Source organism: Bos javanicus, chromosome 6 (assembly GCF_032452875.1).
Source record: "Bos javanicus breed banteng chromosome 6, ARS-OSU_banteng_1.0, whole genome shotgun sequence".
NCBI lineage: Eukaryota > Metazoa > Chordata > Mammalia > Artiodactyla > Bovidae > Bos > Bos javanicus.
Genome location: NC_083873.1, coordinates 85725017 through 85869195, shown reverse-complemented (window position 1 = coordinate 85869195; position 144179 = coordinate 85725017). Strand labels below are relative to the sequence as shown.

The following is a 144179-nucleotide window of genomic DNA, read 5'->3' as shown; positions in this document are numbered from 1 at the left end:
AATACAATAGAGCTTATAATGAGGTGGCAGGGATTGAAATTAGACAATACAAAATACATTTCATATCTTTTAATGTGAAAATTCATTTGCATCTATGAACATTTAATAACACTATTGGATGGAAATGAAACGATATGCAGATCCTACTTGAATCCCCTTATCATGTGCATTGTCCTGATTTTCCTTTGTATTTGTTTGAGTGAATCTACTCTTTTCCATAATTATTTGATGATTTTAGCCACAATTACAACCAACTAATCATAACGCTGCTTCTTTACTATCAGGCATGACTCATTTCCTTGCAGAAAAACTTACTTAATTTCACTGCAGTTTTTTCCCTAGCTCTATTGAAACCATCCTAAAAATTCAAAATTTCAAATCCTAAAAGATGATGCTGTGAAAGAGCTACACTCAATATGCCAGCAAATTTGGAAAACTCAGCAGTGGCCACAGGACTGGAAAAGGTCAGTTTTCATTCCAATTCCGTCTAGTCAAAACTATGGTTTTTCCAGTAGTCATGTATGGATGTGAGAGTTGGACTATAAAGACAGATGAGCGCTGAAGAATCGATGCTTTTGAAGTGTGGTGTTGGAGAAGACTCTTGAGAGTCCCTTGGACTGCAAGGCGATCCAACCAGTCCATCCTAAAGGAGATCAGTCCTGGGTGTTCATTGGAAGGACTGATGTTGAAGCTGCAACTCCAGTACTTTGGCCACCTGATGTGGAGAGCTGACTCATTTGAAAAGACCCTGATGCTGGGAAAGATTGAGGGCAGGAGGAGAAGGGGATGATAGAGGATGAGATGGTTGGATGGCATGATCGACTCGATGGACATAGGTTTCGGTGGACTGCAGGAGTTAGTAATGGACAGGGAGGCCTGGCGTGCTGCAATTCATGGGGTTGCAAAGAGCCAGACACGAACCCAGTGACTGAACTGAACTGAACCCCTGTGTTCAGGCTTTGTTACTGGATGATTTAGAGGTCTGGCATCTGGGCTACAATAACTTAACTATATCAATTCTTTTAGATATTGTGATTTTAGAGACAACAATATTTTTAAAGGATTGAGATTATTATGCAGCTATTTTTTCAACAGCTGAGAGTTTGTCCTAAAGTGGTTAAGTGGCTAATGTCCTGAAGCTAACAGTTGTTACAGCCGGGGCCCTGACTTAGGATGCAGTGTTTCTGTTAACTAGTACTCTGTGAATCATCCTTAACTATTTCCTGAAGTCAAAATTCTACTGATGTCAAAGTTTGTGTTTTATTTGGCCCCAACGAATCAAAACTTCAAAACTTTTTCTTAGCTTTTGAATTTTCCAGGCTACTGGTAACCTGTGTCATCACACTAGCAGCCAGTCCATACTTCCTGCCATCACCCCTCCACAAGCCAAGGGACATGGCTCCAGGGTCCTCTGTCTTCAGTTTTCCTTCCTCTCTTTGTAAGTAGTCCCAGGTGAGTTTTTAAATATGTTAACCTATTCCTCATTTTTTTAAAAAATGAAAGTCTTGTTTTTAGTATGTTTTGCTATGTTTCTTTTAATTGAAGTATAAAGGATATAAATATTATAGAAGTTACAGGTGTATTGTGATTTAAGCTTTAAAAAAATATTATATTAACTGTATTCCCTGTGTTGCAAGATATAACCTTGTAGCTTATTTTATACATAAAAATTTGTACCCCTTAATCTACTCCTTAAGTTCCTTTCTTTGTGCTTCATGTAGGGCCAATTCTGTTTGTAGGATCTCAGCCTTTTTCATTTTCTTTCTCTTGATTTTCAGATTCAAACCGACTTCACTAGAATCTGACTTATAAGGATATATATATTTAAACATACAGAGTTATGAGTTTGCCAAAGGTTTTATTCATTGCTCAAATACTTTCCTTCCCATGTCTGAGTAGGGTGATTTAACAAGGAGTTATTCTCTCATCAACTTGATATCTAACTCCAATCTGAATTCTGTCTATTGCCTCTGGGGCCTCCCCAAGAGGTTTCTTTGTTCTAATATTTGGAACCTTTGAATGTTAACTTATTTGGCAAAAAAGAAAAAAAAAAACATCTTTGAGAGATGTGATTAAGTTTAGAGTTCAAAAATGGAGAGATTATACTGTATTACCTGGGTGGGCCCTGAATGCAATCTTTAGTTGTGTCCGACTCTTTGTGATCCCATGGACTGTTGCCTGCGAAGTGCCTCTGTCCATTGACTTTTCCAGGCAAGAATACTGGAGTGAGTTGACATTTCCTCCTCCAGGGGGACTTCCTGACCCAGGGACTGAACTTGGGTTTCCTGTGTCTCCTGCATTGGCAGGCAGATTCTTTGCCACTGAGCACCTGGGAAGCCCCAAATGCAATCACATATACCTTTTAAAGGTAAGATTTGAAAACATACATGGGAGAAAATACTGTAAAAAATAATCAGACAGAGGCTTGATGCTTTATTCCCTGAAGATTAGAATGATGCAGCCACAAGTTACTAGATGCTAATAGCTATAGAAAGAAACTGGGAGGGTCACAGCTCCCCAAAAGCGTATCAAGGGACCATTGACCCTGTGACATATTAATTTCAGCCCAGTCAACTTAATTTTGGACCTCCTGAAATGTGAGGGAATGAATTATTTATTTAAGCCACCAACTTTGTAATTTGTTGCAATAACCAAAAGAAATTGGCACACTTATGCTTAATTTCATGTTAGTTTGTATTATTTTCTAATTTCCAGTAAAGTTCTAACTCTATGTTTCCTTGGTATGCTTTCTCATTCTGCCTCTGATACATTTCAACTGTGTAATCTTGGCAAATCATTTATCTTCTCTGTTATTCAGTTGTCTAACATTTAAATGGAAATAATAATTATATATACTTGCAGGGTTTTTATAAGGGCTTAATAAACTTATATTGTTGGGAGCTTATAACAGTGCCTAGAACTGCAAAGTACTATGTAAATTGATGTTAGATAAATGTGTAAAAAGTAGGTGAAACATTTTAGGGGAAGGGAAATGGGGAGATAGCCATGGAATGATGCTTGTCTCCTCTTTATGTTTTGCTGAAAGTTTTACTTTTAAGTTCAAAGGATTTGTTAACTAAAGAAACCACTCATCACACATAATAAGCAATTTTAATATTTAATAGAGGATTATTGGACTTAATTTAAATACACAGTCATTACAAGTAAAGAAACAGATGCAATAGAGAAAAGTAACAGCACATACATCACCAAATGGAGCTGAATGACATACAGAGTTAAATAGCACTGAGAAGTCCCTTGTTCACAGCAATCTGGAGCCCCAGTTGGGAAAGTGCCAGAGTCCAACTCCAGCAACCAGGGATTCAACCTGAAGAGCTGACGGTGTCGGCCAATGAGACAGCCTCTCAGTTTTCTATGGACTGCCTGTTTATTTCAAGTTTAAGGTTCTCTTTTATACTTTTACAAAAACATTAGGCCAGAGCTTTGACATTTTCAGTTCCCCCTCTCCCAGATTTATTATCTCCATAAATCATTGTTGCTCTTCAAACAGTTCCTGCTTCAGTGATTCTCTCAGAATCAGCCTTATCATCTATTATCTACCTCCTTTAATGTGTCCTATAGTTAACTTGTGATTACATTGTAACTCATGCTACATTCCTCAGTTTACTACTTATCTTCCTAAATCCTGTTTGCCCATAATATCCTGAGCTCACTATCTCTTAAAAAAGCTTCTAGCTATAGCGTCTCTAAAAATTCCTAACTTCTATAAGCTATAGTAAAATATGCTAACTTTACAACATTCCTTAAATCTTTAACTTCTAACTATTTTAATTATTTCTAAGCCCTAAATTCAGTAAACTCCTTTGCCATAAACATTTTCCTCACAAATAGGCTTCAGATATCAATCCCTCCCATGGCCTCAAGCTATGGCCTATGTGCTCATCCTGGAACACTCTTTTGTAAAAGTCCTTGAACAAATGTCAATGATCAACTTTATGAATTATTTTCTGAGCAATGCTGCAGAAGGCTTTGTGCCTTCTCATGCTCTTCTCAAGACCAATAAGCACCTTAATATTCCTTTTCAGTCAACTCAGCTGAGGAGAGGAAAAGACAAGTCAGAATTACAAGGCCTAACTCCTTCATCCCGGGATCCGTGCCTGCGGAATGAGGAGAGGGGGCTGGGGACCATGCCTCCATTTTGTCAGTAATGCCTAACACGGCTCCCGACAGGAAAGGGTCCCAGGCAGTGCATCCATCCCATGGGTGAGACTTTGGATTGCAATTTCAAGAGCTCCCACTTATTACTCCAGGCCACAAAGTGTTGTCTTTTCCAGATTGTGCACAAAAATGCAGCTCTGGTTTTACTTTAATCTTTTTAAAATACTGTGTTTCACTCTGTAAGTCAAAGGATTTCATTAGACCTCTGGGGGATTGGCCAGACCCTCAGGGACTCAAATTTCAAGACCTATTCCCTTTCTTATCTAAAGTACCACTTGATTTGCTGTGCTTACAGATAGGCATGGAATCCAGACAGTGTCCAGACAGGTCAGAAGCAAGTCAGCTCTCCTACTTCTGAAGGCTGAACAAGACTTCCTCCATTTTAATTTCCTTAACAAAATACTTTCTGTTTACTTTCAGAAGAAACAAATTGGAAACAAAAAATAAAAAAATTATTTTTGTGTTGTGTTTTTTATATAGGGTTTATTCAAAAGAAAAGCACATATTGCCATCAGATGTTTAAATCTCTGACAATTATTATTTACATAGTTAAGAAGTAACCTTTTAAAATTGTGAATTGGAAAAAAAAATAAACCATAAATATCATTTCTATATAAATTAAATCCAATGAAAAAAATCACAAACAAACCTGTATGGTGAGACTGATTATTTAAATGTTTTTTATTGAAATATATTTTTAATGTAACAGAATGGTAGTCTTTGAAAAGAAAATAAATTTTTTTAGCTTTCAGTGATTCTTGTTCCAATTATTCCTGAAAAAGAAAGATAACATATTAGTTTTGTATAAAAAGTATCAAATGGCTATAGAAAATTCCTCTTGTTGCATTATGATTTTAACGTTAAGGGACTATATTGAATGGTTATCTATAAATCCATGCTACTATTAGAAGTCACATTTAAGAGATTCAAGTTTGTTTTCCTCTATCTTCTTATAGCTATTATGCATTCTCATAACAATTTTAAAATGCAATGTTAATTCAATGTTATGATTTATTTGCATGCATGCATATATTACATAGAGTATTTTGTGTGGGAGTCTTGGGATCAGATCACCAATCTCCTGATACTGAATGACTTGAAGTAGAATTCCTTCTCTGTCTTAAAAAACTTTTGTAGAAAAGTAGTACTCTTCTTTTACCTGTTATGAATTGTCATTAATATAGTAAGGAAAGAAATATAAATGTTTATTGAAAATATGAAAGTATTAAATTTGTATTAAACCAATACAATATTGTAAAGTAATTAACCTCCAATTAAAATAAATAAATTTATACTTAAAAAATAAATAAAATAAAAAAAATTTTGGAATATCTTGAACTGATTCACTAATAAATACTCTTTTATCTTATATAATAGTAAAATAAAAACCTCAAAGAATATGACAGTAGAAAAGGTTTAACTCAACATTTAAGCCTTAAATTTGTTTTGTAATAGCTACTGTTAAGAGGCATCACCAACAATAGTAAAAGCTATCACATTAGGTCTTCAATTCTACTGTAAGCACTGATGTCATCTTAGCAGAAATCCTGATGTGGTTAACAGTCAAATAAAGCCTTGCCATTTTCCTGTCTAGTGAATATTTATAACAGTCAAATTGGAAAAGATTTATGAAAGGATAAAAGAATGAGGTCACAATAAAGGATAGAAATGGTATGGACATAACAGAAGCAGAAAATATTAAGAAGCAGTAGCAAGAATACTCAGAACTATACAAAAAAGACTATAATGACCCAGATAACCATGATGGTGTGATCACTCACCAAGAGCCGGACAATGTGGAGTGTGAAGTCAAGTGGGCCTTAGGAAGCATCACTACAAACAAAACTAGTGGAGGTGATGGAATTCCAGCTGAGCTATTTCAAGTTCTAAAAGAGGATGCTGTGAAAGTGCTGCACTCAATATGCCAGCACATTTGGAAAACTCAGCAGTGGCCACAGGACTGGAAAACGTCAGTTTTCATTCCAATCCTAAAGAAAGGCAATGCCAAAGAATGTTCAAATTACCATGTAATTGCACTCATCTGATACTCTAGCAAAGTAATACTGAAACTTCTCCAAGTTAGGCTTCAACAGTACATGAACTGGGAAGTTTCAGATGTTCAAGCTGGATTTAGAAAAGGCAGAGGAATCAGATGTCAAATTGAAAACATGTGCTGGATCATCGAAAAAGCAAGAGAGTTCCAGAAAAACATCTATTTCTGCTTTTATTGAATATGCCAAAGCCTTTGACTGTGTGGATCACCACAAACTGTGGAAATTCTGAAAGAGATGGGAATACCAGACCACCTTACCTGCCTCCTGAGAAATATTTATGCAGGTCAAGAAGCAACAGTTAGAACTGGACATGGAACAGCAGACTGGTTCCAAATTGGGAAAGGAGTATGTCAAGGCTGTATATTGTCACTCTGCTTATTTAACTTATATGCAGAGTACATCATGCAAAATGCTGGGCTGGATGAAGCACAAACTGGAATCAAGGTTTCCAGGAGAAATATCAATAACCTCAGATATGCAGATGACACCACCAGTATGGCAGAAAGTGAAGAAGAACTAAGGAGCCTTGTGATGAAAGTGAAAAAGGAGAGTGAAAAAGCTGGCTTAAAACTCAAAATTCAAAAAACTAAGATCATGACATCCAGTCCCATCACTTGATGGCAAATAGATGGGGAAACAATGAACACAGTGACAGACTTTATTTTCTTGGGCTCCAAAATCACTGCAGATGTTGATTTCAGCCATGAAGTTAAAAGATGCTTGCTCCTTGGAAGAAAATTTATGACAAACCTAGACAGCATATTAAAAGGCAGAGACATTACTTTGCTGACAAAGGTCCATCTAATCAAAGTTATGATTTTTCCAATAGTCATGTATGGATGTGAGAGTAAGACCATAAAAAAGCTGAGTTGCTGAAGAATTGATGCTTTTAAACTGTGGTGTTGGAGCAGACACTTGAGAGTCCTTTGGACTGCAAGGAGATCCAACCAGTCCATCCTAAAGGAGACCAGTCCTGAGTATTCATTGAAAGGACTGATGTTGAAGCTGATACTCCAATACTTTGGCCTCCTGATGCGAAGAGCTGACTCATTTGAAAAGACCCTAATGCTGGGAAAGACTGAAGGTGGGAGGAGAAGGGGACGACAGAGGATGAGATGGTTGAATGGCATCACCTACTCAATGGACATGAGTTTGAGTAAACTCCGAGAGTTGGTGATGGACAGGGAGGCTGGGTGCTGTGGTTCATGGTATCGCAAAGAGTCAGACATGACTGAATGATTGAACTGAACTGAACTGAACTGAACTGATACTGCTATCAGACTTAGCTTTTGGAAACAAAGAACTGGTCAAATTATGTAATAAAGGTAAATAAATTCCTTTGGATATAGGAAACAGTCTAAGACATTTAGCAGTGTTTTCAAGGCCCACTTTTCTGAAGTCTTATTTCTTTTTACCCATACTTTCTAAAATAGCTCTTTATCTCCACGTGAGTCATGAACTGTAAGTGTGTATATAGACTGATGGAAGGAGAGTGCTTTGTGTTAAAGAAACATACTAAAGGAACATGTTAATATGTAGAGCATTGGAGCATAAGGATGGCTCTTCAAACTTCTGCGGAGCAGTTCCATGCAAGCATTTAACTTGATCCTGATCTCTATCAGGAATAAGGGTACAAGAAGCAAAGCTTTACCTCCTTCTAGGAAACAACTACTATGCTAATGCTATGCTATGCTAAGTCACTTCAGTCGTGTCCGACTCTGTGCGACCCCATAGATGGCAGCCCACCAGGCTCCCCTGTCCCTGGGATTCTCCAGGCAAGAACACTGGAGTGGGTTGCCATTTCCTTCTCCAATGCATGAAAGTGAAAAGTGAAAGTGAAGTTGCTCAGTCGTGTCTGACTCTTAGCGACCCCATGGATTGCAGCCTAACAGGCTCCTCCATCCATGGGATTTTCTAAGCAAGAGTACTGGAGTGGGGTGCCATTATCCAATTAGTGGCAATACACTTTAGAAATTATTCACTGTTGAATTTAAGCTCTCATTTGTCTGTAGCCTGTGCCCAGGTTTCAGAGTATCTTCCATGTACTTTGGAATTCTTCTTTTCCTTTTTTAAAATAGCCACAGCTCTAAAACTTAGGGACAAAGGGCTTCTATTTTTTTTTTTTTAATCATTGTTTTTAAGAAAATTTAGAGGACTATGCTGCTGCTGCTAAGTCGCTTCAGTCGTGTCCGACTCTGTGCGACCCCCAGAGATGGCAGCCCACCAGGCTCCTCCATCCATGGGATTTTCCAGGCAAGAGTACTGGAGTGGGGTGCCATTGCCTTATAGTTTTGGTCAAAATAAGTAACAGAAACTGAGTATACCATCTTGTCTGAAATGAACTTAAAAAATACCAAAATATGAGAAGCAACTATTTCTCAAGATCTGAATATCAGTTATGAAGAACAGCAATCCCTAAGAGACAAGAAGCAGAGGAAATGAACCTTATGATTGTCTTAGCTTACTGCTTGCATTGTTTTGAGGCCTTAGTGAAGGGAGATGGAGCCGGGAGTCTAGGAAGACCAAGATAGCTAAAATTCACAGAGTAGAGAATCTGAAGGAAAGAGGAAGACAAAGACATAGATACAAAGATCTAAAAAGGTTATCCTATGCTTATAATGGAGAAGGCAATGGCACCCCACTCCAGTACTCTTGCCTGGAAAAATCCTATGGACGGAGGAGCCTGGTAGGTTGCAATCCATGGGGTCGCTAGGAGTTGGACATGACTGAGCGACTTCACTTTCACTTTTCACTTTCATGCACTGGAGAAGGAAATGGCAACCCACTCCAGTGTTCTTGCCTGGAGAATCCCAGGGACTGGGGAGCCTGGTGGGCTGCCGTTTATGGGGTCACACAGAGTCAGACAAGACTGAAGTGACTTAGCATAGCATAGCATGCTTATAACAGCGTTATTTACAATAGCCAAGATATGGAAGCAAGGTACATGTCCATCAATAGATGAATAAATAAGGAAGGTGTGATTACCTGTATGTATATACACAATGGAATATTAGTCAGCCATGGACTGTAGCCCACCAGGCTCCTCTGTCCATGGAATTCTCCAGGTAAGAATACTGGCATGGATAACCATTCCCTTCTCTAGGGGATCCTCCCATTCCAGGGAGTTAACATGGATCTCCTACATTGCAGGCACATTCTTCACCATCTGAGCCACCAGAGAAACCCCATATATATTGGTAGCTCGGTCATGTCTGACTCTTTGCGACCCCACAGACTGTAGCCTATTGGCTTTTCTGTCTATGGGATTCTCCAGGCAAAAATACTGGAGTGGATTGCCATTCCCTCCATATATATACAAACATATACAAATACTAGTCAGCTATAACAAAGAATGAACTTTTGCCATTTGCAACAATGTGAATGGACCTACGAGTATTATGCTTAGTGAAATAAGTCAGACAGAGAAAGACAAAGTCTCTGTGTTATCAACTGATGTGGAATCTAAAAATTAAAACAAAATACTGTATATAACAAAACAAAAAAAGACAATTATGGAGCACAAACTAGTGGTTATTGGTGGGGAGAAGGAAGGTGGGAGGGAGAAGATAGGGGTATGGGATTAGGAGATACCAACTACTATGTATAAAATAGATAAGCAACAAGAATATACTGTACCACACAGGGCAATATAATCAATGTTTTGTAATAACTTTACATGGAATATAATCTTTAAAAATATCAAATCACAGTGATGTGTACCTAAAACTAATATAATATTGTAAATCAACTATAAGTCAATATAAATAAATAAATAGGTTATCCTGAGATATGATGATACTACCTCAGGTCAGGTCAAGAGCCATCTGAAAAGATGAAAAAGTATCTAGTGCTCAAAATGGCACAGTATCTGGCAGGAAAAAACATTTTTATCACACATGCGTGCTAAGTCACTTCAGTTGTGTCTGACTCTTTGCAACCCTATTGATTGTAGCCTGTCAGACTCCCTGTCCATGAGATTCTCCAGGCAAGAATACTGGAGTGGGTTGCCATGCCCTCCTCCAGGGGATCTTCCTGACTCAGGGGTGGAACCTGCATCTCTTATGTCTCCTGCATTGGCAGGCAGGTTCTTTACCACTGGAACCACCTGGGAAGCCCTTGATCACACAGCCAGAGTAAAAAAGCTTAGTTTTCACAGGTCATATGGCTGAGCACTCAGAATGATTTGATCTCTGCAATGGGAAAAATTATCCTTAGATCAAAATGTTTCTCCATTCCTGTTTACTAAAGGCGAAAATCACATGTATACCTGTGGCGGATTCATTTCGATATTTGGCAAAACTAATACAATTATGTAAAGTTTAAAAATAAAATAAAATTAAAAAAAAAACTTAAAAAAAAAAAATAAAGGCGAAAATCACACCAACCTAACGATATCCTAGAATAAATTCTTTCCCTCAATATCAGAAGCAAGGCAAGGCTGTCCATCTTATCAGTTTTATTGAATATTGAACTAAGCAATTTAAGCCAGTATTGTATGCAATATGTAACTGGATATAAATAAATGGTATAAATGGTATTCAGCTTGGAAGTTAAAATGTTCATCAACAAATGAATGGGTAAAAATTATGATATATCCATATAATGTAACATAACTTTGCAAAAAAAGAGACTGGACTATTGATATGCATAACTACATGGATAAATCTCAGAATAATTATGCTTAGTGACAGAATCCAGGCACAAAAGAGTATATACAGTATGATTCTGCTTATACAGCATCCCGGAAATTGCAAACCAATCTGTACCAACAGAAAATACATCAAGAACAAGAAAAAGGGGAGTGTGGGAATATTTAAAACAAACAAACAACAACAACAACAAAAAAAACAGTAGGATACTTCCGGCTATTGTGAATATAGTCTTATCTTGGTGTTTTTTTTTCATTGCTGTTCTTCACTCACTAAGTCGTATCGGACTCTTTGCAACCACTTGAACTGCAGCAAGCTAGTCTTTCCCTGTCCTTTACTATCTCTCTGAGTTTGTTCAAGCTCATGTCCATTGAGTCAGCAATGCCAACAAACCATGGGTGTGTATATACATGCCCAAACTTATCGAAGTATACGTTTTTAGTATTGGTAGTTTTTTTTATATCCTATCTCAAAAAAGCTGTTCAAAATATCTCAGTGGATATATGTTTGTTTATAGAGAGACTGTTTCTTTCCTGCTACTATAAATCTCATGCATCACAGGACTAAGACTGAGGCCACTTACCCGGTCAAAAGAAATAGAGGACTGAGGTTCTGGGGCAGCGAGGGCATCTGCTGCAGGCTCGGCTTCATCAGGCTCTGTGATAGTAAGTGGTTGGACATCTGGGACAGTATGTGGGGGTGTAGTAGGTGGGACAAGAATCTCAACTATATATGTATTTGCAGAAGATGCAGCTTCATTAGGTGAGTATAAAGGTCCTATAGGTCTACTTGAGACAGGAACAAGGCGGAAAACCCCAGTAGGAGGAAGTTGACCGGAAAAAGGAGATATGGGAAGACCAGCAATACTGTAGAGGGGAGCTCCAAGAGCAGTGAAAACCAGGGGATTTGAGGGTACTGCAGGGTCATTGGGGAGGTTAGTCTTTGTAAGATAGACAGGAGGAGTGAAATCTCTGTCTGGCATGGGACAAGGAATACTTGCAGATGGGTTAACTGGACAAGGAATACTTGCAGATGGGGTAACTGGGTAAGAAATACTTGCAGATGGGTTAAATGGATAAGGAATACTTGCAGATGGGATAACTGGGTAAGAAATACTTGCAGATGGGTTAACTGGGTAAGGACTGCCTATGTTGTCACTGTAATCCTAAAGGAGAGCAAAGTAGTCAATTAAAGATGATTACCTCCATCCTATCTCTATATTACTTATGACTGTGATGACATTTAATAAGTAAAGATTATATTATATAATCTTTTGGGCTTATCACAAAATCCCCAGGGACTAAAGACTTCTCAATGAATGTAGATTGTTCCTCAATGGTTTGGGATACTTTGTCTTTCTTGATGGATTTTCAAAAACTTTTTAAAAGAATCAAATGAGTGGCTACTTTGTGCTGTCCATGTGCCACGTGTCCACGTGGATAGAACAGACAAGGTTTTTTTGCTTGTGCCAGGGTTGCTATCTCCCAGGTAGGAAGCTTCTTCATTAAAATTTAATATTGTGTATAATATTCTTTCCAATTTTAGGGTCCATTCCTGAATTACTGAGTTAAAATACTTGCTCCTGGATCATGAAGGTAAGATGCATGATACACAAGCAATAGACATTCAGAGTGTTCACAGAGACTGACACATAACAATGATTCATATTGTGATCAGGGAGTTCTAATTCTTATGATTAAAATCTTAATTCTTGTAAGAAATTAAAAGTAGTATCCCATATTGTTTTCATTTTTAAAATTATTTTCTATTCCTTCGCCATATGTCTAATGGTATTTGGTTAAAACTCTACACATCTGGATCATATGTCTTGGCTTTTCCTTGATAGATTGTTGTGTTGATCTACTGCGTACTTGTGGGTAGATATTATTGTTATTTTCTTAACACTCTCCTGTCATCAGAATTAAGGCAAAAATGACAAAGAACTAAACAAAAATTCTAATGGCAGTAAACTGATGAATGTCTTGGTGTGCTACATAGGGATACTTTGAGTATTTGCTGCACAGAAGTCACCTAACAATTTGGGACATACTCCTCCTGCTACTAATTCCTAGATCATGCTTTCTTCTGCTATGCTTTCATATAGGCAAAATCTTCTCAGATTCATCACTTATTTTGTTGAAGTAAACTCAGTACAATATTGTTATAAAATCTTGTCAAAGCGTGAGAAGGAAACCCGGGCATAGCAAAACTTATATCCACTATAAAGGGGATATACTTGCTTAATGCTTTTGTTCATTGAAAAGAAATAAAATTCTTACAGTAAATATGTCGAGCACAAATATATTTATACTTAATAAACATTTTTCTATCAAATATGAGTTTAATAGGATTGATATTTTAACAGCAATATTAGTCACAAAATTGCATACAAAAAATCAGAGAGTTTTAAAATGTAAAATATACTTCAAGGTAGAAACAAATACATTTCTGTGCGTGTTAGTCACTCAGTCATGTACAACTCTTTGCAATTCCATGGACTGTAGCCCGCCAGGCTCCTTTGTCCATGGATTTCTCTAGGCAAGAATACTGGAGTGGGTTTCCCTTTCCTCCGAAATACATTTATACATAGATGAAAAAGAAAAAGTTTTACCTCATCAATAAAGTGGAAGCATTTCTAAAATAAAGGAAAAAGTTAATTCACTATGGTTATTCATTATGGAGCTCCAGAGAGATAAGAAAGGAGAGATAATAAAGACTTTTTAAGTGAAAAATTCAAATAAATACAGGAAAACAGCAGAATGGGAAAGACTAGAGATCTCTTCAAGAAAGTTGGAGATATCAAGGGAAAATTTCATGCAAATATGGGCACAATAAAGGACAGAAGCAGCAAGGACTTAAGAGAAGCTGAAGAGATTAAGAAGAGGTGGCAAGAATACACAGAAAACTATACAAAAAAGGTCTTCATGACCTTGATAACCATGATGGTGTGATCACTTACCTAAAGCCAGACATGCCAAAGTGTGAAGTCAAGGGGGCCTTAGGAAGAATTAGTAAGAACAAAGGTAGAGGAGGTGATGGAATTCCAGCTGAGATAGTTCAAGTCCTAAAAGATGATGCTGTGAAAGTGCTGCACTCAATATGCCAGCAAATTTGAAAGGCTCAGCAGTGGCCACAGGATTGGAAAAGGTGTTTTCATTTCAATACCAAAGAAAGGCAATGCCAGAGAATGTTCAAACTACTATACAATTGTGCTTATTTCACATCCTAGCAAGATAATGCTCAAAATCCTTCAAGCTAAGCTTCAGCAGTATGTGAACTAAGAACTTTTAGATGTATAAGCTGGATTTAGAAAAAGTACAAGAACTGGAGATCAAATTGCCAACATCTTCTGGATCATAGAAAAAGTAAGGCAATTCCAAAATAATGTCTGCTTTTGCTTCATTGACTATGCTAAAGCTTTTGACTGTGTGGAGCAGAGCAAACTGTGGAAAATTCCTAAAGAGAGGGCAATACCAGACCACCTTACCTGTCTCCTGAGAAACTTTTAGGCAGATCAAGAAGCAACAGTTAGAACTGAGCATGGAACAGTGGACTGATTCAAAATTGGAAAAGGAGTATATCAAGGCTGTATATTGTCACCCTGCTTATTTACCTTTATGCATATTGGAGTTGCTCCGTCGTGTCTGACTCTGCGACCCCATGGACTGTAGCCTACCAGGCTCCTCTCTCCATGGGATTTTCCAGGCAATAGTACTGGAGTGGGTTTCCTTCTCCAGGGGATCTTCCGGACCCAGGTATTGAATCCGGGTCTCCTGCATTGTAGACAGACGCTTTATCATCTGAGCCACCAGGGAAAACATATGAAATGCCAGGATGGATGAAGCACAAGCTGGAATCAAGATTGCTGGGAGAAATATCAACAACTTCAGATGTGCATATGATGCCACTATGACAGCAGAAAGCAAAGGGGAACTAAAGAGCCTCTTGATTAATACAAAAGAGGAGAGAGAAAAAGTTGGCTTAAAGCGCAACATTGAAAAAACTAAGATCATGGCATCTGGTCCCGTCTGTTCATGGCAGATAGGCAGGGAAACAATAGAAACCATGACATACTTTATTTTCTTGGGCTACAAAATCACTGGACGGTGACTGTAGTCACAAAATTAATAGATGCTTGCTTCTTGGAAGAAAAGCTATGACCAACCTAGATAGCATATTAGAAAGCAGAGACATCACTTTGCTGACAAAGGTCCGTATGGTAAAAGCTATGGTTTTTCCAGTATTCATGTATGGATGGGAGAGTTGGACCATAAAGAAGGGTGAGAGTTGGAGAACTGATACTTTTGAATTGTGGTGTTGGAGAAGACTCTTGAGAGTCTCTTGGACTGCAAGTCGATCCAACCAGTTAATCCTAAAGAAATTAACCCTGAATATTTACTGGAAGAACTGATGCTGAAACTGAAGCTCCAATGCTTTGGCCGCCTAATGCAAAGAACCAACTCATTGAAAAAGACCCTGATGCTGGAAAAGATTGAAGGCAGGAGGAGAAGGGGCTAACATAGGATGAGATGGTTGGATGCCATCACCAACTCAATGGACATGAGTTTGAGCAAACTCTGGGAGATAGTGAGAGAAGCCTGGAATGCTGCAGTCCATGGGGTCATAGAGTCAGACATAGTGACTGAAAAACAACAACTACATCAGACCTCCAGCAATGGGACTTCACTTCCAGAGGAAGCCTAATCCAGTTTTGTATAATTTGAAAATGTAAACTATTAAGATCATCTGCCTGGAATTCTGGTTCCCTATAATTTTATTCTCCGCCAACCCACTGCCTTTCTGAATTCACTTCTTTTCCTTACTGTTTATTCATTTTAAGATTACACAACTTTTATTATTTTGGCATCTGAAAATTTCTTTTGAAAAGTTTGGCACAATAAACTGCATACTCATTAACATGTCTATGCATCATTATCAACACTATAACTACAATATACAATTGTAGAATCGCTGTCTACACTTATTTGATGATTATACTATTGCTGCAATTTTAAAAGTCCATTTACTTACCCTTGCAAAAGAAACATACATGAGGCAGGCCCAAAGGAGAAACTTCATGTTGGTTGACCCTACGAACATTAATGTTATAAATTGATTGTTTCAGAAAACATACAATATATTTCATATTTTTCTTCTTTAGAATAATAAAAGTATCTATGGCTTTATTAGTCTGACAGAATGGGAAAGACTAGAGATCTCTTCAAGAAAATTAGAAATACCAAGGGAACACATTTCATGCAAAGACGGGCTCGATAAAGGACAGAAATGGTATGGACCTAACAGAAGCAGAAGATATTAAGAAGACGTGGCAAGAATACACAGGAGAACTGTATAAAAAATATCGTCACAACCCAGATAATCACCATGGTGTGATCACTCATCTAGAGCCAGACATCCTGGAATGTGAAGTCAGGTGGGTGTTAGAAAGCATCACTATGAACAAAGTTAGTGGAGGTGATGGAATTCCAGTTGAGCTATTTCAAATCCTGAAAGATGATGCTGTGAAAGTGCTGCACTCAATATGCCAGCACATTTGGAAAACTCAGCAGTGGCCACAGGACTGGAAAAGGTCAGTTTTCATTCCAATCCCAAAGAGAGGCAATGCCACAGAATGCTCAAACTACCGCACAATTGCACTCATCTCACACACTAGTAAAGTAATGCTCAAAATTCTCCAAGCCAGGCTTCAGCAATACGTGAAGCGTGAACTTCCAGATGTTCAAGCTAGTTTTAGAAAAGACAGAGGAACCAGAGATAAAATTGCCAACATCAACTAGATCATGGAAAAAGCAAGAGAGTTCCAGAAAAACATCTATCTCTGCTCTATTGACTATGGCAAAGCCTTTGACTGTGTGGATCACAATAAACTGTGGAAAATTCTGAAAGAGATGGGAATACCAGACCACCTGACCTGCCTCTTGAGAAACCTATATGCAAGTCAGGAAGCAACAGTTAGAACTGGACATGGAACAACAGAATGGTTCCAAATAGAAAAGGAGTATGTCGAGGCTGTATATTGTCACCCTGCTTATTTAACTTCTATGCAGAGTACATCATGAGAAACACGGGGCTGGAAGAAGCACAAGCTGGAATCAAGATTGCTGGAGAAATATCAATAACCTCAGATATGCAGATGGTGATTGCAGCCATGAAATTAAAAGACGCTTACTCCTTGGAAGGAAAATTATGACCAACCTAGATGGCATATTCAAAAGCAGAGACATTACTTTGCCAACAAAGGTCCGTCTAGTCAAGGCTGTGGTTTTTCCAGTGGTCATGTATGGATGTGAGAGTTGGACTGTGAAGAAAGCTGAGCACTGAAGAATTGATGCTTTTGAACTGTGGTGTTGGAGAAGACTCTTGAGAGTCCCTTGGACTGCAAGGAGATCCAACCAGTCCATCTTAAAGGAGATCAGTCCTGGGTGTTCTTTGGAAGGACTGATGCTAAAGCTGAAACTCCAGTACTTTGGCCACCTCATGGGAAGAGTTGAGTCATTGGAAAAGACCCTGATACTGGGAAATATTGGAGGCAGGAGGAGAAGTGGATGGCAGAGGATGAGATGGCTGGATGGCATCACTGACTCAAAGGGCATGGCTTTTGGTGAACTCCGGGAGTTGGTGATGGACAGGGAGGCCTGGCATGCTGCAATTCATGGGGTCGCAAAGAGTTGGACACAACTGAGCGACTGAACTGAACTGAAAACTAAAAAAATAAAAACCTATCAATTCTCTGATTTGATTTTAAGTTACTTGCTTATTTCAGAACCATAAAAATAGCGAAGTTTAAATGTAATTCCAAAACGCACTTTGCAAATATGTATTAGGTGTGTGTGTACTGAATCACAGCAGTCACGTCTGACTCTGTTAGACGCTATGGACCTTAGCCAGCCAGGATCCTCTGTCCATGGGATTCTCTAGGTAAGAATATTGGAGTGGGTTGTCATGCCCTCCTCCAGGGAATCTTCCCAACCCAGGACCCAGGGATCAAATCTGCATTGGCAGGTGGGTTTTTTTGTTTACCAGTGCAGCCACCTGGGAAGACCAAATATGCACTACTTATCTGATTTTTTTTGCATCAGTTGGTAATTGCAGTGAAGGAATCTTATGCTTTATTTCATTTTAAGTATAGAATACAATTGAAAAACAAATTGTTTAAAAATTAACAGTATAGTCTCTCTTCTTATGTTCAGTTCAGTCACTCAGTTGTGTCCGACTCTGCCACCCCATGAACCGCTGCAAGCCAGGCCTCCCTGTGCATTACCAACTCCTGGAGTCCACCCAAACCCATGTCCATCGAGTTGGTGATGCCATCCAACCATCTCATCCTCTGTTGTCCCCTTCTTTTCCTGCCCTCAATTATTCCCAGCATCGGGTCTTTTCAAATGAGTCAGCTCTTCTCATCAGGTGGCCAAAGTATTGGAGTTTCAGCTTCAGCATCAGTCCTTCCAATAAACACCCAGGACTGGTCTCCTTTAGGATGGACTGGTTGGATCTCCTTGCAGTCCAAGGGACTCTCAGGAGTCTTCTCCAACACCACAGTTCAAAAGCATCAATTCTTTGGTGCTCAGCTTTCTTCACAGTCCAACTCTCAATCCATAATGACTACTGGAAAAACCATAGCCTTGACTAGACGGACCTTTATTGGCAAAGTAATGTCTCTGCTTTTTAATATGCTGTCTAGGTTGGTCATAACTTTCCTTCCAAGGAGTAAGTGTCTTTTAATTTCATGGCTGCAATCACCATCTGCAGTGATTTTGGAGCCCCCCAAAATAAAGCCAGCCACTGTTTCCACTTTTTCCCCATATATTTGCCATGAAGGGATGGGACTGGATTCCATGATCTTAGTTTTGTGAATGTTGAGCTTTAAGCCAACTTTTTCACTCTCCTCTTTCACTTTCATCAAGAGGCTAATTAGTTCTTCTTCACTTTCTGCCAGAAGGGTGGTGTTATCTGCATATCTGAGGTATTGCTATTTCTCCCAGCAATCTTGATTCCAGCTTGTGCTTCCTCCAGCCCAGCGTTTCTCATGATGTACTCTGCATATAAGTTAATTAAGCAGGGTGACAATATACAGCCTTGACGTACTCCTTTCCCAATTTGGAACCATTCTGTTGTTCCACGTCCTGTTCTAACTGTTGCTTCCTGATCTGCATACAGGTTTCTCAAGAGGCAGGTCAGGTGGTCTGGTATTCCCATCTCTTTCAGAATTTTCCACAGTTTATTGTGAGTGTTACAAATATTAATTACCTACCAAAATAATTATAATCATTAAAACTTAGAAGAGCCCCTCCATCCTGTGAATTTATTATTGACCACAGTATCTCCAGTTATACATAGTACTGAATAAGAAATGGCAATATGATATTGTTCGGTAGGTAGAATAGGGAAAAGGAATCCAAAATGGCGGTGGCTAAAAGACAAGGAAGGTCAAAGGAAGGTCCGAGGACCAGAGTGAAAACTTCAGGCAGAACAAACAGCACTCCTGGCTAAGCCCAATTTGCATAGGGCAGGCCCAGGTGGAGAAAAAAAAACATATAAAAGATATAAAAGGAGGAAGCGCTTTCTCATGGCCTCTCTCCCGCGTGCGTGCCCCTGCCCTCCCCCCTCAGTCTCTCTCTCTCCCTCCCTCTCCACGCACTCCTCCACTCTCTTATTTTCGAGTCTTGGATTCTCCTGCTATCTTCTAAATAAAATGGAGCTGTAACACTGATTTGCCTAAGAGCTGTAGCATGGTTTGTCCAAGACCCGAGAGCTGTGACGCACCAAGGGCTTTAATGTCCGTTGCTCCAAATCTTTGTTGTGACGAGACAAAGAACCAAGGAACATACACTCGCGTGACAATATCATACTGGTTGGCAGTGCTCAAGTAATCATCGGAGCAACATGAAGTTATTTAGCTTGATACACTCTTGAATCATAATATTGGCTGCAGTGTTTATTCAGAGCAAGAGAATCCTTTCTTCAAGTGCATAATATTCTTTCTGTGGAGTCAATTAATACAAATCCCACTACAAAAAGTGCTCATATACAAGCATAAAATATTTTCCTCATCTTATTCTGAGCTATAACATATGTCTGACATTCAGTAAAGAGAGTTACAAGATACACTGAAAGTCAAGAAAAAATTATGAAGATAAAAAGAAGCCATCAGACCAGAGTCAGTTATATAGATGTTGGAATTCTCCTTCAGGGGATCTTCCCAACCCAGGGATGAAACCCAGGTCTCCCACATTGCACGTGGATTCTTTACCGTCTGAGCCGCCAGGAAAGCCTACGTGTAAATTTCATTGACCCTCTATTTCTGACTGTTACACTGAAAATTAGTATTATTAAGTCCATTACTTTGTGAGTCAACAAGTTAGGAAAACTGCAGATTATGTTTGACAGGTGGAAAGAATAGACATGAACAAACATGAGAGTACTCTTCTGTTATGTACAAGCTAATATCCACAAATGTTAGGTGACCAGAATACAGATAGAGCAGAACATATCTTGCTATTTTGTAATAATGGAAATAGGATACTTTATTCGTTGTTATTGACTGCTATGCTCTTGGAAATGTCAAGATGTTTAATTTACAAGAGAAATACTTATAAAAGATATGTCACTAACTATTGTTACCATAAGTATGCAATCCACCTCCAAAGTTTTGTAATGTGTTTTCCTGCTTTCATATATTTTAAGTCTTTTTCAATTATAGGAGACCCTTTAGGTATCTATCTGTACCCATAATATAAACTTGCATCTAGATAGTATTTGACAAATCCTTGAAGATTATTTGTTGATTGAAAAAAGCAGCTACAATGAATACTGTGTTCCAGTTTAATCTGTGGTAATAAAATATTACCATCCGTCTTCCTTAATGACTCAGTGGTAAAGAATCCACCTGCCCATGCAGGGGACTCAGGTTGGGTTCTTGATCCCGGAAGATGCCTGCCTTGGAGAAGGAAATGGGAACCCTCTTCAGTATTCTTGCCTGGGAAATCCCATGATTAGAGAAGTCTGGCAGGCTACAGTCCATGGGGTCAGAAAGAGTCAGACACGACTTAGCGACTAAAACAACAAAACAAATAAAATATTAGGTGTGGAGTATATGGAATATACGGAATTCATTCAAGTGTCAGATAATGTTTTGATTACTGAGGACTTGATGTCTGCTTACACATTGCCACTGATATTGCTTACATTTTAATTTGGAAAGCCAACAAATATAGACAGGGTTTTAGAAGTTAACTGGGTATATCTGTTTAAATTTGGGGAACAGTAATTTAGAGCTGAATTTATCTAAATAATTAAGAGCTGATTTTAATTAGCCGATTGTATGTGGCAATTAAAATGTTTAAAGTGGACAATATGATTTAGGAAAAAATATGTTGAAATTGAAAAGAAGTGGCTGTGGCCAGAGGCCTAGAGAGCATTGATATTTGTGTAGGAGAAAGAAATGGTGTATTTCCAGTAAGAAATAGCTAAATAAAGACAATTGTAAGAATCACCAGGACATAAATATCAATAGATCCAAATAGAATGTTGCCCCTGAAGACAACATATTTTTTTTTTTGCTAAAATTTCCTCATCCATAAGGTATAATAGTATTAAGAGTTATTAGTAATATAAGAGTATTGTTAATAGTTATAAAGATAAGTGAAAGTGAAAGTGAAGTCCTTCAGTTGTGTCCGACTCTTTGCGACCCCATGGACTGTAGCCTACCAGGCTCCTCCATCCATGGGATTTTCCAGGCAGTAGTACTGGAGTGGATTGCCATTTCCTTCTCCAGGGGATCTTCCCAACCCAGGGATTGAACCCAGGTCTCCCACATTGTAGACAGATGCTTTACCATCTGAGCCACCAGGGAAGTCTGCACATAAGCTGTTCAATAAGTTTCAGATGTTATAATCATTTTTATTACTTTGCCCAGTGAACAACACTGAACAGGATAGAGTACAGGGAAAATTTAAAAAGCACCAGAGGAGCTATTAGTTTTGAACCAGAGAAAGATCACCACAGCCCTTGAGATTTGAAGGAGACAGTTAAAGTTATGTTCAGATTGAGATCAAGTTAGTGAAGTGTAATGCTAGTGAGGTGGATAGTGTCTAGGATTGATAAACTCAATATTTGTCAATACAGTAGAAAGGTAATTTTTTTTCAGTAAGATAATTAGGAGTTTAGAGAGAGTTGAAGAAGGCAGCTAACTCTAATGCCAAGACAACAAAGATTGGTAAGCAGTCTTTCATGACTAACATGTTTAGAAATGTTTAAAAAACAAACTTACTTTAGTATTCAGCTGCTTTGCATGAAGTAGCAGTAGAAATTTAGTTCATGGTTGTATGCTTTCCAGTAGCACTAAGTGCAGAGGGACAGAAGAGTTACATGAGTTATCAAAATGATATTAAAAAAAAATCAAGGGTTAAGTCTGGGCTGTGTAAGAAAGAAAGTGAGGAGAATAAGAAATAGAATGGAATATATTCAGAGTGTTAAGGGATGGAGTGTTCTATGAAGACAAAGTAAAATTCTCTTAGCTTCTACCCCTTCCACTCTTTCAAAATATATGGCATGTGTACCCTTCTTCTGAGAAACCCTTCAGTGTTCAGCCTGAATAGGAAAAAAAGTGAGGTTAAGAGGGCTTGGATAGAATGGAGTACAATGAGAAGGTTAAAGGACAGGAGTAGTCTACTGAATCAAAGAAATCTCCAATTTTCAAATCTTTTCATCAAAGATACATATCATATAATGTCACTTGCTTATGAAAACTCCTCCAATGTCTTCCCATCACAAGCAAATATTTCACAGAAATTTCTAAGCTCAAATAGCTTTCATCTTTATTCTTTCCTCTTTAATTCACTTTCCTTTAAGTTCCCTATCCGTCTGTCTTCTTTGGATATGTCACCCTTCTAGAGTTTTCTTATGTTCCATGCATGAACCCATTTGTTTTTGCTATTTCTCCAGTTGCTAATACCATTAATAGGGGGCTTTGGAAGGTTTATGTTTCCAATGCCTGACTCCCTACTTTAGTGTGACAAGGTGACCAGAGACAGGAGGACTGAAGCCGCTGGTGAACGTTTGGGGTTAATACTGTGGCAGATGATGAGCACAAAGTTAAAAAAAAAAAAAAAAGAGGTAGACTGATGATTTAATAATACTGTAAACCTAGCTGTGGTTGGAGAATATAATAAGTAATATTTATGAGAAATAAAATTGAATTACTCAGAAAGTGTATGGTTCTTTTGATGGTAGTCAAGGTGGTTCAGAGTTACTGCTAGGACTTTTTTATATTATAAGACTCTTTATATTATAATCCATGAAGCCTTCCCCAGTGGCTCAGCAGAAAAGAATTTACCTGCAATTCAGGAGACCAGGGTTTAATCCCTGGGTCAGAAAGATCCCCTGGAGAAGGAAATGGTTACCCACTCCGGTATTCTTGCCTGGGAAATCCCATGGACAGAGGAGCCTGGTGGGTCATGGGGTCTCAAAGAGTTGAATATGACTTAGCAACTAAACAATAAACAATATTATAATCCACAGCCTCATGGGCCAGTATGAACGATGGAAATGATGATTACACACCAAAGAATGCACTTGAAATTTTATTTTCAGAGGGAAAGAAAAATATTTCTATAACTCAGAAAGAGTAGGGAAAGGATTTTAAATAATCATCAGCTAAGTTTGTATGAAACCACCATATAAACCCAGTATATTCAATATAAACTAACAGGGAGAGTATAAATAATTCAGGAAATACTCTGCGATTTGTCTTATTGATGCGCCACTCCAAACATGCTGGTTGTATGAAGTAAAGTGGTAGATATGAAACTGTAGAAGATAGATTTTCCAGTCCAACCTGAAAAGGAAAACAGAATACTACATTACCTATCGATCTATATTCAAGAAATAATGTATGTCTATATACAGAACCCACACATACTCATCCATACTAGTTTAGCAGAATGTTATTATTTTTTTTCAAACTTTAAAATTTATTTTGTATTGGGATATATTTGATTAACAATGTTGTGGTAGTTTCAAGTGAACAGCAAAGGGATTCAGCCATGCATACACATGTATCCAAAATGCTATTATTTGTAACTATTATTAATATTTTCTAGTGTTCAATATGATAACTTAGCACATGGTAGGATTTTAATAACTGTTTGTGAAATAATTTAATGTTTGAGTGAAAACTGATAGCCAGTTTCTTTAACACAACAAATAAAAGTAGTATTAATATTTATATTTATTTATAAAGTGGTAAATATTTACACTTCAGCAACTTTGAAGGAACATTTAATTATTCTTATTTTCTAAATAATTTATTAAACATAAAATGTTATTGCTTCCTGCACCTAAAACCCTTTAACCTAATTGAAATCTAGATTTTAATAAAACAAAATCATTATGCAAAATGACAATGGGCTGATATGTTAAGAAATTGCTAAAATTATTAAATTCTTTAAAACTGACTTGCAGTTTTGGTTTCTCTGTTTCTTTTGTCATTTTTCTATCAGCTTGATACCTTCTTTTTTTTTCCTTTGCCATTGCTTTGCTTAGCCTATTTCTAATTATCTGAAAGGACTTACTTTAGGACTTATGTTTGGTGCATCACTGGATCTTTTTGTACTACCACATATTTCTGATGTCTCTAACTTAGCATCTGGTACCTTGTACTGCATTTCTGTGACTTTGTCTAGAATAGAGCTTAATGAGGATAAGTTTGGTACCTTATTTTTGTCTCCTTCATGTCTCTCACATTATGGAACACATGATCATTGTTTTTAAATGCAGAATAAGTATATAAATAATGATAGCAAAGTGAAAAAGGCTATTTATTAAACACAACTGAATATTCAGCTCATACTCATAATGGTTATTCTTTTTTTTCACAGAAAATTATTTTGCGAAGTAGTCTGATCCTTTTCATCATATGGAGGGAAAAAATGATATGACAAAGCAAATCAAGTTTGTGACAACATAACCTAAAGCCAAAAAAGTGTTCTAAAAAAATCCCCTAGTTGGACTTTGTTTGTAGCTTGACATTAATAGTGGAATGTTTGAATCCTAGAACTGGAAATCTGTGTTGGAGTCTTGGCTTTTCCACTTTTACATGATGATCATGAACAAGTTATTTAATTTCCATGGGGCTCAGTTTCCTTAGGAGAAGGCAATGGCACCCACTCCAGTACTCTAGCCTGGAAAATCCCATGGACGGAGGAGCCTGGTAGGGCTGCAGTCCATGGGGTTGCGAAGAGTGGACATGACTGAGTGACTTCACTTTGACTTTTCCTTTCATGCATTGGAGAAGGAAATGGCAACCCACTCCAGTGTTCTTGCCTGGAAAATCCCAGGGACGGGGGAGCCTGGTGGGCTGCCGTCTCTGGGGTTACACAGAGTTGGACACGACGGAAGCAACTTAGCAGCAGCAGCAGCAGTTTCCTTATCTCAACGTGGCTAATAATATTGGCTATGTAGGTTTTTGTGAACAAGAAATTTAATATTTCTTCAGTGATCAATGCAAAGAAATAGAGGAAAACAACAGAATGGGAAACACTAGAGATATCTGTAAGAAAATCAGAGATACCAAAGGAACATTTCATGCAAAGATGAGCTCGATAAAGGACAGAAATGGTATGGACCTAACAGAAGCAGAAGATATTAAGAAGAGATGGCAAGAATACACAGAAGAACTGTACAAAAAAAATCTTCACGACCCAGATAATCACGATGGTGTGATCACTGACCTAGAGCCAGACATCCTGGAATGTGAAGTCAAGTGGGCCTTAGGAAGCATCACTACAAACAAAGCTAGTGGAGGTGATGGAATTCCAGTTGAGCTATTCCAAATCCTGAAAGATGATGCTGTGAAAGTGCTACACTCAATATGCCAGCAAATTTGTAAAAGTCAGCACTGGCCACAAGACTGGAAAAGGTCAGTTTTCATTCCAATCCCAAAGAAAGGCAATGCCAAAGAATGCTCAAACTACCGCACAATTGCACTCATCTCACATGCTAGTAAAGTAATGCTCAAAATTCTCCAAGCCAGGCTTCAGCAATATGTGAACCGTGAATGTCCTGATGTTCAAGCTGGTTTTAGAAAAGGCAGAGGAACCAGAGATCAAATTGCCAAGATCCGCTGGATCATAGAAAAAGCAAGAGAGTTCCAGAAAAACATCTATTTCTGCTTTCTTGACTATGGCAAAGCCTTTGACTGTGTGGATCACAATAAACTGTGGAAAATTCTTCAAGATATGGGAATACCAGACCACCTGATCTGCCTCTTAAGAAATTTGTATGCAGGTCAGGAAGCAACAGTTAGAACTGGACATGGAACAACAGACTGGTTCCAAATAGGAAAAGGAGTTCGTCAAGGCTGTATATTGTCACTCTGTTTATTTAACTTCTATGCAGAGTACATCATGAGAAACGCTGGACTGGAAGAGACCCAAACTGGAATCAAGATTTCCTGGAGAAATATCAATAACCTCAGATATGCAGATGACACCACCCTTATGACAGAAAGTGAAGAGGAACTCAAAAGTCTCTTGATGAAAGTGAAAGTGGAGAGTGAAGAAGTTGGCTTAAAGCCCAACATTCAGAAAACGAAGATCATGGCATCCAGTCCCACCAACTTCATGGGAAATAGATGAGCAAACAGTGGAAATAGTGTCAGACTTTATTTTTCTGGGTTCCAAAATCACTGCAGATGGTGACTGCAGCCATGAAATTAAAAGACACTTACTCCTTGGAAGGAAAGTTATGACCAACCTAGATAGCATATTCAAAAGCAGAGACATTACTTTGCCAACAAAGGTTCGTCTAGTCAAGGCTATGGTTTTTCCTGTGGTCATGTATGGATGTGAGAGTTGGACTGTGAAGAAGGCTGAGCACCGAAGATTTGATGCTTTTGAACTGTGGTGTTGGAGAAGACTCTTGAGAGTCCCTTGGACTGCAAGGAGATCCAACCAGTCCATTCTGAAAGAGATCAGCCCTGGGATTTCTTTGGAAGGAATGGTGCTAAAGCTGAAACTCCAGTACTTTGGCCACCTCATGTGAAGAATTGACTCATTGGAAAAGACTCTGATGCTGGGAGGGATTGGGGGCAGAAGGAGAAAGGGACGCCAGAGGATGAGATGGCTGGATGGCATCACTAACTCGATGGACGTGAGTCTTGGTGAACTCTGGAAGTTGGTGATGGACAGGGAGGCCTGGCGTGCTGCGATTCATGGGGTCACAAAGAGTTGGACACGACTGAGCGACTGATCTGATCTGATGTAGGTTTTTGTGAACATGAAATTTAATATAGGCAAAGGGCTTAGGATTGTGACAAGCACTGCAAGGCCAATAAATTACTACCACTGTTACTACTGGTTTTTCTGAAACCTACTTTGTCCCATTGCAGAACACATACAAAGAACAAGAAATCTTGAGTGAGACAGAATGCTGAGGTTGGAGATGACTTATATACTGCAAGGACAATATCAAGGAAAAAGTGACTACACAAAAAAGCAACATTGATGTATACTTGTTTCCTTGACTGTTCATCATGGTTTTCAGGCAATGTTTAAAATGTCAAAGAGAATCACTAGGAGAAGTAGGTTTTATGTGTTTAAAAAAATAATGATTTTTTCCAGAGAAAATAATGCTTGTTTTAAGCTAACTTGTGTACGAAAACTGTAGTGCATATCTTTCACCAAACTGAAATTCTGGGTCTGAGCTCTAAGGTGACAGGTTAACATCCCTGTGACCATTATGCTTGTGACAATTTCCACCCAGAGCTCTTGCTTCTGACTGAATTTATCATCAGCTATAGAGAACCTTCTCTATAATTTATTTTCAAAATATTTATAAAATGCATGCAAATATACAGATCACTTACATTTGTGAATCCAGGAGGTATAAGCAAAATTTAAAATATTTCATAAACCAAGTATGACTTAAAGTTGAAGCTATATACTTCCCATACGGCGTTACTGTTAAGAACCTGCCTGCCAATGCAGGAGATGTAAGAGACATGGGTTCGATCCCTGGATCAGGAAGATTCCTTGGAAGAGGGCATGGCAACCCACTCTAGTATTCTTGCCTGGAGAATACCATGGAAGAGGAGCCTGGTGGGCTATAGTCGATAGGATCACACAGAGTCAGGCATGACTGAAGCAATTTAACATGCATGTATATTACTTAATATTAGTCATCCTTCACACAAAAATCCCAATTATTGTTTAAATTATAAGCCTAAAGCTACTTACCATAACCAGGTAGAAGCAGTAATTCCAGAATCTTAAAGGTACCTCTTTAAAAGAGAAAGAAATAACATGTTTTAGCTAATTGCTTATAATAACAAACAAAAAGAATATTTACAACTCTGTGGAAATATTTAGAAAAAATTTTGGCACATTATATTCAAACTACAGATACTAAATTCTTATTTTCTCTAATCATGGGGAAGATATCTTTAAATGCTATATGTATATCCAATGAAGTAAATCATATTAAAAAATCCATATAAATGAAGCGACTTGCCCCAAATCAAAAGTTCATTTATGTCCGGTCTTCTGGATTCCAATCTTATATTTTTATATTAAATTCTTGGTTCTCTAGGTTCAATTTCCTGCTCTCTCCCTTATTCCTTATGTTAAAATACATTTCCTCAGTCACATTTTTTAAAAAATGAAACAAAGGAGAAATGTTAATTAGAGTTTGGTCGGGCTACTTTTTGGAATTTCAGATACTTTTGTGAAATGGAAGTAATATTTTCTATGCTGACCCACCTTCAGGAAATGCTCTAGAATCACCTGAAATAAGCAAATACTTATGAAATTTAAATCCAGTGCAAGCACAATGTATCATGCTAATTCTCTCTGCTTATTGTAGCTCTATTCATCCTATATGATTTATAATTCAATTTCCAGCCTAGAACATTCATTTAATTTTGTTTTAGCTTTTACTTTAGAACTTAGAATTTTATTTCCACATTTCATTTCCCTATCTTATTTTTATTACAAAAGACAACTCAGTTTTAAAATTAAAAATAAAAGGGAGAACTCACCACATAGGGAATAACCTTTGTCTTAGGTTGAATCCATGGCTTCATAGCTTTCTGATGCTGATAAACAGTCTTGAGATACTGGGGCAAGGCGAATTTCTGGTAACGCTGGCTGATTTTTTTCTAGGAAAATTATAATTATTCCATTATCCCATGTGTCAGAACACCTGGACCTAACCAAATAAAGTTTTACTTGGATAAATTCTAAACGATACCAAACAGACTTAAGCAAAGTAAAGTTTATTCATATAAAATTATGTTTACTTTTATAAAATAAATGGTAGGTTTAAAAATATTCTTTGGTTATTTCAATCTCTAGTGCCAAAATGCTTAAGTGGGAAAAAAAGAAAAAAAATATTTGTGTAAGAAGGCAAGGGGATAATTTCTTAACAGTGTCTTAGATTGCAGCTTCTTTTCCATACCTCGTGGAAATACCTTGGTCCTTAGAGTCATATAGAATGTGTGATTTAACTCAGTAGAATCTGCAACACTGAGCCAATTGTTAATCTCTGAGTGTCATTTATTTTATAGAAGTAAATGATAATATATTGCCTGTCACCTATTCTGTAATTCAGAGAAGGCAATGGCACCCCACTCCAGTACTTTTGCCTAGAAAATCCCATGGACGGAGGAGCCTGGTAGGCTGCAGTAGATGGGATCGCTAGAGTCGGACACGACTGAGCGACTTCACTTTCACTTTTCACTTTCATGCATTGGAGAAGGAAATGGCCACCCACTCCAGTGTTCTTGCCTGGAGAATCCCAGGGACAGGGGAGCCTGGTGGGCTGCCGTCTATGGGATCGCACAGAGTCGGACACGACTGAAGCGACTTAGCAGCAGCAGCAGCAGCATTCTGTAATTAAATATCCCTCTCCTCTGTGTTCTATTTTGAACCATTTATATGGGTACAACTATAGATTATTATAGAGATTAAACACAGTGGTACCTGTCTTCGGGATAATTTCCTATTTTTACAAAATGAAAAGTCAGTGAGTTTTTAGAATGAAGGGTTGGGTGGATACATGGCAATAGTACAGCTGCTACAATGGGAGAATGTTTTTGCAATAGTTTTCATAAAGTATAAGGAAGACTTATAGAAATTAGAATTTGTTTAAAAAAATGTGAGTTTTTTTGTTTTGCTTTGTTGTTGTTGAGAGGATTGTGGTTCAGTGGTATCCACGTTGAGTCTGAGTGTGCTCAAATGTTTGTATAAAAATTTACCAGAAAATTTAGGCGATTCTTTTCTTCTTCAGTCAGTTTAGTTTTCTGTTAATAATAAAAATAAACTGCAATAAATACAAAAGCAAATATTATAGGATAGCATGTAATTAATTTTGTTTGAAGAGAAATTACTTACCTTAGTGAATACTTCTGTTGATTCCTTATGGAAAAAAAAAAATGAAAATCAGCTTTACTTGAATAGCCCACCAGTAATTTTGTCTGCATCATTACAGTAGAGAACTAGAGCTAATTATTTTTAACAATTCAAGGCTAAATCACTGCTATCAAGTAACAAAGTGCTATTTTATAGAAATTTATTATGAATTTAATGAGTTTGAATATGCATTATCAGAGCATTTTCTGTGTCCATATGACAATTGACTGAAAGTATGTTTTGAGTTTCCATTTACGTATATTTTTCATATAATGTCAAATTCTCATCGAGTATAGCAGATGCAAAGCAAGGGAGTAGAGGAGAGAGGGAGAGAAGGAGGGAAAACTAAAACAAAGCAGGCTTTTGAGATATGTAGCAGAGCTTGCATATCCTTTCTGGGAAGACCATTGTTTTTTTAATGGCTGTGCCTCCCTGCGTGCTAAGTCACTTCAGTCCTATGTGACTCTTTGCAACTCTATGGACTATAGCCTGCCAGACTCCTCTGTCCATGGGATACTCCAGGCAAGAATACTGGAATGGGTTGCCATACCCTTCTTCAGTCAATCTTCTCAACCCAGTAATCAAATCTGTGTTTCTTGTCTCCTGCATTGGCAGGCTGGTTCTTTAGCGCTAGCGCCATCTGGGAAGCCCTTTTTAATGAGTATGGACTCCCAAATTGAAAGAAAAGGTAAGGCATGCTCCTAAAGCTCTCAATGAGGTTGATGTTGGACTGTGCCTCAGGCCATAAGACTGTGGGCCACAATCCATGTTTCATCCTCTCCTGGGATGTCTTCCCATTGCGTTTTTCCACTAGACTCATTCTAACACAGCAAGTGTTCTTGTAACTGTGATTTACACAACTCATAACCCAATCCAGTATTCAACCCCCTAAACAACCAGAGAGATTCAGGGTAGAACTATGGTGAAGGCAGTTGACAGGATGTTTATTTGGCATTGGCTTATTTGAAAAATGCCTGTTATTAATGAATCAGGGTCCAGCTGAACATTGTCAAAAGCATGGCTAGAACAGCTACTCAACCCTTTGGATGTACTTCCTTTCAGATCTCTAAAATGACTCTGAATCTGTGTATTTTTCTTACATGTGTTTTTCTTTATTTTATTGGCTATTTTGATGTGGCTCTGTTAAAAAATTAAGTATTAGCAAATACCTAATGTGCTTAAAATAATTAACAGCAGAAAAGTGCAATAAACTAGTTGGTTGTTTATTTTAAAAGTATATATTTTCTCACTGGATGAACTATTAGAAGATTCTGGGAGAAATAAAAAAATAGTCAAAATTTGGGGACCAAGACAATTGAATTTTTAGCAGTATAATTTTAACATTTGTGGAGTTTTAGTTCTTTCTCATTTTACAAAAAGAATAATAGTATAATAGGTAAAAAAGAATTGAAGTAAAATATCTAGTTCAAAAATAGTAAAAATTTAATTAAAAAAGAAAGAAGCAGTGGAAATAATATAAAACTTTTGTGATATAGAAAAGTCTTGTTCATATGGAAGGCCTTAATTGAAAGAATGCAAGACAATTGAGAGGAACAGAGTTAAGTGCTGGAGAAATATAAATTTTTAATAACTTACAAATATAACTCTATTTTATTAAAAGAGAATGTTTCAGATAAGCCTAATTATTGATATTAGATTTTGAAAATATTAATTAAAATAGCTTCTATAGAAATAATATCTTACCATGTCAACGGTCTTCTTTGAATTTTCCTTAAAAAATAAAAGAATTAGACATTTAATTCCCACTGTATTGTCTATACATAATCTCCTTTTGACTATATTTAGAAATACTCCTCTTTTATAAAGAATAATTCAATTTATTTTTATTGCTTTGTAAATCACTGTTGTATCCCAAGAGTCTAACATAATGTAAAGGGCATAATGCTGGCTAAATGCATATTTCTTAAGTGAATGATGAATGACATATCTCATCAATGAATCAATAAATACATAAATACATTTTATCTGACTGGTATGCATAACCACATTGTCTCCTGATTATATTTATGCAAATAAATAATATTTTATAACTAACAACATAAAAAGTAATTTCTTAACTGTATTTAATGTAAGTGGTTTTGACTTGCTTCCTGAGAGGAGTTGGCAGATACCTTAAGAAAAAATTGAAATGATACATTTTAGTCTTACTTATGAAATTTCGGAGAAGGCGATGGCACCCCACTCCAGTGCTCTTGCCTGGAAAATCCCATGGACAGAGGGGCCTGGTGGGCTACAGTCCATGGGGTTGCTAGGAGTTGGACACGACTGAGCGACTTCACTTTCACTTTTCACTTTCATGCATTGGAGAAGGAAATGGCAACCCACTCCAGTGTTCTTGCCTGGAGAATCCCAGGGACCGGGGAGCCTGGTGGGCTGCCGTCTGTGGGGTCGCACAGAGTCGGACATGACTGAAGTGACTTAGCAGCATGAAATTTCTATTTCTCTTTTCTCAAATATTTTATTCGTTATGAAGTAGGAATAAAACTAGGCAATTTCTTGTGTGATGTGAAAATGTGTTTGACTATGTGTGATGTGCAGGAAGACACTTGGATAACAGCAATTTATATGGATCTGAATTAATTTGAGTTCTTATTTCAGAATAATACATTGGATTTCTCCCACTCTGTTTCTAAAATTTAAGATCTATACCAGGTCTCGTGGTGTGATAGCAATATTAATGGTGAGTTATAAAAAGAGAAGTAGTAATAGCATTTTGACAAAGTATACTAGCACAGATCCAATCTTTGTATCCTTCAATATGTACATTTTTGTTCTGCCTTCCCCAGATTTTTCTTAGGGATCTAAAGTTCCAGTTTTTCAATTGGAAAGATTTTTTCAATTTTTATGTAAATCCAGATTTATTGCTTAAGCAATTACATCAAAGACTGTCTAGTACAGTGTATAATAAGTCAATAATATCTTACTAGTTATCAGATTATTGCCTTTGGAGGTAAATGCCTTACCTCACTGGTGGAGAGCTGCTCTCTGTTCTATAACCAAAAAAAAAAAAAAAAGGACCATGAAAACTTTCATTATTTATTCCTCATATGAGAAAACATTCCTTAAGACAGACTGTTTTATGAAAGAAAGTGGTAGAGAGAACCTGGAACCTAGGTAAATTACTTCATTTCTTTATATTTTCTTAACAAAGCAATCTTTTTGTTACATGAAATTAATGATTACTATCTCCTCTTAGAGAATTGTTTGAGAAGCCAAGCAAAATGATGTAGAAGCATACTCTTAAGACAGGTATGTTCAATTTAAATTAAATTACTTATTTGTCACTATGGTTGCTATTGTTATTTGTTACTTTACTTGAGCTATTTTTTGTTTGTGATTTAATTTCTGGACTATAAGATTTTTACAGTTGTTCTACTTTCTAAGTTAAAACTTGTCTCTTTGGGACATTTTATCTTTAGACATTTTACAAATCTTTATCCTGAACTCATCCCTCACCAAAAACAAAAAGAAAAACAAATAAACAAGAAACAACATATAAAAAAGCAGCACTCACCAGAGTGGGAGTAATGGGAACAGCATTTCTCTTAACCTGATCCCATGGGTTCAAAACAATTGGACCTTGATACAGATACTGGAGATACTGGGGGAACTTCTGATAAAACTGATTGATTTCATTCTAGAGAGAAAGAAAATTATGAATATTTATTCCAGTATTGAATCTTCTCTATGTGTCAAAAGTAGATTATAGAAGAACCAAGTTTCTTAGAAATTTATTTAATTAGATAATTTATACAACATGGCAAATTTACCTAACAAGGGTTGTTTAGTAACATAAAATTTTCTGTAACTGGGATGGAATAGTTATGTGAACATTCGAGAAGAAGCAGTGGTACGATGACTGTTTACTTGAAGTTATAATTTGTATGAGAACTTTACCAGTGCTTTCTGGTAGTGCTTATCGTCCACAGTAATCTTAACTTCCTGTTAAGAAAACAAAACACTTGTTATAAAAATATACAAAAAGAAAACAAATCTGGGCGATATGAATTTCATTTTATTTGAATGAAAATTAGTTACCTCTGTGGCAACTTCAGCAGATTCCTTCGGGGGAAGAAAAGGAGGATTAACTTAACTTTCATGATTTAGTCTTAGCATTGTACTAGAGTAGAAAGGGCAATTCATTAAGTATATTTAGAATCCAAGCTACTACTACTGAGAAATTACAGTATTTATTCAGTTCAGTTCAGTTTAGTAGCTCAGTCGGGTCCGACTCTTTGCGACCCCGTGAATCGCAGCACACCAGGCCTCCCTGTCTATCACCAACTCCCGGAGTTTACCCAAACTCATGTCCATCGAATCGGTGATGCCATCCAGCCATCTCATCCTCTGTCGTCCCCTTCTCCTCCAGGCCCCAGTCCCTCCCAGCAGCAGGGTCTTTCCCAATGAGTCAAGTCTTCGCATGAGGTGGCCAAAATATTGGAGTTACAGTGTTTATTAGAGATTCAATAAATTGAAAATTCAGAGTCCTCAGTTTCAAAGAAATAACATGTGACTGAAAACATGTTTAATTTTAAAGTTTTCATCAACTCTACATTATTCATTCAATATCAAATGCTTAAGCAGTGTAGACAGGTGACAAACAAGGTTACAAAGTCGGCCTAGTGAGATGTGGCAAACTGAATCCAGCATACCCTTTCTAGATGACACATTGGTATCTATAGGAGGTCATTGGCTCTCCATTCCAGACAGACCCGTGGCCTAGAAAAACACTAAAGCAGGCTTCCTAGATGTTAAGTAGGAAGTCTTCAGGCTGTGCCTCAAGGCTCTGAGCCAAGGCTATGGTTCTCCCTTTCCCAGACAGCTTTCCTCATTGTACTCATTGCTTGGCTATTTCTATCAATACCAGAGCATGTCTTTACTTCTTTCCTCTGGCGTCAGATATTTGATATCTCTGTGAAAGAACACCTATGTACACCAGGGTGTAGATAGTCACTTCCCAGTCTCCCCAGTATGACATTAAGTTTGGGTAAATGATTTCTCCATTGCTCACCCTATTTGCGATGTTAACAACAAATTACTACACACTGCTGAAAATCTATTTTGGATGAACTTGCTGTTTGATGTTAAAAGAAAAGGTCTCTTACCTCACTAGATGAGCCGATAGAATATTCCTTGAAAAAAATAATATATACAATATAAATCTGGTTACCAGAAGAAATGCAAACATTATTCTTTGCATGTTAATATTTACTCAGGATATGTCTCTTATTACAAACATGATCATTAGTATGATAAGTTAAAAGGATTAAAATAAAAGCAATGCAACCAGGCTTCTTGGCTGCTTGTTTTTAATCACCTTTAGCAAATAAGTGGAAGAGATAAAAATGATCATATATTTAAATGTAAGTGGCTCAAGAGAATACACAGTGATTTAGGTGGACATTACTCAAGTGGACAGGGAAAAACTGTCATTTTGAAGCAACTTATAAATCATTTTTCAGTTTACTAAAAAAGGAAATTTAAACATGTTCCCATATGCCATTACTAATTTTAGAATATTACATATTGGTAATATGAACAAAAAATGTTCAAATGTATAAAAATTTCTCACCTCTTCATTTGCGTTCCTTACAACTTCCTTAAAGAGAGAAGAAAAATAATTAGATGTATTTCCCCACAGCATTGCTATACTAATTTCTCCTGAATATAAAAGGAAAAATTTCTCTCTCATTAAGAGATGCATTAGACTGGATTCGCTTTCATTGTATGAGTTTTGTATAAGTTATAAAAGAATTTCCTATTTGATGACAGTGGTATTTATTTTTGTTTACTGTGCTTATTGTTGTATCCGCAGCGAGTCTCATAATTATTATTGTATTCCTACAGACTGAGATAATGTTGGGGACATAGTTCTTGTTGAATAAAAGATTTATCAAGTGAATGAATGAATATACAAGATACCTTTAGGCAGGGCATGGATAGGTTTTTCTTTCTCATTTTAATAGTCATTTCTTATTGTGTATTAGGAAAAATACATCACTAGGCCAACTGACATGCTTTAGGAAGCAAATATGTATTGTTTCTATAATAAATTGATTGAGTCAGTTTTAAGAAAATATTGCAACAGAAAAAGAATTTTAAAAAAGAATAAAATAAGTTTGATACTGAAAAACACTAAAAGATAAGTTCTTCATTCTTCATAGATTCTGGGAATCAAATGTGTTAGTTGATTCATGCAAAGATATATTTTCTTCATTTAATTTAGTCATAGAATTGAGAAGACTAATTTTGGTCTCATTGTTTAAAGATAATCTTGGTTTTCAAATTTGATTGATTTGAAATATATTTTCCAAATAGAGGTTAATTTCAGTGTAGTTCAAATACTATAATATTTTACTTCACGTTATGCTACAGATGTGAAATCTGTATACCTTGCAGAATGTGGAGCAAAGGTTCTCCTAAAAGAAAACAAAGCCAAAAGGATATAACATTTATTGAAATGTAGTGTAATACATACATCTTGAGCATACAGTTATAGCAAAGAAAATATGATTTTGTGAACAAAAGAGTACAGAATTAAGGAAGAAAAGTAAAGATGATGAATCTTTAACAAGAAATTCTTTCAAAGATATTCTGCTTTAACATTGTGGCTCAAAAATGGCTCTCAAATCTTTTCCCAGAATTCCTTTCATTAGTATATAGCATTTAAACAAAACAATGAAAACATCACCATTTTCACAATCACAATCATAATTCTCTTTTTGACTGAATGAGAAAGAGATCGATGTTTGATAGAAAAGCTGTCTCATCAGTGAAAGATTAATAGTCTAAAGTAATCAAACTTTACCTTGCTGGGATTAATGGCCATATTCTTTTCCTGCTTATATGTCTACAAAATAAATAAATTTATTTTATAACTTTGATTAAATAAAGAAAGTTAAAATATATTATATTTGACTTAAGAATTTGGTACTTACTTCCTGGGAGATGATAGATTCCTTAGAAAAAGAAAGACAACATTACTCATTTACCTAAATTGAATTCATATTAGCTTAATAATATATCGATCTACAACCATTATCTATGGAGTAGATAACATATTAGTCTTTTCCTGAATTACTGAACAAAATTAACTGATGTTTCACACCCTCTACATAACTATTATATTTCATATACCTAACTCATTTTGCGTTGTGCTTTGGGTTATGAATATCTGAATCAAAAACTTTACTAAGTATCATCCACAGGGAAGAAAAAATAGGTTTTCTATTTCCTCTGTACAATTTTCAGTGTTTTTTTCATATTATTATTATCACATTTTTTCCTGTCTTTTGAAGAGAGATTAAACACATCACAGGAAAACAAGAAACTGCTTAGGTGACACTGGAGGTAACGGTGGGAACCTATTATGTACCCATAGCTGGGAAGTCATTTAGGAAGTAGCATGGAATATGGCTCCAGAAGAGCTTTAGTCCTTTTTGCAGAAACATAGAATGGATCCCTGTCACTGTACTCCCAAAATATTCATCATGACTTGTGAACATACCTCATTAATACTGAGACATCTTCAGAAAAAAATGCACTAATCTAATCTTGGTGACTTGAATGTGAAGATTTTTGGTCTTTATTCCTCTCTATATACCTTTTCGTTATGGTCGCACTTCCAATTTTCTCTAATTCTACAGTTCTAGACTCACTGGAGAAAAATTATTTTAAAGACAATAGTTTAGGTCATATTCTGTTTTTACTAACCTAAAAGATTTTCTGTTGATACTAAAGTATCTTACCTCACTGGAGGAGACATGTTCCATCGTCTATAAACAAAAGCAAATACAGTTCTCAGTTTTATGGTAGATTTAAAATGCCAAGGTATCTCACTATTTTGTTTTGTTTTTATCATTATTCCTGTTTGTTTTGATGGCAAGAGACTTTTAGGAATTTGTTTCTGGAAATGTATGATGTTTAGTTGAATTTTTTCATTATTATTATAACATTATATCCTATAATATTACCAGCAAATCATTTTGTATGTCAAACAAATCCTTTTTATAGCTTAATGTAGTTCTTGCTTTTAGGAAGTGTTGGGTTCTTAGTTTACCCTATCACAGTTTAAAATATAATTTATGTGCACATGAGCTACAGAATCTTAAAATGTTTATAATACCATGATATTTTGTTTTATTTAGTTTTTGTTAATTGCTAGATTTAGTTACTCTTAAGGGAAAGACTGAGGACAATTACTGATTTACAGAGAAGAGTAATTAAGACTAGGAGACTATAAATAAGAAACAATGAAACTTGGTGTAAAATTGACCACTGAAGCTTATTTTATCTTATATTCATCTAACAGGAATTCTTACTGTAGCTAAGCTCTTGGCTTGGCTTTAGAGACGAACAAAGTTTTCAAGATTGATGTGTGAGGTGTGGAAATGGAAAGGAAGCAAAGAACTCTGGTCACCCTGATGATACCGTACATCTGAAAAGTGAAAGTGAATGAAAGCATCTGACTCTGCGACCCTCTGGACTGTGTAGTCCATGGAATTCTCCAGGTCAGAATACTGGAGTGGTTAGTCTTTCCCTTCTCAAGGGGATCTTCCCAACCCTGGTATCGAACCCAGGTCTCCAGCATTGCAGGCGGATTCTTTAGCAACTGAGCCACAAGAAAAGCCCAATCTGAACTGAGTGAGAACTGGGCATGGGAGAGGTGTTTGCAGCACACACTGCAGGGTAAGGGAAGAAGCCCAGTTGCTCCTGAGAGAGCTAACAGATTACAAGCCTGTATCTTCAAAGCGCTTCATGTGAAGCATCTAGTCCTTCTTTATCATTGTATGATATGAATATTTCTGTAACATTCTCACTAGAAGATGTTGCTTTGAGAAATGAAGGGTTGACTTTGCATTAGGTTATCTGGCAAGTCATTTTCAAAGTGTTGCTGTTTAGTCTCCCAGTTGTGTTTGACTCTTTGCAACTCACGGCCTGTAGCCTGCCAAGCTCTTCTGTTCAAGGAATTCTCCAGGCAAGAATACTGGAGTGGGTTGCCATTTCCTTCTCCATGGGATCTTCCTGACCCAGGGATGGAGCTGGAGTCTCCTGCATTGCAGGTGGGTTCTTTACCACTGAGCCACCTGGGAAGCCCAACTCCTAAAGTTAGCACTATTCAACACATCATTTGCAAAGGATCCTTGTTGCTGAGCTTCTGCAGTCAAGAATGATGAAGTTCTGACATATGCTTGAGATGGTTTGGGAATCTACATTTTCTCTGTGACTCTCCTGAACTTTAAAAGAAGTCCTTGTTATGGTTCCATGTTTCTTACTTGTAAGAAGTGATTCTTGGAGTGAAAATATTTCCCCAATAAATTCAAATGTTTACGGAAGAAAGTGTACGTTTTTTAACTTCGAACTAAAACTCTTTCCAATCCTAGAAGGAGAACACTTTAGAAGTGGTATTTTTGTCCATCTTCATAACTTACAGAAGGCAGGGCCAAGGCCGTCTTTGATTATAGGTTTCAAAGTTTATACACTCCCTCTCTATTCCCTGCTGTCTACCCCTGACATTATCCTTATAAACAATTTAATATTCTTATATTTACATAATATATTCTCATCTGTATCTTATTATACTTACATTCTTTGCAAGGGCAACAGCCAAAAGGCAGGTAAAGATGAAGAACTTCATGTTTACTTTGTCCTGTGAGATAGACAAGAAGCTAATTAATAACAGTTTTACTCTCCTTATAATCACACATTTCCTCATTAATTATGTATTAAATTATCTTCAGATAATTAGAAAAGGGCAATGAAGACTGATAAAAGTAGATTCATTGAGAAACACATGGATTTGAATACGATGAGTTCTTTACAAGAATAAATTAACACAACAAAATGTAAAACCTGGAGAAGGAAATGTAAAATCTTAATTTCTAAATTGTGGAGGCTCATTTGGGCATACCAAATTAGTGGCATAATTGACCCTATGTATAAATAGCTAAATTATTTATTAATTTATCCACTTATTCAATGACTACTTGCTATGTTAGGTACTATTCCAGACATAAAGATACAGTGATGAAAAATAATGATGTTTATACTAAAATGCCATATATTTTTTTTACAATTCTTCTTAAATCTTATGGAGAATCATATCAGAAATGCAAAAAACAACAGAAATCTTTTTAAAATCAGATTTCAGGTGAGCCAAAACCTGGAGCCTGCCTCCCTCATAATGGGAAGAATTGGCAGGTGAAAAGAACACTGTGGTGGGGACAAGAAGCCTGCTGATCCCAGCTCAGAAGCCTGCTGATCCCAGCTCAGCCTGGGACAGGCTTCTGAACCTTGAGCAAGTCACTGAACATCACTGAACCTGACAGAATAACCACAAAACGAGATTTTTAACTAAGAAGATTTGATTTCTAAGATCCCCTCCAGCTCAATCTCTAATACTATGACCACATATAAGTCCCCAAGGTTTGCTGACTACGTATCAATGCAACTTTTCCAGTGCACAAAGAACTGAAAAGTGAAATAAAGTTATTCTAATGACTTTTTGACATATAATAGTATTTTACTCTGTAGATCTACAAATTTGAAATCAATTATTTTTAAACAGCAAGATTTTATTTGACTCAAAATTGTTAAATTTGCTGGTGATCTTTGCCTGTGCAAATTTAGAGAATGTGTATGCGTGGGAATTATTCTCTGTCTTAAGATTAGCATTGCCTGCTTTTGTTATTAATTTATCATTCCTACTAAAGAATCCCAGATATTCTTGTTTCCTCTTACAGGATAATGCACATGACATTCACTTTATAAGCATTTCATAATGACAATGTTTTCAAATAAGATGATAAATATATTAAATTTTATAATTTAAATTTTTGAAATAAGTTCATTATATATAGCCACTTACCTCAATTTTACTTAAGATATTTTATTTTCCATGGATGAAAGAAACTGGAACATGGACAAATATTAACTAAGAGTTAAAGAAGTGCTTATATCATGTTGATAAATGAGAACCATAGAAATAGTGGTAGTTATGAAGCATCTGCTATTGTCAGACATTGTGCTAGGTATGTTGTAAATTCTTTCTCTAGTCTGGGGAACAACTTTGTTAGGTACACATGTCTGATTAATGGATGAGGAAAGTGATCCAGGAGGTCATACATCTAATGTGCAGCACCCTGGATTTTCAAAAACCTCATGATGATTAGCTCATCCTTAAAATAAGATTGTGGCATTTCATCATAAGATAGAGCAGTATAACAATTTCTAGCATCTGTATGTTAATTTTTTTAAGAAGCACTGAAAAGGAGATAAATCAGTAGCTATGTTAGCTATCAATTTCTCAAAGAATCTTAAGGTACACTGACATTAGTTTCCTTAAAAAATACTTTTTGGAACAATGCTATTAGGTTTTACAATATTACAAGGTACATAGAATAACAAAAAGATAAATGAAAATATTACCTCGTTTCCTAAAAGGAAGACAAGTAGTCCAGGCAGTGGAATATCTCTGATGGATTGGCACAACACTATTTATACCTTGTTCCTCCATAATATGGTAATTCTGTGGTTTGAAATACCTGAACAGAATTTGAATTCTAAGAAGTCATGATGATTAGAATTGCTTTTCTATCGAATTTTTGTACCCCATATTCCTCGGAATGCTTCTACTCAGTTTGATTTAGAACATGATATCAGGTAATGTGGGATTTATAATATGTCATGATTATCTATATTTCATGTTTGTGTAGCTCAGCTCTTCCACATTTTAATACTAGCTATGAGGCTCAGCATAAGGCTTTTTTTGTTTATTTTTTGCCTAGACGTACCACAGAACCTCTTCTAGTCACGACCACTTTAAATAAGCATCTAAAATTGTATTTTGGAAATGTTAATTAAAATTTCATTAATAAATGAAAAATACATTCTTCCTATTCACTGCTTATCATTTGCCAACTCTAAAAATAGGATTAGCCATATGCAAGTCTGTGTAATACACTGGGAAACTCAGCTCTCCTACTAGCTAGCAGTAAATTTTATAAGTATTTACTTTTTTAACTTTTCTCATTAGTTTCAGAATCTGTCAAATAATACTATCTATATTTAATCCAATTTATAATATTGTCTTAAGTTAAAGTCGTTCAGTCATGTCCGACTCTTTGTGACTCCATGGACTATACAGTCCATGAATTCTCCAGGCTAGAATACTGGAATGGGTAGCCTTTCCCTTCAGGGTTTCTTCCCAACCCAGGGATCAAATCCAGGTCTCCTGCATTGCAGGCAGATTCTTTACCAGCTGGGCCACCAGGAAAACCAATATTAAAATAATTAGAAATAATTTATATAAAGTGAATTGGTAACTACATGCTACCTACATTTTTTCGTGCCAGTTTATCTTCTATTGCTTAGATAATTATCAACAGCTTTCTAATACATCTTGTAACCTCTCATCTGTTCTCTCCAAAATGCATTTTCCATTAACTTCCTCAAAAATATTTTCTTTCTAAAATCAATGTAACAATCATTTTTCCTGAATCAAAATATTTCTGAGGTTTTGTATACTGTCCAGGGTAATGTTCAAGATATTTAATGTAGAATTCAAGGTCATTCAAAATCTTTTCAGGAATTTTTTCTGCCCTCATTTCTCGACATGTCATATTCCACAATCTTTCCAGGGCACCATGAAATGTCCATGATCATTCTGGAAATGCCTTTCTATCACATTATCTACCTTGTAAATGACAATCTGTTCCTAAATATTTGGTTGAGATTTGAACTATCTGTGAAAAGGTCTCCCAAATCTTCAACATACTTGAACTTTTTAATAAATGTGACAAATGAAATAGTTGAACAGATACTGAAGTTGGAAATGTAGTTAAGATTGTTTTCTTTATTTCATGAGTAATTCTTGAGTACACGCCAGGAATTTTCTAAGCATCTAGGAGAAAGCCATAAACAAATGAAAAATCTCTGCTTTCAAGGAGCTTGTATTTCAACTGGCTGAGAGATATGATTCCATGACAAATAACACATCATTGGTTTTATCATCATGCATGGTAAGGGGAAAATTGGAGAAAGAGTATAGGAAGTATTAATAGGGATGAGGTGGTCACTCTTAGATAGTGTGACCAAGGAATGTCTCCATGAGCAAAAGAGCAAAAACTTGAAGGAAGTAAACATTTTACTGTAGATAGTTCAGGAAGAACACATCTGCAAAGGCCCTGATTTATGAGTCAGCTTGGCAAATTTGAAAAATATTGGATAAAGCAACATGGCTGAAAAATAGTAAATTTAGTTGAAACAAAGTCAGAGGGGAAAATGGGACCCATAATGCAAGGTTCTTCAATATTGAAAGGATTTTAAGAAAACTGTTACACTGATTGGAAGATGCTGTCAAGTAGAAGACAATTTGGGATTATCTACTAAAAGTAGACTGAAGGGGCAAGAGAAGAAATATGATCACTTTGGAGCCTACTGTAATAATATAGGCATGTGATTATGTCAGCAGATGGAATAGTGAGAAATGGTAGCATTCTAGATATACTTTGAAACTTAGAGAATGTAGAATTTAATAGATTAAAGGTGAGGTGTGAGAGAAAGGAAAAGGTCAATAATTACTCCAGATTTTTGGCTTGATCATCTAGAATAATGTAGTTACTACTTACTGGTATGGCAGATGTTGAGGGAGGATCTGGTTTGTGGGAAAACCATTAGGAGCTTAGTGGTTTTTTTTTTCTTAATTAATTAATTTTTTTTATTTTTAAAATTTTCCTTTATATTGGAGTTACGATGAGGAGCCTGGTAGGCTACAGTTCATGGGGTTGCGAAGAGTCAGACACGACTGAGCAACTTCATTTTCACTTTTCACTTTCATGCACTGGAGAAGAAAATGGCAACCCACTCCAGTATTCTTGCCTGGAGAATCCCCGGGACAGGAGCCTGGTGGGCCGCTGTCTATGGGGTCGCACAGAGTTGGACACGACTGATGTGACTTAGCAGCAGCATACTTTTAGAAGCTTAGTTTTATAAATGTTAAATTTGAAGTTCCAAGTAGAAGTTTAGGTTGAAATATAAACAGTATACAACAATACAAAATTATCTAGTGGGATTGATTTCTTTAATCATTGAAGAATGATTAAAGAACAGACAACAAAGATCTTACTATCATGATTTCAGTATTTTCTATTGCTACTGATTACATTACTTTGTCAACAAAGGTCTGTCTAGTCATGGCTATGGTTTTTCCACTAGTCATGTATGGATGTGAGAGTTGGACTACAAAGAAAGCTGAGCACTGAAGAACTGATGCTTTTGAACTGTGGTGTTGGAGAAGACTCTTGAGAGTCCCTTGGACTGCAAGGAGATCCAACCAATCCATCGTAAAGGAGTTCAGTCCTGGGTGTTCATTGGAAGGACTGGTGTTGAAGCTGAAACTCCAATACTTTGGCCACCTGATGTGAGGAGCTGACTCATTTGAAAAGAACCTGATGCCGGGAAAGATTGAGGGCAGGAGGAGAAGGGGACGACAGAGGATGAGATGATTGGATGGCATCACCGACTCAATGGACATGAGTTTGGGTAAACTCCGGGAGTTGGTGATGGACAGGGAGGCCTGGCATGCTGCAGTCCATGGGGTCTCAAAGAGTTGGACACGACTGAGTGACTGAACTGAACTGATGTACAGCTAAAATGAGAACATAAAGAAAAGGAAGCTCTTACCACACTTAGAAATAAAAGACCTGGAGTAGATGAGTTTTGTAGGATATAAATAAACAGAAAGAAAGAAAGGAAATTCTAAAATACTGAAAGTCCTATATTATTTCAGTGGGCATATATGTGTTGTCATATGTTCAATACATTGCAATGATTATATCAGTAGTTCATTAAGACACTTATAGACAGAAATGTCCTTAAATATAAGAACCAGGTAGTCCAGAAAGAAGATAATGTATAGAGGGAGTTTGTGCAAAGTTGAAGGAACAGAGAGTTAGGTCATAAGTAATCAAAAAGGTCAACAACCCTGAGGATGGAAACAGAACTTGAATGCAGGTTAATAAGAAATAAAGATAATTTAAGATATGTTATCTTATAAATGTTACTAGTTGATTAGTGAATACTGGCTCATTGGAAATAACATGGAAAATTTCAGTAATTTCTGTCTAAAACAAAATGGTCTCTGGCAGAAAAAAACAACACTAGCAATGTGAGCTATGAGGAATGACATGAGAAATGTATCTAATCTTTATTTCTAAAAAGAATTTTAATTCAATGTATTTTTGATATGCTTTGAGAAACCTATGAATGAAATCTTCAGTTCAGTTCAGTCGCTCAGTCGTGTCCGACTCTTTTCGACCCCATGAATTGCAGCACGCCAGGCCTCCCTGTCCATCACCAACTCCTGGAGTTCACTCAGACTCATGTCCATCGAGTCAGTGATGCCATCCAGCCATCTCATCCTCTGGCGTCCTCTTCTCCTCCTGCCCCCAATCCCTCCCAGCATCAGAGTCTTTTCCAATGAATCAACTTTTCACATGAGGTGGCCAAAGTACTGGAGTTTCAGCATTAGCATCAGTCCTTCCAAAGAAATCCCAGGGCTGATCTCCTTCAGAATGGACTGGTTGGATCTCCTTGCAGTCCAAGGGACTCTCAAGAGTCTTCTCCAACACCACAGTTCAAAAACATCAATTCTTTGGTGCTCAGCCTTCTTCACAGTCCAACTCTCACATCCATACATGATCACAGGAAAAATCATAGCCTTGACTAGACAGACCTTTGTTGGCAAAGTAATGTCTCTTATGGAAACTCAAATCATATTTAATATATTAATCTCTATTTTTAGTGTCAAAATATTACTTTATTATGCAGAAAAATCCCTTTTAAACTAAATGTCTGTTATATATTGGAAGAACTGTATGCATGTATAGCACAGGCATAATATAATGCCTGGAGGCCTACATAGAAATTTAAAAATCCTGTTACCTCTGAGGAGCTATGGATGGGAACGAAATTGAGTAACAACAATGAAGCTTCAGTTGCAGTGATAATTTTCTTTTTTCTATTCATGAACTAAAGTATTTTAATAAAGTATTATTTATGTGTGATGAAATGTACATGTTTTAACTGTACAGGCGGATCATTTACCAGGGTCGAAGTGTGTTACTTTTCTATCACCCCATGAAGTTTCCTCCTGCCCTGTCCCACTTGATCACCTCTCTCAGAAAATGTCAGTTAATCTGAAATGATCAATAATTCATTTTTTTTCTGTTTTCATTTGTATGTAATCATAGAGCATATACTGTATGACATCTAGCTTCTGTCTCATGGCATAATGTTTTTGAGGTTTATCCATGTTGTTGCAATTATTGCTGATTCATCTATTATAAAAATGCTATTGAACGACACCCTGGCTATTTCTAGTTTGGGACTATTATAAATAAAGATACTATAATATTATTTGTACAAGGATCTTTGAAGACAATTTTTTTTTTTTTTTGTCTCGGATAAGACAGAGGAATGGTATAACCTTATCATATGGTAGATGCACATTGAATATTTTCATAGCATGTCAGACAGTTACTTGCAATTTTAAACTCAGAATAGAGCATATGTTAGCATTTGGAGTAAAGCCACTAATCTTGTATGACTTTCCTAGTAACTAGATACATGGTATACTCAAGGTGGAATGTTCTCTAATTTTACCAGAAGAGGAAGAGGATTCAAGGAAGTCGTGTGATGGGCATAAAGACACAGTTGGACTCAAGTCAGGAAGCATTGACTTTTATTCCAGTGATTTTTATATTCAAGAGTACTCCGTTCTGTTACCCCACTTCTTTATTGAGCAATCTTTTTCGATTTTGATTTTGAGCCAAATACATCTCAGTATGTGTGTATGAAAGTATATTTTTTCACCAGAAAATTTTGTGATCTAACTTGAGCAAAATATTTGTGTGAAAAACTTTAATAGACAACATTAGGGGTTACTAAAAAGTAGCTTAGAACACAAATATATTAGATATTTTATTGTAATTAATAAGAATTAGATCCCATCAGTGTAGTTAATAAGAATTTATCTTTTCAATTTTGTCATATACTTATATGAGGACCACCTTGTCAACCACCAGAACAAAAATAAAGATAGTGAATAAAAACCTAAATTTATTTGAATCCTGATAAAGTAGATATAATAAAGTAATAATTCATTCATTCCTTGTCAAACTTGTATGGATCATACAATGTGCTAAAGAATTGTGATACTAGTGATATACAGAAAATTAAGATTATATTCCCTGATTTCAGGAACATAGTTTCTAATAAACTCATACTAGATAAGTTAAACAAAATATTGTAGTGGTAGTATATTCAAAATGTTATGAGAATATGGAAAATGTTCATATCAACCAAATCAGATAAGCAGGGACATCTAGGAAAGGATCAGAGTAAATGTAGTGCTATGTCCTACAAAATGAGGGGAGTCACAGAGGAAGGAGGTGAGGAAAAGGAAGGTGTCAGAAGCCTAAACAGACAGGAAAATGAGAGGGTAGCCAAATGAGGAGCAAAAACTTTGAGTTCAAGAGAAAGAGAGGCAAGAATTGAGGGTAGAGTTTTCTGGGAGGCAAAACATTTTATGTCTCCTCTTGGGGGCTGAGAGTGGCATGGAAGACTCTTCATCAGCATGTGAGGTGGAAGCACTGAATTTTGTATTAATTACTGAAAAATTATTACAGAGGAAGATTTAAAGTGGAGTAAAATAGCAGACAGCATTGCCATTTATGGGGGTGTGTGAAAGAAAGTACAATTATAAGGACTGATTTGTTGAAATCACTGATGATGTTGATTAAGGAACAGATTGAAGAAATGTTTAAAAGAATAAACGACAGACTATTAAACAACCAATCAAAAATGCAGGCTGTTTTGTGTGTCTGCTATAAGAAATGGAATTGGAGGAAACAATTAAATTGTCCCAAAATTCTATTAAAAAGAAAATAAGAGCTTAATCTGGCTCTATTTGCTATAATCCCATCGCTCAATTGTATGCCAGTGAATTCAGAGCCAGCAAGTTAAATATGAACTATATTTGAATTATACACATAAAAATTAAAATATATTGTGAGGAATATTTAATAATTAAAGAATTTATAAAATTGATATTTAACAATTGAAAAATGTAAAAGAAACAATAGATTTCTCTTGAACTTTTTCTCTCAAGAATGATACAATATTGCAGAACCATATTGCACCTGAAAAGTAAATAGTACATCTCTGCTAAAAATTTAATAAAGACATGAAGAGTGATATAGTGACTTCTATGTTGTTTTTTGCTGCTATTTAGTCACTAAATCATGTCCGACTCTTTTGAGACCCACTGAGCCACCAGGGAAGCACAGTATGTTGTTTTACTTGCTTTTTATCTGTCAGTTTCTCTTATTTATTCACATAAAGAACACTGGATGTTATTCAGAATGTGAAGTATTTAGAAGAGCTAGTGGAGGTGATGGCATTCCAGTTCAGCTATTTAAAATCCTGGAAGATGATGCTGTAAAAGTGCTGCACTCAATATGCCAGCAAATTTGGAAAACTCAGCAGTGGCCATAGGACTGGAAAAGGTCAGTTTTCATTCCAATCCCAAAGAAAGGCAATGCCAAAGAATGCTCAAACTACCACACAATCACACTCATCTCACACGCTAGTAAAGTAATGCTCAAAATTCTCCAAGCCAGGGTTCAGCAATACGTGAACTGTGAACTTCCAGATGTTCAAGCTAGTTTTAGAAAAGACCGAGGAACCAGAGATCAAATTGCCAACATCTGCTGTATTATAGAAAAAGCAAGAGAGTTCCAGAAAAACACCCATTTCTGCTTTATTGACTATGCCAAAGCCTTTGACTGTGTGGATCACAATAAACTTTGGGAAATTCTGAAAGAGATGAGAATACCAGACCACATGACCTGCCTCTTGAGAAACCTATATCAGGTCAGGAAGCAACAGATAGAACTGGACATGGAACAACAGACTGGTTCCAAACAAAAAAAGGAGTATGTCAAGGCTGTATATTGTCACCCTGCTTATTTAACTTCTATGCAGAGTACATCATGAGAAACACTGGACTGGAAGAAGCACAAGCTGTAATCAAGATTGCCAGAAGAAATATCAATAACCTCAGATATGCAGATGACATCACCCTTATGGCAGAAATTAAAGAGGAACTAAAAAGCCTCTTGATGAGAGTGAAAGAGGAGAGTGAAAAAGTTGGCTTTAAGCTCAACATTCAGAAGACCAAGATCATTGCATCTGGTCTCATCACTTCATGGGAAATAGATGGGGAAACAGTGGAAACAGTGTTAGACTTTATTTTGGGGGGCTCCAAAATCACTGCAGATGCTGATTGCAGCCATGAAATTAAAAGACGCTTACTCCTTGGAAGGAAAGTTATGACCAAGCTAGATAGCATATTGAAAAGCAGAGACATTACTTTGCCAACCAAGGTCCGTCTAGTCAAGGCTATGGTTTTTCCAATGGTCATGTATTGATGTGAGAGTTGGACTATGAAGAAAGCTGAGCACTGAAGAATTGATGCTTTTGAATTGTGGTGTTGGAGAAGACTCTTGCAAGTCCCTTGGACTGCAAGGAGATCCAACCAGTGCATCCTAAAGGAGACCAGTCCTGGATGTTCATTGGAAGGACTGATGCTGAGGCTGAAACTCCAATACTTTGGGCGCCTCATGTGAAGAGTTGACTCATTGGAAAAGACCCTGATGCTGGGAGGGACTGGAGGCAGGAGGAGAAGGGGATGACAGAGGATGAGATGGCTGGATGGCATCACTGACTCGATGGATGTGAGTCTGAGTGAACTCCGGGAGTTGGTGATGGACAGGGAGGCCTGGTGTGCTGCAATTCATGGGGTCGCAAAGAGTCGGACACGACTGAGTGACTGAACTGAACTGAATGAAATTTTCCAAGATGCAGGCACTGTTCAGATCTTTAAACCATGTCATGACATAGGAAAAGATGCAATCACATTTATTTTACTTTAGTATAGTGTTAAAATTAGAATAGAAAAGAGATCTAGAGAAAGTGATCTTTTTCTGCCAAAATATACTATTTGCTAACTATGGTTTTTCCAGTGGTCATATATGGATGTGAGAGTTGGACTATAAAGAAAGAACGCCTAAGAACTGATGCTTTTGAACTGTGGTGTTGGGGAAGACTCTTGAGAGTCCCTTGACCCTCAGGGAGATCCAACCAGTCCATCCTAAAGGAGATCAGTCCTGGGTGTTCATTGGAAGGACTGATGCTGAGCTGAAACTCCAATATTTGGTCACCTGATGCAAAGAGCTGACTCATTTGAAAAGAACCTGATGCTGGGAAAGATTGAGGGCAGGAGGAGAAGGGGATGACAGAGGATGAGATGGTTGGATGGCATCACCGACTTGATGGACATGGGTTTGTGTGGACTCTGGGAGATGGTGATGGATAGGGAGGCCTGGAGTGTTGCGGTTCTTGGGGTTGCAAAGAGTTGGACACGACTGGGTGACTGAACCGAACTGAACTGAACTTTGGAAAGTCAAATTCAAAGAATAAATTTAAAATCTTTTGAAAATTAAATTTTCCTTTTTCAGCAATTGAGATAGTAGATAAAATGATTGAATAAATAGGAATGAATAACTAATGTGAGCATTATTTATGTAAAATAAAGTTTTTAATGATGGAAATAAAAATGTAAAGAGTTGGCAAAGGTAGATATGAGAATAAAATAACATAGGAAAGTTCATGTCAACCTTAAAGACAAAGTAATTTTGCAAAACCACCATGTTAGAAATAACACATAAATTCTGAATTTATCTTGAGGTTAAAATACAATTAATTTTAATGAGTATATATTAGACTTTCAGACAATAAATAAGGTTCTAGGTACTCCAACAATAAGCTAGTAACATCCTCTTTTTTAAGATTGTATTTTTTCTTTGGATCATAGAGAAATAAGTATGTTTGAGACAGCTAGATAATTCAAGTGATTTTGGCATTTTGATTTCTAAGTATCATAGCTATGGAGACTCTTTCTAAATAACCGTTGGAATAAGTCTGGCTTTTAAGAATTACTTTGCTAAGTCACATGAAAGGTTTATTCAAACATGTTTGATTGCATTTTTCTTTCTTCCTTCCTTTTGTATCTCCCTTTTTCCTTCCTCCCATCTTTTCCCACCTCCTACCTCCCCTTCTTTTCTTCTTACTTTTATTTTTTCCTTATTCTTTGAAACATAGAAACTTTATAGATATTGGTGATATTACGGAGTGGATTTAAAGCAATAATATGGCTCAAGTGAATACAAGAGATTTTGAATAAAAATGTAAATGATCCTACTTGAGTGTAATGTAAATGGAAACATAAACCACACTGAAATTTAACATATCCTATAGTTTAGGTTGAAATAGTACATTAAAGTGTTATATTAATATATTCAACAAGATGTATTAAAATTGTACTCAACAAGATAGAAAGTTGTGAAATAGGTGTGACATTCAAAATAAAAACTGCTGACTGTATTCATAAGAGTGGCATTCTTATTTTGTCTATAATCTTAAACTTCATGACAGGGAGATGGCTTTATAAAACTAATAGACCAGAGCTTGTTTTTCTATCCTTATATAAAGAAAGAATGATAGAATGTTCTCCAAAGCCAAATATCAGGCTCTTGAAAATGTCAAGATGTTTCCTTTACAACATAGCACAACAAAGAGATATTGCTATCTCATGAGCATGGTGCCATAAGGATACAATCCAGAGCCAGCTTTAATATGCACTTTCCTGTTTTCAGTCTCCTCCAAAGAGAAGATGATCTTTAACTATCAATTTATACTAATGAGAGAAACCCAAAGCTGAATCCCTGAAGGATTCTTGAAGTAAATTTTTTAAGCCATCAAGGAATTTAGGTGTATGCTATGTTACAGTTTCACTTTAATGTAATATGAGATGACAATTTTGAAAAAGCTTTTAGTGCAATTAGATTGGAGATTTGGTTTTGACTTCAGAGGATTCAAAGAAAATTATATTAATGCTATACTAAGGTGCTTATACATTATCTGGGAAACAAATGAATATATAGAGATGTCTATGAAATTGATGTGGCTTCTGTGATGGCTTGGATGGCAAAGAATCTGTCTGCAATGCAGGAGATCTGGGTCCAATCCCTAGGTTGGGAAGATCCCCTGGAGAAGGGAATGGCAGCCCACTTCAGTATTCTTGCCTGGAAAATTCCATGGGCAGAGGAGCCTGGCAGACTACAGTCCATGGGGTTGCAAAGAATCAGACACAACTGACTGACTAACACTTTCTTTCAGGAGATTGTTGTTCAGTCTCTATGTTGTGTCTGATTCTTTGCAATCCCATGGAATGCAGCATGCAAGGCTTCTCTGTCCTTCACTATCTCCCAGAGTTTGCTCAAACTCATGTCCATTGAATTGATGATGCCAATCAACCATCTCATCCTCTGTCACCGCCTTTTCCTCCTGCCCTCAGTCTTTCCCAGCATCAGGATCTTTTCCAACGAGTCTGCTCTTCACAATCAGGTGGCCAGAGTATTGGAGCTTCAGCTTTAGCATCAGTGCTTCCAATGAATATTCAGGGTTGAATTGACTGGTTGATCTCCTTGCTGTCCAAAGGACTCTCAAGTCTTCTCCAGTACCACAGTTTGACAGCATCAATTCTTCAGCACTCAGCCTTCTTTATGGTATAAGCTCTCCAATCTGTACATGACTACTGGGATATAGTTGAGTGTCTTAGGGCATCATAGTATATAGATGATAATGAACACAATTAAGATAAATAGGGTGTAGGGAAAGAGCAAGGAGAAGGCAATGACACCCCACTCCAGTACTGTTGCCTGGAAAATTCCATGGGCAGAGGAGCCTGGTAGGCTGCAGTCCATGGGGTCGCTAAGAGTCGGACACGACTGAACAACTTCACTTTCACTTTTGACTTTCATGCATTAGAGAAGGAAATGGCAACACACTCCAGTGTTCTTGCCTGGAGAATCCCAGGGATGGGGGAGCCTGGTAGGCTGCCGTCTATGGGGTCGCACAGAGTCGGACATGACTGAAGTGACTTAGCAGCAGCAACAGCAGGGAAAGAGCAAATGAGCCAATATAGCATGGTCAGGTTCTCTTGCTCCTTGGCTTCTCACTCTTTGTCCGTGTTTTGTAAATAATGATTATGTAACAGCTGAGATCACCTACAGCACTGCACATGCATGTCTTGAGGTACGCTTGGCCATGGGCTGCTGTGTGTGTATGTCTGTATGAGTTTCACCATGAAAGCCCTAGCTACTGCTGCACTGGGACTACATTGGAGTGACATCATGGTTATGTTATATGAGGTTATGTTATGGCTCTCTTATGACTCCTTTATGGTTCTGTTATGGCTGCTGCTACAATTGCTGCATCAGCCAGGACAGAGGCTGTGTTGTGGCTGCCATGCCAGCCAGGAGAGAATAAACGTGTCTGCAGTTGCTATGGCTCCCCGTTTTCTTCCAGCATCTTAGCTTTCACCTTGCCTTCCCTGGGTTCAGCGAACAATATGCACAGTGTGATACAGGAAGACAATTGGCATCATGAACAGGATTGGAGATACATAGGGAAAATGCAGTGAGATAATAATTAAAGTAATAACCGTAGAACATTAATGTTATATTTGGGTGAAAACATTCCATAAAAATAATTAGAAGAAATAACCAAATGAACAGATTTATAAATGAACTTAACAGGATGATTTTTACAATAGAAGATAGTTTGGTAGAGTGACCAAATAACAAATGAGTTATCAAAAGTTAATCCCAGCATTAGCCTAGACATGTGTGAATAAGACAAAGGGAAAACTATGCTTGAGTTATCCAAGTTAGAAAATAAATGGAATAGTAAAAAATGTTTCTGTAGAATACCATCTATCCTACTTCATAAAATGCATGACCAAGGTGGAATAAGTCTATGCCAAAAATATAACAGCTAATAAAAATGTTACCATTGTCTAATAAATGATGATAAATGGCATAATAACTTGGAATCATCATTGATTATAAACATATCCAAATTATTAAACTGCACTTTTATTAAAATAATGTTATAATATTTTAAGTCTTAATGTATAGTCAAATTTTCAGGAAAATTTGGTACTCTTTTAGGATTGTACTTAAAAAATTCCTATTTCAAAGTCAAATGACCATGGAGCTCAGTACTATATATTTCATATAGTAACTGGATGTATTTTTTTTGGAATTGAATTTGCTTTCTTTAAATCTTTAGGGTTTTGTGTTCCTCAAGGGAAGCCGTGTGACAATATGATTACACAGGATAGTAGAAAAAAATTGGTATTACTGTTTCTAAGGAAATTGTATAAAAATGTACCTTTTTGATAGTAGTTGAATAATGAAGTGTACTAAAATCTGAATATCATGGTATCATCTATAAAATTTAAACAAGTTATATTTTCTAATCCACTTTCACTCAGTGTGGTATATGGGACTGTCAGAATGAGTATCACCAAGAGCTTGTTGGAACTGCAAATTCATCAGATCAGATCAGATCAGTTGCTCAGTCGTGTCCGACTCCTTGCGACCCCATGAATCACAGATCATACTAAAAGTTGTAAAAATATCAAGTTGTTTCAACATGACTGTCTGATTTTGCATTTTTATCTAAATATCTAACACAATAGTTCCTTAAGTTCTCAGTTTAAAGAATTTAACAAATGACAAGTGAAAATATGAACTCAAGGCTTATAAGTGTCTCTTAAAAAGCAAAGAAAGAAATATTTAAATTAAAATGAATAGTCCCACCAAGATTTAATAATTTTTAAGGTATTAATATTTAAACCCACAGTCTGAAATGCTTGGTTTTCACTGTTGCTTTTTCTGTTGCTTCTCTTATTACCTCAGAATTTTATCTATATAAAAAGCATACAGTGCCCAGAGAAGTCAAGTACAAGTTGTTTGTGGCAGAACAGACCCTTCTGATTCTAAAACTTAACTTGTTTAAAATAAATTGCCAGCTTCCTGGATTCATGTTTCTGCTGTTGTTGTTTTTTTTTTTTTTTTTTTTTTTTTTTGCTATTTAGCTGTTTATGAGAAGTTTTATCTTCAATACATGCACTTGTGTAAGATTTACTGCACACAGACCGTTGCTTTCAAACAATAAGGAACGATTAGAGCACGTGGAATTTAGAAGCCACTGACCAAGTAATTTCTCCTAAATCAGATATTTTGTGTTTCTCAAAGTAATACAGATAAGAATCATATATTGGAGGTATATGAAAGAGTAGCAAACATTCAATTTGTGAATCACTTAGCTTATTACACACTATTAGCATACCACACAGAATTGTCAAAGTAGAGACAATGAAGTAAGAACCACACCAAGAAGGATTCCAGAAAGAGGCATCTCAGCAGGAGCAGTGGCCTCTGGTCAGACAATGGGTTTGGAACAAGTATGAGTGGGAGGTCACCCTCTGTTCTCCCAGAGCTTCCAGGGCAGGGTCTCTGCAACAACTCTCAACAGCAAAAAGTTGGGTTTTCCTGGGAAGAGCTCTCAAGTCATTCAGCTTGGTGAGCTCTTTTTAAGGAGCAATGGTTATCTCTGAGGAGAGGTCTTGATTTTGATTGTTCTTTCTGTTCCAGTGTGGTACATTGGCCATCAAACTTCCCATCTAAAGATTTAACTTTAGTTTATCACCCCAACAAACTACCAGTCCTACACAGATATTTCAGAACGACTAATGTGGAAGTCCACATTGGCCACTGGGGCTCAATTTTAAACTAGCTAACATGTCTTACTTCTAGGAAGGAAAATTATGACCAACCTAGACAGCATATTGAAGAGCAGAGACATTACTTTGCCAACAAAGGTCCATTTGGTCAAGGTTATGGTTTTTCCAGTAGTCATGTATGGATGTGAGAGTTGGACTAGAAAGCTGAGTGCTGAAGAATTGATGATTTTGAACTGTGGTGTTGGAGAAGACTCTCGAGAGTCCTTTGGACTGCAAGGAGATCCAACCAGTCAATTCTAAAGGAAACCAGTCCTGAATATTCATTAGAAGGACTGGTTGTGAAGCTGAAACTCCAATACTTTGGCCATCTGAAGCAAAGAACTGACTCATTGGAAAAGACCCTGATGCTGGGAAAGATTGAAGACAGGAGGAGAAGGGGATGACAGAGGATGAGATGGCTGGATGGCATTACCGACTCAATGATATGAGTTTGAATAAACTCCAGGAGTTGGTGATAGACAGGGAGGTGTGCTGCAGTCCATGGGGTCACAAAGAGTTGGACACGACTGAGCAACTGAACTGAAGTGAACTGAACATGTCTTAACATAGCTTCATCCTATAGATTTCACACAAGAGGAGTAGAAATCATAACCAAAATAAAATCACATTTTAACAACATGCATTTTTAAAAATAATGTCTGACTTTATCTGTTCTTAATTGTTGCAAGCAAATTATTTTCACTTATGGAGCTACTTCATCAAATCAGTTTTTCTTCCACAGTGGAGGTGACCTGACTTAAACCAACGTTGTCATTCCAACAACTACCCTTAATATCTGGAGTGGCATGGAGTTCAGTAAATCCTTAATTTTGCAGACAGAATTCATTGCATTCAGCAGCCACCCTTTGATTCTTAGTTGTTACTGCTAATTTCAAAGAGACTGGAAATCATATAACCATGCTTTTTAATATTTTTGAATTCTAGATAAGCTTTTATGAGTGGCCAGTTACTACTATGAGTATCCATCTTCTTCCCTCTCCTTTTCTAAGACCTTATTTTTGTGGTTGTTTCTTTCTCTTAAATATCTTAACTTGTTTTGTTTGCACTTGTTTATTCCCTCTGTCTACAATGATTTTTGTGTGTGTGTGTGTGTGTGTCAGTCGTGTCTGACTCTGCGACCCCATGGACTGTAGCTCACCAGGCTCCTCTGTCCAAGGTATTCTCCAGGCAAGAGTACTGGAGTGGGTTGCCATTTCCTTCTCCAACTATTATCTTTAGTTATCACTTATTTTTCAGATACCATCTCTTCATTCTCTGCTACCAATAAATCACATTGCTTCTTCACAATGATGGCTAAGCTTTTGGAAAGATGTCCTACTTATGACTTCTTCTTCCAAATGTCTTTAATGCACTGTTTTTGTAAGTCAGTTCATCCTCTCTTGCATGGATAAAGATATGCAGTGTATCTTTAATTTCATAAATTAAAATCTAATGTTTATCTGTCAGTTCCAAAATACATTTTCCACAACAGTTTTACATTTGAAAAAAATAATAGATGTATCAGGCAATTTAACTGCCTCAATAGTTTTCTCTGGCTTCTCATCCTGAGTAAGGTAATATTGACAATCTATAGCATATAATTCAAGGGCATTCAAATTTCACACAGCAGACATTTGTCATTCCATTTTTTACTACTCTTTGTCTCATTTGCAACTTTCCTGAAAGCACCATGAAGTTTCATGTGTTTTTGATTTCCATTTTTCCTCTGCTCAAGAATGTTCCTCCCTCAGATTTTCACAGACAGTGCATTTAATATTCCTTATGTTTATTTTTAGATCATGTTCAAATTTGACTAAAGCTAAAAAATTGCCTGCAAATATTATAGAATACATCCCTTAGAGTGTTTATGTAAATGTTTTTTCCCTTTAAAAAATATAAGTATAGTATATTTAACAAGCAATTATTGATTGCCTAATGTGTGTCAGGAACTCTTTTATCCAAATAGAATTGGGCCATGAAGAAAAAGAAACCTCAGTCTTCATGGAAGATATACTATATGTTAACTGGAAGGTAAGATAAAACATGATAATCAAATCATAAATCATTGGTCTGATAGTGATATATACTACGAAGAAAATAGAATTAGAGGAAAGGGATAGGAAATTTTTCTAGAAATGGAATATTCAATATTAATGTTCTAGGAAATGTCTTCCTGAGCAAGAAAGTGAAAACTTGAAGGAAATAAAGAAGTCAATGTTATCGACAGCTGTGAGAAGAGTAATCTAGACCATGAGATGGAAGCAGCCTGCAATACTAAAATAATAATACTCTTAATAATGATATTCAAGCAAATAGGACAGTGTTGTTTAAATTGAGATTTTTCTTGGAACTGAGATCAGAGAAATCAAAAGAGCCCGATTATGCAGGATTTTAAGGGCATTTTGAGAAGTTTAAAGGACTTCTGCTCTGGAATTCAGCTTCTGGGGCTGACTGCATATCAGGGACTGGGTTTATCCTTCTGGTTAAATAACCCAGGAAAAAAATGGCATTTATAGGAATAAAAATATATCTACTACTCTCTAAAAGGAAAAAGAACAATATCTGACACCAAATCAAAATTAGCAAGTATGGGCCAAAAAAGGAAGAAATAACTCACAATGAAGAGAAAAATCAATGAATAGAAACAAACTCAGATATGACAGAAATAATAGAATTAGAAAAAAATTATATAAATGCTTAGTGAAACTATATTTTATACATTCAAGTAGAGGAAAGCATGAGCTTGCTTGAAAAATATTGTTTTGACAAGAAAAGTACACTGATAGTAATTAACAACATGTTTTAGGAAAAAAGATGAGGGAACTTGAGAGAAAACTGAATATAAAAGACTAGGAAACTTGAAAATATCCAAACTAAAACTATAAAAAATCACGAGGAATAAAATAAGAATGGAAAGAAACAGTGCTTCAGTGAGCTGGTTCAACGAGAATCTCAAAAGGAACCCATATGTTTTGTATAGTACATATATAATACATATATAATTGTGCTGAAGGTGAGGAAGGGAAGGAAGAAAAAAATCTTTGAACAAATCAGTGAACAAATAATGTCCAAATGTTAGGAAATCTGCAACTCATAGATCAAGAGCACAACAAATTATAACTGCAAAGCATCAAAAAGACCACATCAAACACGTTATAAACAAACAATTTCCTAGCCATTTTTTTCTTTGGACTGTGGTACGTGAATTATGGGGTTTTAGTTCGGTGACAGGGATGGAACCTGAACTCAAACCCTGCCTCAGTAGTGAAAGCGTGGACCCTGGACCTCCAGGGAATTCCTCTACTAGTCTTAAAAAGAAAGTATATAGTGAAAAAAGTACATGTGTTATACAGGGCTGCAAGCACTTGAATGATAACTGATTTCTCAAAATAAGCCAAGAAAAGGTGGTGGAATATTTTAAGTACTGAAAAGAAAATATCTGTCAAACAAATTCTATGAGTGAGAATATAATTCTAAAATGGAGACCAAAAAAACATTTTTCAGATCACAAACCTGAGCAAATTTATGATCATTATGCTAGCCTTAGAAGTAACATTTAATGAAAGTCCTTCAGGCAGAAGTAAAGTAATAACACATGGGAATCTTTAGCTCCTTAGTAGAAAGACACTGAAAATGGTAAATATGGGGATGAATGGGAAATGGCTCAATTTTCTATGTTTGAAAACTCTTAAAAAGGTAAATTTTTAAAAAATAAAAGTAATAATATATATGGTGTGTGTTTTAATAAAAGTAGGGTTAAAGTATATGACAACATCACCACAAACCACTGGAGGAGGAAAATTGAAGGCTAATATCTAAGATTCCTTATGAATATGGCTGTTAAAAAAGGAAAATAAATGTGATTGAGACTGTAGAAAAGGGAGCTCTGGGGTATTGTAGAAATATATGTTGGTACAACCCCTAAGGAAGATATTATGGAATTACCTCAAAAAATTAAAAATAAAGCTAACATCTGATTCAATAATCCCACTTCTGAGTAATTATCTGAAAGAATTTAAATCAAGGTGTCCAAGTTAGATGTGTCCTTTCATGTTCTTCACATCATTGTTTACGATAGCCAAGACGTAGAAACAATTTGAATGTGGATTGACTCATGAATGGAGAAAGAAAATGTATTATGCACATGAAATAGACATTATTATATTTAAAATAAATATATCTATTTTTATAGATGTTATTAAAATATATATTATTATATTTAGAATTAAAAAGGGCTTCCCCGGCAGCTCAGCTGGTAAAGAATCTGCTTGTAATGCAGGAGACCTGGGTTTAATCCCTGGGTTGGAAAGATCCCCTGGAGGTGGGCATTGCAACCTACTCAAGTATTCTTGCTTGGAGAATCCCCATGGACAGAGGAGCCTGGTGAGCTATAATCCATGGGTTCACAAAGAGTTGGGCATGACTGAGCCGCTAAGAACAAGCAGCACTAAAAAAGAGACAATTAGCCATTTGAGACATTATGGATAGACCTAAAGGATACTGCGCTAACTGAAATAAGTCAGACATGGAAAGACTGATATTGTAGAATCTCATTTATTGGTAAAATTTAAATTCATCACAGTTAGAGAGGCATGAATAGAACTGTGGCTGTGTTTGCCAGGGACAGAAGGTACAAAGTTTTAGCCATGAATGATAAATAGATTCTGAAGACCTACTATAGATAGAGTCTATAGATAGCAGTACTGTATGTTTCATCTAAATTCATATATAGGCATCCCAGGTAACTCGGTGGTAAAGAATTCTCTTGCCAGTGCATGAGATGCAGGAGACACAGGAGATGCAGGTTTGAGACCTGGGTTGAGAAGAAAACCTGGAGGAGGGCATGTCAACTTATTTCAATATTCTTGCCTGGAAAATCCCATGGACATAGCCTGGTGGGTTACAGTCCATGGAGTTGCAAAGAGTAGGACACAACTAAGCAACCACAAAAATTTATGTATATAATTTAAATATATATTAATGTTAGAGGTAGAACTTACCAGATACATATTCAGTTCAGTTCAGTTGCTCAGTCATACCCAACTCTTTGCAACCCCATGAATCGCAGTGCACCAGGCCTCCCTGTCCATCATCAAACCTGAAGTTTACTCAAAATCATGTCCATCAAGTTGGTGATGCCATCCAGCCATGTCATCCTCTGTTGTCCCCTTCTCCTGTCCCCAATCCCTCCCAGCATCAGGGTCTTTTCCAATGAGTCAACTCTTCACATGAGGTAGCCAATGTATTGGAGTTTCAGCTTAATCATCAGTCCTTCCAATGAACACCCAGGACCAATCTTCTATAGAATGGACTGGCTGGATCTCCTTGCATTCCAAGGGACTCTCAAGCATCTTCTCCAACACCACAGTTCAAAAGCATCAATTCTTCAGCATTCAGCTTTCTTCACAGTCCAACTCTCACATCCATACATGACCACTGGAAAAACCATAGCCTTGACTAGACGGACCTTTGTTAGCAAAGTAATGTCTCTGCTTTTGGATATGCTATCTAGGTTGGTCATAACTTTCCTTCCAAGGAGTAAGCATCTTTTAATTTCACGGCTGCAGTCACCATCTGCAGTGATTTTGGAGCCCCCAAAAATAAAGTCTGACACTGTTTCCACTGTTTCCCCATGTATTTCCCATGAAGTGATGGGACCAGATGCCATGATCTTCATTTTCTGAATGTTGAGCTTTAAGCCAACTTTTCCACTCTCCTCTTTCACTTTCATCAAGAGGCTCTTTAGTTCCTCTTCACTTTCTGCCCTAAGGGTGGTGTCATCTGCATATCTGAGGTTATTGATATTCCTCCCAGCAATCTTGATTCCATTTTGCTTCTTCCAGCCCAGTGTTTCTCATGATGTAATCTACATAGAAGTTAAATAAGCAGGGTGACAATATACAGCCTTGACATCCTCCTTTTCCTATTTGGAACCAGTCTGTTGTTCCATGTCCAGTTCTAACTATTGTTTCCTGATCTGCATACAGGTTTCTCAAGAGGTGGGTCAGGTGGTCTGGTAATCCCATCTCTTTCAGAATTGTCCACAGTTTATTGTGATACACACAGTCAAAGGCTTTGACATAGTCAATAAAGCAGAAATAGATGTTTTTCTGGAACTCTCTTGCTTTTTCGATGATCTGGCAGATGTTGGCAATTTGATCTCTGATTCCTCTGCCTTTTCTAAAACCAGCTTGAACATCTGGAAGTTCACAGTTCATGTACTGCTGAAGCCTGGCTTGGAGAATTTTGAGCATTACTTTACTAGTGTGTGAGATGAGTGCAATTGTATGGTAGTTTGAGCATTCTTTGGCATTCCTTTTCTTTGGGATCGGAATGAAAACTGACCTTTTCTAATCCTGTGGCCACTGCTGAGTTTTCCAAATGTGCTGGCATATTGAGTACAGCACTTTCACAGCATCATCTTTCAGGATTTGAAATAGCTCAACTGGAATTCCATCACCTTCACTAGCTTTGTTTGTAGTGATGCTTTCTAAGGCCCACCTGACTTCACATTCCAGGATGTCTGGCTCTAGGTGAGTGAACACACCACAGTGATTATCTGGGTCATGAAGATCTTTTTTGTACAGTTCTTCTGTGTATTCTCACCACCTCTTCTTAATATCTTCTGCTTCTGTTAGGTCCCTACCATTTCTGTCCTTTATTGAGGCCATCTTTGCATGAAATGTTCCCTTGGTATCTCTAATTTTCTTGAAAAGATCTCTAGTCTTTCCTATTCTATTGTTTTCCTCTATTTCTTTGCATTGATCACTGAGGAAAGCTTTCTTATCTCTCCTTGCTATTCTTTGGAACTCTGCATTCAGATGCTTATATCTTTCCTTTTCTCCTTTGCTTTTCAGTTCTCTTCTTTTCACAGCTATCCCTTAGAAGAAATGGAGTACTTGGATGCAATCTCAAAAATGACAGAATGATTTCTGTTGGCTTCCAAGGCAAATCATTCAATATTACAGTAATCCAAGCCTATGCCCCAACCAGTAATGCTGAAGAAGCTGAAGTTGAACGGTTCTATGAAGACCTACAAGACCTTTTAGAACACCCAAAGAAGATGTCCTTTTCTTTATAGGGGACTGGTATGCAAAAGTAGGAAGTTAAGAAACACCTGGGGTAATAGGCAAATTTGGCCTTGGAATATGGAATGAAGCAGAGCAAAAGCTAATAGAGTTTTACCAAGAGAATGCACTGGTCATAGCAAACACCATCTTCCAACAACACAAGAGAAGACTCTGCTCATGGACATAAGCAGATGGTCAACACTGAAATCAGATTGATTATATTCTTTGCAGCCAAAGATGGAGAAGCTCTATACAGTCAGCAAAAACAAGACCGGGAGCTGACTGTGGCTCAGATCATGAACTTCTTACTTCCAAATTCAGACTTAAATTGAAGAAAGTAGGGAAAACCACTAGACCATTCAAGTATGACCTAAATCAAATCCATTATGATTATACAGTGGAAGTGAGAAATAGATTTAAGGGCCTAGATCTGATAGACAGAGTGCCTGATGAACTATGGACAGAGGTTCGTGACATTGTGCAGGAGACAGAGATCAAGACCATCCCCATGGAAAAGAAATGCAAAAAAGCAAAATGGCTCTCTGGGGAGATATATATTGGTCATACATAAAAAGTGAAGATCAGTGGAAACAAACTCAAGGATTTTCTTATGCATTGAATCTGAACAACTACACAGTGAAATGAACTGAAATGGCGGAGGGGCACACAAAAAGTTCTGTATTGGAGTTGTTCAGGATTTTCAGATATCTTTCACACAGTAGAGTATGTAAGTGGAGAGTGAAAAGGCAGTTAAGGAGGGAGCACACACACAAATAACTCAGTATCTACTTCCTTCCCTTGCTCTCTGATTCTTTCATCAACATCTGAGCCTGAGGACTCTACTTTTGTGTTCTGTGAATGCCTTTGATCCAACACTAGGCCTCTCTCCTCTGTGCAAACCTCTGGAAATTGAAGATTGTCCCTTAGTTTGGCTGCCTTCTCAGAAAGTGTAACCTTGTTTTCATGTATTTTAATGAATGAAACTCACTATCACCTAAAATTATGACACAGCTTAATTTGTAGAGTAAGCTGCATGCTAAAATGAGTATTTCAGAAATAGATGCACAGATAGAACACAAACTTATGGTGATGAAAAAGGAAGGGGGTGAAAATCAGGAAGTTGGGATTAACATAGATACACTACTATATGTAACAGACAAACAATAAGGATTTACTCTATAGCACAGGGAATGCTACAATATTTTATAATAAGCTGTTTGGAAAAAGAATCTGAAAAAGAATTAATAAAGAATGAATATATGACTATACATATATTCATTCAATATGTATACATAATACTGAATCACTGTGCTGTACACCTGAAACTAACTAGACCTTGTAAATCAATTATACTTCAATAAAAGAAGAAATCAGTTTCTTGATAAGTACAATTAAAGTGAAAGGCAAGATACTGGTTTCTATTTAAATGACATCATGTCAACAGCATGGATTGAAATTTTTTTAGTGCAGAATATTTCAAAATTAAAATAACATTGCAAGGAGATCAAACCAGTCAATTGTAAAGGAAATCAGTCTTGAATATTCATTGGAACGACTGATGCTGAAGCTGAAACTCCAAACTTTGGCCATCTAATGTGAAGAACTGACACATTGGAAAAGACCCTGATTCTGGAAAAGATTGAAGGTGGGAGGAGAAGAGGACAACAGAAGATGAGATGGTTGGATGTCATCACTGACTCAATGGACATGAGTTTGAACAACCTGTGGGAGTTGGTGATGGACAGGGAGATCTGGCATGCTGCAGTTCATGGGGTTGCAAAGAGTTGGACATGACTGAGTGACTGAACTGAACTGGGCACTTAAGCAAACATGAATGTTGTTGTCATAAGATAGAAACCCAGCAGTAGAAGTTGAATTTGTGAAAACAGATTGAAGTTATACATTTACAAACTAAGAAATGCCAAGGGTGGATAATAAATGTCAGAATTAGAAAAAACCACAAAGACAGTTATACTTTACATCCATCAGAACTCTGTCAAATATACTAGGAAGACATAAAATTATTGTAACTTTAGCCACCAACTTTGTTACTTTGTTATTACAGCCCAAGGAAATAAATAAAATGGGATATCCAGTATTTGCTTGATAGATCAATTTATTACTATGGTAATTTTTAAAAAATTTTTGAAATACTTTAACATAGAGAACAAAGTAGAACACAGTTAGTTCAGAGAATATCACTACTACAGTTCAGAAATATTAATATGATCTCAGGAGTGTGTTTTGCATGTAACACTACTTGATTGCATCTTCTTTTTTGTTTTCTTTCTTTGAAAGCCAGAATATGGATACAGCAAGAGGGCAGGAAGAACCTTCCTGAGTGCAAAGCAAATATCTTTTCTCACCAAACCTGTAGATAAAGAGAAAAATTCTTTTTATTAACTTTGAACTACAGATGAAATCATGGCTAATAACATTATTCTTACTTGTTTTCAAATTATATCCATATACATTCCTTTGTGTCTGACCAAGGGTTCACAATGGCCCATTTGTTAACAAATGCTTTGTGTCCTCCATATATTAGTCAGACTTCCCTCCTCCCCTGGTGCCCTGACCTCTGCTTGCTTTTAGGCTTGGACAAGCACTAAAAAGCAGAATGTGCTCCCTTAACAGCTTATTCTGAGATTCGGCTGACCACAGTAGACACTTTTTTCTGTCAAACTCTAAAAGACATTAGAGCCTAAAGTCAGGTAGGTTGATTCCTCCAGTTCCATTCTTCTTTCTCAAGATAGCTTTGGCTATTCGAGGTTTTTTGTATTTCCATACAAATTGTGAAATTATTTGTTCTAGCTCTGTGAAGAATACCATTGGTAGCTTGATAGGGATTGCATTGAATCTATAAATTGCTTTGGGTAGTATACTCATTTTCACTATATTGATTCTACCAATCCATGAACATGGTATATTTCTCCATCTATTAGTGTCCTCTTTGATTTCTTTCACCAGTGTTTTATAGTTTTCTATATATAGGTCTTTAGTTTCTTTAGGTAGATATATTCCTAAGTATTTTATTCTTTCCGTTGCAATGGTGAATGGAATTGTTTCCTTAATTTCAAAATAAATAAATAAATAAATAAATAAATAAATAAATAAAAGACATTAGAAAAGTACAACTTTCCAAAACTGGGCCAGGAAGAAATAGAAAATCTTAACAGACCCATCACAAGCATGGAAATTGAAACTGTAATAAAGAATCTTCCAGCAAACAAAAGCCAGGTCCAGACGGCTTCACAGCTGAATTCCACCAAAAATTTAGAGAAGAGCTAACACCTATCCTGCTCAAACTCTTCCAGAAAATTGCAGAGGAAGGTAAACTTCCAAACTCATTCTATGAGGCCACCATCACCCTAATACCAAAACCTGACAAAGATGCCACAAAAAAAGAAAACTACAGGCCAATATCACTGATGAACATAGATGCAAAAATCCTTAACAAAATTCTAGCAATCAGAATCCAACAACACATTAAAAAGATCATACACCATGACCAAGTGGGCTTTATCCCAGGGATGCAAGGATTCTTCAATATCCGCAAATCAATCAATGTAATACACCACATTAACAAATTGAAAAATAAAAACCATATGACTATCTCAATAGATGCAGAGAAAGCCTTTGACAAAATTCAACACCCATTTATGATAAAAACTCTCCAGAAAGCAGGAATAGAAGGGACATACCTCAACATAATAAAAGCTATATATGACAAACCCACAGCAAACATTATCCTCAATGGTGAAAAATTGAAAGCATTTCCTCTAAAGTCAGGAACAAGACAAGGGTGCCCACTTTCACCATTACTATTCAACATAGTTTTGGAAGTTTTGGCCACAGCAATCAGAGCAGAAAAAGAAATAAAAGGAATCCAAATTGGAAAAGAAGAAGTAAAACTCTCACTATTTGCAGATGACATGATCCTCTACATAGAAAACCCTAAAGACTCCATCAGAAAATTACTAGAGCTAATCAATGACTATAGTAAAGTTGCAGGATATAAAATCAACACACAGAAATCCCTTGCATTCCTATACACTAATAATGAGAAAACAGAAAGAGAAATTAAGGAAACAATTCCATTCACCATTGCAACAGAAAGAATAAAATACTTAGGAATATATCTACCTAAAGAAACTAAAGACCTATACATAGAAAACTATAAAACACTGGTGAAAGAAATCAAAGAGGACACTAATAGATGGAGAAATATACCATGTTCATGGATTGGAAGAATCAATATAGTGAAAATGAATATACTACCCAAAGCAATTTATAGATTCAATGCAATCCCTATCAAGCTACCAATGGTATTTTTCACAGAGCTAGAACAAATAATTTCACAATTTGTATGGAAATACAAAAAACCTCGAATAGCCAAAGCTATCTTGAGAAAGAAGAATGGAACTGGAGGAATCAACCTACCTGACTTCAGGCTCTATTACAAAGCCACAGTTATCAAGACAGTATGGTACTGGCACAAAGACAGAAATATAGATCAATGGAACAAAATAGAAAGCCCAGAGATAAATCCACGCACATATGGACACCTTATCTTTGACAAAGGAGGCAAGAATATACAATGGATTAAAGACAATCTCTTTAACAAGTGGTGCTGGGAAAACTGGTCAACCACTTGTAAAAGAATGAAACTAGAACCCTTTCTAACACCATACACAAAAATAAACTCATAATGGATTAATGATCTCAACGTAAGACCAGAGACTATAAAACTCCTAGAGGAGAACATAGGCAAAACATTCTCCGACATACATCACAGCAGGATCCTCTACGACCCACCTCCCAGAATATTGGAAATAAAAGCAAAAATAAACAAATGGGACCTAATTAAACTTAAAAGCTTCTGCACATCAAAGGAAACTATTAGCAAGGTGAAAAGACAGCCTTCAGAATGGGAGAAAATAATAGCAAATGAAGCAACGGACAAACAACTAATCTCAAAAATATACAAGCAACTCCTACAGCTCAACTCCAGAAAAATAAATGACCCAATCAAAAAATGGGCCAAAGAACTAAATAGACATTTCTCCAAAGAAGACATACAGATGGCTAACAAACACATGAAAAGATGCTCAACATCACTCATTATCAGAGAAATGCAAATCAAAACCACTCTGAGGTACCATTTCATGCCAGTCAGAATGGCTACGATCCAAAAGTCTACAAGCAATAAATGCTGGAGAGGGTGTGGAGAAAAGGGAACTCTCTTACACTGTTGGTGGGAATGCAAACTAGTACAGCCACTGTGGAGAACAGTGTGGAGATTCCTTAAAAAACTGGAAATAGAACTGCATTATGATCCAGCAATCCCACTGCTTGGCATACACACTGAGGAAACCAGGAGGGAAAGAGACACATGTACCCCAATGTTCATCGCAGCACTGTTTATAATAGCCAGGACATGGAAGCAACCTAGATGCCCATCAGCAGATGAATGGACAAGAAAGCAGTGGTACATATACACAATGGAGTATTACTCAGCCATTAAAAAGAATAATTTGAATCAGTTCTAATGAGGTGGATGAAGCTGGAGCCTATTATACAGAGTGAAGTAAGCCAGAAAGAAAAACACCAATACAGTATACTAACGCATATATATGGAATTTAGAAAGATGGTAACAATAACCCTGTTTACGAGACAGCAAAAGAGACACTGATGTTTAGATCAGTCTTATGGACTCTGTGGGAGAGGGAGAGGGAGGGGGTGGGGAGATTTGGGAGAATGGCATTGAAACATGTGTAATATCATGTATGAAATCAGTCGCCAGTCCAGGTTCGATGCACGATACTGGATGCTTGGGGCTGGTGCACTGGGACGACCCAGAGGGAGGGTATGGGGTGGGAGGAGGGAGGAGGGTTCAGGATGGGGAACACAGGTATTTCTGTGGCAGACTCATTTCGATATTTGGCAAAACTAATACAATATTTTAAAGTTTAAAAATAAAATAAAATTAAAAAAATAAATAAAAGACATTTTACCCTTCTAGACCAACTTCCCTTTAAAGTCTCTGCTAGTCTCTGCTTAATCTTTTTTTACCCTATAAAGGGAAAACTTTTCTGATTGCTTTTGAAATCCTTGCAGAGTTTTGTGATTTGTGCATTCTCTATATAGCAGTGGTTTATTCTGAATAAAGTCTCTCCTTATCTAATTTTGGATTTGTCTTGATTTGACTTGATTAATGATTCTTGACCCAAAATTGTGCCTATGTAAATTCATTTTTATATAAAAGATTTAGTAAAATCATTCCAAAATGGTTCTATAATTGGACTCTAAATTAAATCACTGCTGTCACTACCACTCTTTCTTAGTTCAAGCTCTTACTTCTCACAATTATTTTGATAGTTTCTCAATGAACTTTATTTTCTGTCTATACTCCCTCTCAACTTGCCAAACTCCCCATATATAATGTGCCTGCATAAGCCATCCATTCCTTATCACTCCTTTATTGCATGATATTTTAGCTGATGATTATTTCTATTTATGGCCATATTAAACCAGATCTGGGCTGGATGAAGCACAAGCTGGAATCAAGATTGCTGAGAGACATATCAATAACCTCAGATATGCAGATGACATCAACCTTATGGCAGAAAGTGAAGAAGAACTAAAGAGCCTCTTGAAAGTGAAAGAGGAGACTGAAAAAGTTGGTTTAAAGCTCAACATTCAGAAAACAAAGATTATAGCACCCAGGCCCATTACTTCATGGCAAATAGATGGAGAAACAGTGGAAATATTGGCAGACTTTATTTTTCTGGGCTCCAAAATCGCTGCAGATGGTGATTGCAGCCATGAAATAAAAAGACACTTACTCCTTGGAAGGAAAATTATAACAAAACTAGACAATATACTGAATAGCAGAGACATTACTTTGCCAACAAAGGTCCATCTGGTCAATGCTATGGTTTTTCCAGTAGTCATGTACAGATGTGAGAGCTGAACTATAAAGAAAGCTGAGCACTGAAGAATTGATGCTTTTGAACTGTGGTGTTGGAGAAGACTCTTGAGAGTCCCTTGGACTGCAGGGAGACCCAACCAGTCCATCCTAAAGGAAATCAGTCCTGTGTGTTCACTGGAAGGACTAATGTTGAAACTGAAACTCCAATATTTGGCCACCTGATGTGAAGAGCTGACTCATTTGAAAAGACCCTGATGCTGGGAAAGATTGAAGATAGGAGGAGAAGGGGATGACAGAGAATGTGATGGTTGGATGGCATCACTGACTCAATGGGCATGATTTTGAGTAAACTCTAGGAGTTGGTGATGGACAGGGGGGTCTTTCGTGCTGCAGTCCATGGGGTCGCAAAGAGTCTGACATGACTGAGCAACTGGACTGAAGCTGTCGAGTGCAGGGACTCTGGCTTAATGTTTTTTATATCCCCAGTGGCTATCTCAGTGAATGCCTATGGGTGGTCTAAAAGTATCTGTTGAATGAATGAATGCAAATCTCGTTTGGATCCTTTCCTAAAACAGTAACAGAGGAACATAATTTTCAATTGTTCTCATCCAAAAGTTAAAAGAACTCCTATATTTCCATGTTTTCAAGTCTCATTTTCACTTTCACTTTCATTTTTCCTGATACTTCATGGATTTAAGAAATATCAAACGACTACTGATAAATTTAGAGAATGAATTCTATCATATTTTTTCCCCTGCACTTCTCACATAAGAAAAACTGTGTCAGTTTGAATTTTAGTCCTCTTGGACTTTCAATGTGAATGCTATTCTTGTTCAAATTGAACATAGCTAAAGTATCTCCTTTAGCATCTCCTACATTAACAGACCAAATTCACAAAGCAAAATTCCTTGGAGGAAACAGCAACAACCAAAAAACCAACAAATAATATTAGCATCATGTGTCCTTACTGAAAGTCATATTTCCTGAGAATATTTATTTGCTAATCAAATCCTGAGCACTTTCTTCCATTTCTTTTTTTCTCCTTTCCTGGTTTGGTCATCCATTCAATGCATCATGAAATCTGATTGCCATTTCTTAAGGCTTCTTTATCATATTTCTTTCAAGTCTTTCTTTTCCCAACCAGTTTTAGTCCCCTGCCCCTCCACTTATAAACAGAGTCCATATTTTATCCATGTTTTTTCTGTCAAATGAAATTTTTGTTAATAGTATATCTTTCCTTGATCAAAAATCTTCAGTGATTGCTTTATACCTGGGAGGACAAGTTCAGATTGTTTGTTCTGTTATTAATGGCACTGCTGCTGCTGCTGATGCTAAGTTGCTTCAGTCACGTCCAACTCTATGTGACCCCATAGACGGCAGCCCACCAGGCTCCCCCGTCCCTGGGATTCTCCAGGCAAGAACACTGGAGTGGGTTGCCATTTCCTTCTCCAGTGCATGAAAGAGAAAAGTGAAAGTGAAGTCGCTCAGTTGTGTCCAACTCTTTGCGACCCCATGGACTGCAGCCTACCAGGATCCTCCATCCATGGGATTCTCCAGGCAAGAGTACTGGAGTGGGTTGCCATTGCCTTCTCCCATTAATGACTTTAGAGTGAATTGCTAATAAGCTCCAATCTGGTGCCTTTGCAGTTGTTCCAAAGTTTACATTGAGAAGGAAAAAAATTTAAACAATATGTTGATGCAGATTTAGTGGCAGATCAACCTGTAGTCACAGTTATATAAAATTCTGTTCAAGGAATTTTGCATATCATCTTTTAAAAGGCTCACTAGTTTTATGAGGTAATTATTACTATGATACTATTGAGTCTGATGCAAAAGTGAAGTTTAGAAAAGATTAAGGATATTTCATATGATTTTGGGGACCAGGAATACAAACCCAGGTGTCCCCATTCCCAGTGCTCAGTCTTTGAGCCACAGGACAGATGTTTTCTTTGGAACATTTGGATAAACAATTGGGCTCCCCTGGTGGCTCTGACGGTAAAAAATCCACCTGCAATGCGGGAGACCTGGGTTCGATCCCTGGGTAAGGAAGATCCTCTGGAGGAGGGCATGGCAACTCACTCCAGTATTCTTGCCTGGAGAATCCCCATGGACAGGGAGCCTGGTGGGCCATGGACAGAGGAGTCAATGGGGTTGCAAAGAGTCAAACATGACTGAGTGACTAAGCACAGCACAGATAAATAAGTACAGTTTAAGGCTGCACTTCTTAAACTGGGGCTGGTTTTGTTTTTATGACTTGCTCTTGACTTTTCTTGTTTTAATTGTCACCCTTCATAATGCTGAAGAATATGAAATGCCACTAGACTTGTCTTACCTTTGTGTTCATGTCCGGTGATTACTGAGCATCTACTACTGGACTGGATATGGATATGGATATGGATATGCTGGATAACTAGGAATATATCCACCTTGCTGGTTTGGGTAATAAAATCTCTGCATACATCGAAAAGGAGGAGAAAATTGCATAGAGTTAAGATAATGTAGGGCAAATAATTCATAATAATATCTATTAACAACTTACATCATAAATGTGGTAGGTCCTTCTATATCATCTGTTGGATTATTTTTCAAACTTTTAGTTAGAGTTTTACTTTTTGTGTAATAAAAATATTTAAAAAATAGCAAAATAATATAGGCTTTTTTTTTTGCTGTTTTTTGATGATTCTATTGTTTTATCATACCCAGAGCCATTGATTATGGCTGACCTCCCAAAAATGATTTGAAATCTTTTTTATGATATTAGCTGTAAACTGATTTGGTCACCCTTCTAGGGAGTAGGCGTTAACTAATTTCAAATTACTGGAATTGTTGCTGATCACTGTTGTATTATAATGAGCTTACTGCCTCTAACCCCTAATTCTGTAATATTCACTTCTGTTAATCCAAATATCCTTCATCCAGCCTTCTGAACCTTTTTATTTGATGTCATTTTAAGATCATCTACTTGTTAAGTTAGTATACATTTTTGAGACCTATAACATTGATAAGATATGTCTAAAAAGTGTGAGAAATCAGGGATACATTTTCATGGAGCAAAATGTTAAATGAATAAAATGATCTCTCTCATCATATGGTTAATTTAACTTTACCTTATGACTTTATCACCCACTATAAGAATCAGAAATTTGAAAGCTACCATTAAATCGCTTCTCGGCCTTTTGGCTAAGATCAAGTGTGAAAGCTACCATTATAGCCTCTATGCTCCACTAAGTACATATTATGCTCAAAAGAATATGATTCTTTAGGCAAAGTCAAATTATTCATCAGACAAACCTATCTTAGTTTTAAGAAAGTGATTGGCTACATTAGGTTGGCATTATGAGTTTCCATCTAAATGCTACTAATATTAAGGAATTCAGGACTTTCCTCAGGGTATTATCAAGAAATAAATGTATAAATAAATAAATAACAAATGCATAAACAAGGACTGCAGTCATTCACTGTATAAATATATTTCAGAGATGAATGTGGGTCTTCCTTTTAGAATTAATACTAGGGAATAAAATATGTTTATGCTATACCATTTTCTTAGGGGAATACTTACAGGGTTAACTCTAAACCGGTGTTCCTGGTAAAATAAAGAACAAATTAAAATTTTAATACATGTTTAATTATCACCTTTTGCAGTGAATGAAAGTGTCTTACCTCTTCGGATGAATCAGCTTTCTGGGGGAAAAAAGAAAAGAAGAAAATAGTTGGCACATTTATTTTTAAACTTTTAATTTGTTATGGGGTAAAGTAGTTAACATGTTTTAATTTTACAATTCTAGATTGAGTGCAAAAATGCACTTAGCTGCCACAATTAAACAAAATGGAGGCAAAGTCTTAGATGACTGATGGAGGCAACCTGTATTTTTTTTTTGCTGTTTTGATTGTTGTTTGTTTATACTTTGGTTGTTGTTTACTTACATCTTTAAAATGAGTGAATAATAGTTTGCTACCATGTTAATTTGCTATATTCAAATAATTCACTGTGATTTGAATTTCTTTTGAGTGTGAAATTGAGAAAAATCTATTGCTTTGAATAGGACAGTGAATTTAAATAGTTTATTTTTGTTTTTGCTCAAGAAAAACATTTTTTATGTGGATATGTTTAAGTAACTCAAAAGCCACTAATATTCAAATATGAGCATGCTGGTAAAGTCTGATATTATATTTTCCTCTGTTTTTCTAAAAGTTTTATTTTTCCACAACTATCATTTTACAGAAAATAACATGATTTACAGTGATATCATAACCAATTTGTTTTTGAAACCCCTACTAGAATTTGTTCAATATATTGTGGTATTGTAACTTCTTGTGTAATTTCTCAGTAACTGGACATAATGAATATGAAGTGAAAGGGACCATTACTTTTAACAGAGTAACAAATTTAAGGAAAATAGAAAAAGGAGGAAGACAATGGTAGAAGGAGGAAGAGAAGGAAGAGGAGGAAGAAGAAGGAGGAAGAGGGAGGAAGTGGAAAGCAATTTAGAGAAGTGAAATTTTACCTAATAACATGTGGAAGTAAATGACAGTACCAGCTGAGAATTCATGGCGTTTGTCAGAGCTACAGCTTTTAATATTTAAGTGCCTTTTACCAGCTCTCTAGTCCCATATTATGAGATCTTTAAAAAATGTTATTTTTACATTATACTAATTATACTTTAATTCTGTGTGTGTTACACACATGCATGTCTTTTCAAGATATATTATGATTCCTCATGAATTTATGAAGCTTAATTCAAGGAAAATGTTCCTATAAAACATTAAAAAAATTTTAAAGTCATGTTCAGGTAAATGCACATATAGGTCAGAACACAAGAAATAGGAAATACTTTTAAGATACTTCCTAAGAGCTTAAGTTCAAAATTTCCTGGTATATCAATACTTACAATCATGGCAACCATGAGAGCCATAATAAAGGCAAAGAAAAAGATCTTCATATCTGGTAGAGTCCTGTGAAAGCATATGTGAAAAATCAGTAACCCATCCACTGCTGCATTAAAAAATCAAACATTTATTGATCAAGCTATGCTCCACAGTCTTGTGAAACTGAGTAGAAATGCAAAGACAATTGAATCATATTGCCTGACATCACGGACTGTAGAGACAAGTAGGCATCTTGATAAGCAAAAAGAAGTACTGTGATGTTAAATACTAAAGCACGGTAAACACACAGCAAGTGAGCGTCTTAGACCTAGAAAATGGAGATATTGAAGAAAATAAAATGGTAAGACTTGGACTTCCCCCATGGTCCAGTGGTTTAGAATCTGCCTACCAATTCAGGGGTAATGGGCTTGACCCCTGGTCCAGGAGAATTCCACAAACTGCAGGGCAAATAAGCCCATTAGCCACAGCTACTGACCTTGTGCCCTAGATCCCATGCTCTGCAACAGGAGAAGCCACTTCAAAGAGAAGCAACTCCAGTACTAGAGAATAGGCCCTGCTCCCCACAACTATAGAATGCCAGGGTGCAGCAAGGAAAACCCAGCACAGCCAAAAATTTTTTAAAAAGAAAAAAAAATAGAGGTAAGACTTGTGTTACATTATATGGGGTTAATGAGTAAGTAAAAACAAGTCTTTGTGGCCTATCCAAAGGGGAAAAAAAAAAAAATGAAAGAGAATGAGAATAGAAAGTTCATCCTGTAACAAGGACAGAAAAAGGATACAGGCTGACCATTTAGACTTCTGTGAAATGACAGGGAACTTACATAATGATTGTATGGATCCTAAGTAAGGTGGAGATGTATTTAAGTACATTTAAATACTTTAATACACTTTTAATACACTTTAAATACACTTAAATACATTTAAGATGTATTTAGAAGGTAGAATGACAGGATTTGAATGAATCCCTTGTCATTCAAAATCAATGACAGGGATTGGTTTTGAATCATAATTAGTGAAAATGAGTCAGGTTTCTGGCTTGAAAACTGTAGATGATGTAATCTTGGTATTAGAAAATTAGTGATGCTGGGGAGAGAAAAATCAAATAAAAATGTTTTAGGAAAAAATTCTAGTTATTTTGAAATTGAATTAATAAAATGATTTAATCTTCAAATAACCTTATTGAACCCAATTAAACTTAACTGGGAAACTTTAATATGTTTTTGTAACTTTTTATCTGCAATGAACCCAGTACTGTTGCTGTTGAAAAGAATTAATGTAGATTATTTCTAAATTACTAACATTAAATTTAAAAAATTCCTTATATATATGGTGAATAATGAGTAAATTTAAAAATAATTTTTAGTCATCAGTTTGATAGAACATCACAGCAACATCTTTAGGGAAAGAAACTATTCAGGATAAATAACTATAAATCTCTCATATATAAATTAGAATTTGTAACTGATGATATTTCCATTTTCCTGTGTTTACTGATTGTGTCTCATTTATTTAAGCCCCGAATATCAGACAGACTGTAAAAATTATATATTTCTTGGTCAAGTTTTTCAATCATTTACTATTAGACTAAATATTCAGTGAAGTTATGACACAAAAAAGATGCATTTTTAGTGCTGTTTATCCTTGAATTTTATAGAATGTAGATAATTGAAAGAAATGACAGAAACTGATCTTGAGAAATGGATAGACAGAATAATCTAAGGACTTTAAGAAAATGCTTCTTAAAACATGCAATGATAAAGCTTGTGTAGGTTCAGAAAAACAGAATATATGTTGATAATGAAAAAACAATGGGAAGGTTGGAAATGATCTGTGATGGGAAAAAAGTAACCTTGAAAAAGACTACTTAAATTTAAAAGAATGCTTATGTTTCCAAAAATAGAGTTGATGCTATTTGAGATACTTTTTCTATAAAACAAGCTACACTGTAGGCTAAAGGTAAACATAACAAAAAGATCATATATTTAGTTAAGAAGAAATAGGCTTCTAAGATGTATCAGAGACAGAGAAGATGGAGCTCTTGTCTTCCATTTTCCACCTCAATCACCTTGTGCAACAATTGCTGTCAGTTCAGAGGCACTGGAATCCTGAAATCACTTTTAGATCCTGACAGAGGGTTATCATTTCTTTAAAATTATTTCTTTATGAGAAGCTATCAACAAATAACATATAATTAATAAAGTATTTCAACTCATTCTACTGAGCAAAAGGTTAGAATAAGACATCATATTAGATTATATATGAACATACCTTTCACCCAAGATGAGACTCAGGAGTCAGAGAAGCTGAAATTCTGAAGCTTGAAGAGAGGATGCCCTTCACTGGAGAACTGTTGTATTTAAATACACTTGAAATTTTCCATTTGTCATTCTAAATCATGTCAGTTGTCAAATCATATCATATAACATAAGATAATGCCCAAAACCTGTCTTCACAGATACTAAGAATAAAGTTAATAGGGTGACTTTACAATAGATGATTGTGAAGCAGAAGGACCAGGAAACAAATGAATCCATCAAAAGTTAATCCTAGTATCAATCTAGGCCATATGAATAAAATAAAGGAAAAAATATGATAGAGAAAAGCAAGTTAGAAACAAAATTAAATGGTAAAAATATTTCTGTAAAACACTAACCACTCACATTATTTCAACAAATGCATTTTTGAGATGGAGCAAATCTATGCCAAAAATACTAGGAAGGAAAGTTATGACCAACCTAGACAGAATATTAAAAAGCAGAGACATAACTTTGCCAACAAAGGTCCATCTAGTCAAGGCTATGAATTTTCCAGTGATCATGTATGGATGTGAGAGTTGGACTGTGAAGAAGGCTGAGCGCTAAAGAATTGATGCTTTTGAACTGTGGTGTTGGAGAAGACTCTTGAGAGTCCCTTGGACTGCAAGGAGATCCATCCAGTACATCCTAAAGGAGATCAGTCCTGAGTTTTCATTGGAAGGATTGATGTTGAAGTTGAAACTCCAATAGTTTGGCCACCTGATGCAAAGAGTTGACTCATTTGAAAAGACCCCAATGCTGGGAAAGATTGAGGGCATGAGGAGAAGGGGATGACAGAGGATGAGATGGTTGGATGGCATCATCGACTCTATGGACATGAGTTTGAGCAAGCTCTAGAAGTTGGTGAAGGACAAGAAGGCCTGGTGTGTTGTGGTCCATGGGGTCGCAAAGAGTCGGACAAGACTGAGTGACTGAAATGAACTGAACTGAATGAAAAATTTACATTTCTCTAAGATATGGTGCTGTCATAATACATTCAAGTCATTTATTTTAAATGTTTCTTACAAATTATTAAGTTGTTCTTTTATCTTATTACATTATGTTCCAATCAGATGTTAAATATTTATTAGAAAAATCTGATAATCCTTTGTGTATTGCCTGATAAAATGATGCTTTTTTCTCAAAGCCATGTGATCAGAGAAACTCAGTAGTATATATTTCACATAGTGATTAGATGAACATGTTCAGAATTAAATTTACTTCCTCGAATGTTTAGGGGACTTCTCAGTGGAAGTCATGAGTTGACATGATTATACTAAGTAGAAGAAAATACTTAGGTCTGCCTCGGTCCCTCAGGAAATTAATACAAAATTTACCTCTTTGCTATCTGTTGGCTAATTTAATACACTCAGAATGGGAAATCAGAAAAACATGTAAATTTAAAATAAATTTTGTGTCTTATTTCATGATTACTCAGTGTATATTATAGGAGACCATCAGAATCAGCATCTTCAGAAATATTCTTAGAAATTCAACTTCATTAGCTCTCATCAGATATATCGAATCAGGATGTTATAGGTGCACTAGGAATCCAATTTTCACACTGTCTCCAGGTTATTCTTTTTGTACTATGAAGTTGAAGAATCCAGGTAAGTACACTGATAAAGACATTGTTCATCGATTGAAGTGACCCTATTAGTAGGTCATAGTTTTGGTGTTTGTAGGAAAAATTTGTGCTATAGGTGAAGAATATCATTATAAATTATTTTTATTCTCTGGACAGTGCTTTGACATTATGCATGATGTATTAAGGCAACTAAAGAATTAAAGTCAAATTCAAGTTCCATATTGTTTACTCTTTTCTATGATTTTTTTGTCTTGCAGATACATGGCTGCTTCTCAAATGCAAAATAAATTTAATTTTGTAGGTATATTTTGAAGGGAGAAAAGATGTATAGGGTTCAGAAACCCTGGAAGTTAGCCTTATTTTTAAGAATAAGTCTTGCTTTATCAATTTTGGATATTAAAGTGATTTTCTTCCTTCCATTCTCTATTCTTTCTCATTCTTCCTCACTGAGTTTCTTCCCTCCACATTTTTTCTTCATTGATTCATTTAAGCAATGGTCCTAGACACAATTCTAGTAGATCTAAGATATTCACAGTGTAAAAGAATTAATGTTCCAAAGACCCTCCAAAAAATCAACAAGAAGAAACACAAACTGCCTGGTAATAATAATTGATATATGCTCATATTCATATTTAAAATTTACAATTAAACTTAACACACCCATATTTTAGTTTGGGGCACCAAGATGCAAACATTATTGCACTCATGATTATCTCCTTCAACATGATAGAAAATGTGGGGATTAGATTAAAAGTAGGAAATTAGAACTGTGGACTCTAAACAAGGAGTAGATCTGTGTTATTATGGTTTCATCCTCTAGGAACAGTGGGTCATTATGGAAAATTGATGGATCAGAGGATGCCTTGATATTTCAAATTAAGAGCACAGATGTTTTGTCTACACTAACCAAGCAACATACTGTTTGAAAATGTCAAGGTCATTCATTTTCAAAGGAAAAATCAACAAAGAGCTACTGCTGTATCACTGGTGTGACATTAAATTAATGACATTAGAAAGCAACCTGTGAGTGAGTATTTGTAATGATATTATTGCTGGAATGTCCTTATCCGTCTTCTTCCTCTCTTCTAGTTTTTCTTCCTCCATTACCTCCTGCTCATCCTCCTTCATTTGTCCTTCATTGAAACCACGGTCTTCAGTATATGACAAAATCTGTGACTTTATTAACTAAAAGGATAAGTTTATTATATTCCTGTGCAAATTACTTAAAAGAAACAATATTGCAAAGGACAATGAAGAACAACATGTAACTGACTCAGTTCAGTTCAGTTCAGTTGCTCAGTCGTGTCGGACTCTTTGTGATCCCATGAACTGTAGCATGCCAGGCCTCCTGTCCATCACGAACTCCTGGAGTTTACTCAAACTCATGTCCATCGAGTCTGTGATGCCATCCAGCCATCTCATCCTCTGTTGTCCCCTTCTCCTCCTGCCCCCAATACCTCCCAGCATCAGAGTCTTTTCCAATGAGTCAACTCTTCACATGAGGTGACCAATGTATTGGAGTTTCAGCTTCAGCATCAGTCCTTCCAATGAACACCCAGGACTGGTCTCCTTTAGAATGGACTGGTTGGATATCCTTGCAGTCCAAGGGACTCTCAAGAGTCTTCTCCAACACCACAGTTCAAAAGCATCAATTCTTCGGCTCAGCTTTCTTCATAGTCCAACTCTCACATCCATACATGACCACAGGAAAAACCATAGCCTTGACTAGACAGACCTTTGTTGGCAAAGTAATGTCTCTGCTTTTGAATATGCTATCTAGGTTGGTCATAACTTTATTTCCAAGGAGCAAGTGTCTTTTAATTTTATGGCTGCAATCACCATCTGCAGTGATTTTTGAGCCCCCCAAAATAAAGTCTGACATTGTTTCCCTATCTTTTTCCCATTAAGTAATGGGACCAGATGCCATGATCTTAGTTTTCTAAATGTTGAGCTTTAAGCCAGGTTTTCACTCTCCTCTTTCACTTTCATCAAGAGGCTTTTGAGTTCCTCTTCACTTTCTGCCATAAGGATGATGTCATCTGCATATCTGAGGTTACTGATATTTCTCCTGACAATCTTGATTCCAGCTTGTACTTCTTTCAGCCCAGCATTTCTCAGGATGTACTCTGCATAGAAGTTAAATAAGCAGGGTGACAATATACAGCCTTGACGTACTCCTTTTCCTATTTGGAACCAGTCTGTTGTTCCATGTCCAGTTCTAACTGTTGCTTCCTGACCTGCATACAAGTTTCTCAAGGGGCAAGTCAGGTGGTCTGGTATTCCTATCTCTTTCAGAATTTCCCACGGTTTACTGTGATCCACACAGTGAAAGGCTTTGGCACAGTCAATAAAGCAGAAATTGATGTCTTTCTGGAACTCTCTTGCTTTTTCCATGATCCAGTGGATGTTGGCAATTTGATCTCTGGTTCCTCTGCCTTTTCTAAAACCAGCTTGAACATCAGGAAGTTCACGGTTCACATATTGCTGAAGCCTGGCTTGGAGAATTTTGAGCATTACTTTACTAGCGTGTGAGAAGAGTGCGATTGTGTGGTAGTTTGAGCATTCTTTGGCATTGCCTTTCTTTGGGATTGGAATGACCTTTTCCAGTCCTGTGGCCACTGCCTGGTTTTTCAAATTTGCTGACATATTGAGTGCAGCACTTTCACAGCATCATCTTTCAGGATTTGAAATAGCTCAACTGGAATTCCATCACCTCCACCAACTTTGTTCATAGTGATGCTTCCTAAGGCCCACCTGACTTCACATTCCAGGATGTCTGGCTCTAGGTGAGTGATCACACCATCGTGATTATCTGGGTCATGAAGATCTTTTTTGTACAGTTCTTCTGTGTATTCTTGCCACCTCTTCCTAATATCTTCTGCTTCTGTTAGGTCCCTACCATTTCTGTCCTTTATTGAGGCCATCTTTGCATGAAATGTTCCCTTGGTATCTCTAATTTTCTTGGAAGAGATCTCTAATCTTTCCCACTCTATTGTTTTCCTCTATTTCTTTGCATTGATCACTGAGGAAAGCTTTCTTATCTCTCCTTGCTATTCTTTGGAAGTCTGCATTCAAATGGGTATATCTTTCCTTTCCCCTTTGCTTTTCTCTTATCTATTCTTAAAAACTCTTAGAAATGTAAATATTTCAAAAATGAAGGTAATGATAAGTACATAGTGTGAGTTTTAATAAAGTAGAATTATGCCTCACCACAAACCACTGAAGGAGGAAAACTGAAGGCTAATATTATAAGATTCCCTACTAGTTTGACTGTTGAAAAGAAAATAAATGTGGTTGAAACATGAGAGAAGAGAGCTCTGAGATATTATAGATATATAAATTGTTGCAACCTCTAAGGAAGATATTATGAAGTTACCTAAAAAATTAAAAAAGAAAGCTACCATCCAGTTAAATTATCCCATTTCTGAATAATTATCAAAAGGAATTTAAATCAAAGTGTCCAGGTTAGATGTGCACTCTCATGTTCTTCACATCATTGTTTACAATAGCCAAGACTTAGAAACAGTTTGAATGTGGATTGACACGTAAATAGAGTAAATGTGTTATGCACACAAAATATATATTATTATTTTTAGAGCTAAAAAAGAGACAATTTGCACTTGAGACATTATGGATAGACCTAAAGGATGTTTTGCTAACTGAAATAAGCCAGACACAGAAAGACTGATATTGCACAATCTCATTTATTCATAAAATTTAAAATTATCAAGCACATAGAAGCATGAGGAGAAGTGTTTGTGATTGCCAGGGACAGCAGGTAAAAATTTTGGTCATGGTCTATATGTAAGTTCTGAAGACCTACTATACAATTAGTGCTTATAGAAAGCAGTTTTGTATCCTCGAAATTCATACATAGGCATCCCAGCTGACTCGGTGGTAAAGAATCCTCTTGCCAGTGCAGGAGATACAGGAGACGCAGGAGACCCGGGTTTGATTCTGGGGTGGGGAAGACATCCTGAAAGAGGGCACGGCAACTCAATCCAATATTCTTGCCTGGAAAATTCCATGGACAGAGGAGCCTGGAGGGTTACAGTCCATGGGGTTGCAAAGAGTAGAACACAATTGAGCAACTGAGCAAGCATACAGATTTATATTATATATGTAATTTAAATATGTATTAATTTTAGAAGTAGGACCTACCAGATAAACATAGGTCATACATAGAAAGTGAAGGTCAGTGGAAAGAAAAAACTCAAGGATTATTCTTATGTTTTGAATCTGAGGAACTACACGGTGAAATAAACTGAAATGGGGGAGGGGCACAACAAAAAGTTTCATATTGGAGGTGTTCATTTTCAGGCATCTTTCATACAGTGGAGTGTGTTAAGTGGAGAGTGAAAAGGCAGTTAAGGAGAGAGCACGCACACAAATAACTCAGCATCTGCTTCCTTCCCTCACTCTCTGATTCTTTCATCAGCATCTGAGCCTGAGGACTCTCCTTTTGTGTTCTGCGACTGTCCTTGATTCAACACTTGGCCTCTCTGCTGTGTGCAAACCTCTGGAGATTGGAGATTGTCCCTTAGTTTGGCTGATCTCAGGAAGTGAAACCCTGTTTCCATGAATTTTGGTGAATAAAATTTTCTATTTCCTAAAATTATGACAGCTTAATTTGTAGAGTTTTAGCTGTCAACAATTACAAGCAATACATAGTTGACATTTTCTTTCAAGCTACATGCTAAAATGAGTATTTCAGAAATAGATGCATAGATAGAACTCAAATTTATGGTGAAAAAAGGGAGAAGGAATGGGAGTGGAAAACAGGAGTTAGGGATTAACATAGATACCCTGCTATATGTAATAGATAACTAACAAGGACTTATTCTATAGCAAGGGAACTCTAGTCAATATTTTATAACAAGTTCTTAGGAAAAGGAACCTAAAAAAGAATGAATAAAGAACAAATATATGATTATATGTATACTCATTCTACATATATATAATATATACATCACTGAATTACTGTGCTATACACCTGAAACTGACTGACACTGTAAATCAACTATACTTCAATAAAGGAAGGAATCAGTTTCTTCTATAAGTACAATTAAAATTAAAGGTGAGATATTGATTATGATTTTGATGATTTCATGCCAACTGCATGGATTGAAATGTTTTTAGTACCGACTATTTCAAAATTAAAATGACACTGCCTAGATGATTCTCAGCTTTTAGAATTGCTGCTCTGATTTGTCATCCTTGATTTCTTTCATAATAAATGTCCCAGAAGATTATAAGATGGCATTGTGTGTCTTCCTTTAGAAATGTTGACCTATCAAAAAACTTTATGAATCTAGGCATCATAGATATAGAAAAATTGTACTGAGAATCCAAATAGACATGGATGCTATCTGTTCAATTTTGTCCTACCACGAAAGATGTGCTGTTGCCTTCACCTCCAATAATACAGAATATCATTTATTTCAAAATATGGGTCACTGCAGAATAATATGATAAAAGGAGGGCCTATTAGAATAGGATAGGCACTTAACCATATGTGAATGTTGTATTTATGAGAGCAGGGAAACGCAGAAGTACAAGCTGGGTTTGTGACAATAGATATAGAGACTGAAGATATATTTACTAACCAAGTAATGCCAAGGGTGGACAATGGATGCCAAAATTAAAAAAACCTAAAAGACAATTATACTCTACATCCATCAGAACTCTGCCAAATTTACTGTGTGGACATAAATCATTGTTAATTTTAGCAACCAATTTTCTTACTTTGGTATTGCAGCCCAAAGAAATGAACACGATGGGATATCCAGTATGTGCTTAAGGATTAATTTATTATGTATGGCAAGTTTTTAAAATTTTTTTTAAATATTTTAACATGAAGAATAAGGGAGAACACAATCAGTTAGTTCAGAGAATATGACTACTACTGTTTAGAAATAATAACACTTGATCTCAGGAGTGCGTTGTGCATGTAACACTATTTGACTGAATCTTTTTTTTTTTTTTCCTTTCTTTCTTTGAAAGCCAGAATATGGACACTGCAGGAGGGCAGGAAGAACCTTCCTGAGTACAAAGCATATACATCTTTTCTCCAAGCCTGTAGATAAAGAGAAAGCATTCTTTCTATTTACTTTGAACTATAGATGAAATCATGGCTAATAACATCATGCTTACTTGTTTTCAAGTTGTATGCATATATATTCCTTTGTGTCTGACTAAGTTTCACAAAAGCCTATTTGTTACCACTGCTTTATTGTCTCCCTATGTTAGTCTGTCTTCTATCCTTCCCTGGTGCCCTGATCTCTGCTTGCCCCGTGGACTGGAGAAGCATTAAAAAGTGGAACATGCTCCCTTAACAGCTTATTCTGAGATTTGGTTGACCACAATAGACACTTTTTCTGTCAGAATCTGCTAGACACAAGAAACAACTTTACACATGCACATCACCAGATGGTCAATACCTAAATCAGATTGATTATATTCTTTGCCACTAAAAATGGAAAAGCTGTATACAGCCAGCAAAAATAAGACCACGAGCTGACTGTGGCTCAGATCATCAGTTCCGTATGGCAAAATTCAGGCTCAAATTTAAGAAAGCAGGGAAAACCACGAGATCATTCAGGTATGACCTAAATCAAATCCTCTGTGATTATACAGTGGAGGTGATGAATAGATTCGAGGGACTGGATCTGGTAGTCAGAGTGCCTGAAGAACTGTGGATGGAGATTTAGTAATGTTGTACAGCATGTCATGATCAAAACCATCTGCAAGAAAATGAAATTAAAGAATGCAAAGTGTTTGTCTGAGGAGGCCTTACAAATAGCTAAGTAAAGAAGAGAAGCAGAAGGCAAAGGAGAAAAGGAAATATATACCCAACTGAATGCAGAATTCAAGAGAATAGCAAGAAGAGATAAGAAAGTCTTAAGTGAACAATGCAAAGAAATAGAGGAAAGCAATAGAATGATAAAGACAAGCCATTCAAAGAAAATTGGAGATACCAAGGGAATATTTCAGGCAAAGATAGGCACAATAAAGGACAAACACTTTAAGGACCTAACAGAAACAGAAGAGATTAAGAAGCAGTGGCAAGAATACACAGAGAAACTACACAAAAAGGTGTTAATGACCTGGATAACCACAATGGTGTGATCACTCACCTAGAAGAGTCAGACACCTTGGAGTGTATAGTCAAATGGGCCTTAGGAAGCATCACTACAGACAAAGCTAGTGGAGGTTATGGAATTCCAGTTGAGCTGTTTCAAATCCTAAGATAATGCTGTGAAAGTGCTGCACTCAATATGCCAGCAAATTTGGAAAACTCAGCAGAGGCCACAGGACTGGAAAAGGTCAGTTTTCATTCCAATCCCAAAGAAACACGATGTGAAAGAATGTTCAAACTACTGCACAATTGCACTCATTTCACATGCTAGCAAGGTAATACTCAAAATTCTCCAAGCTAGACTTCAACATTACATGAACTGAGAACTTCTAGATGTACAACCTGGATTTAGAAAAGACAGAGAAACCAAAGATCAAATTGCCAACATTCGTTGGCTCATAGAAAAAGCAAGGGAATTCCAGAAAAAACATCTACTTCTGCTTCATTCACTGTGCTAAAACTTTTGACTGTGTGGATCACAACAAAATGTGGAAAATTCTTAAAGAGGTGGGAATACCAGACTATCTGACCTGCCTCCTGAGAAACCTGTATGCAAGACAAGAAGCAACAGATAGAACTGGAAATGGAACAAGGGATTGGTTCAAAATTGGGAAAGAAGTATGTCAAGGTTGTATATTGTAATCCTGCTTATTTAACTTCTATGTTGAATACATCATGTGAAATGCTGGGCTGGATGACTCACAAGCTGGAATCAAGATTGCTGGGAGAAATATAAACAACCACAGATATGCAGATCATGTGACTTTAATGGCAGAAAATGAAGAGGAACTAAGAACGTCTTGATGAAGGTGAATGTGAAGAGTGGAAAATGTTGGCTTAAAACTCAACATTCAAAAAACAAAGATCATGGCATCTGGTCCCCTCACTTCACAGCAAATAGATGGAGAGAAAGAGGAAACAGTCAGATTTCATTTTGGGGGCTCCAAATCACTGCGGATGGTGACTGCAGCCACAAAATTGAAAAAAGACACTTGCTCTTTGAAAGAAAAGCTATAACAAAGCTAGACAGTGTATTAAAAATCAGAGACATCACTTTGCTGACAAAGTTTCATATAATCAAAGCTTATAAAAAAGCTTCTGTTTTTTTTCAGACGCCATGTACGTATGTGAGAATTGCACCATAAAGAAGGCTGAGTGCTGAAGAATTGATGCTTTCAAATTATGGTGCTGGAAAAGACTCTTGAGTCCCTTGGACTTCAAGGATATCAAACCAGTCAATCCTAAAGGAAATCAACACTGAATACTCATTGGAAGGACTGATGCTAAATCTCCAATACTTTGGTCACATAATTTGAAGAGCTGAATCATTGGAAAAGACCCTGATGCTGGGAAAGATTGAAAGCAAAAGAGGAAGGCGGTGGCAGAGAGTGATATGGTTGGATGGCATCAATGACTCAATGGACATTAGTTTGAGCAAACTCAAGGAGATAGTGAAGGACAGGGAAGTCTCAGTTCAGTTCAGTTCAGTTGCTCAGTCCTGTCTGACCCTTTGCGACCCCATGGACCACAGCACGCCAGGTCACCCTATCCATCATCAACTCCCGGAGTTTACTGAAACTCATGTCCATTGAGTCAGTGATGACATCCAACCATCTCATCCTCTGTCATCCCCTTCTCCTCCTGCCCTCAATCTTTCCCGGCATCAGGGTCTTTTCCAATGAGTCAGCTCTTTGCATCAGGTGGCCAAAGTATTGGAGTTTCAGCTTCAACATCCATCCTTCCAATGAACACTTAGGACTGATCTCCTTTAGGATGGACTGGCTGGATCTCCTTGCAGTCCAAGGGACTCTCAAGAGTCTTCTCCAACACCACAGTTCAAAAGCATCAATTCTTCAGCACTCAGCTGTATTTATAGTACAACTTTCACATCTATACATGCCTACTGGAAAAATCATAGCCTTGATTAGATGGACTTTGTTGGCAAAGTAATGTCTCTGCTTTTGAATATACTATCTAGTTTGGTCATAACTTTCCTTCCAAGGAGCAAGCGTCTTTTAATTTCATGGCTGCAGTCACCATCTGCAGTGATTTTGCAGTCCAGAAAAATAAAGTCAGCCACTGTTTCCACTGTTTCCCCATCTATCTGCCATGAAGTGATGGGAGCAGATGCCATGATCTTAATTTCCTGAATGTTGAGCTTTAAGCCAACTTTTTCACTCTCCTCTTTCACTTTCATCAAGAGGCTCATTAGTTCTTCTTCACTTTCTGCCCTAAGGGTGGTGTCCTCTGCGTATCTGAGGTTATTGATATTTCTTCCAGCAATCTTGATTCCAGCTTGTGCTTCATCCAGCCCAGTGTTTTTCATGATGTAGTCTGCATATAAGTTAAATAAGTAGGGTGACAATATCCAACCTTGACGTACTCCTTTCCCGATTTGGAACCGGTCTGTTGTTTCATGTCCAGTTCTAACTATTGGTTCCTGACCTGCATACAGATTTCTCAAGAGGCAGGTCAGGTGGTCTGGTATTTCCATTTCTTGAAGAATTTTCCACAGTTTATTGTGATCCACACCGTCAAAGGCTTTGGCATAGTCATGCTGCCATTCAAGGGCTTGCAAAGAGTAGGACAGGACCTTGTGACTGAACAACAATTACCAGACATTTCTTTCTGATAGATCAACTTCCTTAAACATCTCTACTTGTCTTTGCTTATTTTGGTTTACCTGGTCAAAAGAAGAGTTTTCTGCTTGTTTTGAAATCCTTGCAGATTTCTGTGATTTGAGCATTCCCTATATTGAAATGCTTTATTCTGATTAAAGTCTCTCCAGGAAGAAATAGAAAACCTTAACAGACCCATCACAAGCACGGAAATTGAAACTGTAATCAAAAATCTTCCAGCAAACAAAAGCCCAGGTCCAGACGGCTTCACAGCTGAATTCTACCAAAAATTTAGAGAAGAGCTAACACCTATCCTGCTCAAACTCTTCCAGAAAATTGCAGAGGAAGGTAAACTTCCAAACTCATTCTATGAGGCGACCATCACCCTAATACCAAAACCTGACAAAGATCCCACAAAAAAAGAAAACTACTGGCCAATATCACTGATGAACATAGATGCAAAAATCCTAAACAAAATTCTAGCAATCAGAATCCAACAACACATTAAAAAGATCATACACCATGACCAAGTGGGCTTTATCCCAGGAATGCAAGGATTCTTCAATATCCACGAATCAATCAATGTAATACACCACATTAACAAATTGAAAAACAAAAACCATATGATTATCTGAATAGATGCAGAGAAAGCCTTTGACAAAATTCAACACCCATTTATGATAAAAACTCTCCAGAAAGCAGGAATAGAAGGAACATACCTCAACATAATAAAAGCTATATATGACAAACCCACAGCAAACATTATCCTCAATGGTGAAAAATTGAAAGCATTTCCTCTAAACTCAGGAACAAGACAAGGGTGCCCACTTTCACCATTACTATTCAACATAGTTTTGGAAGTTTTGGCCACAGCAATCAGAGCAGAAAAAGAAATAAAAGGAATCCAAATTGGAAAAGAAGAAGTAAAACTCTCACTATTTGCAGATGACATGATCCTCTACATAGAAAACCCTAAAGACTCCACCAGAAAATTACTAGAAATAATCAATGACTATAGTAAAGTTGCAGGATATAAAATCAACACACAGAAATCCCTTGCATTCCTATACACTAATAATGAGAAAACAGAAAGAGAAATTAAGGAAACAATTCCATTCACCATTGCAACGGAAAGAATAAAATACTTAGGAATATATCTACCTAAAGAAACTAAAGACCTATATATAGAAAACTATAAAACACTGGTGAAAGAAATCAAAGAGGACACTAATAGATGGAGAAATATACCATGTTCATGGATTGGAAGAATCAATATAGTGAAAATGAGTATACTACCCAAAGCAATTTATAGATTCAATGCAATCCCTATCAAGCTACCAACAGTATTCTTCACAGAACTAGAACAAATAATTTCACAATTTGTATGGAAATACAAAAAACCTCGAATAGCCAAAGCAATCTTGAGAAAGAAGAATGGAACTGGAGGAATCAACCTACCTGACTTCAGGCTCTACTACAAAGCCACAGTTATCAAGACAGTATGGTACTGGCACAAAGACAGAAATATTGATCAATGGAATAAAATAGAAAGCCCAGAGATAAATCCACGCACATATGGACACCTTATCTTTGACAAAGGAGGCAAGAATATACAATGGATTAAAGACAATCTCTTTAACAAGTGGTGCTGGGAAATCTGGTCAACCACTTGTAAAAGAATGAAACTAGAACACTTTCTAACACCATACACAAAAATAAACTCAAAATGGATTAAAGATCTAAACGTAAGACCAGAAACTATAAAACTCCTAGAGGAGAACATAGGCAAAACACTCTCTGACATACATCACAGCAGGATTCTCTATGACCCACCTCCCAGAATATTGGAAATAAAAGCAAAAATAAACAAATGGGACCTAATTAAACTTAAAAGCTTCTGTACATCAAAGGAAACTATTAGCAAGGTGAAAAGACAGCCTTCAGAATGGGAGAAAATAATAGCAAATGAAGCAACGGACAAACAACTAATCTCAAAAATATACAAGCAACTCCTACAGCTCAACTCTAGAAAAATAAATGACCCAATCAAAAAATGGGCCAAAGAACTAAATAGACATTTCTCCAAAGAAGACATACAGATGGCTAACAAACACATGAAAAGATGCTCAACATCACTCATTATCAGAGAAATGCAAATCAAAACCACTATGAGGTACCATTTCACACCAGTCAGAATGGCTGCGATCCAAAAGTCTACAAATAATAAATGCTGGAGAGGGTGTGGAGAAAAGGGAACCCTCTTACACTGTTGGTGGGAATGCAAACTAGTACAGCCACTATGGAGAACAGTGTGGAGATTCCTTAAAAAACTGGAAATAGAACTGCATTATGATCCAGCAACCCCACTGCTGGGCATACACACTGAGGAAACCAGAAGGGAAAGAGACACGTGTACCCCAATGTTCATCGCAGCACTGTTTATAATAGCCAAGACATGGAAGCAACCTAGATGTCCGTCAGCATATGAATGGATAAGAAAGCAGTGGTACATATACACAATGGAGTATTACTCAGCCATTAAAAAGAATACATTTGAATCAGTTCTAATGAGGTGGATGAAACTGGAGCCTATTATATAGAGTGAAGTAAGCCAGAAGGACAAACACCAATACAGTATACTAACGCATATATATGGAATTTAGAAAGATGGTAACGATAACCCTGTATACGGGATAGCAAAAGAGACACTGATGTATAGAACAGGCTTATGGACTCTGTGGGAGAGGGAGAGGGTGGGAAGATTTGGGAGAATGGCATTGAAACATGTGAAATGTCATGTATGAAACGAGATGCCAATCCAGGTTCAATGCACGATGCTGGATGCTTGGGGCTGGTGCACTGGGACGACCCAGAGGGATGGTATGGGGAGGGAGGAGGGAGGAGGGTTCAGGATGGGGAACACATGTATAATTTTTTTTTAATTAAAATTGAATAAAAAATAATAATAATAATGTCAAAGACTTTGGCATAGTCATGCTGCCATTCAAGGGCTTGCAAAGAGTAGGACAGGACCTTGTGACTGAACAACAATTACCAGACATTTCTTTCTGATAGATCAACTTCCTTAAACATCTCTACTTGTCTTTGCTTATTTTGGTTTACCTGGTCAAAAGAAGAGTTTTCTGCTTGCTTTTGAAATCCTTGCAGATTTCTGTGATTTGAGCATTCCCTATATTGAAATGCTTTATTCTGATTAAAGTCTCTCCTAATCTAAGTTTGGGCTTCCCTGGTAGTTCATGTGGTAAAGAATCTGTCTGCAGTTCAGGAGACCCTGGTTTGATTCCTGGATTGGGACAATCCACTGGAGAAGTGATAGGCTACCCACTCCAGTATTCTTAGAGAAGGGAACAGCTACTGGCCTGGAGAATCCATGGACAGAGGAGCCTGGTGGGCTGTAGTTCATGGGATCACAAAGAGTTGGACACAACTGAGCAACTAATACTTTTACAATATGCCTATATAAGCCATCCAATCTTATCACTCCTTTATCACATGATAGTTTAATTGATGATTAACTGTTTTTACAGCCATATTTAAAGCCATACACTAAGTTGTTTGGGCTTCCCTGTGGCTCAGATGATAAAGAATCTGCCTGCAATGTGAGACCCAGGTTTGATTCCAAGTCAGAAAGATTCCCTGGAGAAGGAAATTTTATGGACAGAGAAACCTGATGGGCTACAGCCCATGGGTCACAAAGAGCTGCTCACAACTGAGCAACTAACGCCTTCACTTTCACTTTTCATTAAGCTGTGTAGTGCAGAGACTCTGGCTTAATATTTTTTTATATCCCCATTAGCTATCTAACAGGATGCATATGTTTGGTCAAGAAATATCTGTTGAATGAATGAATATAAGTTTCAGTTGGATCCTTCTTACCTAAAATAGTAACACTGTTCAACTGTTATCTTCTAAAATTTAACAGAACTATATTCTCATGGCTTCAGTCTCTATAATTAGAGAAACCAATTATGGTTGAAGCTGATATTATTTTTCCTGGTACTTCATAGATTTAAAAAATATTGAAAATCATTTGGAGAATGATTTTTATCATCTTTTTCTCCCCCTGCACTTCTCACATGAGAATCAAAGGTTCAGGGTTGTGTTTTAGCTCACGTGGACTTTCAGTGTGAATACTATTCTCTTTCAGACTGAACACAGCCAATGTATCTCCTTTAGCATCTCCTACATAAACAGTGCCAAACAAAATCATAAACCATTATTCCCTGGAAGAAACAACAACAATCAAGAAACAGATGTTAATGTTATATGTCTTTTCCAAAAGTCATAGGTCCTAGCACATTTAATCAAAGCCTGACAACTTTGCTCCATTTCTTTTTCCTCCTTCCGTGATTTGTTCATTCATTCCATCTATCACCAAACCCGATTGCCTTTTCTTAGGGCCTCTTTTTCAAATTTCTTTTAAGCTTTTCTCTTCCTGACAGATTTCCGTCCCCCTGACTCTCCACTTAAAAACAGGCTCCAAAACTATGTTGAATAGTAATGGTGAAAGTGGGCACCCTTGTCTTGTTCCTGACTTTAGAGGAAATGCTTTCAATTTTTCACCATTGAGGATAATGTTTGCTGTGGGTTTGTCATATATCGCTTTTATTATGTTGAGGTATGTTCCTTCTATTCCTGCTTTCTGGAGAGTTTTTATCATAAATGGGTGTTGAATTTTGTCAAAGGCTTTCTCTGCATCTATTGAGATAATCATATGGTTTTTATTTTTCAATTTGTTAATGTGGTGTATTACATTGATTGATTTGCGGATATTGAAGAATCCTTGCATCCCTGGGATAAAGCCCACTTGGTCATGGTGTATGATCTTTTTAATGTGTTGTTGGATTCTGATTGCTAGAATTTTGTTAAGGATTTTTGCATCTATGTTCATCAGTGATATTGGCCTGTAGTTTTCTTTTTTTGTGGGATCTTTGTCAGGTTTTGGTATTAGGGTGATGGTGGCCTTATAGAATGAGTTTGGAAGTTTACCTTCCTCTGCAATTTTCTGGAAGAGTTTGAGCAGGATAGGTGTTAGCTCTTCTCTAAATTTTTGGTAGAATTCAGCTGTGAAGCCGTCTGGACCTGGGCTTTTGTTTGCTGGAAGATTTTTGATTACAGTTTCAATTTCCGTGCTTGTGATGGGTCTGTTAAGATTTTCTATTTCTTCCTGGTCCAGTTTTGGAAAGTTGTACTTTTCTAAGAATTTGTCCATTTCTTCCACGTTGTCCATTTTATTGGCATATAATTGTTGATAGTAGTCTCTTATGATCCTTTGTATTTCTGTGTTGTCTGTTGTGATCTCTCCATTTTCGTTTCTAATTTTGTTGATTTGATTTTTCTCCCTTTGTTTCTTGATGAGTCTGGCTAATGGTTTGTCAATTTTATTTATCCTTTCAAAGAACCATCTTTGACCACAGCAATCGGAGCAGAAAAAGAAATAAAAGGAATCCAAATTGGAAAAGAAGAAGTAAAACTCTCACTATTTGCAGATGACATGATCCTCTACATAGAAAACCCTAAAGACTCCACCAGAAAATTACTAGAGCTAATCAATGACTATAGTAAAGTTGCAGGATATAAAATCAACACACAGAAATCCCTTGCATTCCTATACACTAATAATGAGAAAACAGAAAGAGAAATTAAGGAAACAATTCCATTCACCATTGCAACGGAAAGAATAAAATACTTAGGAATATATCTACCTAAAGAAACTAAAGACCTATATATAGAAAACTATAAAACACTGGTGAAAGAAATCAAAGAGGACACTAATAGATGGAGAAATATACCACGTTCATGGATTGGCAGAATCAATATAGTGAAAATGAGTATACTACCCAAAGCAACTTATAGATTCAACGCAATCCCTATCAAGCTACCAACAGTATTCTTCACAGAGCTAGAACAAATAATTTCACAATTTGTATGGAAATACAAAAAACCTCGAATAGCCAAAGCAATCTTGAGAAAGAAGAATGGAACTGGAGGAATCAACCTACCTGACTTCAGGCTCTACTACAAAGCCACAGTTATCAAGACAGTATGGTACTGGCACAAAGACAGAAATATTGATCAATGGAATAAAATAGAAAGCCCAGAGATAAATCCACGCACATATGGACACCTTATCTTCGACAAAGGAGGCAAGAATATACAATAGATTAAAGACAATCTCTTTAACAAGTGGTGCTGGGAAATCTGGTCAACCACTTGTAAAAGAATGAAACTGGACCACTTTCTAACACCATACACAAAAATAAACTCAAAATGGATTAAAGATCTAAACGTAAGACCAGAAACTATAAAACTCCTAGAGGAGAACATAGGCAAAACACTCTCTGACATACATCACAGCAGGATCCTCTATGACCCACCTCCCAGAATATTGGAAATAAAAGCAAAAATAAACAAATGGGACCTAATTAACCTTAAAAGCTTCTGCACATCAAAGGAAACTATTAGCAAGGTGAAAAGACAGCCTTCAGAATGGGAGAAAATAATAGCAAATGAAGCAACCGACAAACAACTAATCTCAAAAATATACAAGCAACTCCTACAGCTCAACTCCAGAAAAATAAACGACCCAATCAAAAAATGGGCCAAAGAACTAAATAGACATTTCTCCAAAGAAGACATACAGATGGCTAACAAACACATGAAAAGATGCTCAACATCACTCATTATCAGAAAAATGCAAATCAAAACCACTATGAGGTACCATTTCACACCAGTCAGAATTGCTGCGATCCAAAAGTCTACAAATAATAAATGCTGGAGAGGGTGTGGAGAAAAGGGAACCCTCTTACACTGTTGGTGGGAATGCAAACTAGTACAGCCACTATGGAGAACAGTGTGGAGATTCCTTAAAAAACTGGAAATAGAACTGCATTATGATCCAGCAACCCCACTGCTGGGCATACACACTGAGGAAACCAGAAGGGAAAGAGACACGTGTACCCCAATGTTCATCGCAGCACTGTTTATAATAGCCAAGACATGGAAGCAACCTAGATGTCCGTCAGCATATGAATGGATAAGAAAGCAGTGGTACATATACACAATGGAGTATTACTCAGCCATTAAAAAGAATACATTTGAATCAGTTCTAATGAGGTGGATGAAACTGGAGCCTATTATACAGAGTGAAGTAAGCCAGAAGGAAAAACATAAATACAGTATACTAACGCATATATATGGAATTTAGAAAGATGGTAACAATAACCCTGTGTACGAGACAGCAAAAGAGACCCTGATGTATAGAACAGTCTTATGGACTCTGTGGGAGAGGGAGAGGGTGGGAAGATTTGGGAGAATGACATTGAAACATGTAAAATATCATGTAAGAAACGAGTTGCCAGTCCAGGTTCAATGCACGATACTGGATGCTTGGGGCTAGTGCACTGGGACGACCCAGAGGGATGGTATGGGGAGGTAGGAGGGAGGAGGGTTCAGGATGGGGAACACATGTATACCTGTGGCGGATTCATTTTGATATTTGGCAAAACTAATACAATTATGTAAAGTTTAAAAATAAAATAAAATTAGAAAAAACAAAACAAAACAAAACAAAAAACAAAAAACAGGCTCCATATTTCATCCATGTTTACCTCTGTCAAGTAATATTTGTAATATATCTTCCCTTGATGAAAAACCTTCAGTGATTACCTCATACCTCAGAAATTAAGTTCAAATTCTCTGTCCTGTTAAAGGCACCAGGAAATTCAATTTGAATAAATATTCTCCATGCATATAAAATAAATGAAAATATTTTGCAATTCCAGTTTGCTTATTAGAATAAACCAAGTGTAGAAATGAAATGAACTGATTAAAATATTTCTGTAGAAAATCATCTACCTTATTTCAACAAATGCATACTTAGGATGGGTCAAGCCTATACAAAAAATGAAACCATCTTTCAAAATTTTATCATTGTCTAATATTGAGGATAACTGGCATAATAAAATTGGAGTTATTTATTTCAAATGTGTGATCTCTAAATAAATAAACTATACTTATATTATTGATTTTAAGATATTTTGACTTAGAATATTCAAAAGTTTGCAAAAATTTGATAATTTTTTGAATATTATTGATAAAGTAACTCTTATTTTTACAGTCAAATGACCATGGAGTTCACTACTCTATTTTTCATGTAAAAACTGGATGGATTTTTTGAAATTTAATTTATTAATGCTTACTTTGTATATTTAGGGTCTCATGTTCCTCAGTGGAAGACATGTGTTACCAAGATTTTACTAAACAGAAAAAAAATATGTATCACTAACTCTTTAGGCAGATTTGTTTAAAGATATAGCTCTTTGCTATGGGTTGGATAATCAAATATACTCAAAACTGGATTTCATAAAAACTTCTGTAATGTTTAAATTATACCGAGATGGTGCAGTGGTAAAGAATCTGCATGCTAATACAGGAGATAAAAGAGATGGGGGTTTGACCCCTGGGTTGTGAAGATCCCTTGGAGTGGATCTTTTCCCTAGGAAATGGCAACCTAGTCCAGTATTCTTGCCTGGAAAATTCCATGGACCGAGGAGCCTGGTGGGTTACAGTCCATGATATTGCAAAGAGTCTGACATGACAGAGCAATTGAGCACAGTCCTTTTTAACTCAAAGTGTGATATATAGGATCATCAGGATGAGCATCACCTAAGAGCTTACCAGAAATACAAATTCACAGGCTCTGTTTCCAAACATGCTGAATCAGAATCTTGGACAAATAGAAGGAGTCTCACTTTAACAGTATTTCCAGGAGGTTCTTTGTGTACCATAAAGTCTAGGAAGCTACATAGTAGATTCAGAAATCTAGGTCTTTAGGTTTGACACATAAATAGGACTTAAGATTTTATTTTGTTTCAGGTGTTTTAAGGAAATATTTACAGGTGAATCTTCTGTCCCTATCTTTGAACAGCCCCATTGGATGTTCCTGATGTTCTTGGGTAGTCTACAAAACAATATAAATGCTGCAATAGGCAAATAATAATGTAATTCAAATTAATTTATATCTTATTCTTTTTATTGATTTCAAGCATTAGAGATTTATAATTTTTCCACAAGTGTAAAACAAAAGCAATCTTTATATATTCTCAAAAGAAAAGTACAGTGTTCACAAACTGTAAGAAGTCTTACTTTAAAAAAATCCTTGCTTTATTCCTTTTGAAAATATTGCCTGATTTTCTTGCTTCATTCTTTTTTTCTTTCCTTCTCCGTCCCTTACTCACTTAATTCCTTCCCTCCTCCATTGCCTCATTTATTGCTCACTGATTCATTGAATTTCCATTCATAGGCACTATTTTAACAGAACTATGGTCTTCATAATCTAGTGAGAAAAATGTGAATTAATGTTCCAAAGGCCCTACAGAACAGCAACAGCAATAAACACAAACCGTTACAGTCAAAAAAGAGGCAGATGCTAATATATGCATTTAAACCTACAATTAAACTTAACTCACCTGAATTTCAGATTGGGATGCCAAAATGTAGCTATTATTCCACCCATAATTTTCTGCTTCAACACAATAGGAAGTTGAGGATTATGTATGACAGTAGGAAATAAAAATAGAAGACTAAACAAAGAGTAGCCCTCTTATGTGATGATAGTCACTCAGTCGTGTCTGACTCTTTGCCACTCCATGAACTGTAGCCCTTCAGACTTCTCTGTTAATGGGATTTTTCAGGCAAGAATACTGGAGTGGGTTCCCTTTCCCTTCTCCAGGGGATCTTCCTGACCCAGGGATCGAAACTGGGTCTCCTGCATTGCAGGCAGATTCTTTACCATCTGAGCCACCAGGGAAGTGCTTAATCCTCCAGGAACTATAGGTAATTTTGGAAGACTGATGGACCGGATCATGTTCTGATATTTTACTATTAAGATAAATACATATTATGTGCTCTATAACCAACCACCACACTGCTTGAAAATGGCAGGGTATTTCATTTGAAAGGGAACAAGTCTATAAAAGATGGCTGCTGTATCACAGGTGTGACATTAAACTGGTATCATAAGAAGGCCACTTGTGAATGGATATTTTATGGTGATATTATCATTAGATTTTCTTCTCCTTCTTTTGTTTTTCTTCTTCTTCATGTTTGAAATTGGATTTTCCAGCCGCATCCATTCAGAAAAAGGCAGTAACAAATTGTATCTAAAATTTATAATTGTGTAAATGCTCATATATTCTGCTTTTCAGAGAAGGTATTTACAGATTAATTACTTATAGCTAATGTTTATAGCATATATATGTAAATACTCATTTACATATGTATGTTTTATATATATATATATATATATATATATATATATATATATATATATCACATCTGACTATACTGTTAGTGTATGCTATCACCCAAATGGGGCTTTCTTGGTGACTCAAATGGTAAAGAATCTGCCTGCAATGCAGGAGACCCGGATTTGATCCCTGGGTTGGGAAGATTCCCTGGAGAAGGGAATGGCAACCCACTTCAGTACTCTTGCCTAGTGAATTCCAAGGACAGAGGAGCCTCGTAGGCTACAGTCCAGGGGGTTGTAAAGAGTCTGACATGACCGAGCAACTAACACTGTTACCATATTTGTACCTGAGTAGAGTATCTAATATTTCTATTAAACTAGTAACTAAGCAATTAAAAATTATCTCACTTTTGCAATATATTACAAAAAAAGATTTACCATTACATATCTAATGAAAAATAGTTCCTATTTTTAACATATGTTGATGGGACATTATTAATTATTCTAATTTTTCCTAGTTTACTAAGCATCAGAAAATTCTACAATGTTTACAATGAGAATAACTGGATCTAATTGAAATCTTGACTCATTTAAAGAATTCTGCTAAAGACAATCTCTTTAACAAGTGGTGCTGGGAAATCTGGTCAACCACTTGTAAAAGAATGAAACTAGACCACTTTCTAACACCATACACAAAAATAAACTCAACATGGATTAAAGATCTAAACGTAAGACCAGAAACTATAAAACTCCTAGAGGAGAACATAGGCAAAACACTCTCTGACATACATCACAGCAGGATCCTCTATGACCCACCTCCCAGAATATTGGAAATAAAAGCAAAAATAAACAAATGGGACCTAATTAACCTTAAAAGCTTCTGCACATCAAAGGAAACTATTAGCAAGGTGAAAAGACAGCCTTCAGAATGGGAGAAAATAATAGCAAATGAAGCAACGGACAAACAACTAATCTCAAAAATATACAAGCAACTCCTACAGCTCAACTCCAGAAAAATAAATGACCCAATCAAAAAATGGGCCAAAGAACTAAATAGACATTTCTCCAAAGAAGACATACAGATGGCTAACAAACACATGAAAAGATGCTCAACATCACTCATTATCAGAGAAATGCAAATCAAAACCACTATGAGGTACAATTTCACACCAGTCAGAATTGCTGCGATCCAAAAGTCTACAAATAATAAATGCTGGAGAGGGTGTGGAGAAAAGGGAACCCTCTTACACTGTTAGTGGGAATGCAAACTAGTACAGCCACTATGGAGAACAGTGTGGAGATTCCTTAAAAAACTGGAAATAGAACTGCCTTATGATCCAGCAACCCCACTGCTGGGCATACACACTGAGAAAACCAGAAGGGAAAGAGACACATGTACCCCAATGTTCATCGTAGCACTGTTTATAATAGCCAGGACATGGAAGCAACCTAGATGTCCATCAGCATATGAATGGATAAGAAAGCAGTGGTACATATACACAATGGAGTATTACTCAGCCATTAAAAAGAAAACATTTGAATCAGTTCTAATGAGGTGGATGAAACTGGAACCTATTATACAGAGTGAAGTAAACCAGAAAGAAAAACATCAATACAGTATACTAACGCATATATATGGAATTTAGAAAGATGGTAACAATAACCCGGTGAACGAGACAGCAAAAGAGACCCTGATGTATAGAACAGTCTTATGGACTCTGTGGGAGAGGGAGAGGGTGGGAAGATTTGGGAGAATGACATTGAAACATGTAAAATATCATGTAAGAAACGAGTTGCCAGTCCAGGTTCAATGCACGATACTGGATGCTTGGGGCTAGTGCACTGGGACGACCCAGAGGGATGGTATGGGGAGGTAGGAGGGAGGAGGGTTCAGGATGGGGAACACATGTATACCTGTGGCGGATTCATTTTGATATTTGGCAAAACTAATACAATTATGTAAAGTTTAAAAAAAAAAAAAAGAATTCTGCTAGCAAAATAGTTTTCAACAAACTACAAGTGACTTCAAACATAATTTTAAAAAGATATCACTCAAAAAAGAACAATGCTATTCTTTCCCTCCAGATTGCTTCTTCATAGCCTTATATGAAGAAGGAAATGGCAACCCACTCCAGTATTCTTGCCTGGAGAATCCCAGGGACGGGGGAGCCTGTTGGGCTGCCGTCTATGGGGTTGCACAGAGTCAGACACGACTGAAGTGACTTAGCAGCAGCAGCCTTATAAAGATTATAGGTTTCTGCTTGACAATTTCCTACTGAAATTTCTAATTATCCGACAAGAAACATGATGAAGATATGTTTCTAAGCAGAGAACAAAATGGCAAATCTGGAAATCTGAAGTTATAAAAGGAAAACTGTCATCAGTAAAGGCAAAACTACAGTGAAGTGAGGAAATCAACCGGTTAGAGATCTAGCTGGAAGTTTAAAAGACAAAGGGAGTCAAATCATCTATATCCACAGTAGTAGATAAGTAGATTTGGAATTGGAATGAAAACTGCCCTTTTCCAGTCCTGTGGCCACTGCTGAGCTTTCCAGATTTGCTGACATATTGATTGCAGCACTTTAGCAGAATCATTTTTTAGGATATGAAATAGCTCAGCAGGAATGTCATCATCACCACTAGCTTTGTTCGTAGTAATCCTTTCTAAGGCCCACTTGACTTCAGATTCCAGGATATATGGCTCTAGATGAGCAATCATACCATTGTTGTTATCCAGATTAAGACCCATTTTAATAGTTCTGTGCATTCTTGCCATCTCTTCTTAGTTTCTTCTGCTTCTGTTAGGTCTTTACTCTTTCTGTCCTTTATCGTGTCCTTCCTTGTGTGAAATGTTCCCTTGTATCTCCAATTTCTTGAGAGATCTCTAGTCTTTCCCATTCTATTGTTCTCCCTATTTCCTTGCATTGCTCATTTAAAAAGGCCTTCTCTCCTCTCCTTGCTATTCTCTGGAACTCTGCATTCAGTTGGGTATATCTTTCTCTCTTTTTCCTTGTCTTTTGCTTCTCTTCTTTTCTCAGCTAGCTGTAAAGTCTCAGACAACTCCTTTTCCTTCTTGAATTTCTTTTTCTTTGGGATACTTTTGGTCATTGCCTCCTGTATGATGTTATTAACTTCTATCTGTAGTTTTTCACACACTCTGTATACTAGATCTAATCCCTTGAATCTATTCATCATCTGTACTGTATAATTATAGGGCATTTGATTTAGGTCATACCTAAATGGCTTGGTGATTTTCCCTACTTTCTTCAATTTAAGACTGAATTTTGCAATACAGAGCTCATGATCTGAGCCACAGTCAACTCCAAGCTTTGCTTTTGCTAACTGTAGAAAGCTTCTCCATCTTTGACTGCAAAGAACATGATCAATATGATTTCAGTTATTGACCATCTGGTGATGTCCATGTTTGGAGTTGTCTCTTGGGTTGTTGGAAAAGGATGTTTGTTATGACCAGATGCTCTTTTGGCAAAACTCTGTTAACCTTTGCTCTGCCCCTCTTTTTGTACTTCAAGGCCAAATTTGCCTGTAAGTTCGGATATCTGTTGACTTCCTACTTTTGCATTTTAAACCGCGATGATGAAAAAAACATCATTTTGGTGTTTGTTCTAGAAGGTGTTGTAGGTCTTCATAGAACCAGTCAGCTTCAGCTTCTTTGGAATCTGTGGTTGGATTACTGTGGCATGGGGTTGGATTACTGTGATGTTGAACGGTTTGCCTTGCATTCTGCCATCTTTGAGACTGCACACAAGTACTGCATTTTGGACTATCTGTTGACTATTTGAGCTACTCTGTTTCTTCTAAGGGATTCTTGCCCACAGTAGTAGATATATGGTTATCTGAATTAAATTCGCCCATTGTCTATTTTAGTTCACTCATTCCTAAGATGTCGATGTCCACTCTTGCCATCTTCTGCTTAACCATCTCTAATTTACCTTGATTCATTGACCTAAAATTCCAGATTCCTATGCAATATTGTTCTTAAAAAATAAAACTTTACTTTCACTACCAAACACTTCACAGTTGAGTGTCCTTTCTGCTTTGGCCCAGCTGCTTCATTCTTTCTGGAGCTATTAGTAATTGCCCTCTGCTTTTCTCAAGTAGCATATTGGACACCTTACATTCTGGGGGGCTCATCTTTCAGCTTCATACCTTTTTGCCTTTTCATACTGTTCATGGGGTTCTCGTGGCAAAGAATACTGGAATTGTTTGCCATTCCCTCTTCCAGTAGGCCACCTTTTGTCAGAACTCTCCACTATGACCCATCTGTCTTGGGTTGTCCTGCTCATGGCTCATAACTTCATTGAGTTAAACTAGCCCTTTTGCACAATAAGGCTATGACCCATAAAGGGGATCTAGTAGGAAGTTTAAATGACAAATGGAGTCAAATTATTAAAATCCACAATAAGTTAAGGGATACAGAAAACAAAACAAGAAAAAAAAAGTAAAATACAGTGTCAAAGACAAGAATGTGGAACAAGGTTGAAAACACAATGTGATTAAAATGCATTTGAACATAAGAGATCATCAACTTAAAAATCATGTATATATATATACATATATATATATGCAAGTTGCTATATATAAGCATCATGATAACAACAAGCCAAAAATCTATAATATACATACCATAAAAGGAAAAAGAATACAATAATAACACTGAAAATAGACATTACATCATAAGGGAAGAAAGCAAAAGAAGACAAAAGGAATTTAAAAATGCTACAATTATAACTCAAAATGTTTATCAAATGGAAATAAGTACATAACTATTAATACTCCAAATACAAATAGAATAAATGCTCCCATCAAAAGACATGGAGTTGGTGAATCAATACAAAAACAAGATACACATAGAGCTACCTGCATGAGTTCCACTTCAGACTTAAATACACATTCAGACCAAAAGCGAGGTGATGTAAAAGGTATCCCATGTAAATGAAATGATCAGAAACCTGGGGTCATAATATTTATATCAGACAAAATAGACTTTATAAGAAATACTCTTAACAAGAGACAAAGGAGGCCACTGAACAATGATAAAGGGATCAATCCAATAAGAATATGCTATTATGTTGTATTTTTTTTTATGGCAACAGCTATTAATTAGACACATCAAGGCAGTGATTTTGTAATGTATAGAAATATATATCACTATTCTGTGCAACTGAAACTAAACAGTGATATAGTTAAACATCAGTAGGAAAAAAAAAAAAAAAGGTAGACCCTGAAGGGAAATGCATCAAAATAATGAAAATGTTTATTTTTGGGTGTTGGGACATATATGTGATGGGTCATTTTACTTTACAATTTTAAGTACTTCAAGTTGTCTGCAATGAGTTAATATTTATAGTAAAATTAGGGAAAATACAATATGTATAATAAAAAATAAAACTAAAAATGGAAACACCAAAAATAGCAGGCATGAACAAAAGAAAAAAGTATAACTCACAATGAAGAGAAAAATCAAGACATATAAATAGACTCAGAAGTGAGGCAAAGGATTGAATTAGAAAACAAATTTGTTAAAATATTTACCCTAATTGTATTCCATATGATAAGTAGAAGAGGCATGAGTATGCTTGAAAAATACAAGGTCCAAAATGAAAAGTACACTGAATGCAATTACTGAATGCATGATTAGGAAAAAAGATGAGGGAATAGACAGACTTATGGAAACAGGGACAACAAAGATGAAAAAAAGGACAGTGCAAAAAAGCAGTGCATCAAGGAGGAGGGGACAGCAAATAAACAGTTTTAATTGTGGTGAACGAGTGAAAATTGCCTAAATATTAGGAAAACTATAAACCATAGATCAATAAGCTCAACAAATGATGATAAGAGCATGAAAAAAAATAGTTCATTATAACCAAATTGTTTGCAATCAGCCTTAAAGAAAACATTAAAAAGAAACCATGGAAAAGACATTATGTACAGAGCAGCAAAGATATGAATGACAACTGACTTGATTTTGCCAAATATACTAACTAGAAGGGATTGGCAACACTTTCTTTTACTCAAAAGAAAGTATCTGTCAAAAAATTCTATAACCAATGAATATATATTAGTACCTCTAAAATGAAGATAAAATAACTTTTTTCAGATTCACAAAACTGAATGACTTAATGACTAACTGACCTGCCTCACTGGAAATTCAACAAAGTCCTTTGGGCAGAAGTAAACTGGTATTAGGCAGAAATCTGTGTCTATTCAAGGGAAGCACATTGAAGATGGTAAATAGAGAGGTAAAAATGAAACGTCTCAACCACTCATGTTTTAAAACTCTCCAAAAGTAAAATATTTTTAAAACAAACCTAATATTAATACAATGTATGTTGGGGATTTCAATGTGCACCCAATTAAAATACAAGATAAGAACAGCACTAAGGGCAGGGGGGCCAAAGTTTCCCATTGTAAGATTCCCTATCATGGTGCTTATTGCTTAAAAAAAAAAAAACAAAACAGAAGAAGGCAAGTGCTCTTGAGGCTGTGGAGAAAAGGAAGCTCTGGTGCACTCTGGAAATGTAATTTGTGTAACCCCTGGGGAAAATACAGGGGTATCTCAAAAAATTAAAATTAGAGCTACTGTCTAATTCCCTCATCCTATATCTGGGTTTTTATCTGGAGGACAGGAATAAGGATCTCAAAGTGACACCTGCACCCTAATATTCTCTGGCATGTTTATATTAGCCAAGATGTGGAAACAATTAAAATCTGATTTCACAGAAGAATGGATAGAAAATATGAGGTGTATAGACACAGTGGAATACATTACTCAGCTTTAAAAAGAAAGAAATCTGTCATTTGGAACAACGTGGATGGACCTGAAATTTTTATGCAAAGAGAAATAAGCCAGACACAGAAAGGCAAACATATTATGGTATCCCTCATGTGTAGAATCTAAACTCGTCAAACTCACAGAAATATAGAATAAAGCTATGGTGCCCTGGACTCTGGAGGAGGGGAGTATAACAACGTAATGGTCAGAAGATATAAAGTTTCAGTCATGCAAGATAAGTAAGTCCTGAATACCTACTGAATAATGTAATACCTAGAAGACAATGCTGTATTTTATCTTTAAGATTTGCTAAGAGGGATCTATTGTGTGTTCTTATACCCACAACGACATAAAATAATAATAATCAAATAATAATAAAGGATGTGGGTGGAAATATTTCCTGATGATGGGTATGTTTATGGAGTTGATGGAGGTGATGCCTTCATGGATATATACTTATCCCCAAACTCTTACTCAATTAAGTGATTTTTGTACTTTTCTATCACAGTGCTTGGACAAAATACAACAGGATACCTAGTATATGCTTGATAGATCAATTTATTAAGCATGCATGGTAGGTGACAGAGAAAAAAAAGTAGAAACCAATTACATAGTTCAGAGAATATCATTATTATGTTTTAAAATATTGATATTTGATTCCAAGTGTGTATTGTGCAACTACTTGACTATTTTTCTTTGTTTTATTCATTTGAAAGATGGTTTTCAACGCAACAGAAAGAGTAGGAAAAATCATGGTGAAAAATCTGTGGATAAAGAGAAAACACTATATTAAATTTGAACTACAGATAAAGTCATTAATAATACCATTATGCTTTTTTATTTTTGAGTTATATTAATGTATACTCATTTGTACCTGACCAAGTGTTCAGAATTGCCCATTTGTTATCCCCTCCCTTCCTACCTTCCAAGGTGCCCTGATGTCTGCTTGCCCCCAACTGTGGAAAGGCACTAAACGGTAGAATGTGTCCTCTTATCAAATTATCACGAGTATCAGCTGACCAGAGTGGACACTTTTTCCGTCAGACCTGGCTGATCACTTCCTTCCGGCTACCCAATTTCCCCTAAAAGTTTCTGCCAACCTTTACATTTCTCACTTTACCCTAGAAAGAAAAGTCTTTTTCTGTTTGTTTTCTATCACCAACCTAATTCAACCCCTCACCCTTCTGCTTAAACATGGCTTATAGACCTCATCCAAAGATATCTTTCCCAAATGATATTTTTAATGCATCCTTCCTTTTTCAAATGTCTTTAGCTATCATCTATACCTAGGAAGTCAAGTAAATGTTTTTGTCCTGTCATTAACGGCAAGAAGGAATTCAATTTGAGTGAAAGTCAGTGGCATAGCAGCCAATGAAATGAAGCTCAGCCATAAAAAGGAATAAGTTATGTCATTTTCAGAGATACGGATGGACATATAGACTGTTGTACAGAGTAAAGTAAGTCAAAAAGAGAAAAACAAATATCATTTATGAATGCATATATGTGGAATCTGGAAAAACGATACAGATTATTTTATTTGCAAAGCATAAATAGAGACACAGACATAAAGCACATATGCATGGATAACAAAGGAGAAAGTGGGGGAAGGATGAATTGGAAGATTGGAGTTGATGGGTATACTACTATGTGTAGAGCTTCCCCGATGGCTAAGTAAGTAAAGAATCTGCCTGCAACGCAGGAGACACAGGAGACATGGGTCCAATCCCTGGGTCAAGAAGATCCCCTGGAGAAGGAAATGGCAACTACTCCAGTATTCTTGACTGAAAAATCCCACGGACAGAGAAACTTCCGGCTACCGTCCAATGAGTCACAAAGAGTTGGACATGATCGAATGATCAAGCACAATTAGTATACTATGTGTAAAATAAATAACCAATAAGAATCTACTGTATAACACAGGGAAGTCTACTCTGTGCTCTGTGATGTTCTAACTGGGAGAGAAGTCCAAAAAAGAGTATATGTGGATTATTCACTTTGCTGTAAAGCAGAAACTGACACAGCAGTGTAAAAAAGCTATACTGCCCCACCCCCCAGAAAAAAGAATTATTGTAATACCTATTTTGTCCATGGGAAAATTAAAGTTTAGAAAAGATTAGGAAAAGTTCAAGGTTGTGAAACCGTCAGGAATAGCCTACAACCACAAGGTGTTCTGGTCACCATAGCCCACCTCTTTACCATCCTAGATAGATGTTTACTTTTTGAAATATTTAGATAAATACATACAATTTAGGACCTACACTAGGCTGCATTTCTCAAATGGGCTTCTTTTGGTTTGATGTCTTATGTTTTTCCTTGTTTTTAACTGTCATCATTGATACTTTTGGAGCAAATTAAATGTTATTAGACCTGGCTTACTTCTCTAATCATGTCCTGTAGTTACTAAGCAGCATTTTAAGGAAATGGATACGCAGGAGGATAATTTAGTGGATATCGTTGATATGGCTGGTATTGTTGAAAATATCCTCTCTGTATACAAACAAAAGGAAGGAGGAAATTATAGAGAATGAGACAATGACAATGCAAATAATTTACAATAATTTCCATGAAAAATAGGTTATTAATGTTGGTAAGACCTTATATATTATTTATACGATTGTTTTTTTCAAACTTTTAGATAGATTTCACTTCTTTATAAGAAGAATAATGGTTTTAAAGTACTAAAAGAACAACAATTCATTTATATTTTTACTATTTATCAACAATTTTTTTGTCTTATACATGGAGCCATTGAGTATAGCCAACCACTCACAAATGGTTCAATATTACTTACATTACAACCTTCAAATTCCTTCTTTGTCCATTCTTAAATCCAGGGAGGAAGAATTTACTAACTCCAGTTTAGGTGGCCTTGCTACATCTCATTCTTTACTTATAAATGAGATACTGTCTCTTGAAACTCCTACATTCCTATTATTCACTTTTGTTGATGTACTCCATCTCTCCTTCTGCATCTTTTTTTTTTTTTTGAAGCTATTTGAATTTATCTGAAATGGCAACCCACTCCAGTATCCTTGCCTGGAGAATCCCAGGGGCAGGGGAGCCTGGTGCGCTGCTGTCTATGGGGTCGCACAGAGTTGGACATGACTGAAGCAACTTAGCAGTAGCAGTAGCAGTACTTACTGTATTAGTAAGAATTCTGGAGACCTATCAACCTGATTAGACATGTCAAAATAATATGAGACACCAGTGATACATATCATTAAGAAAAATGTTAAATAAATGAAATTGTCTCTCTTCTTTAACTTGGTCAATTAACATACATTACCTCCCAAAAGAAATCAGAAAATGGAAACTGACCACATAATATATGTTCTTTAGCAGCCTCTATGGTCCTTTAGGTGTATATTGTACTTAGTATAATTAGAATTTCAGTATTCTTCAGAGGAAGGCAATTATTTACCAAACAGAAATAACTTTTCTTAGAAAATAACTGGCTTTATCAGGGTGGCATTATAGGTTTCTATGTAAACAGTAACAGCACACAAGTCTTTGGGGTCTTTACCTAGTGTATCATAAAAAGATAATTCAATGGACACATAAGCTAATCATTGTGTAGATATATTTCAAAGATAAATATGTATTCTCTTATAGAATAAATATTCAGAGTAAAAAATATTCTTATACTATACCACATTATCAGAGGAATACATACATGATGTTTTTTCCGTTTCCTGTGACGTTTCTGTTAAGGTAAAGAACAGATTAACATTGTAATACATGTTTCATTTTCAAATATTCCAGTGAAGGAAAGTGTCTTACCTCTTCAGATGAATCAGCTCTCTGGGAAAAAAGAAAAGAAGAAAATAGTTAACATTTTAATTTCTCTGTTATAAATTGAGTGTAAACATATATTTAGCTGCCACAATTCTGATTAAACAAGAGGTAAAGTTTTGGATAACTGATACACTAAAAATTTTTTTTTTTTAGTTGAACAACATCTTTAATATGAGAAGAAATATGAAGAGAAAACTTTTACTATTATTAATTTGCTACATTCAAATAGAGATTCACTCTGGAACAATTTCTTTTTTGTTGAAAGTGAGACAAATGTATCACTGTGAATTGGAGAATAAAATTGAAAATTAAGGTTTAGATTTCCTCAAGTCAAATGTTTTTTATGTGGATATGTTCAAGTAGCTCAAAAGTTATTTACATTCATATATTAGTTATGATGATAGGGTCTGATATAAAGTTTATTTTCTATTTCCTTCTTACTTTAAAAAAATTGTCTACTTCTATTATTTTATAAAAAAAATAATCTGTTACTGTGATATAAATAATCAATTTGTTTTTGAAAGATCCATGACAACTTGTTGGATTAATAGAAGTCATCTTATTTCTTGAAGAGTATCTCAGTAACTAGACATAAAGAATATCAAAGTGAAAGTTACCACTGCTTTCACAGAAGGAGAAACAAATTTAGAGGAAGATGAGAGCAATTCAGAGAGGTGAGTTTTGCCTAGTGACCCAAAGCAGTTAATGACACTACAGGGAAGCCCTGACATTTCATAGATTTAGAGTTTTTAGTATTTAAATGTCTTTATTAGCACCTCAGACTCACATTTTTATGAGGTTATTTAAAAAAGTTAATTTTCACACTAAGATTATTATTATTATGTCTCTGTGTGTTTAGTGTTTGTGTATGGATGTGACACTATATGTGTGTATATTAAAGATATATTCTAAGTTCTTCATGAATTTATGTAGTACAATTCAAGGAAAATATTCATTTAAAATATTCATTAAAATTTCTAAAGCATTGTTCAGGTAAATGCACATGCATGCATACTAAATCACTTCAGTCATTTCTGACTCTTTGTGACCCTATGGACTGTAGCCTGCCAGGCTCCTCCATCCATGGCATTCTCTAGGCAAGAATACGGAAGTGTGTTGCCATGCCCTCTTCCAGGGGATCTTCCTGACTCAGGGATTGAACCCACGTCTCTGATGTCTCCTGAACTGGCACATATAGACCAAAACACATGAAACAAGACACTGGCTAATTTTGAAAACATATTCTTCAAAATTCCCAGTATACTTACAATCATGGCTAGGATGAGAGCCATAATGAAGACAAAGATAAAGATCTTCATATTTGGTGGAGTCCTGTGAAAGCATATGTGAAAAATCAGTAGCACATTCACTCTTTCATTTACACACCAAACATTTCATTTACACATCAAATTATGTTCCAAAGCCTAGTGAAACAGACTAGAAATGCAAGGACAATTGAAACACATAAACACATTTCTTGACATCATGGAGCTTAGAAACCAATAGGGATCTTGATAAATAAAGGTAAGCATTTTGATTTGGAAATACTAAAGTGCTATGAGGGCTTCCTTGGTGGCTCAGATGATAGACCGTCTGCCTACAATGCGGAAGACCTGGGTTCGATCCCTGGGTCAGGAAGATCCTCTGGAGAAGGAAATGGCAACCCACTCCAGTACTTTTGCCTAGAAAATCCCATGGATGGAGGAGCCTGGTAGGCTACAGTCCATGGGGGTCACAGAGAGTTAGACATGACTGAGTGACTTCACTTAAAAGCTATAAACACACAGAAAATGAACATCTTAAACAGACCAAGAGAATGGAGATATTTAAGAAAGTAAAAACATAAGTTGTGTTACATAATATAGAGCAAGTGGGTAAGTAAAGTGTGGGTGGTCTGCAGAGAAACAAAAATGAGAGAGGATGAAAGTGAATAGTTCAGTCTGCAAGAAGGACAAAAAAAGGTGTCAGGCTGACCATTTAGATTGCTGTTATATATATATATATATAGTTATAAGAGAGGTTTAGGAGGTAGAATGACAAGCAACAATCTACCTCCTAAACCTCTCTTAAACACTGCCTTAATTATGATCCCAAATATCATTTACTGAAATTGTTTTTATTTGCAAAATTATCAATAAATAGCATACAGTTTATAAATGGTTTCCAATTCATTTTAGCAATCAAAAAATTGCAAATGACATTATACTATATTACACATGAATATGTTAACTTTTTCCCCAAAATGAGACTCACCAGTCATGAAAGACGAAATTCTGATGCTTCAGGAGATGTTCTTTGCTAGAAAACTGCTGTGTTTAAATACCTTGAAATCCTTCATTTGTTTTTATAATTACATCAGTTATGAGATCTTATTATAGAACTGAAAATACTTCCTAAAATCTGTCCCCATAGACACTAAAAATAAACTTAACAGGGTGATTTACAAAAGAAATTTGTGAAGCGAATGGCCAGGAAACCAGTGGACCCATTAAATGTTAATCCCCGTTAGTCTAGACAAGTGTGAATAAGACAAAGGCAAAGTGTGTTAGCATAAGTCAAGTGTAGAAATAAATAGAATGGCAAAAATGTTTCTGTAGAACACCATCTATCCTATTTCAACAGATATGTGCCCAAGTTGAAATAAGTATATACCAAAAATAAAATCATCTAATTAAAACTTGATGTGCTCTCTAATAAATGGTGATAACTGACATAATGAAATGGAGTTATTTCAAGTGTGTTTCCTACAAATTACTAAATTGTACTTTTTTTCTACTGACTTAGAATATTTTAAGTCTTCAAGTCAACTACTTTTAAAAATTGGTAATCCTATGGGGTATTATTTGATAAAATAATTATTAATTTAATTTAATTTTTTTAATTTTATTTTTTTAAACTTTACAATATTGTATTGGTTCTGCCATATAAAGTCAAATGACCATGAAGCTCAGTACTTTCTATCTCTCATAGTAAGTAGATGCATATATCTTGAATGAATTTACTTCCTTTGAGTCTTAGGAGCTCATTTATCCTTAGTGGAAAATTAGCATATTAATTAATATCCTTATTTTTTTTTTAGTTGCTCAGCCATGTCCAACTCTTTGGGACCCCATGGACTGTAGCCTTCCAGGTTCCTCTGTTTATGGAATTCTCCAGGCAAGAATACTGAAGTGGGTTGCCATTCCCTTCTCCAGGGGATCTACATGACTTGGGGATTGAACCTGGGTCTCCAGCATTGCAGGCAAATTGTTTACCACGTGAGCCACCATACATTCAAAATGTGGTATGTGGGATGATCAGAATCAGCATTACCTGAGAGTTTGTCGGAAATGCAAATTTATTAGTTTTCTTTACAGAAGTATTGAAACAGAATCTTGGAGATGTTTTGGAAATACCATTTTAACAATATCTCCAGGTGATTGTGTATCTTAAAGTTTGAGAAACCACATAATAGACTAATGTATATTTGTCTCTTGACCGGACCCTTTAAGGTTTAGCTTTATATCAGGAATTGAGGTTTATAACAGGAATTAAGGTTTAGCTCTATATCACAGGAAATATTTATTACGTGAGTTTTCTATGCTATATTTGACCATTCCCACTAGACATTAATGTTATATCCTAGGTAACATATAAGGTGGGCCTCCCAATGCAGGAGACCTGGCTTTGCTCCCTCAGCCAGGAAGATCCCCTGGAGGAGGACATGGCAACCCACTCTAGTAGTCATGCCTAGAGAATCCCATAGTTAGAGGAGCCTGGCAGAGGGCAGTCTTGCACAGAGTCAGACATGACTGAAGTGATTCAGCAGCAGCAATAACAGCATATAAAATGATACAAATCCTTTTTTAAGGTAAATAAAGCATTAAAATCCAATTCAATTTAAGCAATTCTTTCTCTATTTCATTGTTGTCCATTCTTCAGGTATATATGAGGTCTCTTCTCAAATGCAAAAAACAAATCCAGTCTCTAGTATACTCTCAATAGAAAAAAAGATATATAGGTTAGGAATCACTGATAAGTCTGATCTTTAAAATAAGTCCTCCTTTATTCATTTTGGAATTGTCAAGTGATTTTCTTTTTATCTTCCTTTTTTCGTTCTCTCTCCTTTCCTTACTGCTTACTCCCCAACTTCTCCATTTATGTCTTTTTGATTCTTTTAAGTTATGTTCTTAGGCACTATTCTAGTTGAATTATGACACTCATGGCCTAGAGAACAAAAAGTGAACTAATATTCTAAAGGCCCTACCAAACAACAACAGCAACAAACACAAACTTCAGTTTATAAAAATTGATAGATTGCAAAACACATTTAAAGTTTACAATTAAATTTGACTCACCCATATTTTAGTTTGTGACACCAAAATGGAGGCTTTATTCCACTCAGCATTTTCTGCTTTGATGTGGTAGGAAGTGTGGACATTGTGTATGACAGTAGGAACTCAGAATATTGGACTCTAAACACGGGAGTAGCCCTCATGTGTGACTTATGGCTTCAACCTCCAGGAACGGTAGGTCATTTTAGAAGACTGAGGAACCAGAATATGCCCTGATACTTTATAAGTGAGAGAGACAGACATATATTCTCTATAACCAACCACCATATTGTTTGAAAATGCCAAGGTCTTTTATTTACAAGAAAAAAACTGAGTAAGAGATGCTACTATATCACAGGTGTGACATTAAATTAGGGGCATAAAAACATGACCTGTGAATGGGTATTTATGGTGATATTTATGCTGGAATTCCCTCTCCTCTTACTTCTCCTTTTGTTCTTATTCTTTCCCCTCTTCCTCCTCCTTCATTCTCCTCCTTTTTCTATATTTCTCCTACACTAAAGCATGGCCTACAATTTGTTACAAATTTTTTTAAAACAGTTTAGCTAAAAAATAAACTAAAAAAATTTTTTGTGTGTATATTCCTATGTGGATTGTTGAAATGAAAAGTACTGCAGCTGACAAATACAGAACAACATATGATGACCTACTAGATAACACAAACCTTCTGGGTATTGGAAATATACAAAGAGATAATCTCCTATTCTTGCCTTTAAGCAGGTTACCTTATGTTTTGACTGAGTGTTTGTGTTGCTCTAAATTCATATGTTGAAACCTTACCCTGCAATCTGTTCTATTTGGAGTTGAGCATTCTGAGAGGTACTGAGATTTGCATACTAATTTGCTTTAGCTGTGTCCAACCCTTTGCATCCCTATAGACTGTAGCATGCCAGGCTCCTCTGTCCGTGGGATTCTCTAGGCAAGAATACTGGAATGGGTTGCCATTCCCTTCTGCAAGGGATCTTCCCAACCCAGGGATCGAACCAGCGTCTTTATGTCCCCTGCTTTGGCAGGCAGGTCCCTGACCACTAGCGCTACCACTGAGGTTTAGGTGAGGTCATAGTGTGGAAAACCTATGATGGATTAATGCTTGTATTAGAAGAAATAGAGACTCCAGGGATTTTCCTCTCCGCCATGTGCAGATACAGGAGGAAGACATCTGTCTGCAAGCCAGTAAGAATGCCTGTACAACAGAAGCCAACTATGCTGCCCCCTGGTTTTGGACTTCCCAGCCTCTAGAGCACAATAAATAAATGCCTGTTGGGTATCACATTCTATAGTTCAATTATCCCTCTATAATGCCAGGTGATTGGTTCTAGGGTAACATGGCCAGGAAAAACCTACAGAAAAAGTAAGTAGAGACAAAAGTGTAGAGTGGGGAATGGTCCATGCATTTATATGGAGAAAGAATCCCAGACTGAGGAACAACCAATGGGCAGCTCTCAGGTGTCAGCTCACCTATTCTGCTCAATGAATAGCAAGAGGCCAGCAGACAGAGCAGGAGTCAGAAGGAGAATATATAGAACAAAGAAACACCTAATGATGTAAGGTATTTAGGTCATTTTAATGAGTTTTGGATTTTAACCTGAGAGTAATTGGAAATCAGTGGAAGGCATATGTAGAAGTGCTGTTGCTTTGAATGTTAAATAACAGTCTAAGAAAGTGGGGATAGATATGTAAGGTGACTGCTGAACTTTATTTTATAGTGAGAACAATTGTCATGTTGAGTATTATTTTTCTCAGCTACATTCACAGAGGCAGAAGGTAGAATTTGGATTAATCTGTGATATGACTTAGGTAAGACAGTATAGTAAAATCAGAGACAAGTAGGGGATTTGGGTATATGTATAAAAAGTGAACTAGTGATTTCCTTGAAATTTAAGGTGGAAAAGAGGGATATACAGAATTTGAATTTAAAGGCATTGAAGAACTGACTGGGTCCTAGATTCTGATAAAATCAAATAATGTTTTGCTTCAGATATAAAAGAGGGCTATTAAGTAGATAAGAAATGGTATGGGAGAGTAGGAAGGATGAAATTATGGAGTGGGGAAATTACTTTCATGACAAAGTATAGTCATATGTCCTTTCACATTTATGATCTGATTACAAGCAGGAACCACAACATCTACATCTTTTTTCATTGTGTGACCTGTCAAGTCTTCTAGCGCAGTCATTCTAAATATGAGATGATTTTGCAACCCCCTGCCTCAGGAGAAATTGGGAAATTTCTTGAGATATTTTTGATTCTAAAAGCTGTGCAGTTGGTGCTACTACCGTCTTCATGGTAGAGGCCAGGGATGCTGCTAAACATCCTACAACACATTAGGAAAACTCCCACAACAAAGAATTCTTCCATTCAAAATATCAATAATATGAAGGTTGAAAAATACTGGTCTAGCATGTAGTATGTGCTCAATAGCAAGGAGAGATAAGAAAGCCTTCCTCAGTGATTAATGCAAAGAAATAGAGGAAAACAATAGAATGGGAAAGACTAGAGAGCTCTTCAAGCAAATTAGAGATATCAAGGGAACATTTCATTTAAAGATGGGCACAATAAAGGACAGAAATTATATGGACCTAACAAAGCAGAGGAGAAGGCAATGGCACCCCACTCCAGTACTCTTGCCTGGAAAATCCCATGGATGGAGGAGCCTGTTAGGCTGCAGTCCATGGGGTCGCGAAGAGTTGGACACGACTGAGCGACTTTACTTTCACTTTTTCACTTTCATGCATTGGAGAAGGAAATGGCATCCCACTCCAGTGTTCTTGCCTGGAGAATCCCAGGGGCAGGAGAACCTGGTGGGCTGACGTCTATGGGGTCACACAGAGTCGAACATGACTGAAGTGACTTAGCAGTAGCAGTAACAAAGCAGAAGATACTAAGAAGAGGTGGCAAGAATACACAGAAGAACGATATAAAAAAGATCTTCATGACCCAGATAACCACGATGATGTGATCACTCACCTAGAGCCAGACAGCCTGGAATGCAAAGTCAAGTGGGCCTTAGAAAGCATCACTACTAACAAAGTTAGTGGAGGTGATGGAATTCCAGTTGAGCTATTTAAAATCTTAAAAGATGATGCTGTGAAAGTACTGCACTCAATATGCCAGCAAATTTGGAAACCTCAGCAGTGGCCACAGGACTGGAAAAGGTCAGTTTTCATGCCAAAGAAAGGCAATGCCAAAGAATGTTCAAACACCCACATGATTGCACTCATCTCACATGCTAGTAAAATAGCACTCAAAATTCTCCAAGCCATGCTTCAACAGTACATGAACCATGAACTTCCAGATGTTCAAGCTGGATTTAGAAAAGGCAGAGGAACCAGAGATTAAATTGCCAACATCCATTGGATCATCAAAAAAGCAAGAGAGTTCCAGAAAAACATCTACTTCTGCTTTATTGACTACACCAAAGCCTTTGATTGTGTGGATCACAGCAAACTGTGGAAAATTCTTCAAGTGATGGGAGTACCAGACCACCTTACCTGCCTCCTGAGAAATCTGTATGCAGGTCCAGTTAGAACTGGACATGGAACAACAGACTGGTTCCGAATTGGGAAAGGAGTACATCAAGGAATATTCATTGGAAGGATTGATGCTGAAGCTGAAACTCCTATACTTTAGCCACCTAATGCGAAGATCTGACTCATTGGAAAAGACCCCAATGCTGGGAAAGATTGAAGGCAGGAGGAGAAGGGGATGACAGAGGATGATATGGTTGGATGGCATCACTGCTCAATGGACATGAGTTTGAGTAAGCTCCAGGGGTTGGTGGTGGACAGGAAGTCCACAGGATCGCAAAGATTCGGACACGACTGAGTGACTGAACTGATACTGATGTGCTCAACAAATGTATCTTGAACCTGTGTGAAGTTCTATGGTCATATGTAAAGGAAGAATAATCAGGATTAGCTGTGTGTCCTATGAATCAGGGTGCTGGGTGTTATGCGTTCATAGTATCTGCTGGTTCACAGAACATTTTTCTTATTCTCTGGTTCTTGATTTATTTTATAAATTAATCTTAATAGTTATACTTCACATAGATAGGAAATTATTATATTTGGATAATCTCATGGAAAGGATTAAATACTCCATCTATATGAGTAATGCTGAACTATCTACTCCTACCTAATAATTTGTCAGAATTCACTAATTCTGTGTTATATTGTTTCTAAATCTGAATCATTATATGAATCCTCAGCATTTTATTTTCCTGCCTCTATATTTTGGAATTTATTAAACAGTGCTTCAAATAATTTTTAGGAAACAAGTTTTTCATAACAGCTTTATCTCTAAATAGCTTTAGTATCTTGAAAAAGTAATACAAATTCTCAAATCCTCAGTTTCCTCTTCTCTAAAATACATTTAAAATATTCTATGGATGATATTTCTTAATATTTATTTTTTTGGCCATCCAGCACAGCTTATGGGATCTTAGTTCCCCAGTGAGGGATTATACCCATGGCCACTGCAGTGAAAGTACAAAATCCTAAACTGAACTCACCAGAGATTTCCCGATATCTCCTCTAGTTCTTTTTTCTGAATATTTTTGGTCCCTTTATTGTACTCTTCATCCAACTTTTCTATTGCTTTCTTTCTTAAGGATATTATTTGCATGGTTTCAGCTAGAATATATCCGAATCTCAGGACTGCATATTTCAGATTCATCAGCCAATATGGAAAAAAAACTTTGGCTGAACAGATCATGCTTATAAAAACTAGTACTAGAACATCTTGCTTTGACTATATCTTGCTCCTCACCCAGGGTTATCTAATAAAATTTTCCCATATGAAATTCTTTTGCCTTATAAAAATGACAACTCTTAGGTAACATTGCAAAAATTTGAGTTGCCCATGTGGCCCTTTGCTTCTTACTGGTCATTGTGTTCTGAGGCTTACCTGGACAGCGGTACCTGATGTCATCTTAAATTGCTGGCTTTTTAATTTTCCCTTGGACAAGCTTCTTTCTTTAGTATATTGTTAAGGATTTCTTTGATCAAGATTTTACCTACTTTTCTGGTCCAATCGAATCCATCTCTATCAATTAATGTAATTCAAAATTGGTGAGAGACAGTCATTAGGAAATTCTGTGTTTATTGCACAATATGTAAAGCATCTTCCTGAGAAAAGGGAAATGTTGAATGGGAAGGACATGCTCTCTTTTGTATTCCTTTTCTCAGAAATCACACTTTTTTGCCTGTGGCCTTGGCAACCAAAAGCTAACACATAAAGAAAGGCATATGAAGTAGCCAAGGCCTTTTCTAGTTATATCTATGACATTGAGTTCATTTCATCATTTATTTTCCTGACTTCCTCCTGGGTCCATATGAGCAGTCTTAGAATGAATATTAGCTGAATAATCCAAATGCATAGTAGATGTTGATTTGGGTTTTCTAAGCAATACAAGACTTGTATGACAGTGAGATGTATTACCATCCAACACACATCTCAGCATGATATAAATGTAAGGTATATTGTGAAGAAAAATTATCAATTATGTCAAAGTGCTTACTTTAGAAGATCATCTATATGTCCCAAAGCTGTGAATATATATATTGAACGTAATTAATAGACGAAACAAACCTTGTAAAAATGAGTAGTGTAAAATACAACTACATTTATGAACATCTATCACTAAAGAGGCAAAGAAAGTTGAGGACTGCTTTTGTAAATGGGCTCTTATTAATGAAAAGTACTTTTGAGGTCTGGCTTAGACTCTATTGTAGTACTTATTGTAAGACCCTCCTCTTGTCTGGGCTTTCATTTTCTTTCTTCCTTCCCTCATTTGCCCTTCCATGAATACTAGCTGATAAACATTGACTCACTATAAAAGATATGAGGCCAAACTTGAGCTGTCCCATTTTAATAAATCTGTATAAATAATATTTGTTCTACAGAAGTATTCTCTAAATAAATGTTACTTTCTCTCTTAAAATCCCTCAACAAATCCCCACTATCTAGAGAATAAGATTGACATTCCCTGGAGTCACAGCATGCTTTGTCTGCCATTATCTGACCCCTTTCTCTTTCTCTCTTCTCACCTCCATCTACTCCTTTTTCCTTGCAATTCATGACCCAGATTCACTGTTTGATTTGGCTTGCATGTGTGTGTGCTGAGTTGTGTCTCACTCTTGTCAACCCCATGAATGACAGTCCACCAGGCTCCACTATTTCCAGCCAAGAATACTGGAGTGGATTGTGTTTCCTACTCCATTTGATTAATTTAGTGACTTTTTAATTTTTTTTCCATATTCAGGAGGCTATTCTTTCCTTTTAGTCTATACTGTCTTCGCTCTTCAGGTCTAAGCCATCATCATGTGCTTGTTAGCTTGTTTCTTTCTCCATTATAGCATAAACACTAACAACTATTCAGGTTAGCATGAGATTGTGTTCTTTGTGTGGCCTGTGTATTTCTGGTGTGTATTAGAATTTACCCCAAGATCTCAAAGACCCACCGAATACTAAAGAGACCTCATTGTAGTTACAATAATTTGGGGACTGGGCCAAAACTTTCGTGTGTCCCAGCCAAGGTCTGTAGCTACTGGACAATTTAATTTCCTTTATCAGATTGTGAATTATTCCCTTTAAAATGCTCCCCAGAATTTTTGGGGACAGAAAAATAGGAAGAATTCATTTTCTAATCATGCAGATTTCTAGGAATTCAAATCCACTATTGATTTTATTTCAAACCACAAAATTAGCATGCCATTAAATACTATATATAAACAACCACAAAATCAGATCATTATCCATTCACCTCCTCCTTCACTTCTTGTCCTCTACTTTGGAAAAAAGGTAAGAATCTCAGATATAATTTCATTGGATCTGCTACTCATCTTTATTTCAGACTAGGTTAAAATGTAGAAAGAACATAATTGCTTAAAATAGATCTTAAAAATAAGGATGTTTAAGATAAAGTTTACACTATTTTCAGCAAATTTGTTAAAAAATAGAAGCAACTATAAAGATTTGTAACAGTGGTTGCTATTTTCTTTACCACGAGACTAGTTAACAGGCTGTATTAAAAGATCTTTTCTTGAATTAAATATTTTCAATTTGATTAAACATACCTCAGCCATAAAGGCAAGCACATTTAATTTATACTATGGGAATTTGAATAATTGTTACTGAAGAAGCTCTACCAACAAAAAGTTTATAGAGCTAGCATATTTAGTCAAGAGATAAAGAGGGTTGTTAGGATACATGTGCTATTTGAAAGGTATTTATAAAAGAAGAGTATATTTATTAAAATTGCTCAGAACATCCAAATTTCAAGTTTATCATTTATCTTACAATATTTCAAAAATATTAAAATAGATACATGAAATACAGAAGTAAATTAAAGAGAAAGTATTTTATTTTGTAAAAAAAATTCTAGGTTGGACAGGGAGTACCAGGAAACAAAAAACAATGAAAAATGTGATCTGACAGAAATTATAGCTCAAAGTATAGTAGTCAGTAATGAAATGGCTTAAAAATTGGCATATAAAATGCTAATTATAAAATAAACAAAATGTAATAATACCCTCCCTACATGTAATGAACTCTGAGTATTATACTCTTTTTTGAAGTCTTGACAATAAAAATTTATTTAGACTTTTATAGACATCTTGGATAAAGTAAAACAAATTAAGAATTAGCATCCATGAGAAAAATATAGAAAAAATTTCTTAATTTAGTTTGCAAATCTGGGATTGAAGATGTGTGTCAAGAGATGTTGATAGCAAGAACATTTTTTTTTTCAAGAACTTATAAAAATGGAACAAAACAAACCATTTAATACATTTTGGTCAAAAATAATATGTATTTTATTTTATGCTACAAGGAGAAGTAGTCTAAAGTGAGGACTGGGCAAGAGAATCTGACACCCTGGTAAATCACCAAGAGATAAGTACACAGTTCTCTGTAGAGAAAATAAGCATAGTGTATGATCTCTAAAATTATGTGGGACAAAGGAGAGATAACATTAGGCATGTGGGGATGAAGACTGAGTACAGAAGAAACAATCTAGTCAGTCCAAGAAAACATCTGGATCAATGGAACAAATAGAAGAAATGCTAAAATGAAACAGAAGTCTTACTGGAAATAAAAGATATGAGTAAGACAAACATTCATGAAAATCACTTAGTTTAGTAGAGAAAAGATAAAAATAAAGTATGACCTTCTTCTTCATATACATTGTTTGATCAGATGCCCCTCAATAAAACTGAGTCTCCAAAAGAACTGAAACTTTAATATTTTGTTCACTGCTCTAATCCCAGAATCTAAGCAATATCTGGCAATAAAAATTAATAAATAAATATTTTTAATAAGTAAATCAATCACTTAATTTTTCTGTAAATATCTGTAACTTCTCTTCTGTCTTTCCAAAAAACACTCATAAGTACTGTGAATAAGATGAAAAGAGTGAAATAAGATATAGGCTGTTAGCTGAAAACATCTGGATGGCTGGCAGTGAAACATTAACTTGAAATGTAAGATTAATGAGTAATAGTAAATTTTAACCTTGGCCGTATGATAAAATGTCTATTAATATTTTTCTAAAATACAGGGCTTTTTGTTTTTGCCATGAGGTTTGCAGGATCTTGGTTCCCTGACGAGGGATCAAACCTGGGCTCCCCTGGAAGCACGGAGTCTTGGATATTTGTATTATACACTATCTTTGGTTTCTTTTAAAGGGAAGTAATTCTACTTAAATAAGAAAATAGATTGACAAGTAATACACTATTTCCTCATCTTCCCATTCCCAGGAATTGAGAGCCATGAAGGTCCTCATCCTTGCTTGCCTGGTGGCTCTGGCCCTTGCAAGAGAGGTAAATACAGAAAAAATGTTGAAATAAATAAGACTAGTACTATCTGCCTATGTGTAGAAAATCGCATTACCAACATTGTAAATGTATAAATAATGCACAATCTCAGATTTTTTTTTAATGCTAAGAAAGTCATTTACGTTCATCCACTATCTCAGTAGTATCCTATGGGACCACAAGTCTGAGTCTAGTGCTTTCTATAGTATTGTACCATCTGTACCATCAATCCCTAAAGAAAAAAGAAAATAAACCAATAAGCAACAGACTAACAAGAAGGAACACAGATAAGAACAAAAAGTGAGTAATATTGCATAAATACAATTGCATGCATATACAATCTAGATAAATATATCTTATTCCAGTGATGAAATATTTGTATCCCTTACTGTAGAGTGCTAGGTTTAGCTGTGTCTATTCAACACAGGGTGATACTACAGAGGATGGTATATCAGACAACAATAATAAATATGTTCATAATTATAATAAAAAGTGTTCAGTAAAAATTAAAATAACTCCTTTTCTGTTACCCATAAAAACTCTTCATTAAAGTAAAACAAAAATATACTAATGAAAGTTACTAAATTTAAAAGACTCTCAAAAGACATATAACATTTTTATTTTTCAGATTTGTGAAATAGATAGCTCTGAATAAAGCAAGTAAAAATTAGGTAGGAAAAATATTTAATAATGAGTTGACTGTGGGAACTAAAGTGTTTTTTTTTCTCTTTAGCTGGAAGAACTCAATGTACCTGGTGAGGTAAGATATTTTTATACAAATAAAAAAATTAATTTAACTGTAAAATAGTAACAGTCTCTGATGATCTGGCAGAAGACTCAGCTAATTGTCAATTTTTATTTTTCCTTTATAGATTGTGGAAAGCCTTTCAAGCAGTGAGGTAAGATAGTGTTCATTCAGAGGCAATTTCCCAAATTTAGAGCAATAAAATGCTGTATTATCTTTTTGTGTTACATTAATGGCAACCCACTCCAGTACTCTTGCCTGGAAAATCCCATAGAGGAGGAGCCTGGTAGGCTGCAGTCCACGGGGTCGCTAAGAGTCGGACAGGACTGAGCGACTTCCCTTTCACTTTTCACTTTCATGCATTGGAGAAGGAAATGGCAACCCACTCCAGTTTTCTTGCCTGGAGAATCCCAGGGACGGGGAGCCTGGTGGGCTGCCGTCTATGGGGTCGCACAGAGTTGGACACGACTGAAGCGACTTAGAAGTAGCAGCAGCAGCAGGACAGTTAAGGTTTCTCTAATAGCTCAGTTGGTAAAGAATCTGCCTGCAATGCAGGAGACCCTGGTTTGATTCATGAAGATCTGCAGGAGAAGGGATAGGCTACCCACTCCAGTGTTCTTTAAGCCAATGTGGCTATGTACTGACGGGTAACTATTGTCAATTTCCACTCTATATATTTTAAAGGAATAAATGTGTAGAAGGTTTAATATTCTAGTAATTTCTAAATGGGTTTGTTATTTGAAATTGTGTCATTGTGCCCTGCTTTTTTTCCTTAATGAACTGTACAGTCCTCTTTTCTGTCTTGAACTCTCTATGTTAACCTCCTTCCGTGCTTTGGCATTTATTGAGCACTTTCTGTTTCAGACTTTGACTAGGAACTGCAGTACAAACTGGAAAGAGGGATGCCCTTTGTAAAGTGTGGGCAGACATGCAAATGGACATATTTTATTATTATACAAGCAATCTAGTACACAAGAGGCAGTGAGAATGAGTGTAGTCCTAAATCTGCCTGGTGGAATGAGGTAGATAATAACCCTATGCCACTCTTTTTGGCTCTGTCATCAGCTGTTGGTTAAATAGTGCATCAATATTCTTTGTCTCTTCACAAAGGTCAAAAGATGCTGCTGCTGCTGCTAAGTCGCTTCAGTCGTGTCCGACTCTGTGCGACCTCATAGATGGCAGCCCGCCAGGCTCCCACATCCCTGGGATTCTCCAGGCAAGAATAGTGGAGTGGGTTGCCATTTCCTATTCCAATGCATAAAAGTGAAAAGTGAAAGTGAAGTCGCTCAGTCGTGTCCGACTCCTAGTGACCCCATGGACTGCAGCCTACCAGGCTCCTCCATCCATGGGATTTTCCAGGCAAGAGTACTGGAGTGGGTTGCCATTGCCATCTCCAAAGATCCTTATAGGAGGGTATGTATTTCTTATAATTCATTAGAAGCCTAAACATAACCAGGGAACTAAGAATGATTAACAAGTTCATACGTGGTTATTATTATATATTTTCAATGACTATTATTCTTTTAGAACCAGATGAAAATATTAGAGATCATTTGTTGTCCTAAGGAGAGAACAGGATGATTGAGAGACATGTATGCATGCAAAGTTGCTTCAGCCCTTTCCAACTCTGTATGACCCTGTGGACTGTAACCTGCCAGGTTCCTCTGTCTATGGGATTCTCCAGGCAAGAATACAGGCGTGGGTTGTCATCTCCTCCAGGGCCTAGGAATTGACCTGCATCTCTTATGTCTCCTGCATTGGCAGGCAGGTTCTTTACCACTAGCGCCACCTGGGAAGCCCAATTAGCATCTGTTAAATGCCTCTTTGAGTACTATGCTCTCTAATCCTCTTTTTCTTGATTGCATCATCTTTCTTTTTATACAACAGCCTTATTCAGAAGAGTGGAACATAAATTTTCAGCCATAAAATAATGATATTATCAAATGAGCTGTCCATATTAATCTATTAAATTTCTTCATTTTCTGATTTATGTTGACAAATAAGAATTTTTTTTAAAGCTAGACCTGATTTTATTTTTATTTTTCCAAAGGAATCTATTACACGCATCAATAAGGTAAAACCCTCATATTTAAATGTACATTTTTTTAAATTTCATGTTTGATTTTTATAAACAGCATTTCTTTATGTATTTTTTTTTTTAACCAGAAAATTGAGAAGTTTCAGAGTGAGGAACAGCAGCAAACAGAGGTAATTTGTTCACTATGAGTATATTTTGAGAAGTATTATGAAACATAACACATAAAAAGATTTATAATAATTATGTTCAGTCTAAGAATGGTAATATAAATGTCAGTGCAAGAAATAAAAACTTTGACAAAATGAAAATATTTTAAAAATATAAACACATTTTAAAACACATAATCAAATTTCACAGTATAGAATAAATAGCTAAGAATAATTATTGATGTATTCATTTTACTAATGGTATACCTGGTTTTAATAACTGCATATTAGTAGGAACATTTCCAGACTAGGGACTGTGATCCCCTTATTCTAATGATGGATATGCTGATGAAAGACAGTAGGGTGACAGTGTGGCACTAATCCTCATCTGATCATTTATCAGCTGTATAACCTTGGCTCCACGTTTCTCTGTACATCATTTTCTTCACCTGTAAATTGAGAATATTCATAATTACCCAGAGTTGATGAACTGACACACAATGAATATTCAGTGGTTTTATATTATATTTGATAGCTTTTATACTCACATTTATGGATGTGTGGAGTTCTAAAAAGTATTTCCATTGCCCAGATGAGAGAAGTGAGGTACAGGACAATTGAGTATGCAAATGTGTGACCATACCACATAGTTATTAAATAGCAGAACTTGCTTAAAAACAAGGATTTGCGGACAACATAAAATTCTTTCATTATATTACTCTTGTGGTAACATATTTATCTAATTATGATATTTAAGCTTTCCTGTTTTATAATTGAAGTTTGATTGTTTGGCACTTAGGCCAAATTCTAAATCAAAATGAATTTACAACTTGATGCCTTTGAAGACTCAAGATTACCACCTTCTACCAAGAGAAGTAGTGCTAGAAGTTGGCCATTTTTAAGGAACTCCTTGAATTAAAAAAACACATATTAAGATTTAGTTTTCATTAAAACAAACAAAAATAAACCTCAGAGTAACTTTTAAAGTCTTTTTAAAATAGATCTTTCTTTGTTATATGAAATCAGTTTGGACTATTATCCAAAGTATGTAGCTACCACTCTGCAGGCAACTCAGGAAGAGGTGGATTAAGTGTTGAAATCTCCAAACCCTGATTTCACTTGACTCTCTGATTTCACCTGTGAAGGAAGTGGGTTAATGAGAAATCCTTCAGTGAGCATTTTACTCATTAGTCTTCATATGACCCCAAACAATTTCTTAACCAAACCAAATGGAAGATTTTCTTTTTCTCTCTTCACTGAATTATGTTTCAAAAAGAGGAGGATAATTCATCATGAATAACAATTATAACTGGATTATGGACTCAAAGATTTGTTTTCCTTCTTTCCAGGATGAACTCCAGGATAAAATCCACCCCTTTGCCCAGACACAGTCTCTAGTCTATCCCTTCCCTGGGCCCATCCCTAACAGCCTCCCACAAAACATCCCGCCTCTTACTCAAACCCCTGTGGTGGTGCCGCCTTTCCTTCAGCCTGAAATAATGGGAGTTTCCAAAGTGAAGGAGGCTATGGCTCCTAAGCACAAAGAAATGCCCTTCCCTAAATATCCAGTTGAGCCCTTTACTGAAAGCCAGAGCCTGACTCTCACTGATGTTGAAAATCTGCACCTTCCTCTGCCTCTGCTCCAGTCTTGGATGCACCAGCCTCCCCAGCCTCTTCCTCCAACTGTCATGTTTCCTCCTCAGTCCGTGCTGTCCCTTTCTCAGTCCAAAGTCCTGCCTGTTCCCCAGAAAGCAGTGCCCTATCCCCAGAGAGATATGCCCATTCATGCCTTTCTGCTGTACCAGGAGCCTGTACTCGGTCCTGTCCGGGGACCCTTCCCTATTATTGTAAGTCTAAATTTACTAACTGTGCTGTTTAACTTCTGATGTTTGTATGATATTCAAGTAATTAAGAGTCCTATAAAAAAATGAATAATGAATGGTTCCAAAATAAGCATAGCTGAGATTAATGATTGTCAGCATTAGTTATAAATAGAATAAGCTGGAGAACCTTTACCTCCCCTCCACCACCAGATCTCAATGTCTAGGCTTACCCGTGGAGATTCTGATGTAATTGTTCTTTCTATGTAGAAGAAACTTATTGGGAAGAAATAATATAATGGACTATGATTTAATTGGTCTGTTGAGACCAATTAAATTAGATGAAGGCAATTAAGGTACAATAAAGCCAGAATTGAATTTGATAATCTCATTTGGCTAAGAATAACAAACCTAAGAAGGTTTGCTATTTTCTACAATTTTGAAGTTCTCCTTATGCACAATTATTTCACCACATGACTCATTTCACATCTTGTTTTTGATATATGAGCATATGAGGGCAAAATACTGAGATGCTTATTTCAATACTCAGGGAAAATTTTCTTGCCAAAAGGCAAGAATTGTATAAATCATTCATTTATTTTATTTTATTATTTTTTTTATTTTTAAGGTCTAAGAGGATTTCAAAGTGAATGCCCCCTCCTCACTTTTGGTAAGCTTTAGGATATTGGAGGCAGACTGATCGTTTTTATAGTTAATATCTTTTACATTTCATTTTCCTGGATAAGCCCCAATAGTAGCAATTTCCATCAGTGTACCAGCTTAAAGATTAATTATAAATTTATTTTCAATGATTGACTGTTATTTACTGGCCTGAAATTATGTATCTGTTATATTTCAAATAATGCAAAACTGTATATATATGGTGTTTACAGATTTGATTGGTTTTCTTTCAATAGCCTATATCCTTATTATTGATTGTCATCATTTATAGAAAAAACTGAAAATAATTTCTTATACTTTTATGTAAACCTGTTAGAGCTTATTTTAAAGATCAACTGCATTCACATTTCTAATCTAGTCATTATGAGCTTCAATAGTTTTATCTCACTTAAAATATATATATCGTCTTTTAATTCATGAGTCAAAATACAATCTCACAGTCCAGATATGGGACTTAAAAGGGGGATAGAATATAGTTTTGATATTCTTAACGATACACATCCTTTTGTGATCATGATTCAGCAGACATTTTAATAAAATGATTCCAAGTAAGCCGATGTTTGGTCCTAGAGGAATTTTTATAACCTTTAAGAGAAGGCATAGCATGGTGTTTTTGTAATAAGATTTCTTTCATGAAAAAGTCACACCAAAATTGCAAATGGGGTGAGATGAAGAGTTATAACATATGACTAAATCTATGTTTGTTCTCTATTCCACAGAATTGACTGCGACTGGAAATATGGCAACTTTTCAATCCTTGCATCATGTTACTAAGATAATTTTTAAATGAGTATACATGGAACAAAAAATGAAACTTTATTCCTTTATTTATTTTATGCTTTTTCATCTTAATTTGAATTTGAGTCATAAACTATATATTTCAAAATTTTAATTCAACATTAGCATAAATGTTCAATTTTAACTTGGAAATATCATGAACATATCAAAATATGTATAAAAATAATTTCTGGAATTGTGATTATTATTTCTTTAAGAATCTATTTCCTAACCAGTCATTTCAATAAATTAATCCTTAGGCATATTTAAGTTTTCTTGTCTTTATTATATTTTTTTAATGAAATTTGTCTCTTTATTGTTAACTTAAATTTATCTTTGATGTTAAAAAGAGCTGTGGAAAATTAAAATTGAATAGAATTCTTTGAATTGAATACCAAAGGATATCAAAAAGTAGAGGGAAAAGATAGGGTGAGCCTATGCTGCATATGTCCTTAGAAAGTCTTGGTTTATACCTGTTACCTAAATTAAACAATTATACAAGTATAATTCCTTTCACTCTAGAAAGTACCCAACATCAGATGTTAAATTTTATAGTCATCCTAGACAAAAAAAAAAAAAACAACAACCCTCAAATGTGGTATCTGAATCACAGCTCTACAGTGTGGTAGCTAAGTGGTGCTGTGTAAGTTAGTCTCTAAGAGATTCCATTTCTACATTTATAAACAGTCAATTTAAGGTGTTTTATTGAAGTTTTAATGTGAAAAGTGTGCTATATGGTGCATGATAGGTGTTCCTGGTTGAATCTCATTTCTGACTTCACTGACACCAGCGCAGCAAGGGCTAGTGTTACAATCAGAAGGAGCTGAGTTGTGTGATTTTAGCCATTAATGCCCAAGAGACTAGAACTTATGCAAAGCTCTGATATCCATTGTCTCTGTCTGTGGAGTAATTATTTCATTGCCATGAATTATCTGTCTTTCAAATCCTACATTTTTATACATGATTCAGTTCCCTTCAGTTCACACAATGACTTGTCTAATTTCATCTTTCCTGCATCCTCCATGTTTTCCTCACTTCAGGGTTAAGTGAAGCCGTACTTAGGCACAATATTTCTTATCTTTAAAGAAAAATTCCATCTTTGAGAGTTGTCGTTGTTCAGTCACTATGTCCAACTCTTTGTGACCCCATGGACTGCAGCATGCCAGGCTTCCCTGTCCTTCGCTCTCTCCTGGAGTTTGCTCAAACTCATGTAGATTGAGTTGGTGATGGTATCCAACTATCTCATCATCTGTTGTGCCCTTCTGCTCCTGCCCTCAATCTTTACCAGCATCAGAGTCTTTCTCAGATTCTTTAGGTTATTATATAACAACTATCAGAAAAGGAGTATCCAAATGGCGGTGTCCATTATTTCACGTTATTCTCTCTTTAACCTGCTCCAATCCCAATTTTATCCCTATGGGAACTGCTTTCTTGAAGATCACCAACAACTTTTATTTTACTAATCTGTTTGTTTTACCCAAACTCTAGGTGAGTGCTATAAGGTAGAGTTGACTATTTCTTCATTTTGATATATTACACTTCATTTCATTTGATATCCTAAACCTGATAAGGCTTGGTTTTTCTCTTAACTCACTAGGCACTTCTTTGAAGTCTCTCTTCTGGCGTTTTCTCCTTTTCCAAAACTCTAAGGGTTGGAGTACGCTAGATTTTAGCCTTAATTTGGTTGATGTTGTTCAGTTCCATTCTCAGCCTCAGAGCTTCCACTTGTATGTCTCCAAACTTACTTGTTTCCTGAACTCTAAACTCACGCACTCAACTGCATTCTTGACCTCCACACTGAGTATCTATTAATGTCCCAAACCTGGCATGACCAAGTATAAATTTTTGTTTGAATCCAGTCCCCAAGTTGCTCAAAATTTATTAAGCATATTTCAGTAACAAAGGCAGCTGATATTGTAGGCAATAGACCTGAATGGGGACTGCACAAAAGAAGTTATCTTAATTGTCAATAAAAATATGAAAAGTACTCTACATCTTCAATCTTCAGAAAAATGCAAATTAAAGGTGCCTAATAATATCATGACACAACCATCAGAATGACTGAAATGAAAATAATTGTGATACAGTTCAGTTCAGTTGCTCAGTCGTGTCTGACTCTTTGCGACCCCATGAACTGCAGCATGCCAGGCCTTCCTGTCCATCACCAACTCCTAGATTTTACCCAGACTCATGTCCATTGAGTTGGTGATGCCATCCAACCATCTCATTCTCTTTCATCCCCTTCTCCTCCTGCCCTCAATCTTTCCCAGCATCAGGGTCTTTTCCAGTGAGTCAGCTCTTCATATCAGGTGGCCAATGTACTGGAGTTTCAGCTTCAACATCAGTCCTTCCAATGAACAACCAGGACTGGTCTCCTTTAGGATGGACTGGTTGGACCTCCTTGCAGTCCAAGGGACTCTCAAGAGTCTTCTCCAACACCACAGTTCAAAATCAATTCTTCAGCGTTCAGCTTTCTTCACAGTCCAACTCTCACATCCACACATGACATGAAAAACCATAGCCTTGACTAGATGGACCTTTGTTGACAAAGCAATGTCTCTGCTTTTTAATATGTTTTCTAGGTTGGTCATAACTTTCCTTCCAAGGAGTAAGCGTCTTTTAATTTCATGGCTGCAATCAGCATCTGCAGTGATTTTGGAGCCCCCAAAAATAAAGTCTGACACCGTTTCCACTGTTTCCCCATCTATTTGCCATGGAGTGATAGGACCAGATGCTATGATCTTATTTTTCTGAATGTTGAGCTTTAAGCCAACTTTTTCACTCTCCTCTCACTTTCATCAAGAGGCTCATTAGCTCTTCTTCACTTTCTGCCATAAGGGTGGTGTCATCTGTATATCTGAAGTTATTGATATTTCTGCCAGCAATCTTGATTCCAGCCTGCACTTCTTCCAGCCCAGCGTTTCTCATGATGTACTCCTCATATAAGTTAAATAAGCAGGGTGACAATATACAGCCTTGATGTACTCCTTTTCCTATTTGGAACCAGTCTATTGTTCCATGTCCAGTTCTAACTGTTGCTTCTTGACCTGCATACAGTTTTCTCAAGAAGCAAGTCAGGTGGTCTGGTATTCTCATCTGTTTCAGAATTTTCCACAGCTTATTGTGATCCACACAGTCAAAGGCTTTGGCATAGTCAATAAAGCAGAAATAGATGCTTTTCTGGAACTTTCTTGCTTTTTCAATGATCCAGCGAATGTTGGCAATTTGATATATGGTTCCTCTGCCTTTTCTAAAACCAGCTTTAACATCTGGAAGTTCACCATTCATGTAATACAAAATGTAATACAAAATGCCTGCAAACACAAGGGAATGAAAAGTAATGCTAAAAAAATGTTAATATTTACAGAAATTTTTATAGTAGTAAAGAATTCACCTATAATACAGGAGACCCGGGTTAGATCCCTGGGTTGGAAGACCTCCTGGAGAAGGGAATGGCTACCCAATCCAATATTCTTGTCTGGAGAAAGCAAGAATGGACAGAGAAGCCCAGAGGGCTATGGTCCATTGGGTCGTAAAGAGTCGGAAGTGACCTTGCACACAGCAAGCACACACACACACACACACACATGCTCTAAAACATTTACCCAAGCTTCTCAGTCACATTATTGTTGATGCTCCAAATTAAAATCAACAGAAGTGTGAATAAATAGTATTTTGTATAAATAAATTGTGGTATACAATGTGATGAGATATAATCAACATGAATGAGTTACTGTCACATAAAACAACATGGATGAATTTTTTATAAATAATAGTGAGTGATAGTCAATGGACACAAAATATAATGCAATGTACTGCCCCCCATAATTGGAATCATTTAGAATTGATAAGTAGTTAATATCTGTTGAGGTAAACTAGACTACTGGTTATCTGAGAGAAGGAAGAACTTGACAAGGAATGTGAGAAAGTTCTCTCAGATACTAGTGCTATTATTCCCTTTAGCCTGGAATATGAATATTTTGTGGTAGTTTATTTTAATGTGGTGATGTTTAGTTGCTAAATCATGTCTAACTCTTGTGACCCCAGTTACAATAGCCCGCCAGTCTTCATTCATGGGATTTTTCCAGGCAAGAATTCTGGAGTGGGTTGCCATTTCCCTTTCTAGGGGATCTTCCCTACTTCCCAACCTAGGGATAGAGCCAGTGTCTCTTAATGTCTTCTGCACTGGCAGGTGGGTTCTTTACCACTAGTGCCTCCTGGGGAGCACTCAGTATGTGGCGTGGTGGCAGTGGTTTAGTCACTAATCCATGTCCGACTCTTGCGACCCCATGGCTGTAGCCTGCCAGGCTCCTCCGTCCATGGGATTTTACAGCAAGAATACTGGAGTGGGTTACCATTTCCGTCTCCAGGGGATCTCCCCTACCCAGGCCTCCTGCATTGCAGGTAGATTCTTTACCAACTGAGCTATGGGGGAAGCACAATATGTGGCCTACTTTCTTCCTCTTTTCTATGGTTGGGCCTTCACCAACGCAGAATCACTTCTTTGCTTTTGAGCTTGAATGTAATTACATACGAGAGTATAAAACATGGTTTCCTAAGAAGCTATGGAATAATTGGTTTTTGCTACTGTAAAATGTGGAGCCCCCACTGAGGTAGAATCTTTTAAATGAGAAGCAGGAGATGAGAGAGAACTTGCAGATAATTTCTCCCTTCTTTTATTCTCTGTATTACTCAGAGGTGGACATTGCACAGTAATCACCTTCCATTTTTGATAGCTAAAAGAATTCAGAGGACCCAAACAGGTTTTACTAAGAGGACAGCTTTATTACAAGCAGAAGACAAAGTACAATAACAGGAGAAGGGTATGCATAGAAAGAGGTACTGAGATCTCAGAGACAAATTTTATTTATTCTTCTACTGCTTGGTTGTTGTTGTTTAGTCACTCAGTTGAGTCCGATTCTTTGCGACCCCATGGACTGCAGCATGCCAGGCAGCCCTGTCCTTCACCATGTCCTGGGACTTGATCAGACTCATGTCCATTCAGTCAGTGATGCCATCCAGCCATCTCATCCTCTGTTGTCCCCTTCTCCTCCTGCCCTCAATCCCTCCCAGCATCAGAGTCTTTTCCAATGAGTCAACTCTTCGCATCAGGTGGCCAAAGTACTGGAGTTTCAGCTTCAGCATCATTCCTTCCAAAGAAATCCCAGGGCTGATCTCATTCAGAATGGACTGGTTGGATCTTCTTGCAGTCCAAGGGACTGTCAAGAGTCTTCTCCAACACCACAGTTCAAAAGCATCAATTCTTCAGCACTCAGTGTTCTTTGTGGTCCAACTCTCACATTCATATATGATTACTGGAAAAACTATAGCTTTGTCTATACAGACTTTTGTTGGCAAAGTAATGTCTCTGCTTTCTAATATGCTAAGTTGGTCATAGCTTTTCTTCCAATGAACAAACATCTTTAATTACATGGCTGTAGTCACCATCTGCAGTGATTTTGGAGCCCAAGAAAATAGAGTCTGTCACTGTTTGCATTGTTTCTCCATCTGTATGCTATAAAGTGATGGGACCAGAAGCCATGACCTTAGTTTTTGAATGTTGAGTTTTCAGCCAGGTTTTCACTCTCCTCTTTAAGTTTCATCAAGAGGCTCTTTAGTTCTTCTTCCCTTTCTGCCATAAGGGTAGTGTCATCTGCATATCTGAGGTTATTGATATTTCTCCCAACAATCTTATCCAGCTTGTGCTTCATCCATTCTGACATTTTGCGTGATGGGCTCTGCATGTAAGTTAAATAAGCAGGGTGATGATATACAGCCTTGACATACTCTTTCCCAATTTGGAACCAGTCCGATGTTCCATGTCTGGTTCTAACTGTTGCTTTTTAACCTGCATGCAGACTTCTCAGGAGGGAGGTTAGCTGGTCTGGTATTCCCATATCTTGAAGAATTTTCCATAGTTTGTAGTGATCTACACAGTCAAAGGCTTTAGCATAGTCAATGAAGCTGAAGGAGATGTTTTTCTGAAATTCTCTTGCTTCTTTTGTGATCCAGTGGAGGTTGACAATTGGATCTCTGGTTCCTATACCTTTTCTCTTTCCACTGTTTCCCCATCTATTTCCCATGAAGTGATGGGACCAGATGCCATGATCTTTGTTTTCTGAATGTTGAGCTTTAAGCCAACTTTTTCACTCTCCACTTTCACCTTCATCAAGAGGCTTTTTAGTTCCTCTTCACTTTCTGCCATAAGGGTGGTGTCATCTGCATATCTGGGGTTATTGATATTTCTCCTGGCAATCTTGATTCCAGCTTGTGTTTCTTCCAGTCCAGCATTTCTCATGATGTACTATGCATATAAGTTAAATAAGCAGGGTGACAATATACAGCCTTGACGAACTCCTTTTCCTATTTGGAACCAGTCTGTTGTTCCATGTCATTCTAACTGTTGCTTCCTGACCTGTAGCCCTGAAATTAAAAGACGCTTACTCCTTGGAAGGAAAGTTATGACCCAACCTAGAGAGCATATTCAAAAGCAGAGACATTACTTTGCCAACAAAGGTTCATCTAGTCAAGGCTATGGTTTTTCCTGTGGTCATGTATGGATGTGAGAGTTGGACTGTGAAGAAGGCTGAGCACCGAAGAATTGATGCTTTTGAATTGTGATGTTGGAGAAGATTCTTGAGAGTCCCTTGGACTGCAAGGAGATCCAACCAGTCCATTCTGAAGGAGATCAGCCCTGGGATTTCTTTGGAAGGAATGATGCTAAAGCTGAAACTCCAATACTTTGGCCACCTCATGCGAAGAGTTGACTCATTGGAAAAGACTCTGATGGTGGGAGGGATTGGGGGCAAGAGGAGAAGGGGACGACAGAGGATGAGATGGCTGAATGGCATCACTGACTCGATGGACATGAGTCTGAGTGAACTCCAGAAGCTGGTGATGGACAGGGAGGCCTGGTGTGCTGTGATTCATGGGGTCGCAAAGAGTGTGACATGACTGAGTGACTGATCTGATCTGATCTGATGCCTTTTCTAAATCCAGCTTGACTATCTGGGAGTTCTCAGTTCATGTAGTGTTGAAGTCTAGCTTGGAGAATTTTGAGTATTACTTTTCTAGCATATGAAATGAGTGTAATTGTGTGGTAGTTTGAAAATTCTTTGGCATTGCCCTTCTTTGGAATTGGGATGAAGATTGACCTTTTGCAGGCCTATTGCCACTGCTGAGTTTTCTAAATTTGCTGGCATATTGAGTGCAGCACTTTGAGTGCAGCATCATCTTTCACTACTGCTTGGTAGAGAACAAGTGAATAAGTTCAGTCGCTCAATGGAGTCTGAAACTTTGCAACCCCATGGACTTCAGCACTCCAGGCTTCCTTGTACGTCACCAACTCCCGGAGCCTACTCAAACTCATGCCTATCGCGTCAGTGATGCCATCCAGCCATTTCATCCTCTGTTGTCCCCTTCTCCTCCCGCCTTCAATCTTTCCCAGTATCAGGGTCTTTTCCAATGAGTCAATTCTTCACATCAGGAGGCCAAATAATGGAATTTCAGCTTCAGCATCAGTCCTTCCAATGTATATTCAGGACTGATTTCCTTTAGGACTGGCAGGTTGAATCTCCTTGGAGTCCAAGGGACTCTCAAGAGTCTTTTCTAACACCACAGTTCAAAAGCATCAATTCTTCAGCACCCAACTTTCTTTATAGTCCATCTCTCACATCAATACATGACTACTTGAAAAACTATAGCTTTGACTAGATGGACCTTTGTTGTAAAGTAATGTCTCTGCTTTTTAATATGCTGTCTAGGTTGGTCATAGCTTTTCTTCCAAGGAGCAAGCATCTTTTAATTTCATGGCTACAGTCACCATCTGCAGTGATTTTGGAGCCCCCCAAAATAAAATCTATCACAGTTTGCATTGTTTCCCCATTTATTTTTCAATAAATAAGTGATGGAACTGGATGCCATGATCTTCGTTTTTTGAATGTTGAGTTTTAAGCCAGCTTTTTCACTTTTCTCTTTCACTTTCATCATGAGGCTCTTTAGATCTTCAGTTTCTGCCATAAGGTTGGTGGTGTCATCTGCATAGCTGAGGTTATTGATATTGCTTCTGGAAATCTTGATTCCAGTTTGTGTTTCATCTAGCCTGGCATTTCGTGTGATGTATTCTGTATATAAGTTAAACAAGCAGGGTGACAATATACAGCTTTGACATACTCCTTTCTCGATTTGGAACCAGTCTGTTTTCCATGTCCAGTTCTAACTGTTACTTCTTGACGTGCATACAGATTTCTCAAGAGGCAGGCCAGGTGGTCTAGTATTCCCATCTCTTTCAGAATTTTCCACAGTTTGCTGTGATCTACACAGGCTAAGTCTTTGATGTAGTCAATAAAACACAAATAGATGTTTTGCTGGAACTCTCTTGCTTTTTCAATGATCCAGCAGATGTTGGCAATTTGATCTCTGGTTCCTCTGCCTTTTCTAAATCCAGCTTGAACATCTGGAAGTTCATGGTCCATGTACTGTTGAAGCCTAGCTGGAAGAATTTTGAGCATTACTTTGTACTCATCAGTGTGTGGGATGAGTGGAATTGTGCAGTAGTTTGAGCATTCTTTGGCATTGCCTTTCTTTGGTATGGGAATGAAAAGTGACGTTTTCCAGTCCTGTGGCCACTGCTGGGTTGGTTTTCCAGATTTGCTGGCATATTGAGTGCAGCACTTTCACAGCATCATCTTTCAGGATTTGGAATAGCTCAACTGAAATCTCATCACCTCCACTAGCTTTGTTTGTAGTGATGCTTCCTAAGGCCCACTTGACTTCACATTCCAGGATGTTTGGCTCTAGGTGAGTGATCACACCATCGTGATTATCTGGGTCATGAAGATCTTTTTTGTACAGTTCTTCTGTGTATTCTTGCCACCTCTTCTTAATATCTTCTGCTTCTGTTAGGTCCATAGCATTTCTATCCCTTATTGTGCTCATCTTTGCATGAAATGTTCCCTTGGTATCTCTAATTTTCTTGAAGAGCTTGCTATTCTTTCCCATTCTATTGTTTTCCTCTATTTCTTTGCATTGATAACTGAAGAAGGCTTTCTTATCTCACTTTGCTTTTCTTTGGAACTCTGCAGTCAAAAAGACATGTCTTAAACCATAATAGAGGGAATGCAAAGCACCTCAATATCAGGAAGTTCAAAAATATTTGTTGTGAGGATCTCCTCTCTTACACTAATCATGCAGGCGTATCTAGTTACATGACTAGTTTTCACCATTGAAAGCCAAACCACAATTTATTCCCTCATTCCTAGATTCCACTGAAATGTTGTTCAAACCATTAGCAATTATTACTAAACAAGGCTAATGGACTTATCTATCCCTGCCAGTAGCAATTCACAGGCATATGGTTATAGACTATAATGTACTTTCGATTATTAAATGTCATAGTGTTGACCAAGTGTCAGTAATTCTGAAGACATGCATACAGTAAGCCCAGAGTAGCTGAGATTGACCCACAGCATGCACAGCCTTTCTGGAAAAATCTTCTACGCTGATGAAGCATATCTGCAATTATCCTTCAATTTGTGGTGAAGTTGTTCTTGCATTGCCTTCATCTTTACTTACCTCCATTTACATAAAGTGAAAGTGAAAATGAAGTTGCTCAGTCATGTCCACTCTTTGCAAACCCATGGACGGTAGCCTACCAGGCTCTGCCGTCCATGGGATTTTCCAGGCAAGAATACTGAAGTGGGCTGCCATTTTCTTCTCCAGGGGATCTTCCCAACCCAGGGATCAAACCCGGGTCTCCTGCATTACAGACAGACGCTTTTTTTTTTTCTGTCTGAACCACCCAGGAAGTCCATTTACATAGAGTGCATGTAAATGCATAATCCATAATTGCTTCCAAACAAATTTCAGTAAACCAGCAATCTAAGTAGAAGTTGAAGCTATAGACGTTTGTGTGTGTGTGTGTTTCAGTCACCAAGTTATGTCTGACTCTTAGCGACCTCATGGACTGCAGCACACCAGACCTCCCTGTCCCTCACCATCTCCTGAAATTTGCCCAGTTTCATGTTCATTGAATTGGTGATGCCTTCCAATCAGCTCATCCTCTGTTGCCCTCTATTCTTTCTGCCTTCAAGCTTTCCCAACATCAGGGTCTTTCCAGTTGTTTACAACTGTCAGTTGTTTATTTACATCAGGTGGCCAAGTATATAAAGATTTATAGATATTTATTATATACAGAGGTGGCATCCTGGTGGCTCAGTGGTAAAGAATCTGCCTGCAATGCAGGAAATCTGGGTTTGATCCCTGGGTCAGGAAGATCCCCTGGGGGAGGGCATGGCAATCCACTCCAGTATTCTTACCTAGAGAAGCCCATGGATAGAGATGTCTGGCAGGCTACATTCCATAAGGTGGTAAGGAGTCAGACACCACTAAGGCAAATTAGCATGCATTATAAAAACACAAAATGGATGCACTCTAAAATATTGTAACAAAGTTGATAATTGAATTTAATAAGTATTTTAACATGACAAGAATATATTTTCTTTTTAATTATTACTAATTGGATGTGACAGTTGGACTGTGAAGAAAGCTGAGCACTGACAAATTGATGCTTTTGAACTGTGGTGTTGGAGAAGACTTTTGAGAGTTCCTTGGACTGCAAGGAGATCCAACCAGTCCATCCTAAAGGAGATCAGTCCTGGGTGTTCATTGGAAGGACTGATGCTGAAGATGAAACTCCAATACTTTGGCCACCTCATGTGAAGAGTTAACTCATTGGAAAAGACCCTGATGCTGGGAGGGATTGGGGGCAGGAGGAGAAGGGGATGACAGAGGATGAGATGGCTGGATGGCATCACTGACTCAATGGACATGAGTTTGAGTGAACTCTGGGAGTTGGTGATGGACAGGGAGGCCTGGTGTGCTGTGATTCATGGGGTTGCAAAGAGTCAGACACGACTCAGCAACTGAACTGAACTGAACTGAATTGGACTGAAGATACACCTGAGTCTTTGAGAGTCTATGAAAACCAATCTAACTATATTATGAAAAATATTGAATCTTCTGTATCAGTGACTATAGTGGGTGGAATCTTTCCCCTCAAAAGGTATGTTCAAATGCTAAGCCCTGATATCTGTGAATGTGAGCTTATTAGGAAAGAGAGTGTTTGGATGTAATCAATTTAAGATAAAATCATACTGGATTAGTTGTAGTTGTTGTTTAGTTGCTAAGTGGTGTCCAACTCTTTTGCAACCCCATGCACTGTACTGCCAGCCTCCCCTGTCCATGGGATTTCCCAGGCAAGAATATTGGAGTGGATGGCCATTTCCTTCTCCAGGGAATCTTCTCGACTTAGGGATCGAACCTGTATCTGCTGCATTGGTAGGCAGATTCTTTATCACAGAGCCACCAGGGGAGACCCATACTGGATTAGAGTGGACTTAAATCCAATGACTGTGGTTCTTATAAAAAAAAGGGACATTTTGACAGAGATACACAGAGAAGAGAGAGCCATGTGAAGATAAGCATAAATTGGAGTGATGCAATTGTAAGATACAAGCACAAATTATGGAAGGTTAGGGATTCTTGGCAACCAACAGAAGCTCCAAAGAGGCAAGAAAGGCTCTCTAGAGCCTTCAGAGGGAGCATGGTTCTATCAGTACATTGATTTCAGTCTTCTAGGCTCCAGATTTTGAGAAAATAAATTTCTGTTGTTTTAAGCTACTCAGTTTGTGTGTTTTATTTACAGTAACCTTAGGAAACAAGGAGTGAGATATAAAATTTTTGGTTACATTTTGTTCAACAAGCAGTTGAAAATCTTTGATCAAATTATTTAACAAATGGAGAACCAGAAAAAGTTCTGCCTTACTGAAATTATAAGAGCAAAGCTTGCAAATAGGAAGATATTGACATTTATTTCTCAAAGAAGACATTTTTTAAAAACAATGAAATATCAAACAAAATACATAATTTATTTTTGAGCTTCTACAATTGCAATTTGGTATATCTGAAAATGTAGCCAGAATATTTTAATGGCTTTTGGATGAAGAAATAACTATGTTCCAAGCCAAGGATTATACTACAATCCCTTATTTCCAATGGGAGAGGTTTTGAACCAGCTAGAGCCAACTAACTTTCCTCTACTGATGCATGAACACTCCAAAACTGCAATATAGTCACTTCCTCTAGGATAAGAATCTTGATGATAATAAACCCCTGGGGTATGAGTCACCCACTACTGCAAAGTAAGTTAGTCTATGGAAGAATGATAGCAGAGGTTGAACAAAAGTGTTAATGACCACATTCAAGTTCCTAAATACAACTGTTCCATTCAGTTAAGTTCAGTCACTCAGTTGTGTCTGACTCTTCATGACCCCATGGACTGCAGCACGCCATGCTTCATTGTCCTTCACCAGTTCCTGGAACTTGCTCAAACTGAAGTCCATCGAGTTGGTGATGCCATCCAACCATCTCATCCTCTGTCATCCCTGCCTTCAATCTTTCCCAGCATCAGAGTCTTTTTCAACAAGTCAGTTCGTCACATCAGGGGGCCAAAGTATTGGATTTTCAGCTTCAGCATCAGTTCTTCCAAAGAACATTCAAGACTGATTTCCTTTAGGATGGACTGGTTGGATTTCCTTGCAGTCCAAGGGACTCTCAAAAGTCTCCTCCAACATCACAGTTCAAAAGCATCAATTCTTCGGCACTTGGCTTTCTTTATAGTTCAACTTTCACATGTATACATGACTACTGGAAAAACCATAACTTTGACTAGACAGAACCTAATCAGCAAAGTAATGACCTGCTTTTTAATATGCTGTCTAGGTTGGTAATAGCTTTTCTTCCAAGGAGCAAGCATCTTTTAATCATGGCTATAGTCACCATCTGCAGTGATTTTGGAGCCAAGACAATAAAGTCTCTCACTGTTTGCATTGTTTCCCCATTTATTTGCCATGAAATGATGGGACAGGATGCCATGATCTTAGTTTTGAATGTTGGGTTTTAAGCTAGCTTTTTCACTCTCCTCTTTCACTTTCATTGAGAGGCTCTTTAGTTCTTCTTAGTTTTCTGCCATAAGTGTGGCGTCATCTTCTTATCTCAGTTTATTGATATTTCTCCCAGAAATCTTGATTCCAGCTTGTGTTTCATCCAGCATGGAATTTTGTATGATGTACTCTGGATATAAATTAAATAAGCAGGGTGACAATATACAGCCTTGACATACTCCTTTCCCTATTTGGAACTCGTCTGTTGTTCCATGTCTGGTTCTAACTATTGCTTCTGAGTCAGCAAACAGATTTCTCAGAAAACAGGTAAGGTGGTCTGGTATTCTTCTCTTGAAGAATTTTCCAGTTTGTTGTGATCCATAAAGTCAAAGGCAAAGGCAAAATCCAATTGTACACTTGCAATTTTTGGTTGCATAAATTAATAAATCTCTTCCTTGTTGGCTCTGATGGTAATGCAGGAAACCTGAGTTCAATCCCTGGATTGGGAAGATCCTCTGGAGAATGGCTATCCCCTCCAGTGTTCCTACCTGGAGAATTCCATGAACAAAGAAGCCTGGTGGGCTATAGTACAAGAGGTCACAGAGAGTTGAACACAAATGAGCGACTCACACTTTCACTTTTCTTCTTGCATTAATTTGTGATAAGGTTTATTTGTATCATTTGGAACCATAGGATTCTTGACAGAATACAACCATGTTTCCATACCTCATCAGTTCAGTTCAGATCAGTTCAGCCACTCAGTCATGTTCGACTCTTTGTGACCCCATGAATTGTAGCACGCCAGGCCTCCCCGTCCATCACCAACTCCTGGAGTTCACTTAAACTCATGTCCATCGAGTCGGTGATGCCATCCAGCCATCTCATCCTCTCATAGTTCTGTGTTAATGAAACTTTCATCACTCATGGCTATAAAGCTTATATTTTTGAAAAAAAAAATCCAAGGTCTAATTTTTGAATTATAAAATTAATGTTTAGTTCAGCACTTCAAAACAAAATACCACATTCCAAATGGCTTAAGCAATAGGAACTTATTTTTCACAGTTCTAAAGACTGGCAGTCCATGGTCAAGGTGCCAGCAGATCCTGCAAATAATGAAGGCTCACTTCCTGGCCTTTTTACTGTATCCTCACATGAGAGAGAAATGATCATCTCTCTCATATCTTTTCTTTTAATGGAACTAATTCCACTCATAATTATTCCACTCTTTTGACCTAATTGCCTCCAAAGTTGCCACCTCCAAATGCCATCACACTGGGTATTAGAGCTTTAATATATGAATTTGGGGGGGGGCACAAATATTTAATCTATAGTAATTAACATGACCTGATTCCCAAACTGGGTAGGTCTTGTGAGATTTATGAAAGTAGAATCTCAACTACTGAAAGTGAAATACGTTGGAAGATATGGAAATTTTAGAGAACCTCCAGATCCTAAATGCTTATGAAAGTCTCCCTGTAACTCTTTTTCATGGTAAAATTATGATTTCTTTGTTTACAACAGCTAATTGTGACCTTAATTTCCAACCTCTCATTTTGCTTCATTATAACCAAGATTCAACCTTGATATAAACTGGAAGTAGAAATCAGAAAGCCTGGAAAGTTCTTAATTTAATGCACAGCCTAGTAAATAGACTAGTATCTTAAGGGATGGATTTGGCCAATAAAAAGAAGGGGGCTATGTAGTTTGTATTAAAAAAGAAAAAAAGCATGTTTTTTCGATGTTAGACCATGTTAAAAAAATTAGGAGATCTTACACACCAACCCGAGTTTCTGATGGCACCCCACTCCATTACTCTTGCCTAGAAAATTCCATGGATGGAGGAGCCTGGTAGGCTGCAGTCCATGGGGTCGCGAAGAGTTGGACACGACTGAGCGACTTCCTTTTCACTTTTCACTTTAATGCATTGGAGAAGGAAATGGCAACCTACTCCAGTGTTCTTACCTGGAGAATCCCAGGGATGGGGGAGCCTGGTGGGCTGCCATCTATGGGGTCACACAGAGTCGGACATGACTGAAGTGACTTAGCAACAACACACCAACCCGAGTTTCTAGTTTCTTCTAGAGTCACAATATTTGGTCACACGTGACTTGTGCATTTCTTTCTAATTGCAACAATGGAATGGAAGGAGTAACAGAAGAGGAATGCATACATTTGTCAGTTCATTCTCAGAAAGATTTTCACAATCATTTCTTTTACTCGCTTGTATTATTTGTGAAGTTCTAGAGGTCAGTTTGGTAACCACAATCAAAATGGAAACATTTAAGCATCTGTAAAAAGCTGTACTTAGTAACAGTGGTCCATCAATTCCCTGTGTCTATAGTAAAAGTGTCAATGCCTCTCCTTTAAACTTTTCCATGAAGGATAAACTCTTACAAAAATATTTACTGCCTAAC

The 144179-nt window shown here is 36.7% G+C and overlaps 3 protein-coding genes and 3 long non-coding RNA genes across 12 annotated transcripts; 2 read left to right on the top strand and 4 right to left on the bottom strand.

Annotated features, from left to right (window-relative positions):
* Positions 1 to 4841: 4841 nt before the first annotated feature.
* LOC133249650 (uncharacterized) lies at positions 4842 to 22561 on the bottom strand. The gene is made up of 4 exons (XM_061420386.1): positions 22173 to 22561; positions 15914 to 15972; positions 11466 to 12047; positions 4842 to 4952 (listed from the first exon to the last, which is right to left on the bottom strand). Exons 2-4 carry the CDS (start codon positions 15959 to 15961, stop codon positions 4947 to 4949), a joined length of 636 nt encoding a protein of 211 aa, XP_061276370.1. The 5' UTR covers positions 15962 to 15972; positions 22173 to 22561; the 3' UTR covers positions 4842 to 4946.
* On the top strand, positions 11460 to 39685 carry LOC133249651 (uncharacterized). The gene is made up of 4 exons (XR_009737041.1): positions 11460 to 11547; positions 12428 to 12477; positions 33527 to 33579; positions 38642 to 39685. It is a non-coding gene; the product is annotated as an uncharacterized LOC133249651 (long non-coding RNA).
* LOC133249647 (alpha-S2-casein) lies at positions 23472 to 41862 on the bottom strand. Of its 4 annotated transcripts, none has more exons than XM_061420382.1 (18): positions 41758 to 41862; positions 39917 to 39979; positions 38079 to 38105; positions 37269 to 37289; positions 37139 to 37180; positions 36723 to 36749; positions 35903 to 35929; positions 35436 to 35462; positions 34369 to 34392; positions 34228 to 34272; positions 33845 to 33967; positions 33294 to 33320; positions 32014 to 32040; positions 30292 to 30315; positions 30156 to 30200; positions 28938 to 29057; positions 28138 to 28181; positions 23472 to 23738 (listed from the first exon to the last, which is right to left on the bottom strand). In XM_061420382.1, the coding sequence occupies exons 2-17, from the start codon at positions 39965 to 39967 to the stop codon at positions 28170 to 28172; spliced, it is 669 nt and encodes a 222-aa protein (XP_061276366.1). In that variant the 5' UTR covers positions 39968 to 39979; positions 41758 to 41862; the 3' UTR covers positions 23472 to 23738; positions 28138 to 28169. The 4 variants fall into 4 exon arrangements, with proteins under 4 accessions (XP_061276366.1, XP_061276367.1, XP_061276369.1 ...); XM_061420383.1 differs by lacking the exon at positions 41758 to 41862 and adding an exon at positions 41198 to 41236; XM_061420385.1 differs by lacking the exon at positions 32014 to 32040.
* A 23389-nt stretch (positions 41863 to 65251) lies between these two features.
* On the bottom strand, positions 65252 to 77339 carry LOC133249656 (uncharacterized). Of its 2 annotated transcripts, XR_009737042.1 has the most exons (5): positions 77244 to 77339; positions 74978 to 75041; positions 73648 to 73769; positions 72418 to 72536; positions 65252 to 65524 (listed from the first exon to the last, which is right to left on the bottom strand). It is a non-coding gene; the product is annotated as an uncharacterized LOC133249656 (long non-coding RNA). The 2 variants fall into 2 exon arrangements; XR_009737043.1 differs by lacking the exon at positions 73648 to 73769.
* Positions 77340 to 82815: 5476 nt separating this feature from the next.
* LOC133249645 (uncharacterized) lies at positions 82816 to 118860 on the bottom strand. Of its 2 annotated transcripts, none has more exons than XR_009737039.1 (6): positions 118710 to 118860; positions 110740 to 110803; positions 109457 to 109477; positions 109350 to 109379; positions 108053 to 108163; positions 82816 to 82833 (listed from the first exon to the last, which is right to left on the bottom strand). It is a non-coding gene; the product is annotated as an uncharacterized LOC133249645 (long non-coding RNA). The 2 variants fall into 2 exon arrangements; XR_009737038.1 differs by lacking the exon at positions 82816 to 82833 and adding an exon at positions 106366 to 106440 and having other exon boundaries at positions 118710 to 118859.
* Positions 118861 to 120413: 1553 nt separating this feature from the next.
* Positions 120414 to 129089, top strand: CSN2 (casein beta). Of its 2 annotated transcripts, XM_061420373.1 has the most exons (9): positions 120414 to 120605; positions 122561 to 122623; positions 123351 to 123377; positions 123490 to 123516; positions 125413 to 125436; positions 125529 to 125570; positions 126896 to 127393; positions 127995 to 128036; positions 128767 to 129089. In XM_061420373.1, exons 1-8 carry the CDS (start codon positions 120513 to 120515, stop codon positions 127998 to 128000), a joined length of 780 nt encoding a protein of 259 aa, XP_061276357.1. In that variant the 5' UTR covers positions 120414 to 120512; the 3' UTR covers positions 128001 to 128036; positions 128767 to 129089. The 2 variants fall into 2 exon arrangements, with proteins under 2 accessions (XP_061276357.1, XP_061276358.1); XM_061420374.1 differs by lacking the exon at positions 125413 to 125436 and having other exon boundaries at positions 120506 to 120605.
* The last annotated feature ends 15090 nt before the right edge of the window (positions 129090 to 144179 follow it).

Coding starts and splice junctions, on each gene's coding strand:
- LOC133249650 (XM_061420386.1), bottom strand. CDS start 15,961: ATGAAGTTTCTCCTTTGGGCCTGCCTCATGTATGTTTCTTTTGCAAGG. Junction 12,048..15,913: donor TGTATGTTTCTTTTGCAAGG/GTAAGTAAATGG, acceptor GCTCTCCTTTAG/GATTACAGTGACAACATAGG.
- LOC133249647 (XM_061420382.1), bottom strand. CDS start 39,967: ATGAAGTTCTTCATCTTTACCTGCCTTTTGGCTGTTGCCCTTGCAAAG. Junction 35,463..35,902: donor TAAGGAACGCAAATGAAGAG/GTGAGAAATTTT, acceptor ATTTTTTTCAAG/GAATATTCTATCGGCTCATC. Junction 34,273..34,368: donor CTGCTGAAGTTGCCACAGAG/GTAACTAATTTT, acceptor TTTTCTTAACAG/GAAGTTAAGATTACTGTGGA.
- CSN2 (XM_061420373.1), top strand. CDS start 120,513: ATGCCATTAAATACTATATATAAACAACCACAAAATCAGATCATTATC. Junction 122,624..123,350: donor CTCTGGCCCTTGCAAGAGAG/GTAAATACAGAA, acceptor TTTTCTCTTTAG/CTGGAAGAACTCAATGTACC. Junction 125,571..126,895: donor AGGAACAGCAGCAAACAGAG/GTAATTTGTTCA, acceptor CCTTCTTTCCAG/GATGAACTCCAGGATAAAAT.